The sequence below is a fragment of the Eucalyptus grandis genome, chromosome 11 (genome assembly GCF_016545825.1).
Source record: "Eucalyptus grandis isolate ANBG69807.140 chromosome 11, ASM1654582v1, whole genome shotgun sequence".
Classification (NCBI taxonomy): domain Eukaryota; kingdom Viridiplantae; phylum Streptophyta; class Magnoliopsida; order Myrtales; family Myrtaceae; genus Eucalyptus; species Eucalyptus grandis.
In genome coordinates, this window is record NC_052622.1 from 4,042,361 (window position 1) to 4,183,079 (window position 140,719).

At 40.1% G+C, this 140,719-nt stretch overlaps 13 protein-coding genes and 1 long non-coding RNA gene across 26 annotated transcripts; 7 read left to right on the top strand and 7 right to left on the bottom strand.

Moving 5' to 3' along the window:
- The first annotated feature begins 6,665 nt into the window (after positions 1–6,665).
- Positions 6,666–13,769, top strand: LOC104424514 (soluble starch synthase 1, chloroplastic/amyloplastic). 2 transcript variants are annotated; one of them, XM_010036972.3, is made up of 15 exons: positions 6,678–7,045; positions 8,225–8,586; positions 8,758–8,835; positions 8,947–9,071; positions 9,486–9,567; positions 10,482–10,655; positions 10,971–11,052; positions 11,332–11,423; positions 11,498–11,560; positions 11,633–11,722; positions 12,061–12,185; positions 12,263–12,370; positions 12,459–12,514; positions 12,731–12,770; positions 13,216–13,769. In XM_010036972.3, the coding sequence occupies exons 1-14, from the start codon at positions 6,706–6,708 to the stop codon at positions 12,748–12,750; spliced, it is 1,797 nt and encodes a 598-aa protein (XP_010035274.2). In that variant the 5' UTR covers positions 6,678–6,705; the 3' UTR covers positions 12,751–12,770; positions 13,216–13,769. The 2 variants fall into 2 exon arrangements, 1 of the variants encoding a protein (XP_010035274.2); XR_005547857.1 differs by lacking the exons at positions 12,459–12,514; positions 12,731–12,770; positions 13,216–13,769 and having other exon boundaries at positions 6,666–7,045; positions 11,633–11,726.
- Positions 13,770–14,245: 476 nt separating this feature from the next.
- Positions 14,246–15,547, top strand: LOC104424515 (phytolongin Phyl2.1). Its single transcript, XM_010036973.3, has one exon. It carries the CDS (start codon positions 14,391–14,393, stop codon positions 15,210–15,212), a length of 822 nt encoding a protein of 273 aa, XP_010035275.2. The 5' UTR covers positions 14,246–14,390; the 3' UTR covers positions 15,213–15,547.
- Positions 15,548–16,489: 942 nt separating this feature from the next.
- On the top strand, positions 16,490–17,667 carry LOC104424516 (photosystem I reaction center subunit III, chloroplastic). Its single transcript, XM_010036974.3, has 2 exons — positions 16,490–17,270; positions 17,379–17,667. The coding sequence occupies exon 1, from the start codon at positions 16,566–16,568 to the stop codon at positions 17,247–17,249; it is 684 nt and encodes a 227-aa protein (XP_010035276.1). The 5' UTR covers positions 16,490–16,565; the 3' UTR covers positions 17,250–17,270; positions 17,379–17,667.
- Positions 17,668–21,184: 3,517 nt separating this feature from the next.
- Positions 21,185–23,176, top strand: LOC108955917 (uncharacterized protein At4g00950-like). The gene is made up of 2 exons (XM_039304468.1): positions 21,185–22,018; positions 22,344–23,176. Exons 1-2 carry the CDS (start codon positions 21,347–21,349, stop codon positions 22,419–22,421), a joined length of 750 nt encoding a protein of 249 aa, XP_039160402.1. The 5' UTR covers positions 21,185–21,346; the 3' UTR covers positions 22,422–23,176.
- Positions 23,177–27,595: 4,419 nt separating this feature from the next.
- LOC104424517 (protein ABIL2) lies at positions 27,596–32,723 on the top strand. 3 transcript variants are annotated; one of them, XM_010036976.3, is made up of 10 exons: positions 27,596–27,913; positions 28,654–28,787; positions 30,034–30,116; positions 30,237–30,387; positions 31,231–31,330; positions 31,426–31,515; positions 31,618–31,663; positions 31,754–31,842; positions 31,991–32,136; positions 32,230–32,723. In XM_010036976.3, the coding sequence occupies exons 2-10, from the start codon at positions 28,686–28,688 to the stop codon at positions 32,398–32,400; spliced, it is 978 nt and encodes a 325-aa protein (XP_010035278.1). In that variant the 5' UTR covers positions 27,596–27,913; positions 28,654–28,685; the 3' UTR covers positions 32,401–32,723. The 3 variants fall into 3 exon arrangements, with proteins under 3 accessions (XP_010035278.1, XP_010035277.1, XP_010035279.1); XM_010036975.3 differs by having other exon boundaries at positions 27,597–27,924; XM_010036977.3 differs by lacking the exon at positions 27,596–27,913 and adding an exon at positions 28,185–28,205.
- Positions 32,724–33,197: 474 nt separating this feature from the next.
- Positions 33,198–34,964, bottom strand: LOC104424518. Its single transcript, XM_010036979.3, has 4 exons — positions 34,862–34,964; positions 34,087–34,159; positions 33,939–33,994; positions 33,198–33,727 (listed from the first exon to the last, which is right to left on the bottom strand). The coding sequence occupies exons 1-4, from the start codon at positions 34,897–34,899 to the stop codon at positions 33,616–33,618; spliced, it is 279 nt and encodes a 92-aa protein (XP_010035281.2). The 5' UTR covers positions 34,900–34,964; the 3' UTR covers positions 33,198–33,615.
- Positions 34,965–37,747: 2,783 nt separating this feature from the next.
- LOC104424521 lies at positions 37,748–41,823 on the top strand. The gene is made up of 2 exons (XR_005547697.1): positions 37,748–37,881; positions 41,050–41,823. It is a non-coding gene; the product is annotated as an uncharacterized LOC104424521 (long non-coding RNA).
- Positions 37,881–44,688, bottom strand: LOC104424520 (putative aminoacrylate hydrolase RutD). The gene is made up of 11 exons (XM_010036980.3): positions 44,328–44,688; positions 43,989–44,202; positions 43,320–43,402; positions 43,017–43,117; positions 42,187–42,282; positions 41,984–42,037; positions 41,169–41,317; positions 40,543–40,660; positions 39,926–40,013; positions 39,168–39,390; positions 37,881–39,068 (listed from the first exon to the last, which is right to left on the bottom strand). Exons 1-10 carry the CDS (start codon positions 44,413–44,415, stop codon positions 39,197–39,199), a joined length of 1,185 nt encoding a protein of 394 aa, XP_010035282.2. The 5' UTR covers positions 44,416–44,688; the 3' UTR covers positions 37,881–39,068; positions 39,168–39,196.
- Positions 44,689–48,344: 3,656 nt separating this feature from the next.
- Positions 48,345–53,667, bottom strand: LOC104424522 (RNA-binding KH domain-containing protein RCF3). Its single transcript, XM_010036981.3, has 8 exons — positions 52,579–53,667; positions 50,694–51,170; positions 50,261–50,509; positions 49,668–49,892; positions 49,262–49,338; positions 49,063–49,174; positions 48,848–48,974; positions 48,345–48,682 (listed from the first exon to the last, which is right to left on the bottom strand). Exons 1-8 carry the CDS (start codon positions 53,224–53,226, stop codon positions 48,663–48,665), a joined length of 1,935 nt encoding a protein of 644 aa, XP_010035283.2. The 5' UTR covers positions 53,227–53,667; the 3' UTR covers positions 48,345–48,662.
- Positions 53,668–55,205: 1,538 nt separating this feature from the next.
- Positions 55,206–57,582, top strand: LOC104424523 (protein PLASTID TRANSCRIPTIONALLY ACTIVE 7). The gene is made up of 4 exons (XM_010036983.3): positions 55,206–55,300; positions 55,415–55,468; positions 55,582–55,641; positions 56,938–57,582. Exons 1-4 carry the CDS (start codon positions 55,235–55,237, stop codon positions 57,271–57,273), a joined length of 516 nt encoding a protein of 171 aa, XP_010035285.2. The 5' UTR covers positions 55,206–55,234; the 3' UTR covers positions 57,274–57,582.
- Positions 57,583–58,360: 778 nt separating this feature from the next.
- LOC104424524 lies at positions 58,361–59,234 on the bottom strand. 2 transcript variants are annotated; one of them, XM_010036984.3, is made up of 3 exons: positions 59,066–59,234; positions 58,887–58,936; positions 58,361–58,690 (listed from the first exon to the last, which is right to left on the bottom strand). In XM_010036984.3, exons 1-3 carry the CDS (start codon positions 59,220–59,222, stop codon positions 58,571–58,573), a joined length of 327 nt encoding a protein of 108 aa, XP_010035286.2. In that variant the 5' UTR covers positions 59,223–59,234; the 3' UTR covers positions 58,361–58,570. The 2 variants fall into 2 exon arrangements, with proteins under 2 accessions (XP_010035286.2, XP_018720742.2); XM_018865197.2 differs by having other exon boundaries at positions 58,887–58,939.
- Positions 59,235–63,747: 4,513 nt separating this feature from the next.
- Positions 63,748–65,795, bottom strand: LOC104427006 (calumenin-A). Its single transcript, XM_010040162.3, has 6 exons — positions 65,312–65,795; positions 64,962–65,064; positions 64,795–64,860; positions 64,456–64,611; positions 64,226–64,322; positions 63,748–64,081 (listed from the first exon to the last, which is right to left on the bottom strand). The coding sequence occupies exons 1-6, from the start codon at positions 65,793–65,795 to the stop codon at positions 63,962–63,964; spliced, it is 1,026 nt and encodes a 341-aa protein (XP_010038464.2). The 3' UTR covers positions 63,748–63,961.
- Positions 65,796–66,724: 929 nt separating this feature from the next.
- LOC104424525 (acyl-CoA-binding domain-containing protein 2) lies at positions 66,725–70,822 on the bottom strand. The gene is given in 7 exon segments (XM_010036985.3): positions 66,725–67,187; positions 67,429–67,526; positions 68,284–68,375; positions 68,687–68,787; positions 68,884–68,989; positions 70,021–70,422; positions 70,424–70,822. Coding segments are annotated over 7 exon segments (1,113 nt in total). The 5' UTR covers positions 70,558–70,822; the 3' UTR covers positions 66,725–67,007.
- Positions 70,823–99,541: 28,719 nt separating this feature from the next.
- Positions 99,542–124,630, bottom strand: LOC104452789. Of its 9 annotated transcripts, none has more exons than XM_039304746.1 (14): positions 121,757–124,630; positions 118,978–119,566; positions 118,806–118,870; positions 116,426–117,124; positions 113,670–114,371; positions 112,282–112,980; positions 111,456–112,172; positions 106,166–106,647; positions 104,393–105,247; positions 103,876–104,221; positions 103,214–103,339; positions 101,903–102,086; positions 100,031–100,196; positions 99,542–99,669 (listed from the first exon to the last, which is right to left on the bottom strand). In XM_039304746.1, the coding sequence occupies exons 1-9, from the start codon at positions 124,577–124,579 to the stop codon at positions 105,217–105,219; spliced, it is 6,807 nt and encodes a 2,268-aa protein (XP_039160680.1). In that variant the 5' UTR covers positions 124,580–124,630; the 3' UTR covers positions 99,542–99,669; positions 100,031–100,196; positions 101,903–102,086; positions 103,214–103,339; positions 103,876–104,221; positions 104,393–105,216. The 9 variants fall into 9 exon arrangements, 8 of the variants coding, with proteins under 8 accessions (XP_039160680.1, XP_039160675.1, XP_039160679.1 ...); XM_039304741.1 differs by having other exon boundaries at positions 101,903–102,125; XM_039304745.1 differs by lacking the exon at positions 101,903–102,086 and adding an exon at positions 100,388–100,937 and having other exon boundaries at positions 103,178–103,339.
- Between the last annotated feature and the right edge of the window lie 16,089 nt (positions 124,631–140,719).

The following is a 140,719-nucleotide window of genomic DNA, read 5'->3' on the forward strand; positions in this document are numbered from 1 at the left end:
TCTTCCTGATACTCCCGCAATTCTGGCTCGGCTCCATCCTTAGCCAGCCCGAAACCTGTCGTGCAAAGAAGAGCGGTAACAGAGATCACACGGGTTGAAAAAGCGCGAGTAAGAAAGCAGAGGAAACCATCACCCCCTCAACACGTTTGACTGTAGTGCTTCAAAACTGCATGCACGATTTCGAAAAAGATCACATTTTTCGGGATTTTCCCCTGCTAACATTCTTTCCCGTCTTTTCGTTATCCACAAACCAAACGAACACACGTCACCGGATATCGTAAACACGAGAACATCACGCGAATTAGCTGATAAAATGATCGCTCGAGCAGGGCTCGAACGCGGGTCGGCAGAAGCGGGTTAAAAGCCAACCCCTTTCCGACGTTACTTTAACCAGAACATCATCCAAAACGATCACGACGCATCGCGCGAGAGCGGGATTCGACGCGCGTAACGTCCTCGCCAACCGACCCCAGCTCCGGCGAGAGGAGAAAGTAGTTAAACCGGGCACACGTCCGGATCAGCGAGCAAACACAGGCCGCCGATCGAAGCTCAAGCGACGCGTTCGCCGGAAGAACGTCGGAAAAGGCAAAAAGGCGGAAGCTTGCCTGAGGGAGCGGAGGCAATGCAGCATAACAGAGCCCCCTGCTCTTCTTCCGCCTCCCTCACCCCCGCGGTTACAACCGACGTCCTGCTCGGCTCGACCTCTCTCGAGGGTGTCGAGGAAGGACGGAGGAGGAAGAGAGAGAGTCGCGGCGCTGCGAGAGACGAAGAAGACGAAGAAGACGAAGAAGATGGAGACGAAGACGACGAAGCGCGACGTTCTCTGCACTCCCCTGCACCCGAAAGGTCGTGTACCTGACTGGTGTTGCTGCCGCGCCGATGGAGGACTGGCCCCTTTGAGATCGCGCCACGTGGACGTGGCAACGGCGACGGCTTGATGGCATGAAGCTTTCCAGCTGCAAATTTGCCGCTAACGTAACCAGATCATTTACCTTTCAGTTGCGATATTCGACTTTTTTTATCATTTTTAGTGAGAGAAATTCGAAATTAATCGAAATGTACTCATTTTCTCAAAATAAGAATTTAAAGTAAATCTTCAACCGTATCAATTCCGAAAAATTGCCTAACGTAATTATGAATGTTTTAAATAAGAATTTAGCATTGAAATAATCTAACTGATGAAGAATATTAACAAGGAAAAGAGAAAAACGCAACTGTTCCATCGGTGATGGGGTGGTGGCAAAGGCCAACAAGGTCGTCGACGCTTGTGTGAGGGCCTCACCTGCTAGCCTTTGTCGCCACCTTATGTTTTTCCTTTTCTAAGTTTTTTTTATGAAAATAAAAAAAGGGAAAATTTTGAAAATATAAAATTGCCCTTCATAACCCGATGAGTTTAAGCCATTCTTTGATGAGTTTAAGCCATTATTTGAGGTTGATATAAGCACTTCTTTGAAATAATGTCTACTTCGTAATCTTATTTTAAATTAATATGAGTATTTTTACTCTCATTTGAAAAAATGATCACACTTTAAGCCATCATTTGAGAGAATGTCTACAAGATCTTATTTGAAAAAAAATGTCATTTTAAATTATTATTTGGAATTTATCCTTGTTATTGTGATATAAATTATATTTATATGTATATATATACATTTTTTTTTCTTTTAGTTTGGTTTAGTTTGATGGAAGATAAAAACGAATATGATATTACCTTTGAACACGTTAATATATTAGTTCACTTTTATGATCGCGTTTAATTGCAACCTGTTAATAATGCAATCATTCGCTTTCTCGTTCGTCTTCTTAAGCAACGACTCGAGTCGGACCACATGCGACATAGTGCATCGCAAGTGGAGAGTCAACGTCGTGACTAGTTTCGTACAAAGATAAAATTAAATGTTTTTAGGAGTTTCTTTTTTTGCTGATTTTTTTTATGTAGGAAAACAAAAAGTCGCCTCATGGTAAAATCCATCCCCGTAACACCTTTACTGCAAAAGAATTTTATTACACTAAAAATGTCAAATTTATACGAAGGTAATGCATACCTACATTACATATTTATTTTAAATTTTTTTGCAATACAAAAATCCTCAAACTTATATTTATTCCACACGTTTATCCAAAAATTTATGTTAACTATGCCGAAAATCCAACATTAAACTCACGCCACACATTTACTCTTCATCAATTTTTTTCGTTCTCATTTGTCTTCACCGCGACCCTCATTGCCGCTACCCTTATCATCGCCATTGCCACCATCCTCGCCAAACCAAGGAAGAAAACGAAGGAGCGAGTTTAAAAAAAAAAAAAAACAGAAAACAAAACAAAAAATAAAATATACAATGAGTTGACATATTGTTATCACGTGAACGTTACATCCATACATTTTGCTTTCCATAGTTCAATGTATCACAATCAGTAGCAAGATTTCATTCCTTGGCGGCTCTTTCTAGTATTATCAAAAACGCAAAATATAGTTCGCTGCATAATTCGTTGACTGGATACTAATATAAGTTTTGGGTTTATGGCGTAATGGAAAAATAAAAAATTCAAAGCAAATGTATTGCAGTGGACATAATTTAAAGTATTTTGTGGCTTTTTTTAGCTATTCAATATGATGCTTTAATCGAGATCCGCGCAAATATTGTCTCGAGGGGGAGGCTGACAGATGCATCATTTGAAGACTATTCATTTGAAAAATGGTCATCGAACTTTTACGAAATATTGATGCACATAGTGTGTTAATAGTTAATTATCCGTGGTCAAATCAAATTTATTAATCACGTACGGATGTCAAGTCACTAAAATCGGCCGTTCTTTTTGTATGTGAAGACCGACCACTTCACGTGGACGAGTAGGCGGGTCGCACGCAAATTTCTGAACACTTTCACATGAAAAGAGAGCGACAGAATGAAGCATTAGTCAAATATAGTAAATCTATCGACCGCTTATATAACTTACTAAGTAAATCAATATTTCGTAATTTTTTTTTCTATATTGGGACTTATCAATCACATCAATATGTGGCTAGATACGCATAGACTTCTATTTTCCTATTGAGAAAGTTAAGGCCTGTTTGTTTGGCTTTTGTTTCTATTCCCCATAACACAATTTATGTTTTTTTATCTTGGGAAATTAAAAAAAAAAAAAGCAATGTAAAACGCGTTTGTTTACTTTTTTTTTTTATGACCTTAAAACCCGTACAGCGAGGTAGCGGGCAAGCAAACCCTCCCGATAACAAAAATTTAGATTTTTTGTTCCCGAGGATAAATTTGAAACAGAAATTAAAAAAAAATTAAAAAAACTTGTTTTTCGATAAATAATTTTCTCTCTCCTATTTTTTTCTTTTCTTTATTTTCTTCTTCTTTTTTCTTTGGCTGGTCGCCGAACTCAACCATGACTGTCGAGGGCCGGCAACCTCGCCGGAGCATCATCGGCCCCTAACAAGGCCGACCTCGTGCCGGCTGGTGAGCCTCGCCGTGGTTGGGCAAGGCCACCGACCATGGTCGAGGCCGGCGACTGGCCAAAAGGAAGAAAAAAAGAAAAAATAAATAAATAAATAAAAATATTAAAAAATTAAAAGAAACAAAAAAATTATACAAGTTTATCAAACGTGTTTTTGTTCTTTTTCTATTCTTTACCAAAAAAAAAAAACATAAATTTTATACAATTACAAAACACGTTCTTTTATTCAAAAATTGTTTCCCGAAACATAAATAATTTTTTCCATTTCTGTTCTCCAAAATAATTTTTGAACACAAACGTTATTAAACACGCCCTTACTGACTATATAAGTAAATTATTGACGAGATTATCAATAAAATTGCTTTTTCTTCTTCTTTCTTTTTCCATGCGAAAGCTTGCTAATGGCGTGAGAAGTAGATGTGATGACTAGGCGTGGTTGAGGGTTGGGCTCGACATGTCGAAGCTTACTTATCTATAATGCCCAATGAAAAATACACGTTAAATCTTCGTATTAGACTCAAATTACTTATTTTTCTCAATTCGAAAAATTTCCTCGCTACACGTGCAATAATGGTGCAATAAAATTTATTTCGTATGCGAAGTTACTATTTAAATGAAGAAACCACCATTTTTTGCCAAGTTAACATTTACTTATTACAATGAAACTAATCCATCTATAATTGTTGTCATTGATAATGACCGAGTACCCACTACGTTGTCACGTGAAAAGCTCAGCCACGGGACAAAAATAACTAATGTCTTGTAATTCGAGGATTACTTTTCTCGTTGGAGATAACTAATATTCTCAATAAACTACTAGTAACGGATGGACAAACAATCATTTTTTTCTACTACAGAATTTCATTAATCAAAATCAAAAAGTTACTTAGTAATTTTTTATGGGGATAATGATACAAATAGTCCATAAAATTTGACTAGGTGTGCAATGTACTATTTGAACTTTTAATTTGTTGTTTTACCTAATGTTCAATATGGCCCTTAAACTTTTAGTTTGTTCAATATAATTCATAAACTTTTTTAACATGTTAAATGTAAACATTGGTATATATGAAAATGTTTGATGTAATCCTTCTATTATTTCAAAATTGGAGATGATATTAGAAATTTTCATATTGTCAAAAAACTAAATTAAATACGTACCAAAAGTTCAAAAATAACTGTGAACAAATTAAAATTTCAAGTATATTAATTTGGACATTTAACCAAAATTCATGGATTGTTTTTGTCATTTTTCATGTTTGATATGATAGAGTGAACTCTTAATTATAGGAAAAGTCACTTATTGAAGCGGAGAAAAAGTAACTCATAATGTTACCAACGCGACATGAAGAGACTAGTAATTTATGAAATGTCAAGGAGTTATTTCTTGCATTTGAAACTCATAATGTATTAGTGGTGTTGGCTAATGAGCGCAACATGATACCTCTCGTGGTTATTAATATATCACATCCACTTTTCGAAACAAATAAAACAAATTGGTAGCCTTAATTTCTCTTAACATGTTGACATCATATTTAGAACACGAAATAACTCGTGAGATAATTAGCGATAACGACTTATATACATTTGATTGTGAGATTGGATGTCAATTCCAACTCGGCGAGGTACGATTAATTTCTCAATGAGTAATCGCGAGATATCAAGTCGCATCGCTTTTTTCGCAATTGTGCAAAATTAGTTGACTAATTTGTGGCCCTGTTTGGTTTAGCTTTGAAGATGAGCATTTGGACTCCAAAGTTCCTTGGCCAAATGTAAATGTGTTTGGTTTGATTTTATGAGCAACTTTGGCGAGATGCAATTGCATCTCCAAGTAGCTCTAAGGGCTTTTAGCCAAATGGAGGTCGGACTTATGTTACACATTTATCTTAAATTTTTTTGCGATACAAAAATCCTCAAACTTATATTTATGCCACACATTTATCCAAAAATTTTCTGTTAACTATGCCGAAAATCCAACATTAAACTCATGCCACACATTTACTCTTCATCAATTTTTTTCTTTCTCATTTGTCTTCACCGCGACCCTCATTTCCGCTACCCTTATCATCGCCATGGCCACCATCCTCGCCAAACCAAGGAAGAAAACGAAGGAGCGAGTTTTTAGAAAAAACAGAAAACAAAACAAAAAATAAAATATACAATGAGTTGACATATTGTTATCACGTGAACGTTACATCCATACATTTTGCTTTCCATCGTTCAATGTATTAAAATCAGTAGTGAGATTTCATTCCTTGGCCGCTCTTTCTTATATTATTAAAAACGCAAAATATAGTTAGCCGCATAATTCGTTAACTGGATACTAATATAAGTTTTGGGTTTATGGCGTAATGGAAAAAAAAGTTCACAGCAAATGTATTGCAGTGAACATAATTTAAAGTATTTTGTGGCTTTTTTTTAGCTATTCAATATGATGCTTTAATCGAGATCCGCGCAAATATTGTATCTAGGGGGAGGGAGTACTACCTGACAGATGCATGATTTGAAAGACTATTCATTTGAAAAATGGTCACTTTTACGAAATATTGATGCACACAGTGTGTTAATAATTAATTATCCGTGGTCAAATCAAATTTATTAATCACGTACGGATGTCAAGTCATTATATGCATTTATGATCTGCTTTAGAGAAAACCGCTGCTTTGGATACGCTAAGGTGTGGTTATGAATGATGACATGCATGTCAATGTTGAATTTCCGCAATTTGATTAAATTAATCTAAGGGCAGGATATTCCTTAATTGCGGGACGCTAAATTAATGCTAGCCACCTTTTTCTACTTTTCCTTTTAAAGAAAGGTTCGAGGTGGCGAGATCTCAGCGGGAGTGACGCAATCCCGCGAGAGATCTTCCCGCAGGTTTTCCTCCTCCTTTCGCAGGATAGAGTTCCTCAGCGCCCCGCCCCACGGGAACGACCCCGGGTCGCCCCATCGCCGCTCGACACGTGGCGCGGAGCGGAGGTCGGCGGGCGACGTGGCGGTAGGGGGAGCGCCACGTCGGCCTGGCGGTGTCGGAAAGGCGGGGCACCCGATCACGCGCTCGGGCTCCGTGGCTTTCGAGGCTTTGGAGGGGATGGGTGGGATCCAACGCTCGCCAGTCCCGCCCTGCAATCAATGAATCTGTGCCACGCAAAAAATCTCTTTTTCGTCGTCATTCCCAAGCAACCTCTCGCCCTTTCGCTCTTCCTCTACTTATAGCTCGCGGTCTCCAGACTTCTCTCCATGGAGACTCTGCACCTCGCTCGGGGAATCCCGCGCCGGACGGCGTCCGCAGCGCGAGCTGGCGTCGCCGCCTCCCGAGCGGCCGGGCGGGCGCGCTCCGCCGTGTCGTTCTGGAGGAGGAGGAGCGCCGGAGCCGGCCCCGTCGTGCTGAGGCGATCCGCCGGCGGCGGCTTCGGCGGCTTCGGCGGCTCGCCGCCGAAGGACGAGTTCGCGGTTGAAGACGGAGAGCGGGAATCCGAGGGTGAGGGTGGCAGTGGCGGTGGCGGGCTGGTGTTGGGTGCGGAGAGGGATGCCTCCGGCGCCGTCGTCGGGTTCAGCCTCGCTCCACAGACGCGACCCGGTGAGCGCGCGGGGGCGTTTAAGTTTCTCGATTTAGGATCTTTTGCTTGCTCTCTGGTGCATTTCGTTCTTCTTCTTCTTCTTCTTCTTTTTTCCGGTGGGATGATTCTGATATGTAGTCTGTTAATGGCGAATCGTGTTAATTGGTTACTTGCTGAAATGATGCGGTGGATGCGGATCATTGCATTGCCCGCCCGCCATCCTTGTTCTCTTCGCCGATGGTGCTTACTCAGGCGCACTGAGTTTGTTCTGCTCGGCACGGCGTTGGATTGATTGTTTCGCCTCCACGTCCATCGACATTCGAAATTGTAGGGACGATGTTAGTTATAAACAGAAAACAGACTCGCCCGAGTCGGAACTCGCTTTCTCAATTCACGTCGCAATGCCTTTGGCTCGTTTGCTGGGACCTGTTGAATTTGAATGGTGATGGCTTTGGCGGATGCTCAGCATTCTGATCTTTCTTGGCCCTCTTAGTTGCGGATCCTATCACATGGTCGTGTTAGATTTCCGTGCCTGGTGCGGATAGTCTATAGGGATCTGTCAGTTTGGTCAACTTGTTACATCATCAGCTCTTTCCCATAAGAATACTTAATTCCATTTGTTTCTTGGTATTGCTGCACTCTAACGAGTAATAGTGCTCCTCTGCGTTTAACCTTTTGTCTCTCAGAGATGTGGCCTTGAGTTCTCAGGTTAATGACTGAGCATAAGGTGCCCCACCAAAAATAAATAAATGAATGAATAAATAAAAAGAAGAAAAGAGAATTGAGTTTCATGGGTGAGCATAGACCATCATAAATGCTCTGTTCTTTGCTGCCTACAACTTGTCCTGGCTGTACCCTTCTATCGACTAGATATGTAGAAAATGAATGCATAAATCCACTACTTGATTGCAGCTATGGTTTTCACATTGTTACACAGCAACACACCTGGCTTTACCCATGGACTTAGCAATGTTAGTTACACGTTTCAGAGTAACTTGAACTGTCGAATGAGTTCTGCAATCAATAGTGAGAAAAGGAGTTGTATAGGCATGACACCGACCTTCTCTGTGATATTCCTGCATTGTTGCTTTCAGATGAGATTTTCGCCTGATTTTTGCATTGCATATTCTTGAGTTGTTTTTTTTCTTGAGTGTGGTGAAATGGTGGGTCATTGTTCTGGTATTCAATGTGTTATATAGATTATGTGGAAGTTGCTGGTGCTGAGGGAGAAAAAGGCACCGATGAGATAAAAGAGACCGAGGAAACAGAAGGGGAAGAGGAAGCTCAAACCAAATTATCTTACAATATCGTTTTTGTGACTGCTGAAGCGGCTCCTTATTCTAAGACGGGGGGCTTGGGAGATGTCTGTGGTTCATTACCAATAGCCCTAGCTGCTCGGGGACACCGGGTTATGGTTGTCTCTCCCAGGTACCAAAATGGGACTGTTGCAGATGAAAGATATGCTGGTGCTGTCGATTTAGGTCACTGTGTTAAAGTTCATTGTTTCGGTGGAGTTCAAGAGGTTTCCTTCTTCCATGAGTACAGAAAAGGTGTTGACTGGGTATGAATTATCTTAATGCTGCTCAAGATATAATTCCAGGATCCACGACTTGTAGATAACTCAAAACTATTTTTTTCAGAAGCCACATTAGCACGTTCTGTAAAGTTCTAATGCAGTGAGAATTCAGTCGGAACCTTTTTTTCAGTGTTGAGTTGATATGCAATTTCTCAGGTATTCGTGGATCACCCATCGTACCAACGTCCTGGGAATCCATATGGAGATAGTTTTGGTGCTTTTGGCGATAACCAGGTTATAGCCTCTTGCTTATTTCTGCTTTTTGACAGCTTAGATTTAGATCAGTGTTTAACGTGCTTCCTTAAAATATGGCAATGACAAAATCTTCTCCTGCTGGTTTTACAGTTTCGGTTCACTTTACTTTGCCATGCAGCATGTGAAGCCCCATTAGTTCTTCCCCTGGGAGGTTTCACATATGGGGAAAACTGTCTGTTTCTAGTCAACGACTGGCATGCTGGCCTTGTGCCAGTGTAAGTCATCTCTTTTCTTGTCTGGAACCTGACATATAATCACGTTAGATTATGATGCCTTAATGGTGCTTCTTTTTCTGTTTTATCAGTCCTTTCTTTGCTTGTGATCTTATTATCAGATGCAGTTTCTTTTATTGCAGTTCCTAAAAGCAGGATCATAATTCTTGTAAGATGATGAGACAGCAATAGTGCATGATTTGGCTTAGACCAAAAATGAAATGAGAAGTTGCATGATTATGGCCAGTGACTGTGGACTATATACGTTTCTACAGTCTGTGGTTAATATGCATAATTTGCATGCAAAAAAGTGAAGGATACTGTTGCTCACATGCTTGAGGAGCTTTTTTTGACTTGCATAGACACAGTTAAATCTTTTAGTGCGTTGTCATGCTAATAAACAGTCTTCTGGCACAGACTCTTGGGTGCCAAATACCGTCCATTTGGAGTTTATAAGGATGCCCGCAGTGTTCTTGTAATCCATAACCTTGCACATCAGGTAAATGCTTTGTGATGTTTTTCTTAAATTGTATATCTTATTAGAGAAAACCATGAAGAATTAGGTCATCTCTAGGTGAGGAAACTGAAGGTCATTTCCAAACTCTCACCACTGACCTACTTTACATGAACAGTCAAAGTTTTTCTGATTATATTTCAAAAAATGAGTTACAGTCATGCAACGTGGTCCCTTATGCATGATCTCACAAGATGACATGTTCTTTATGGAGAAATAACAAGAAAAACGATAATCTTTTAAGGGATATAAGGTGATTTTTTTGGGGGGGGATCTTTTTCATTTCATTCCTTTCTCTTCTAAAATTTTTCTGGGTGTAGCCCAGGAAGTTGATGGTGGGATTTCGTTGTTCCAGTTCTCTGAAGGTTTAGAAATGACTTTCTGATAAATTTATTTGTATTGGATGGTTAAATTCAACACCAAACATGCTATTAAAGTTTTGAAGCTATATGTGTCTTATTCGAGCAATCTGGAATTTTTCAAGTGTCCTAAGAGAGAACTAAGAATGTGGAAGAGGTTTTTCTGTTTATTATATTTTCACTGTTTTCATAGCACCCCTTCTAGCTCTGGAGTGCTTGCTGCCAGGCAGGAGAGGACATAATGGTATTTACACACACTTGACCAAGGTTATCTATGTTATCATGTCGGTTTTATAGAGGAGAGATAGATCAAACTTGACTGCTAGGAATAGAGCATATTATTCTGGATGAACACACTTTGAGGGCAATACAAAGGGTTAAGTCCATAAAACAGTGGTAATTAAGACATTCATTATTAATGAATGCTATGGGATCTTCTATTTTGAACACATTTGTTCGTTTCTCATATGCATGATGCAATTTATAAGTGATGAAGTTAATTCTAGCTGAACTAACGAACTAAACTATCTTGAATTATAGGGTGTGGAAGCTGCAGTGACGTATAAGAATCTGGGACTCCCTCCTCAATGGTATAAAGCACTTGAATGGGTGTTTCCTACATGGGCAAGAACACATGCTCTTGATACTGGGGAAGCTGTCAATGTCTTAAAGGGTGCGATTGTGACAGCCGATCGTATACTTACAGTTAGCAAGGTTATAAATGTCATATCAGTATCTGTATCCAAGACTGTTTCCTTCGACATGCCTCTTTCTAGTTTAGAGTTTTTCCTTCTATTTTGAGTTTTTGGAGCTGGTCATGGATTGGCAAAAATTATCTTACGCCACTCCGGTGAAACAGTGTCGCTTGAAAGGAGATAAAGATATGTCACGTTGACATTTCCCAAGTCCCCACATCTATATTCCTGCTAGCACATCTCTGTTCTATATTATAGCATCTAAAGCACAATTCATTTGCCTTTTTTGTCTTTCATCGTCACGCAGTTCATGTTTCTTCCTTGCTATTTGCAGGGTTATTCCTGGGAGATAACAACTGCTGAAGGCGGATATGGTCTCAATGAATTGTTAAGCAGTCGAAAATTTGTTCTAAGTGGTGTGTAAGCTTGTATTCAAAGTAATATATTAATCTTAATGAGTGAACTGTCTTTTAGTTGCTTGATGTAGGAACTGCAGCGTCGTGTAATTCACATAATTATAAGATGTTCACTTCCAGTTTAGTAGTTACTTAGAATTCTATCCTAAATTGTCAATGATTTTAGCTAGCATTTTAGATGTTATTCTGTGCATATTCTGATAAATTAGCCCGTTACTAAGAATTTTTATTTCCTTTGCATTGAACTATTTCTTGAGACTTCGATGCTAATTTTGACAGGTATTACCAATGGCATTGATATTACTGAGTGGGACCCTTCTACGGATGAGTATCTTGCTTCCCATTACTGTGTCAGTGATCTTTCTGGAAAGGTGATAACCTCTCAATTTGTGACCTGGCTATTCTGTTACACTGTTATGTTAACCAGCTAATTCATGAACTCCAGGTGCAATGCAAGATAGCTCTGCAGAAAGAACTTGGTCTTCCTATTTTGCCAGACTGCCCATTGGTAATATTAAGTTGCTTACTATGTGGTTCTGATGGCAAGATATCAGTTCTAATTGTACATTAAACTTTGTAGATTGGGTTTATTGGTAGACTGGACTACCAGAAAGGGATTGACCTAATTTCTTCGGCAATGCCAGAGCTTATGGAAGATGATATCCAATTCGTAAGTGAGTTCACTTCTTCTTGGAATTCCCCTTGAAAGTTTCTGGTTTTGTCTAGCTTTCTATGATACATGGATCATCCCCTTAATTCTCCTTTTTTTTTTTTTATTATTTACTTGTAGTAGCAATCTTTTCTTTCAGTTGTTTTTATCTTTCTTAACAGTGCTTCAAGTACATGGTCATGTGCATAACTCTATTTCCTCAGCTCCCCAAGGATCTAAACTGAATCCTTAGTTACCGCTTCAAATTGCTTGGATCTTCTTACGTAGCATCTATACTGTACCGGTTGTTTCATTGCGTTTTTATCCAACTTAATTTAGCAATTGTCCAATCTATTAAGGTTATGCTTGGGTCTGGAGATCCACGATTTGAAGAATGGATGAGAGCAGCAGAGTCAACCTACAAAGAGAAGTTCCGGGGCTGGGTGGGATTCAATGTTCCAATTTCTCATAAGATAACGGCAGGGTAATTTAATTTGAGTTTTGCATTTCAGTATCCTCTCTATCGGGAGCAGCAACTCATTTCAGTCAATGAATGAACAGCTGTGACATTTTACTGATGCCATCAAGATTTGAACCATGTGGGCTAAATCAACTGTATGCCATGAGATATGGAACTGTACCAGTGGTACATGCCACTGGGGACTTAGAGTGAGTTTAGGCTTCTGTGGAAACTTAAAAGCAACTTTTTGTTATATGATTCTGTATCACTTAGTCGTTCCTGTTCTCTTTTCCTCAGGACACAGTGGACAACTTTAACCCATATGCTAATGAAGGCAGTGGCGGCGGTACTGGGTATGTGTTTATGGCAACTCTCCTCCTAATGACAGTTGTTTCCCGAGAGAGGCTTTGCATATAATTGAATTGCCATCTCAAAACTAACACATCTTAACTTTTATGGGTTCACGCCTCTCTTCTTTACTAAGAGCTTGATAGTACAGAAGGTTTGTTCTTCAATCATCAGAAAAATTATATCTTCTTTAATGACGTATGATTCTTATGGATTGCCAGATGGACCTTTTCTCCATTAACAAAAGAGAGCATGTTGGCGGTAAGTTTGCCAGAACTTCCTATCCAATGATAATTGTTGTTTGGCTTACTAAATAGCACGATATAGCCTGATCTAAATGTAAGAAGACTCAGTCCGCTTTAGCTTCTTTATTTCTCAAGACATCACAATTTAGAAGTGTGGCAAAATGGTTTTATATCAAGTATTAAACTCAACATGGCAGCTGATTGGTGGTGCACTAGATCATATTGGTGTCATTTCCAATGGAAACTGTTACAATTTGTCTAGAGAGCATTTTGCTTTAATTGCGAAAATGTGAGTGTACAGGATGCTGTATTATCAAAGTCATATTTTACTCGATCATTAAGCACGGCCACTATGTTAGTTCCCATGTTCCACAATCTTTGGCCCTTTTCTTAACGGTCCCTCGTTTATTTGAGGGGAGTTATGGATTGTAAGGTAACTGGGAAGCGGCTATCTTCTGCAGGCACTGAGGGTCGCCATTAGGACATACAAAGAACACAAAACTTCTTGGGTGGGACTGATGAAGAGAGGGATGGCGAAGGACTACACGTGGGAGAATGCAGCAATGCAGTACGAGGAGGTCTTTAAGTGGGCCTTCACAGATCCGCCTTATGTTGGGTGAGGCGGCATGACTCCGAGAATATGGAAAACCAGGAGAAAAACAACGTCGGGAGCTGCAAATTTACGGTATGTCAAGGGGCTGATCTTTGGTCTAGCAGCTCAGAGAAATGGGTCAACTTTCCCTGCCCACTTCCCTGCTGGGCATGAGCCTTCCGCATCGCTTCCAATGATCCATTCTTTTGTTTAGTCAGTACATCTCTGTCCTGAATCTTTGCCAAAATCACCATGAGTTGTCCGTCTCTTGTCATTATGTAATTTTTTTTTTTTTTTGGTCGGTGTCATTATGTAATTGAAAAGGTAGTATAAAGAGCTTGCCACGTCATTTTGTAAGCTACTTTTACTATAATACCCTTGTAATTGAGGAGCAAACGTTATCGTTGGATGTCTTATTGCATTTCTTGCTGTTTTTGTCCCCCTTTTGGCAAAAATGGTGACCACAAAGCATTAACTCGTTGACACCTGGACTTGAAATGGTATTCCATTAATTGGAGAACCGGGGCGCGATGTCTACTAAGTTATTCTATTGATAAAACAGCAAAGTCAAAATGAAAAGCATGCATTCGACCACTTTGAATTAAAGATCGACCAATTTGATTGCGGGAAAAACGAGAAAGTAAGCGCCGTTTAAAACACCTAAAATCATAACGAACAGAGTTGCATTTCGTCGGATTAGCCAACCTAATTCTCGACCTTGGATCTAATAATCAAGTGAATTTGTACGAAATTTGAAGTGGACATTGGATACAAAAGGAATGAAACAATCCACGGTTTTTTTTTTTTGTTGCTAAATTTAGCAAGGAAGTTAACCGAGGAGAGATAACAAAAAAGTTGTCCATCCGATCGCATTATTCTTTCTCCTCTCTTTTGCCTACCCTCCAATATTTAGAGAGAGAGAGAGAGAATTCCCTTAAAGCGAGGGTTTTAGAGAGAGAGAGAGACAGAGAGAAAGAGAGAGAGAGGGCAGCGCATTCCTTCGATCGGCGTTGAATTTCTGATGAAACCTCGCGACGCCCGCCGATGATCCCGCCGGACCCCAGCCTCTTCCTCTACATCTCCGTCGCCAGCGGGGCCTCCTCGATCCTCGCCGAGTTCGCCGGCGGCGGCGGCGGCGGCGGCGGCGGCGGCGACCCCGATCTCCTGCCCATCGCCCGCCAGTGCGCCCTCCGCGCCCCGCCCCACCACTCCTCCTTCTCCCACACCACCCGCCGCCGCTCCTACACCTTCCTCGTCGCCGATCCCCTCGCCTACTTCGTCGTCGCCGACGAGGCCCTCGACAAGGCCGAGGTCCTCCGCTTCCTGGATCGCCTGCGATCCTCCTTCGAGGCCGCGGTCGGGCGCGAGACGGCGCGATGCCCCGATGGCCTGAGCCCCGGCTGCTTCCAGCCCCAATTCGATCGGGTCCTCCGCGACCTGATGCGGCCGGGCGGCGGCAGCGGCGACGGATTCGACTCCACCCCGGGGTCGATGACCACGAGCGCGGAGAGCAGTAGGAACGCGAGCCTCGATGGAGGGGGAGCCTTCATGGCTCCGCTGCTGGGCAGCCCCGGGAAGGTGCTCAAGAAGAAGAAGAGGTTGAATGGCGAATCGGCGGCCAAGGGCGACGCGAAGGACCTCAATTTCGAGAACAAGGTGGAAGTGGCCGACGAGGCGAACGGGCTGTGCCGGGATTTCCCTGCCTCGATACAGAAGAGCGGCGTTCATTCGGGGGAGCGGCTGAGGGCCAAGCAAGTCTGGAAGAAGCATGTGTGGGTCGTGCTGTCCATCGATCTGGTCGTGTGCGTCGCCTTGTTCGGGGTGTGGTTGTGGGTGTGCAGGGGATTCCAGTGCATCGATGCCTGAAACTGAAGATCCGGGTGTGTCCTGTTTGTCGTCGCGCTTGTTTTCGATTACTAATTTTTAGTCCGGAAGGATTTGTCTATACCCAAATGAGGGAGATGAAAGAGGGGCGATTGCATCGCCATGCCGGCGGCCGTAAGTCTCTTGAAGTTGCGCATTTCGGCTCTCAAATGTAAATCTCTTGTTATTTATCTATGAGTCTCTTTGATGTCGGATTGAGTTCTATAGAAATTATACGTATCTGGAATGTTGCCGTATGGTTGAAGTTGATCACATAACCTTTTGAGCAGTACATTGCCAAATGGATTCGAATGCCCGAGCTACAGATCTTGCAGTCACTATCTGTTTCTGGGTCTCATCGAAATTATGTTTTTTTCATTGTCGTTTTGATCTAAAAGATCGAATTTTTCTTGCGTTGACCCAACTGCATTACCTGTTCAGGCGTTGTATACAGCTAGACTCTATTCATATCTTTGTGCATTGTTGGTGCCTGGAGGGATTTTCATTGTTAGTTTATCGCAGTTTTGCACAGATAAGCGAAAGTCCTATACTTTCCAGCACTTTGCAAGCTGGATGGGTTTTGCCCTTTTAGCCTTTACTTCTATTCTGGGTTTCGGGCCACGCACTGGTTTCTTGATTTTGCTTCTCCTCCAAGGAAGAGTGGCCATGCTTGTTCCGTATCGTTTCGAGCTATCTTGTATATGGCGGGTTCGAATCAAGGTCTTTCGCATAGAGTGAGCATTCGTTTAGCCGGTGCTTAAAAAGAAAGAAAATGCGATGATTCTGCGCTGGATGGAGGCGTGAGTGAATGATCTTTCGAAAATTCGTGTCTGATGATTGGGAGATCTATAATTGATGTCAATAGTGGTAAAGAAACAGAGAGCAAAGTGCACAAATCTCGGCAGACCGACACCCAAAACTAGCCTAAGACCAGTGGAGCTTGCTAAATCCGATTCGACCTAGAGAGAGAAGTTGAACTGATGGGAATCGAAATGAAGCTATTGTTGCACGGGTAAATTATAGAAACCGATTGAAGTTCAAAAGTCCCATAAGCTTATGAGCCACACGACTTGTAGTAAAGCTAAAATAGAAAGAAGAAATCGGGCCCGCTTTGCCCGCTTGCTTGGGGATTTAGATGAAGGAAGAGGATAGATAGGGGGGAAAGGGAAGAGAAAAATCAGAGGAGATAGATGGATCTCGCGACGGCCAATGGAGTCGTCCCACGTCAGCCTCCACGCTCCCTTCCACCTTATCCCGAATTTGAGCCACTTATCTTTCCTTGCCCGAATCTAAAACCCATCTCCCTGAAACTGGAGGGAGCATCACAAGCCATCGTCCGACCAGAATCCTGCAGCCATGTCGCTCACCATCCCCACCAATCTCTCCAAGCCCATCGCCGCCCCGAAGCTCAGCCCCTCCAAGTCAGTCAGGCCGGCCGCCACCCTCATAAGATGCTCCTCCTCCTCCCCTGAGCAGGGCTCCGCCTCCACCTCGGCGGCGTCGCCTCTCCAGGCCTTCTCCGCCGCGCTCGCCCTCTCCTCCATCCTCCTCTCGGCGCCGCAGCCCGCGGCCGCCGACATCGCGGGGCTGACCCCGTGCAAGGAGTCGAAGCAGTTCGCGAAGCGGGAGAAGCAGCAGCTCAAGAAGCTGGAGTCGTCGCTGAAGCTGTACGCCCCCGACAGCGCCCCGGCCCTGGCCCTCAAGGCCACCATGGAGAAGACGAAGCGGCGGTTCGACAACTACGGCAAGCAGGGGCTGCTGTGCGGCACCGACGGGCTCCCCCACCTGATCGTGAGCGGGGACCAGCGGCACTGGGGCGAGTTCATCACCCCGGGCATCCTCTTCCTCTACATCGCCGGGTGGATCGGGTGGGTCGGCCGGAGCTACCTCATCGCCATCCGCGACGAGAAGAAGCCCACCCAGAAGGAGATCATCATCGACGTCCCCCTCGCCTCCCGCCTCGTCTTCCGTGGCTTCAGCTGGCCCATCGCCGCTTACAGAGAGCTCGTCAACGGCGAGCTCATCGCCAAGGACGTCTAATTTAAGCCCCCTCGACACAAGGTATTGTGTATTATCATCATTCCTTAGCTATATTCTTCTATATATGATCGCGGGCTCGGCGCCGAGTGCTGATCCATGTCCGTCTTCTTCTCGACTCGTCGAGCGCAGGCGGGCGGCCTCGGAGGACGAGAAGCTTGGTGGAAGTGGGAAGCATGGATTCTCCCGGTATCTGTCTTTCTTGTATGAATGAATGCAGAGCGGAACATGGGTTTGAATGTATTCTGCTTTGTTCGTTGGATGGCACATTGGTCCCCTCTATCTTCTGTACTTCTGTTTCTTTCGTTTACGCTCCTTCTTCTTCCTTTTTCTTCCTTTTTTTTAGGGTTTCTTTTGTAAATTTTGATGGTGGATGACAATATGACTTATTTCCATTGATGGATGGAGCATTTTGGTTAAAGTTCATGCATGCATGGCTGGCTTCTTCTGAGCTATAGATGCATGGCGAGACATGACGGAGCTTTGTCGCGAAAAATAATCATTCCAACACCAAACGGTCATAAAACAATTTTTCGGAAACACTTGTCCTGCAAACAAATGGATCCAAATTGTATGTCCGGTCCCAATTAATAACTAGTATGTGACAAGTCTATCACGGGCTTTCCAGCTATTATGATGTTTGCGTGCTATTAGATGGACCGACAAGTTGTAATGGCTATCCTAATACGCCCTCTCTCCTTCTTATCTCGCTCGTCCAATCAATGTTAGGTTATTAATTATAATCAACACACAATTCTTATGAATAAATTTGTTTTTGGTATCTGTGTAATGGTGATGTCGATTATACTTATCTCGACTCTAACCACATCTTGTATGATTCATAAATAAAATACTGAATAATAGGTGAACAATCAATGTAATAAGTAATTGTGTTAGTTTAATCCGAATGCAAGCAGTTCCATCGATTATCACTCTTTCGCCTTGCCATTTTCAGTTCTTTTTTTATGCTGTAATCGTCTGAACTTTGATGCTTTTTACCTCATTCGCACATCGGATCGATTGCTGGTGATGGTGACATGCGAAAACCCTTGGAATGAGCTGTGAGATGGTACTGGACAACTGCAAGAAACTCCAAAACTCGTGGTGTAGAAAACACGATCTGTCAATTTGACTTTGAGAGCTAAATGATCAAGCCCCAACTCCCAACTCCCCAAGCACTCGTCCGTAACCAATTTGCAGCACGACTCAATTTGGATGTACGTTTTGCCAAACGTCTGCAATGGGTTGGGAGTCAGTTGCCTTGGACTGTGCCATTGGATTGAACTGAAAATAGCTAAAAAGAGACTGGATATGATCGGCTGTTCTCTTTAAATAGACGTCGTCGGGATTGGTTACATGTCGGTTTCTGCTTCATCTACCCGAGAATTCGACTATTAATGTGTCGTCGACGGATGGTACGATTTTGCCTCGTGCGAGTCCTCCACCGGACCGTCTTATCTGATAACCCTTCCACATTCAATTCTGCGAGCTAACCTGTCATTCTTGGGCCAGAGAATCGCTGATTCTCGAGCTACAAGGACGGTACTACTCAATTTGGTAGCGATTCACGGATGATTTTCTGTCTCTTAGAGTGAACTCTCTTACGTATTTCGAAACCTGAAATGAAAAAAATTTGACGTCTCTCGGCCTTCTCCGAGCAACACTTTAATCGGTTCCTTGAACCTCTTCTTCTTTGCTCCTCATTGTTGTATTTCTCGGAAGACTAGTCATGAAACCGAGTTTTGATTCACCATAGCTACATCACGAGTCGGACGTGCGTCGCAGCTGCCCCACACCTCTGGAGTAATTTTCTACTCGTCCGGACCAGATTGGTCCTTAGATTATTGCGAATTTTGACTCTGTATGAACACGTAGCGTTAGAACGCGAGCATCGCCATACAGCTTATGAGTGGGTTTCGCCTAATAAGGCTGGAAAAGAGAAAGAAAAACAACCCCTGAAAGGATCAGATCATCTGCTCTTTCTGTCTGTTTTCCATGCGCTGCTTCCATCTATCTGTGGAATTTCCAGTACACTGTTGCTTAATAACCACTCTTGAGAAATATAAATAGGTATCTTCCCGGAAGGACCGATTTGGGCAACGCCCGCGCACGTCGGTAGGCCTAACATTAACAAACACTCGACAGCAACATCTGCAGCATAATTTAATACCATTAAGTTAGCAAATCGATTTTACCCACACCTAACGTTGTTCTGAAGCAAACCTTGCCCGCTTGTAATGCTTTGGACGGACCCGGACGGACGCATCCAAACGCGATGCGGTTCATCCGGAATAGAATCGGATGGCGCTGCTTGGAGTCGTGCAGGGATGCAGCGTAATGGTGAGCAACTGCTTTCAGGTTAGTATTTAACGCATCCTCCTCGTGTCTTTTATCTGGTGTTTTTTTCCATCGAGCACTCACCGGATATGCTACTTTTTGGCATGGACTGAAGACGCCAGTCATACGAAAAAGGGACGTTTAAAACGACCTCTCACCTCAAAACCATCGTGATTAACGTTCGCATTCGGGCGGAAATACAAAACTCATGCAAAGCTTAATGAACAAGCTTATGTCAATAGACGAGTAAAATGTGATTGTGTGTACCGGATGTGATCGCGACGGGTTGCAAGTTGTGCGCGCGAAAGTATTTTGTGTATGAGATATATCATGTGATGTTCAGAGAAGTCGCGCTTCGCATAGATTAGAGCTTTTGCAATTTTAATTCAAAGTTGGCTGGCACGCAATGTTAAATTGTTCGCTTTCATTGTCGCTCACCGACGCCCGCATAGTTTCGAAATGTGCCGGACTCAGGCAATATGAAATTGGAGACATATCTATCGTTCACAATCCATGCCCTCGCTCTCATGCCATGGTAGGCAATCCCACCCCACCTGTGCTTGCAACAAACATGATACTACTCATCTGCATCCCTATGAGCACGACTTTAAAACACATGTCCTAATTTGAGATTTCACGAAATTTATTTATCAATGCAACGATAGCAAAAATTGTTTACATAAGCGCCAGTCGCGTTAGGAGAACAGTTGTCGTCCATATTAGTAATTTTTAACAAAAATTGACCGGAAAGAATACAAAGCTTACAATTAAGTTAACATAATTGAAAGGTTTGGAACTGAATATGTGATGTACAATCAATTTATGAATTTTGAACAATTTCCCAAAAGGCAGAAAGCAAAACGCTAATGAATCTTGATTTGGTCCAACCAAGATTTTTAACTTTACTACCTGTCCATTTTAAAAATAAAAGGATGGACCACCATTTAAAACCTCTACATGACCGTTGGTGATTAGCCCGTCACCAAACCAATCAGCCAACAGCATCTCAACAGTTGTTCATAAGAAATCGACCCTGTCGATCATTCCTATGGTCGACGGGCCACCATTGCGGCGCGCATCTTGGAATTTACCTGTATTGAATGCATTTTTGCAGATGAAATAAATGTGGGTTATGTGCAGTCAACCACAAAATCGTTTTTGTCCGACCGCAAGATAAGAGCTCAAAGAAAATCTCACAATTCACATCGAGTTTTTTTTTAAGGATTCTTTAAATTTGACAAATTTTTTTCTTTATAGGCGGCGGGTTCATGTTTGAAGACATTGCATACGAATATAAAAAGTATCTACATGCACCCGATTCATGTGAATTCACAATATTTTTATTCCGCATTCATCATATGTACGTGAGTCTTTATGATTATAATCATTGAAGATCCGGTTAATCGTTAATCTAATGATTAATACGGTTCTCGACCTACATGAATGCGTTATTTTTGGTATAGGGTTTGTCCCGCACGACACGATGAGAATGCAGACAGTACATACGCACACCGTCCATTTCCTTGTGAAGAAGAAGCGCCTGATGGAGCGTTATGAAGACCCCTCTTTCAATTCACATTCACGTGCATCACCACCTCCTCTCTCTCTCTCTCTCTCTCTCTCTCTCTAGAAAAGTCATGCACTACCACTCTCTCTCTCCATCTATAAAACCTAACCAAGAAGATAAAATCTATTCCCTCACCGAATCTACACTCCATAGATGCATTATTGCATGAAATCTCAGGGAAAACAAGGATAGAATTATGGCAAATTCACTAGAAGAGCTGAACGATAAGCAAGACCGGGACCCGAGCGGCGGCGGCGACGGCGACGGTGGCGATGCCGGAAGCGACCTCACCGCTCCCAAGCTCTCCCTATTCTCGCTCCCCCGGAAGGCGCTCGAGCCGCCGGGGACGCTGACGCCGCCGCTCCACTCGAAGGTGGTCTCCGTGCCGTTCAAGTGGGAGGAGGCCCCCGGCAAGCCCAGGCCCTGCGGCCACGCCGCCTCCGAGCAAAACCCTGAGCCCAAGCCCGCCGCCGCCTCCGGGTGCCTGGACCTCCCTCCGAGGCTCCTCAACGACGCCGCCAGAGTCGCCGCCGCGCCGTCCTCGACCGCCGCGCACGACGGGCCTAACCACGTGGGCCGGGCGCTGTCGTTCAGGAGGCTGGGCGGGTCGTTCCGGAGCCCCGAGAGCTGCAGCAAGAGGGACATAAGGGAGAGGGTAACGTTCGGATCGACGCGGTGGGGGTTCCACGGCAAGGAGAGAAGCAGCCGGGTCGTGGAGGGCAGCCCCGGGATCTCCTTCTCGGTGCTCTTCGGCGGTGGAGGCGGCGGCGGCGGTGGCGGCGAAGAGAGCGTCACGAAGGTGAAGATCACGAGAGTGAGCAGGAGGAGGAGCTTCTTCACTCTCTCTCAGACCAAGTCGCACTTGTGGGTACGAGAATCACCCCATCTCTCCAGCCTTCTTCTCCTTTTTCTTACAATTTTTCTCCTGAACTTTCGCATCATGTCGTCATCTAAACTCCTCATTTCCAAAACAACATGGAAATGACAAAGTGATTCCTGCTCTTGTCAGTCTTGAGATCGCAATCTCCGCAATCTCTCGCGTGAAACTCGTTTACAAAATTCTACTTTGACTATTTTTCTTCCCTTCTTGATTGGTGGGAAGGGCATATTGCCGTATAATATTCCGAAAGGCTGATGTTACAAAGCAGTAGAGATGAATTGTATATTAACATGCTACATCAACTTAACTGCAGGCAAGCATTTACGGAGGATTGAAGCAGGTGGTCCCATGGCGACGCAGTCAAGATAAGCAGCTTCCAAAGGGTCAGTAGCTCTCTGCTGACTGAGGACGTATTCGGTTTGATTAATCATATAAATCGATTTCCCTGGGGAAATTCGTGTAAAAATCTTGTACGCAAAAGAATATCGTATAAATCAGCTGATCTATGGTGAAAAAACTAGGGCCTTAGATTTCCTGCGATGTCGTGGTGCGTAGGGTTTCCACTTTCGTCTTTGGATATTTCTAGGGATGTAGATGCGATAAAGTAATGTTTGACCGAATCGTTCGTCCCGTGGGGGGTTTCGCGATCAGAAAGCTCGTCGCGATCTGAAGATGAGTGGACGAGAAACCACTTCGACCGACCGCAACGTAGGGTTTAATCGTTCGACCGGAAACGGTCCTGCGCTTGCCAGAAAAAGACGAATCTGAAAGACCCCGCGTCGATAAGTCGAAGCAGAAAGCGACAAACCCGGACGAAGAAGAAGGAAAACGAGGGCTGCCCGCTAAAGAAGTTCGATCAGCCAAAAGTCTAGGGCACCAAAAGTCAAGAGCGACCTGCCGAGACTTTCCTTTTGGTTGAGGGTAGTTGGCTTTCAATCAAGACGTTGTTTCTGCATCTGCCTATCGATACAAGGGGCAGAATCTGTGCGGCCGTGGTTTGCTCGTCTGCTGTCCATGCGTACCTCCCTCGCCACGTCGAATCTTTACCGTTATTTCTTGCGACCGGAAACAGAATTATGTCATCTGCAAATATTGGATTCATATGCGCTGTAATGCATTTGACGAGGTCAGTGTTGTTGCTAGCAAGCATCGGTCTTGTGCTTCCAGTGAGAATTCTGAGAGTTGCTGCTTTGCTTAGCTCAGCTCCTCCAATGGCTTGTGACATTAGTTGCCAAACAGTAATCAACAATAAAAAAAAAATGATTGCGGATCGTCTAATCAAATTAAGAGATGACTAATCCAGCGAGAGTTTATCGAGATTTCCGAGTCAACAATTGCCATACATACTCATCGCCAATCGGCTCACCTTAATACGTTAAAACCTAGTAAGGTTATCGATGGAGATGACTGGAAATGGCCCTTCTCCTAGGTCTGAAAAACTAGTTGAAATACAAGCTGCTCTTTGTGGTGTCATCTATCCTCATAGTGGCACTGCTGATAGAGTTATGTACCACGGCTCGCAGCATGGTGGAGTTAATCAGAGGAAGCTTGGGACTCGCATGGCTCGCGAGGATCTAGGGTCCCACAGTGCAGATCATCTCGGTTCGAGCTAAATGTTCCTAAACATGACTTTAATGTTTGGCTCACCATCCGAAGAGATTGCTCATCAAGATTACCTAATAGGAAGGGAGTCTTATTATGATAGGACTATGAAAATGAAGAAATCCAAATAAGAATTAGTTTTATTTAGAAAGAATTCCGGGAAATAATAAATTCTGGTAATTGCCCAAATAAGAGGAATTTGGTCAATCGGGGAGATTTCTAATTAAGCTGTGATTATCAAATCAATTAAGGAGGATTCCTATTTGGGTGGAGATTACTTTAGAGAGATCACAAGAGTCTTTAATAATGTAAGTAATTCTTGAGAACTTTTCAAGAAAAGATGTGTTTTGTGACAGTTGTGAGGGTTTATTGTGAGAAATACTATTAGAGTATTAATTGTAATCATTTGATTATAGTAATGAGTTTTTGGGTTAGCCTTCTATGGTTTTTTCCCCTTTTGAGTTTTTCACGTAAAAAATTTCTGGTGTGTCATTCTTTTTTTTCTCTCATTTGCAGTGTTCTATATGTTCTGCATATTGCGCGATTTTGATAATTAGACTTTTGATACAATCAATTGCGATCCAACTTAATTTACAACAAGAAGAGGATCTCTATTGATAGTACATGCTCTTATCATGGGCCAGCAGCAAGCATAGTCAAGAAATCGCTCGTATTTTCAATGACCCTCCTCCAAACAAGCGTGAGAAAAGGACGCTGAATCTTCCCTAACCCTCGACACATGATTGGAAAAACATGGTTAAAGACAGCAACCCTATTCACATCGAATTCCTCTCCATCTGCTGCAACACGAGGCTTCGACATATCATCTGGAAGATGCCTTTTCCCCTTCAGGAAGCGAAGGCCTCAACAAAGGCCGGCAATTCTGACAGAGCACACACGCGCCAGGGCAATCCTGCCGTGCATTGGGCTGACTCTTTCTGGGCTCGCAGAGAGGGCTTTGTCCTTCGTCTGCAACTGCGAAAACCTGTCGTCCTCTTCGAGCAAATCCTTTTTGGGCCTTCGTCCGTCCGTCGGGGGGAGGGACTCGCACGCGTACATGCCGCCGGCACGTGCGCGTGATGAGGGAATGAAACAATCATTGTTTAAACGAGGTGGAGAAATTACTTTAGCATTGACGAAAGCATCATTGATGTTTTTCTGGCAGGGGCGGGGCCCGCCCCAGCATGCGCCAATCACGGCACTGATCGCGTCCGTTTTGACCTTTTCAGTGCTGCCTTATCTTTCACACTTTAGACAAATGTCCTCTTGCCGTCCCAAGTTGCTTAAAGCAGTCACTCTCCCTCTTTTTCAGCCTTTTCTTTTTTCCCCTTACGTCGAAGATCGAACGAGAATGATTTCTTCACTCTGATTGATCTTTCGTTAGCTCGACACACTTTTCCTACGCGCCATCGGAATCGTTGCGACTTGCGACCGCTCGTTTTCAGTTCAGTAGTAATTCGACCGAATCCATAAATTAATGACGAGAAATCATATGCTTTGATCGGTGAACTCTCGCGATCGAAAAGACGGTGAACATTGAAACACGAATTTCGGGGATTGATCCACTTGGTCAAAAATGGTTGTTAGCCGACGTATTGAAAAAAGATCATTTTATTGGAGAATCGTTCTTGTTCATCTGATGGTTTGACGGAGGTAATGTCAATGGACCGATGTTCGATGACGAAGACATTCAACTAAGAATTCCCGTGGGACTTTGGATTTTTTAATACACGTCCACTTCCCCATGAAAAGCAAGAGGTCCATTCTCTGCTATGGAGCTTGGGCATAATAAGGAAGATTTCTGGGCATAGAAACGTTTGGTCAGGGCAGAAAAGATGCGCGAGGGGAGGCATGATTGGGGACACCAGAACGCCGGTCGGAAAACTCCATGATGAGACTCTTGCAATCCTTACTTCCCAAACAGCACACAACGAAAAGAAAAAAAAACTCATGATCGTCTTTGCTGTCACGTCCCTAAACGCCCTAACTTCATGGGCTACCACGATGCTGTTCCTTGCCATCATTATTTTGACTCTGGTTTTGGGACTTCCTGTGTCCTCGTTTAACCCATTTTTCAACATTAGAGTCAGGATACATCCAGGGCTACCTCTGTGCATATCAAATTGAATTCATCTTGTTTCGCCCCGATCAAAGATTGATTACCCATGTTGCGATCAATGGACCCGCGAGCGTTAACTCATTAGGACCAATTATTGGATCAAGCACACCCGCTGAAGTTTCTCTCGAATGCGTACAAACCGCTCCCTCGTCCATGGAAGACCATTTGCCTGGTCAATAAACGTAAGTAATTTCTCGGGCACTCACGGGGACTCTACCTTTTGCATATTAGGGAAAATCCTTCGATTCTCTAGTTGTCGGTTTGGGTGAGTTGATCTTACCTATAAAAGGACTAAACATCTTAAATAGGTGGTTTTAATGACTAGAAAAAAAAATAACATAAATGGTTTATGAACTTTGGTTTAACATGCTATATCATCCCAAAACTTTTAATTTGTTCAATATGATCCATCAATTTTGTGCATACATTCAATTTAGTCTTATGATTATATAAAAAATTCAATGTTATCATTTTATACCAATAATTTGAGAATGAAATTATAAATTAGGATAAAGCTTAATGATTATATTGACATTTATGGACGAAATTATACATTAAGTCAAAGTTCATGGACCATTTACATAATTATCTTTACTGGTTATAATAATTTATTGGTGGTTTTTTTTGGTGATGAAGGTGGAGTTGGAACTTGAAAGGAACAGAGCACCGATTCGTGCGTGCCTTACGAGGGCATTTGCCCTTTTATATTGTGTGCAAGAACGAAGGCATTGACGCGCCGAGGGGTCGTTGCTCCAGTTTTCTTCTTTTTTCCCCCTTCTTTTTGGCATTATACGCGCACAATATGCTTTCGGTAAATTTTCTTACCCGTCCTTCCGATAAGATCCGATAAAAAAAAGACAAGTCGTCCGCGTCATTAACAGAGGATGTCGTCATTCGAATTCCTGAAAAATGCCCATGACGACACGTGCCGTGAAATTGGAACTCCCAACCCATGCGAAATTCGATCGTTCTTAGCAATATCTAGGTCGAGAACTCCCGCCGGGCAAAAGACAAATTACTCAGGAAAGTGAACAGTCAAATCAGCTGGCGCCGGGGCGTTCTTGGTCTCGGTGACAACTCGAAATTCAGCAGCTAGCTCGCTCCAAACTGGAGCCGTAAATCCTCCGTGTAAACATCGCTTCGACAGGAGCAATTTGAAAAGAAAGAGTAAGCGAGAGGCTATAGAAGAACTCGAACGTGGGCTGATGGGGTCATAGCCCATTTTTGCCCATTCGCTCGAGAGAGACGCGGGGCAAACTTTTGCTGTTCAATCCTCAAAAGCAGGCAGGTTTGAAGGGGTCATAAAGGCGTTGGTCCACTCCCCACTAATCAAGCATAAAAGACAACGCCCCCCAAAGCGGGACCCCCTCTAATGCCCGGCAATAATCAATGGTCAGTGAGCTTTTGCACTGCCCCTCGTTTCTTCATGCCCAAAAAGGGTCCAAGAAAGAAAACATCATATAACAAACCTATAGCTATTAGCCTCGACAAACCATAGCTTCATCCATATTGTCTGAATTTCCCATTCAATTTCCGTCCCCAAAAAACATTTTTTTTTTCTAAATTCATTCTATTCATTTGAGAAAGGTTTAAGCCAGAGAAAGAAAGAGTCACTCTATGGTTCTTGTCAATATGGAAAAATCATATCTTTAATTGCAAGAAATCATTTTTCCGTAGATGTGAGCCGAGAGGAAGTTACACTGCAGCCGTCTTCGTCGATGAATACGAAATGAGTAGATGGGCTTTCCTGGAAATGGACAGATAGTCTCCGCTATACACCTTTCGCTCGAAAAAGAAAAATCGTCTCTTTCTCCGTAGTAGTACCGACTACCGACGTGCTCTCCTCAATCGCCTCTCTCTCTCTCTCTCTCTCTCTCTCTACATTTTTAAGCTCTCCTCCATTGACGCTCTCCCTTCCTCTTGAACTTCGCACTCTCCCCGTTTCGTCGAAACTGTGCGCGACGGGGCCAGGGCCTGTCGTTTTGTGCCTGTTTTGTCAAAAATCCCATACCAAACGAATGATGCTATAGGCCCTGCTTGCGTACCCTTTTGGCCTTTTTAACCTCCCGAGCCTTCTTCGCGTTCACGGTGGTAGTGGTGGTGGAGTTTGAAAACTTTCAGTGTGGCAAGCCAACGGTTCGTTTTCCAAGTAAAACGCCAAGGTTGGTTTTTGGTAAGCGGAAGCTTCAGATACGCAGCTTCTTTTTTGGGGGGTGGTGTAGAAATGCACTCGGCTTTTCTTCGTTTCGCTAGAGAAATTCTCCGTTGAATGACCGGTTTTTGCTTAATTCGTGCGTTTCCTCAAATGGGTCGTATTCATCTCTCAGTTCGGCGGCTTCTTGCTTGGGAAGCTTCGTTTTTTGCTTTGGTCCGTTTCTGTCCCGCATTTGGGTGGAGAAGTTCGACGATTTCCATGCTTTTCCATGATTTCCGAGGATTGGGTTTGGTTCGGAGGTTGGTGAATTTGATGTACGTGGTGTGCGGTTGAAGATTCGCGATGAGCTCGTCTTAATGTCTGTATGCGTGGGATTTTGCTTCTTCTTTTTTCAATTCGATTTCATTGCTTTATAGTTTAATTGATATTTTGGTTTCGGGTAGTTCTGCTCCTGTGGAACTGTGGCTAGTATCAACTGCCCTATCTTAATTTTCTATTATTTTTACCTGCACCAAGCTTATTCAACGGTTGATTAGGAATAGATTCTTCTTTTATCGACACATTGTCTCTTCCTCTTTCTTTTTCAACTGTGCATTCAAAGGTCTCCTGGTTCTTAATGATGGTGGAATTACGATGTCATCCACTCGATTTCGTGCTGGGCATGGTTCTGGGTGTTTTGTTTTTGGTGCTTATATTTTCAAATGCTAACTGGAAAAGACTTTGAACTATTACGGTAACTTGCTGCAGCCTGAGGCATTGAAACCCCGTGCTCCATTCCCATGGGAATGATGACAGCATCTTCATTTCCAATCACTCACGAAGCTTCAAATTATGATGAGGTCTCTATGCAGCAGAGCTTGCTCTTCTCGAATAGTCTCAAGGTATTCTTGTTTTACATAATTGTGGATTTCGGTAATCTCTGGCTGTGTTTAGCATCTCCCTGGGCAGTTAAAAAATGAGCTGCCCGGTGTGATCCCTTGCCTTTCTAGCTGTTGCTATTTGTTGAACCACATGTAGCGAAGTCGATGTCAGGTAAGTTGATTTAATGGAATGGTGTAGCCTCTCATTGGTATTGGTGATCTCCCAACCAGAGAGACTTTTACCAATGTAGACTAACATGTGTAGCCAAGCAGATGAATGGTAGGCAATAGGTGCGACAATGAAGAAATGAGCTAGTGTGTTCTGGTTCAGGAGTATGTGTACATAAAACAGTTTCTGATGCAGAGACACTTGGGAAACAAGAAGGCAAAATTAATGATTCAATCGTTTGTCCCTTGATGGTTGAGCTGGTTTCAGAATGTCTCGAGCGATATCCACTTGATGAGATCTAGAGATGTTTAAAGGGTTTATTGAGGGAACCCAGTGTGCTTGAGTCCTCATAACACTTGATTGTCCGTGAGATTGGCATGACATGGCTTACAGCTATGCCTAACTGTCAAACTATCTTGAAAAAATTTCACTCTGCTCCCCTAGAGTTGGTTTTATTCTCAATTTGCCTTCTTGAAAAGTACATGATTCATTTACTTGCCCAGAGTTACTGTCTGTTTGTCCACATACGCACTGTTAAAGATGCTTATTTTTTAGACAGAATTATGTAGTGCTCACTGTAACTATTCTTACTCGAACAAATAGGAAAATATGAGAGGTGAGGCATAGCAACGGCAAAGATTTGCCTAATATAAAGTTACACGTGTGCAAAACAGTGTATCTCTCCAAATTTAGCAGCCAAAAGAGAGTGACAGAGAAAGGGGGATGGAGGGAATACATATTTATTGGAAGGAGACATCTCAATCATAGAGCATGCCTAGTTAATGATTTCCAAATTAGCACCTGATGAGTTCTGAGGTTAAAGCGACTCAAATCAGTGATGTCCAGGGGCCAAGTGAGACAAATATTTTCAGGGAGCAAAATGAGATTGAGACTGAATTTCAAGATGCAAAATGGAATTTGCCCATGTATCTGACTGCGTGACGTTGGTTAACACGGGACGCAGTTCTTATTCACCAGTTAACCCCATGGCTATTCTTCATGCTTCCTTTATACTGAATTATTGGATCTACTTGTCCCACTGTGTTCCTTGAAACAAAATTTTCGATTTTCTGATTGAACTCTTTTCTGTTGTTTCAGGATTTAAGAAGTCTAAGGACACAACTATACTCAGCAGCTGAGTACTTTGAAATGTCATATACCAATGATGACCAAAAACAAATGTGAGTAGTTTAAATGACTTCTTTGCTAAATTGTAGATACATCAACAATTGCATGGTCAGCTTTTTAAGCCATATTAACTTTTCTTTTCTTTTATTGAATTCCTTGTGTTTTGTATGCAGAGTGGTAGAAACATTAAGAGATTATGCCATAAAAGCTCTTGTGAATACTGTGGATCACTTAGGTTCTGTTACTTACAAGGTTAATGATCTCCTTGATGAAAAGGTTGACGAGGTTTCTGGCACAGAGTTTCGTGTATCTTGCATTGAGCAGGTATATCTGGGAAGAATTGTTCCTTATTCATGTTCTCAGTGTGTATAATTGCTGAAAATAGTTGATGCTTTAGGAATTTTCTTGTATGAAGTTTATAAAGTTGTTATAGAGATACCTAACCTCTTCTCTGATGTCAAGATTGAAATGGTGCAAAAAATCACTGGAGTGTGAAGGTGTTTTGATCGGACTGCTGAACTTATAGCTTGTGTTGAACACGTAACTTCTCACCATGACTACAAGATAATTTCCTGAATATTCAGATCCTCCAACATTGTTCGATTTCATGCGAAATTTTAATGTTGGTCGGACATAGAGCGAGGAAGGGTCTTGAGTAGAAAAATGTGCAATATGCTGAATTTTCTGTTATCTACGGTACCATTTCAGATGGAGGCTAGCTGATATACTATGTTATCTTTTGTTGGTCCTGGAAAAAATTAAAAGTTGGAGTCACCAGGGGTCTTGTGCATCATATAATGAAGACCATAAAAGGTTTTAGTCTCATCTGGTTTATTGATTTTGCACTCTCAGACAAGATTCGCACTAAGGCAGTTCATCTCTCTTGTGAGATGCAAATGAATGGTGGCTTCTAATTGACAGACCTTCCGTCACAGTTTTCACTATTGTATGTAAATGTATTGTGGCTTGTACTCATTCAGAGCTGTCGCATGGATCATGTGCTTTTTATTGACAGTTTGTTTAAGTCGTAGTCCATATAGTGTTATACAGCTTGTCCTATGAGTAACAAAAGTTGCAGAGTATCGCTATCTTTTTGGTGCATTGTAGATTAACCAAAAGTTATGGTGAGCCCTGATTTTCTTTTTTAATTATTTGATTCGAATTTAGAGACTTCGAACATGCCAAGAGTATATAGATCATGAGGGCCGCTCTGAGCAGTCTCTGGTTATCGATACCCCCAAGTTCCACAAGCGATATATTTTGCCAGGTTGGTTGTGAACATATCAACCTATGTTTAATTGTTTGTCCTTTCTTTGATTATGAATGTAGATGTATTAGATGCTTATAGTCGTCTATGATCAGTTGGAGAGACAATGCATGGCTCTGATGGTAGTAAATTGAAGTATGGTTGCAGCCTGGATGATGAGGATGACTGGCATCAGTTTAAACATGGTAGGTTGCTCTATTGCTTTTTTCTCTTTTACTCAAGGAGTTAGTTTGGAGCAACATTTAATTATGAATAATACTTATTATCACTTGATTGTTTTCCTAAAGCCATCCGAGCCACCATAAGAGAAACTCCTACTCAATCTATTCCCAGGTAAGTATCAACTTCATATTGGCATCCCAATTCTTTGCAAGCATGCTAGGACAATTTAAATCATTTGTATTTTCACGTTGTTTCATACAGTAAAGGTCGCTCTCCATTACCATCTCCTCGAGCTCCTCAGCGATCTGGAACGTTTTCCTTTACCTCCACTGCACCTAAAAAAGAATTAGGTATGTCCATGTTATTTTCACTAAGAGCATGTTTTGTGTGACCTTTGAGGTCGTTTGGGTATTCTTCACATTATTGGTTTTCCTTGAAACTGCTCCTCTCTTGAATTATCTGTTAAGAGTCTTCTTGATAATTACCTGCGTAAATCAGATAAACGGACTGTATCACCAAACCGATTCCCACTCTTGCGCTCTGGATCGCTCTCGAGCAGACAGGTGACTCCGAACTCAAGTCGGCCTACTACCCCCAACCCAAGTAGGCCAACCACTCCAAATCTTTCTATTGTAGGTCGTCAAGTAAGTGTAAAACAATCCTTTTGTCCATCAGCTTTCTTTTTGAATTCTGCTGCACCAGATCTGAATCCTGAGAATTTGTGTTACCTTTTGCAGTATCCTTCAGAGGCGAGAAAATCTTCTTCAATGCGATTGCATGCTGAGAAGGAGAATGGTAAGGACATCGATCAACACCCCAGCAAAAGTAAACGTCTACTCAAGGCTTTGCTTAGTCGCCGCAAGTCAAAGAAGGATGACATGCTATATACATACTTGGATGAATATTGAGGGATAGAGGATCATGAAACAAAGAGAGGGCACAGATGGGGAGGAAGGAGTATCCAATTGATTTTTCTTCCTTTTTTTCCTTCTTTTTCTAAGCCATGTCGTTGTCTGATAAATTTATTATTCCAGCAATAGGTTTTTTGTTTTCACAATCCCGGTATGTAGCAATCAGTTTCTCATGTATGCTCACAGACAGCCTCGTGTTATGGTATGTTGCCTGTATAATTTTACATGACCACCCAGTGAGCGGTACCTGGTGTAAGCATCACCGTTACATCAAGTCTCTTTTCTTGCTCGGATTTCTTGCAATTTTGGGAATTCATTGATGTGTTGCCGGAGTCATGTTGGTTTCCTAGTTCCTGGTAGCATCACCTGTAATCTCTTTTGATTCAGAGAAAATCAATGAGTTCATATCCTTAGCCACGCTTTTCTTAGTATCATGACTCATGCTGGATGAAACGTACCCCCTAAGTTATACATCGACACGCAAATACTTTGGAGAGGGCTTTATACCAATTGCCACAAATTTGCCCCAAAGGTCCACAGGGCAGTTCGTAACACACTCGGGAGAAAATGTATGTCAGAAGCTTATTGAACCAAACAAGTTTTGTTCGCTTCCTCAAGTTAAAGAGCAACTCATTTTTCACTGTCCGGATGAGCCTGAAGGTGCTTTTGATAAAAAAAATAGCAATCGAGGTTCACAATTAGAATGAAAGGACAGTTGCAATTTATTGAAAACTCCTGTTAAGTTCTGCCTTGGACGAAAGATAATCTCTACAAGAAACGTCAAGAAACACATCTAAAAGTGCCTAACAGCAAGAGAATCTGTTTTCCATCTTTTCAATATGCTTACATACTTGGGTAATGAACATTATGTCCTGACCAGGACATCTCCGTCTTCAAAGCTTGAACCATGTGAACACCGTGAAAGGGTATATGATCACTAATCAGTTCATCATACCCCGGGTAACTGAATTTGGACGTGTTTCCACTTAAGCATTGTGGTTGGAGTTGCATATCTGCCAAAAATCTCGCGTAATATAGTGTCTTTACATGATTCTATGAAAGCTAAAGCGCTAATTGATAATTTGATAATCTAAAATTAGGAAAGTATGCTACACAGACCGGGGCAACTCATCCTGCAGTTACAGGAATTTCTAAAAGGCAAGCTAGTGAGAATACATGACATAACAATTTGCATTCAACGGACAGCAAGCATCACAACACCATTCCTCCAAATTCTTCAATGGTTTTTGTGGCAAGTGTTAGCGCATCAACAAAGGAGCTGAACGACGCTCGAAGAAATCTTGCCTCAACTGCCTCGAACCGTCTGCAATCAATAGAGAGAGGAAGCAAAACAGTGAATCAAGTTTGGTCTACTCGTCAACAATGACAAGAACTTGATAGGTATTGATGCTGTTTCCACTCTAGATGCTCATACACATGTGGCAAAGAAGAAAGTAGATTGAAGAGTGATAGGCGTGGCTTCGTTAGTTAGAAACCCCCAAATTCCTGTAACTAGTAGTTGTGAAGAAGCTCACACTGAAAGCTTTCCATCAGAAACCGACATGTTCTTCTTCACTTTGTCTGGTTGCAACTGCCATTGAAAGGGAAAAAGAAAAAGAAATCGCATAAGCAAAATTTTACCAACCATTAACAGACAAAAGCACTGAAGCACGCTAAAGATACCTCTTTATCGACAGCTAATGTTGCATAAACCATGGAAGCTTTCTCATCAGACTCAAAATCCACTTGCAATTCACTGCAAAAAGGATGTGACTCCAAGAGTAAGAGAATTTATGCTATTAATGCGACAATTGTAAGGTTTAATATCCCGTTTTAGTGAAATACATCCTCAAAAGTACACAAAGCAGAACTGGGACGCGTCGCATGATCATTAAAGTGCAGGACATGAGAGTTATGAGGTCAATGTAAAATCTCATTCCGAGTACCACAGCTATACCCACATCAGATTTGGTGATTATCTTTGCTTGCACTGTATTGCCATTTGTCTACTTACTGTAAAAAACTTTGATCTCAAGAATGATTATCCTAAAGTGGTGGTGGTGGTGGTGGTGATGCATGGAAAACATATGCCAAAGGAGCCTGTCGAGTAAATTCGCTGGCACAAAGACAGAAAGATCGAAGACACTCCGTAGACAGTCCATAAAAATCTCATCTTGAACATGCAAGTTAGAAGCTTTCTTTTGCCAAGCCTCTGAAACTTACATGGCAACTCATGGTAAGCGACGATGCCTCTAAAAAAGAATGAAAAAGAAGGAAGGACTTCATGGGTAACGAGACTAGTACGAGATTGACAAGGACGCTCGGTTCGATCGCTGACCCAACATCGACATTCGCAACACATCAGTGACAGAAAAGATTAAAGACAAGAGGGAATAGAGCATGAATCGAGAAGATAGGAAATGGGTAGAGAGAGAGACAGACAGACAGACAGACAGACCAGCTGAATTCCCATGGGGTTTTCGGTTGGGCAGCCATTGGAGCTCCTCCTCCAAGCACGTGGGAAGCACAGGAACGGAGGCACGATAGATAGGGCAAGACTGCAGAGGCGAGGGTTTAAGCTTGAGCGAAATGACGTGGAAAAGAAGGGGCGGGGCGTCGTTTTGGGCTCCAGGCCCAAGGGTGGTGGGCCTGGTGGCGCTTCTTCATTGGGCCTTGACCCTGAGCCCGCCTAGTCGATCTGGGATTGGTCCACCAAACATGATGGGGGCTTGAGTACACCCAGCTGGAGATTTCGAGAATTCATTGTGAACAAAATTCAATTTAGATCAAACCAATCAAAAGAAATAGTGATATTCGCATCCAACCTCCAAATGAAAAAAAATCATTCCATTAATTTTATTTTTTGCGGTGAAATTCATGATATGGAACAAGTTTACGATTTGCTTTTACCTTCATAGATGTTTTGAATAGTTTGGACACATACATAATCCAAGAGGCAATATTGAGGCGAAGCTCGACTGTGGGATATTGCCTATAAGCATCTTAAATCCGAAAGTAATATGAATTAATGCGTATAATTTAGTTGAAATAAAAGTGTTGACGCTTTTCTAGCAATAACGACAAGTGATATTTGCCTCGGAAAGTACAATAGCAAGATGAGAATGATATGTTTAAGGGTTAATACCCTAAAAAACTCATTTGTGACAAATTTACCACAAACTAATTTTTTAATCACTAAAAACCCTAAACTGGTATACCATTGACAAATTTACCCAAAATCGGTACACTTATGATAAATTTACCATATGTTAGTTTCCGTTAAATTTTACCATCAAATTATTAAGTTAAATGACACGTGACAATTGATTAATATACAAATTTGGGATTTTACTTTCTATTTGTTATAGTTTACAATTTTTGTGATTTTTTTTGTGGTATTAATTCAATTTAATATGTGTATATTTATTACAAATATACCATTTTGGGATTTTTGGTGGTCAAATAAATTAGTTTGAGGTAAATTTGTCATAAATATATCAATTTATGATTTTTTTTCAATCGGGGTAAATTTGTCACAGATATACTAGTTTAGGGTTTTTATGGTCAAAAAAATAGTTTGAAGTAAATTTGTTATAGGTGTATCAATTTGGGGTTTTTCAGAGTATTAACTCTATGTTTAATTGTCTACAATATAAGAGTAGTAGAAAACTATGAAAGAGTCATTTTGATTTTTTTTTCGTTACTAAGAGATTCATATGTAATGAGGGATTCTTCGTGAATATTTGGTGCCTAGTTACTAGGTAATCTTACAAGGCAATAGGAGACTTGCATCTCTATGTTGGGGCCGCCCTATCAACCAGCCTATCAAGTAACCCTAGTGGGCTGATTTTTGCTATAACGTGTTGATACTTGCACGCTCAACACCATTAAGTTTTCTTCTGTATATTTTACTTTCTCGAGAAGAGGGAATATCGTCTTTGTGCTTTACATTATGGAAGTCTCAAAATTTCATTTATTTATTTATAATTTTCAGGAAATTAGATTATAATTTTGAGGAGAAATTTTAAAAAAGAGTATAAAGTGCTTCAGTTTTATCAAATAAGGGCTCAAAGTCAACATTGTTTTAAATAAGAGCTTGAAATGACTAAATTATTTTAAATAAGTATCTAAAGTGGCTAAATCGTCTCAAATAAGGACCTTTGGCTGGTGGTGACTTTTTCAGTTGTCAAAGAAACAATATTTTGGTAAAAAAAAATTATAACTATATTTTGATTTTTTTATTTGTTTCATTTTTCTTTTATTTTCTTTTTTCCTCTTCCTTTCCCAAACATAGCCATCAATGGTTAGCTGAGGTCACCCGACATCACCCGCCAATGTCGGGTGGGGGTTGCCATGCCTGAGTCTAGCAAGAGCATCCCTTGCTAGATCCAAAGAGGAATGCCTACACCCAACGCCACTCACAGCTACCCTGGCCCAACGTCGGTGAGGGTGACCCTCGCTCGACATTGGCGAGGGTAACCCTCGCCCTGCCCAACTTGCTGCTGGTGAGGGACATCTCGCTTGATGTCGGTGAAGGTGACCTCCGCCTAGTGCCCTTGGAAGTTGGTGGCATTAGGTGAGGGCCGACAGACTTGTGCAATAGTCACAGTCGCTCAAATCTAGGGAGAGGTCACTGCCCTCTCCCCCTTTTGTTGAAGGTCAATAAGCCCTCACCTTTGGTCGCCAAGTTGCTAGCCCTCCCCTAGGTGTAGTGACCTTGCCGGCTTTCGCCGTTGCCCCATCGACGATGGGGCAGCAGTGCCAAGCAAGAGGGAGCACCCTCCCACTTGTGTTTTGTTTTGTTTTGTTTTATAGTTTTTTTAAAAAAGACGAAATTATCTTTCATATTTAGTGAGTTCAGCCCTTATTTGAAATTGACATACGCATTGAAGACTCTTATTTGAAATGAGGCTTAATCTAAACTCTTATTTGAGAAAATAATAGCACTTCGAGATCTTATTTGAAATAATCGGGATTTTTTCTGATTTTGATTTGAGGAGAATAATTAATTTAATTTTGGTGAGGTTGAATATAAACGGCAAAATCTTACCCAAAAATATATATAAACGGCAAAAGGAAATCCGGCCGCAACGAAGGGGACACGTGGAGGGAACAATGTCGAAGAGGAACAAGAAAGAGATATTCCGCAGGAGCAAGAAGAGTATATTCCTAGGGCAGAGACACCTTCCATGGAAATGATTGGCCTTTCACGTCCCTGTCTTCTCACTCCATCCCTTCTCTCCTCTCTCCTCTCTCCTCCTCCTCCTTCTTCCTTCTTCGCGAAAAGGGCACTGCGCACGCGTCATCCTCATCTCCATCTTCATCCTCCGCCAGCAGCGGTGACCACCCCGGGCAAGTTCACCTCTCTCTCTCTCTCTCTCTCTCTCTCTTGAGTAGTATCATGTACATGGCTCTGTTGAAGTTGCATGAAGAGGAGCATCCTCCAGCATCGTTCATGGCTCCCGCGTCTCTCTTTTGGTATGGATTCTGCCTTCTCTGAGAGCTTTTCTCTACACCCCGTTTCCTTTTTTCTGCTGCTGAATTGCAATTTACTTAGAGAGAGCTGGCCCGATCCCATGATTCGTTGTCTTCACGACTCTTTTAAGTTTACATAATTCATCCGCACGATTCGCTCTTTCCTTTTGTTCTTTTCTGCTGCTTCTATTTTCGGGTTTGCCTTGTTTGAATTTGCTTGCACGGTTGATCCGAATCAGTCGGTTGTTCCTGCCTTGTCTGTTCGTTTCGACGAACGCTTAGTTCGAAAGTTTCGAGATTTCCTCGACCACGACATGTTAAGAGATATCATTAGTCCATCTGCGACACACCCAAGTCCGAGCTTTCGTGTTATCGAAACGAAAGGGCCTAGCTTGTTATTAGGTTGGTGAAATTGCACGACACGGCACGCCGTGCGGCATAAGCAAAAACCTTGAATGGTTTCCCCTCTTAATCTTCTACCTTTCGTTTCTTACATGGTCAGCTCAGCTGCAATAAATATCAGCCACCTGATAGCTTGATTGTTTCATCAACTTTGCATGATGATCTATCTCTTCATCACCTTCTTCTGCCTTAAGGAACTACATGAAATCTCAGTTTCAGAGTCTCTCTTCTATATCGTCTTCGAAGTTGAGTTATCATGATTGTATCTCCATGCCAGAACTGCTGGAAGTCCCATCGCTGGCACTCTGTCAACATATTTCCTCAGTCGATACGGTATTTTTCTGCGTTAGTTATGGTTTAACAGTTGGTCGGAGCTAGGAAGGGCAGCGTTTAACCTGAGGGGCTCAATTTTTGCATTGTGATTAGATAACTTCATTGCATTGCTTGCTATGCTAGGAATATCAAGTCCAGAGGCACAAGATTTTAAATAATGAGCAGATGTATTAGAAAGCATTCCGTATTACAGAGAGGGAAATTTAAGCCTCTCTGTCTCTTAGATACAAGATTATTTTCTCAATCTCAACTCGCATGGAAGACGGAACCCGGAAAACTTTTTGAGTTCCTTCTTGTCCTCCCGTTTGAAAATAACCACCCACGAATTGGCCTCTCTTGTTTTTCTTAACTCCCCAATTTCCGTTTGTTGTCACATAAAATGATAGTTTGCTCAACCGAGCCACCTGCTCTGGTAAATAAAGAGTGATGGCGATAAGGTAAAAGATCAGAAAAACCTGCAAGAAAGTCATATAAACACGTGAGATGTCGGATAAACAGGGGAACAAACGATAAGTTACGTGTTGAATGTAATCAATGGCGAAATGTAGAATCACCGGTGAAAAAGAGGCTTCTCTGAGTGTCGCTATGTCGGGGAAGCTCCGACTTTGACAGGCTTGAGGCTTCGTATGGCTTTTCTTCCATATTCAAATACCAACACAAACACGCTGAAGAAGTACAGCAGGATAATGTGTAGCCTCTCTAGTATGCTGTACGTGAGAGAGACACTGCTTCCTCCTCCGGTGTTTTTAACTAATGTGAATTTTGTACTTATCCACCCTAGGAGAAAAATGTTGACAAATTCATCAGTAAAGAGGTGAGTCAAATTGGCTATTTCCTTCTGACCAAAAAAAAAAAACTGCACATTTCCTCCTCAACCGTTTCAAGTGCTGAAACATGTTCAGATTTTCAGAAATTCTCTGTCAGCAGAACTAATGAGCAATGAGACTTTCAACTATCATACGATGAATTGCCCATAGGATTGCTTTGATTTGGTCAGGTGAATTCAGGTAGATAGCTTTGATTGGGGAAGGGTCCAAATGCCGAGCCTTAACAGCTCCAACATAAGGCTAGCCCGTAGTCGGGGACTTTCCATGTACCAAAAAGGTGTGAGCTTAGGAATTCTTGCTTCGGTGCCAGAATAGCATGTATAATTAGACAGCCTAGACATTGTGCATCAACAATCCCAGCAGAAATACAGTCGGAAGGTCAGGAAACCATATTATTGTAGTCCTTCATGAAGAATCTCTTTGCGTTGTATTCCACGAAGTTAGCAACATGCAAAATTGAGTCAATTGAGGATAGAAATACTCACCAGGTCTTTTCGTGGGCAAGTTAGTCCAGTCCTCTGGGCTGACCTTCATTTCGGATGCCTTGATCAACTCAAGAAGAGCTTGATTGACCTGAAAAGTCCGATTAACTCACTGATTTCCTAGGTAATTTGAGAACATGCATTGATAATCAATTTGATGAGACCACAGTATAAATTGGGAAAACTATGACAATATACACTTCTGTATCATTGTCGTTTCTCAAAATCTGAAAGCCACTAACTAGTAACTGAGGAAGCTCAATTAGCTGGTCAGTACATTACTAAGACACAGACTGAATCAGGGAATGTTTTGAGATTCTAATATAAATCCCATGAAAAAAATTTGAACCCACTGTTCTTCTTGTAGTTCAAAACCATTAGTAAAATGAGAGAAATTGTAGTATTCTCATGAGCTATATAAGTCAAACCTCTTCAACATCCAAGTCACTACAAGAATTAAATTGTTTCACACCAAAAATGCAGTCTTTTAAAAAAAATTCCCCAGAGTGTTTCACCTGTTCTAGGACCCAGTTGGTCATGGTATGCAGCACCCCATAGAGCAAAGCTTAGTCCACCCATTCACATTCCTATAAAATATTCTGGTAGAAGTAGACCGTTACCTCTTCAGTCTTCTCATGACTCACAAGATGCCCTCCATGAAGGTCTACCATTCTAGCGAATGGGTAAAGCTTCTCTGCAAGTCTCCTTGCATAATACATCTGTGCTATGACATCATGCCTAACACCGACAAAAATGAAGTTAAATCAGCGTACTTCTCTGGGGAACCATCATGTAATATGTAGTCAACTGGATCCTGGAGGAGCCATCTCCATGAGATATGGTATTGGAAAAAAAAAAAAAAACAACATGCAAGACGGAAGAATTCCAGAGAAATAAGAGACAAGCTGAAGCTGCTCAGAAATTGGATTTTACATGAATGCCAGAAATAGGATTTTAGATGGACGCCCAACTTATGTATTTTTCATTATAATCAACTTAGTATGACATTAAAAAATTTGGGGTAGATTTCCCATGACTACCCATTTGCGTGTCTTCTGCATTTATAGTGATTGCTCAAGTTAAGCCATTCTAATGTCTGAAATTCTGAAATGCTTTTCCTCTATTAGGATGTTGTTCTCCTGGCCTCTGCAGGATCCTCCTTCACATTGCTACTAATGCTATTGTATACACAAACAGTGTTGGAGTCCTGAAAGAATAAAACAAAGGCTTAGCATGTCTACGCTACCTTCCATGGATGACGGACACAAGGAATCCAGTAGAACGTATCATTTCAATCTCTGTCGGGGTCACTTTATGTCTCCAGCAAGCATTGACTTGACCCTCAAAGCCATTAGGGGATTGCATCCCATTGGCTGATATTGCTTTGACATATTCCTGCATGATGGACGAGTTTGCCATTGAAGTCAACTTTCAATGCCATAACATGTCAAGGATCAAATATGGCAAAGTTGTGTTTCAAAGTAGCATTGAACCTTATGTATAGATATCAAGCAAGCCAATCAGACAAGCATCTAAGCTCTGAGATAAAGATTGGCTCGGCAACTCGGGGCAGACTATTCTTCTGAAAAAAGTTTCAAGATGCACTAAGGAATATAAATGGCGGTCCTTTAATGCGAGGTGGCTGTTGCAGTGCTTGGACATGCCTCTTTCAGTTCAGAATGCAAAAAAAGGAACAATCAGAGGAACCTTAAATTCATTTGCAGATTTCGTGGATATGCAACCTTTTTTTCAAGGCCATGATACGTGCCTTTTAAACTTGATGATTTTGAGGTTTCAACTCTATTTCTTAGGCAATCTTGCTGGCTTATTCATGCTATTTTCCTTTACAAACGCAAAGTTCTAAACATGTTTTGGAAACTTATCCTGCGGGCTGACCTTCAGACATGGAGCCTTTGAGGTTCCAACTTAAATCATGTGTGCTACCAAAAAAGCATGTCCATTTAACAGAACCACTAGACAGTTAAAGTCACTCCATTTTGTTAATATAATAAGTTAAATGAAGCCTTACTACAAGATTCAACCTAGTCTGGCATCTCTTACTTGGTATAGAATTGCCCTCCGGGTGTTAGACCCTACATACTCCTCCAGATACTCCTGCAAATAAGAAAGACCAATCAAAGACTGACCAAATAAAATACTTGCAGAAAGGGAAATGAACCTAATGTTCCTAGAATCTATCTGTGTTAAACGCCTTCCTATAAATAACGCCATCGCATTGACAGACTTTAAAATTATTTATTTACCTTTGAGTAGTGAGTGTCCAAGTCCACGGCTGCCCTCTGTTCCGGAGTTTTCGCCCTCAAGAAACGAAATGCGATGGATACTGTTTTTCGGTCAAGCTAAGAAGGATGGGGAATAGGGTCAGCTAAAGTTCATTCAGTCAAGACGTGGGAAATTAAAAAAAAATGATTGGCTTTTGTTGTCAACAGAGAATTTTCAGCCAAGTTGACGCTGGTCCTGTGTAGCAGTAACTTAAAACTTACGACAGGAAGTTCTTTATAAGAGATAGAGCGCATCTTGCTCAATCGAAATCTCCATAGAACTATGCTACCTCGATATCAGTGGATCAAATATAAAATCCCCAAGAATTTGACTTCACTAATAGACCGGTGCAACTTGACGAGTTCAACCATGTGACTGTATAGCATATGGATTATCAAATGATTTCAGACCAAAAAGTGCCACTGCATATTAAAATCTTTTCACATGTCTCTATGTAATACGCATCTTGTTAATACAGCCTGGATAGACATTATTGCACTAGATGTGAGATCTCTGGTTGCCAAGACCTAATCATCAACAATACCGACATTAGGATACTGTTTAATGAACATCTAATCAATAAAGAGAATGGCATCCTGTATATGGCCCGATGGTTGGTATGCATTGCGCGACTACATCCTGCTAGTGCTTGCTATGTAAGTATAAACCTTGAGCTGGTTGCTTTGATGGACGTTGACTCAAAGTGGAACATTTTTGAAAATTCACAGGTACTTATCAACTCCATACATTGGCACAACATGGTCAAGGAACAAGGTTTACAATTTCGGGAAAAAAAAAGGAGACATTCTACCTTTGGAAAACATTCGAAACCTCCACCAGTTACATTAAGTACAGCTAGTGAAAGAATTCTGCTGGGCACCATAGCAGCCAGTTTGCAAGCAATCATCGCCCCTGTTTCACAACCAATCTAAAATAAATCATCAGAAAAGAAAAACAAAACTGCACGCATTAAGATTCATGGGAGTTTGATTGTCCCAGATACATCTAGCCAATGTTCTAACAAATTACGTTGCTTTCAAATGCATAAGGACACTAAAATGAAACTACCATATTGTCAATAAAGTGCAGGTGAAGTGAAGGGTCAGAGATTCACCCATTGAATGGCCAAAAACATGGGCTTCTTTCCAGCCCAAATGATCCATCATTGCAATAGCATCCTTTGCCATAATCCTTGTTCTGCACCAATCATTCCCAATATTATTGAACGATGAAGTCAACTTTGGCCAGGAGCTATATTATTTAGTTGGTTGTGAACAAGTATGTCAGGAAAAGTCAACCAAATCCTCAATCTTCGCAATTCAACGTTTTGCTCATTCAAACCACGAGTATCCATCTCGCATCAGATGACACAATAAATAATTCAGAGGGGGGCTACTTACTCCTCCCTACTTTCAGTAAAGAAATAAGGAAGTAATCGTTCGAATGAAACAGCTTTAAAAGCTGTTTAAAAGATGAAAATGAAGTCAAGTTACTTTTTCAACAGCTGAAACAGCTTTAAAAGCTATGAAGTTTAAGCGAGAGATAACCAAAGAAGCTTATGAACGATCTACGAAAGGAGAGGACTTCAAATAATTCAATTTTTTTAACGTTTAGTCATTATCAGGTTAAGAAAAGCGTCCCACGAAATGCAAGAAAGTACCATTCCTGCAACTTCATCAATGCCAGCGCAATATACAGACGGACGCAAACGCACAGCAAGATGCATCACCATCATCCATCACCATCGACGATCCGGCATCAAACAAACGAAAGGAGAACTCACGTGTACGATGATTTCTTGGTGGGAACGGAGCTCCGCCCCATCCCGCGGTTATCGAAAGCGCAGACCTCGATCCCGCTGCCGTCCCCGCCGCTCTCATTGTCATCTCCGCCGTCGACGGCGGCCGCCCCGGAGTCGCCGCCGCCGTCGCTGGGCGCGTCCGTGCCGGCCAGCCCCCTAATCTGAGGACCCCAGGACTCGTGGGTCCCGGCCAGTCCTGCCCATCGACCCCGCACCAGATCAAGAACCATCAATCGGCAACGACCCACATAAAGATTCAACGCCCCCGGCAATGAAAAACCAATCAAAATGGAACCAAGAAACCAAGAACGCCATGTTTACCAATGATGAGGAGGACCTTGACGGGTCCGCGGCCGTACGTGCGGTAGAAGAGCTTAATGCCATTGTTGCGCACCTCGCAGAACGGCATCCTGCGCCCCCTCCTTATCCGTCGGCAGGAAATGGAGAATCAGAATTATGCTGTTCCTTCCTGCTGCCTTTTCTTTCGTTCTTCCTTCCTTCCTTCCTTCCTTCCTGTCGGTTTCTTTCTGGTGCTGGAGAGGATCACAGCGAAAGGAGGAACACCCAGGATTGGGCGAGCGTGAATTAGTTGTTGAGAAACATCACAGCGAGAGAGAGAGAGAGAGAGAGGGGAAGATCGGCAGGCGTGCTGCTGCATATATAGCGAATGATTTTCTGGAAGGGGTGGTCGGCTTTCAAAGTCAAAGTTCGCCGTCGGGACGGAGACGCCGTGAAGAACATATCCTTTTCCCTTATTTTATTATATTTTTATTTTTATAATTTTTTTTAAATTGTTATTTTTCTATGAAATTATTAGTTGGAATTGAGGTGGCAAAAGGTACCGGTTTAGCGCTCTTTTGCTCCCTTCCTGTATCGTCCATAGTCAATTTCATCTTCTTTTTCGTTTTAAGATTCTTGTTATTTATAGCCATTAATTTAGCTTCTTCTGTTGGAAAGTGTTTGGAAAAGGTCTAATCAGGAATATTGTTGGATTCCAATATTTGGGATTAAAGGTCTTTTTTCCCCAATTGATCTCATAAGTTTGGTGGAAAAGGGTAAACAATAGATGCTCCATTTTTATTGGGAGTGATCAATTGCAAAAGGAGTACGGTCTCAGGCTTGGAATTTAGAATCTACTTTGTCGGAGTCGATTTTATTACCATGAAGCCGATTTGAGTATTCTTTTTTGTTTTATTTTATCTTTTGTAAAATATGCATGTAACAAACATGAATACAATTCTTTCTACTAAGGGATAATATGTCATCCAAATTTAATTTCAACAAATATTTTTCTACTTTTAATAAAAGAGTAAAAGAACTTACTTTGGGTTAAGGGTAAATTGGTTCAAAATTGATTTAATTTCAAATTCCGCACTTAGTTGTTCTTACAAGTATCAAGTTCTAGGTTTCCCGATTCAAGGAATAAATTGGAGTAAGTATTTTCTATGTTGAATCTGCCACTTGACATTAACATAGTTCAACCAAAGAAAAAAAAACATTGACATAGAAAAATACAAGGGCAACCAATATAAGTGGTCCTCAAATTTTTACCCAAAATGATTTCTCAATATTTTAAATTTATTCAATGTGATTTTTAAACTTTAAATTTGTTCAATGTGAATTCTAAATATTGAAAATTCATTCTCATTGTTGATCTTACAACTTTGTAACAACAAACAGAGAGGTTGGTGACAATAAATGACCGCCTCCATCACATCAACGACGGGCGAAACACTAATTTTTTTTAGTTTAATGTCATGGGAGAATGCATTTGAAAATTTCCCAACTTTTGAGAAATAAAAAGAGTCATGTAGAATTGGTCTAACCAGTAACTACCACCTCGTCCTTCTCCATCAATAACATCCGCGAAATAATTGATGCACCACCTTCCACATGTCATCGTCGTTACCAATAGCGGCAAATCCCACGGTCTTCGTAATGGCATGATTGTACTATACTATGAGAACATGTTCTACCCTAAGACTTCGATGCGAGATTCAATTATATTCTCACTACAAAGAAAATTAGTATGACCGTTAATTGCTAGTAACATTACTCACGAGATACTATTTATGACCGTTGATTGCTAGTGACATTACTCACGAGATACTATTTATGACTGTTGATTGCTAGTGACATTATTAACGAGATACTATTTATGTCCTGGGAGCCCTCATCGAGCACATTGTCAATCATATAAACTGAAAATCCACATCCATACACGGTAACGGCCGGTTGAGAATCAAATAGAGATCGGAGGTTACTCCAAGCACGCTTGATTTGGAGAGAAAATCAAATGGATTGAGAGATGCCATCATGCTCGTGAGGCAAATGCCAAACGACCAAGACGAGTCGACTTGACTCGTAAGCACAATTTACGCTTGTCCTTGAGCATTCACTTATTTTCGTGTAGCCTCTTACAACCACAACTTTCAATTCTCATTTTTGTCCGCTTCTTCCCTGTTCCATTTTTTCATCCCCACCTAATTTCGTTTGCCAACGTTTGTGGAGAACCACGTGCCAAGCACGTGCATGATCGCCTTAACTTGGCTAGTTTGCCCCTTCCTTAAAAAACAACAGTTGGAAAGAGAATTGAAGACTCCGTCGCCCCCCCCGATGATTTTAAGCAGCCATTTTCCTTAATTTAGACTATTGCCCTTAGAGCTAGTCAACATGAGAGTGGAAGCTAGAAATAATTGACAACAAAATGGGTTCGAAAATCAAACCCCTGTAGGAAATTTATCCATAGAAAAATCTAATGAGGTGGGCCAAAATAAGCATGAAGATCAACTGGGTCAGCAAAGCAGATGAAAAGTCAACCCCCCTTTTTTGAACCGCTCTTTCTTTCTATGGCGATCCAATTAACATCTTCTCGAAACAAGACGACCAAAGGCAACGTGTGGAAAAGCACGGAAGGCTTCACTTTGAGTTTTCATTTTTTTTTTGCACTGATTGAAATTGAAAGTCGGGAGCAATTGGTTTGTTTTTCAATAAACTAAAACGGGCTATTAATTACGGTAGAAAGGGTCTACGTCAAAACCGACATATTCACGCTGACAAGTGACATGCAATCAAATTATATGAAAAAGGCACATTACACGCGCCTATCTTTTTTAATTAATTTCATAAATACAAGAAAACAAGTAAGATTATTTACTAGGTTTTCTCGATAATTTAAAGGTGCCTTCAAGATTCCTGAGTTATCCCTACGTTGACTCTATCGACAATTGAAGAAAGACAGCATTGCATCTCTAAACAATTTTTAACATGACATTTGCACAAGCTTTGGTGAAAGTAACGCCCGTTTACCCCTATGAAGCCAGCTTACTAGTTAAAAGGAAATTCTCTAAACCGTCAAGTAAAAATAATAAAATGTTGAGACCCACCCTGATTCTAACTCGTATCTTACCTGTACATGGTGATAGGTCGAAGCAAAATAATGGTGGAATAACCATTTAAAAAATCATAAACCTAATTCACGCCAATTTAATTCTACACTTTAAATTTGTGTTATTTTTCTGTCAACGATTGTATCAATTTAATTTTAAACTCTTTAATGATTGATCATTGATTGGTCAAATCCGAAAATTGATAGTATGGATGCCCACTATTTTATTTGACATGACCAGAGATCACGCGGACAATTTTGCAAAACTTTAAATTTTCTGATTTTTTTTTGTTTTTTTTTCTATTTATATCCTCCCGGACGATAGGGATGCCACCCAAGTTCCCTCCATGTCGTGGCTCTTCTCGTTCAAGCCACACGGTACGTAATATAGACTGGACGTGGCGGCTTGAATTCTGGTTCAGGCTGCACTCCAAGCCAGCTATATATAACGTAATTATCCTCGATGCATGGGCCGACAGTAAACGCCACATCAACATCAATGCGTCTGGAGTTACAGGTCTAACGGAATCTGGCGTTTTACTCATTCCTAGGTTTTTTCACTCGTTTCCCTCTCCATAGTCCTCGTCTGTTTTAATGCGAGGGACCCCGTTTAGGAATAGCCTTGTTGCTTTGCTTCGACCATGGGATTTTCAATTGAGAAGCTGAAAATGGCAGGTCAAAGTCCATTGAGAAACTGGAAACCGAGAGCACCTGCAATCGGGGGCTCTTGCACTCGAGTTGGCAATCATCCGATCCAAGGCCATTAGCACTCCGATTAAGCATTACCGATGATAGTCATTAAATAGCGAAATTTACTTTCTGGGTTCCGAAAGAGCATTCGCAGTTTCCGGGCGTGCTCTTCCCCCAGAAGTATCCACTCTTTTCACCTGCGGCAAATGTTAGGTTAAACATAGTGGACCGGAATGAAAAGGGAAGCACCAACACAAGAGTTGCAGAGGACATGGAGTGTATACTAATTGCAGATTCACGAAAGGCACTGCATTTCTCATCCCGAGGGAAAATTGAATATAAGACAAAAAGCACTGCATGTACAGTAGCAGCGAAAAGGACCAGGGGGTGATTCCCACAGGTGGAAACCACATACTCCTCAAGAAGGATTAGAATGGGTTATGACCCAAATTTTGGAACTAAGCTCCCCATCACTTTGACGTCGGCCAGCATATACTAATTGCAACTCCGAGGAACTAGCTTCACCTCAAGAAGCACTAAAATAGGTTCTACTGCTAATTGCCATTTCCAGAATAACTTCAAGGTCCATCTTCTTGAGCTGGAAATTGAGACACGAAAGAAGCATGTTGTTGCAGGTTAGACAAAAAACAGTATCTGGAAACTTTCAGGTTAAATGAGAAGTACACAAATAAAGGAGTCAGTGTGTGCCAGTTTTGTTGCAAAAGCAGATGCGAGTGTGCAAAAGAGCAAAAGAGAGCCTTACTGCTCAAAATGAAGCCTTGCAGCAGACTCTGGGCTCTCTCAGCCTGCTCTGGAGTGCCCGATATCTTTATTACCTTCTGAGTTGCTTCTGGTTTATCCTCTAGCAGGATTACACTAGCCCCTGACAACTGCTCCAAGCAAACTCAGTCACGGATCAAACATTTCACCACTTCAACCGGATGATATCAGGTGAATGTTGAAGAATTGCAAACTTACCTCACTTATCTGAGTCAGCTTGCTTTTGGATTTTGCTATCAGCTTTGGAGCTGCGTACTCTGGTATAACAACTTCGAGGGTACTCCGTGTGACAAGCGTAACAGCAGGTACTCTATGAAAAAAGAGGGGGGCACATTTATACTGCAGAAAATTTGGCAACATTGCTGTGGGAGGAAATCATATGCAAAGAAATTATTACCTGCTCAAGCTAGGGGCATCCTCACGACTCTCACATTCATTATACCTTCCTGTCTCAGGAGCAGAACTCCCATTGTCCTACAAATTGTCATTTGAAAATGAGTAATACAAAGAGTCAAGCTGTCCCTCAAAAGGCAATTATTACTTCGTTATATTAGATCTACATTTAAAGTAACCTCGGCATCTGACTTGCCAAATGAAAAATGAGAAGAATGTCTTCCACAAGTGGAACCAAGGATGACACTCAATGCTTCAGCTTGTCAGTATCATGTAGAAAGCCCGTGAAAGAAAGGGAAAATCGAAGTACAATAATAAGCCAAGCACAACCCCACAACTAAAGAGACTAACAAAATCAGAGGGAAAACTAGGAAGAATAGATGATGTGCTGAATCTTTGACATGGGCAACCTTTGATGGCTGTGCTGTTGCAAAATTTTGCAATCCCTGCTGGGTTGCTGTCACAGAAGCGGGTAGAGCTTGAGCTTCGCGATTAGGAATACTATTGGAAGGAATCGGCTCAATTTCTGGAGGAGGAGGTGAGTCTTTTTCAGAAAGTTCCCTGTAGAAATGGTTCCGTAATATTGATGTCACCTCAACAAGGGCTTCCCTAGCTGATTTTATCTCCCCTACAATCTGGAGAAGGAAGCAACTAAATAAAATTAATCCCGTCAGTTTGGCCGTTCACAGGTACACAACTTAAAGTAACACAAAAGCCCATGTGGGATTGACAATACCCATAAGCAACACAAGATAGAAACAGAATGCACATAGAGGTGAGAGAGTGCCCATACATTGACCTTCCCAGAATATAGATATCAAAGGCACCAAAATGGAGAATCGGGATCTAGAACCCTAGTTTGAGGGCTTATCTTGCACACAAATGGTAAGCAATGCATTTAATTAATCTTTGGGACTTGCAACAAGCTCAAGACCAGCATGCAAGTTAAGATAAAATCAGCATGCATTAGCCATTCCAGTAATCAGTAGCCTATGAACCAAACCTGAACAAGCTCATCATCTGCAAAAGCACCGCCAGGCAGATCTCCTTTTGGAAGAATCTGTACACTTGCACCGGTCAATTTTTTTATCTCATACAGAAGTTCGTCTTTTCCCCTTAGGCACCCAATATCACTAGATGGCACAAGTAACCTTGTGGTTATCAAGTTGTCTTTATCAGGAAAAAGATCAACAATCTGAGTTTGGATGTGCAACAAAGCTTCTTGGGCTGGAAAAAGTTCATCATCAGGACCCTAGTCAAACAATTAAAACAGAAACTTCTCAGAAATTTACAATTCCAAGGTAGATCATCCTAATTTGAAATTCTTATGCTACCATGTTTGAGCTGTAAAACGCAGAATCTTTTAATTCCAATTGCACCGCATCAGATAAAATGAATCTCTAGACAGAAAAAACAAGTTTCTGAAAGGCAATTACCTCCTCAGATGAAATAACAATCACTTGTTCATCTGAGCCAGCCACAGGGTCATAAATCCTAACATCCACACCAACATCATTTCTTAGTAGTTCGATAATTCCGACAGATTCTCCAGCAACCTTATCTATCTTTCCAATTGGACATAAGATTCGAAACACAAGTTCATCCCCATCCAGTGGCTGTGTGTCATCATTCATGGGAGCAGCCTCGGACTCTGTTGGTAAACCAGATGAACGAGAGATGTAGTTATTGCTTCTTGCATTGGTGAGACTGGGCCGTGAGCTATATGAAGTCCCATCGCCAGATGAACGGCGTGTTGAGTTGTTTGTGTGAGGAATGAACTCATCATCAGAAGGGAACCGCTCTGGTGAATGTATTCTCCCATGAATATGAGTGCGGTCACGATGTTGACTCTCCCTCAAGCGATGTGAAATAATTGATATTGCATGCTTCACAGCATTCACATCGCCTACAACCTAGAGGTGATAAATGGAAATTAGAGACACATCAAAAAATAATCTCAACTTCACAATGTGAGGGAGACCATTTAGATATCAAGGCAGCATCGGCATACACAGTTATCAGAAGCTGAAGTGTCAGATCCTTTCGTTCCAATTATTACTCTCCAAGGTTTCTTGAAGATCATAGATATTGATAGAAAGTCCAACCCAAATGCACAGATACTTTGATGCTCAACACAACCAACAAATATACTGAATTTATGTGCTCATCTTCATGAACCCTCGTTAAGGCAGTTTGCACAGGTGATTCACGAATCAAAATACTCCGGCAAAAAAATATGAATGTCACTGTGGTCCGTTGAGAAAGAATAAGGGGAATTTAGAATGACATGGCAAATATTTAGGGATGACCAATCTGAAAAATTTGGTCCTGCATGAGGCATTGGCCAAAAAAGAACAATGCATTCAACTGATTAAATTTATACCCTACAAATGGCAAGAATCATAGTGAGCTACTAATTCATTACAGAAATTCAACAGTGAGTACATGATAGAAAAAGTTGAAGCTTTTGAATAAACACCCCCCAAAAAAAAAAAAAAAAAAAAAAAAAGAAGACAAATGATTGCAAGCACCGATGTTAAGGATCAACATTTAACAACCATCAATGGTTACAGGCTAATCCATGGAAGTCTTCTTCTCTCTTTGGAATAGACATGTAACTTGCAAAGTCTGAACATGCATTCGATTGCTTCACTTAGCTATTATCATCCTCTGTGATTCTCAGATTGGTGAGTCAGTTTAAGTCATACTACACTACACAAATAAGCTGCTCCCTGCTTCAACATAGAGAAACCTGCATTCTGAATTAAAGCGGGGAGCAGCTTTGACATTCTGTAGACAAGTCAAGGGTTTCAGGAACAGCAAAACGCTAACACTGGAATTCATTAGAAGCATTTAAACCCTTCATGGCCATTAACTGCGAGTCCAGAGCCAACATAGCGATTATTCTAGACTTCCCTCATTCAATGCCTTAAAAAGGAAAATTCTAAAGGATAGATATGTCCAACTCCATCAAGCGGTTGGCATTTTACTTCTCATTGACAGATCATCTGTGAATCGCCCATTCCATTAGTTTCCCATTGAACAGATTATTATTTTGGAGTAGCATCTTAAGAAAGGATTTTGCTCGCGCTTCTGCCGAGGGCCAAATAAAGAAAGGTCCGCACAAGCACCAAAGAGCAAGTGGAAACATCCGTGACTACGTTCACAGCCCAAGGTCACCAATCAACCCACAAACGCACATGCAGATTGTCCAATCAGTTCAGCATTCGTAATCATCTCTCCCTCACGACCCGAAAGCTTAAGTTTTGTTAATTTTTTTTTTTTTTTTTTTGCTTTTTAGGCCTAATTGAATCTGCAAACCTGAACAATCTCCTCAGCCATGGTAACGCATCGAGGCAATGTGTGATCTCGGGGCAAAATCCTAATCTGAGTCTTGGTCTCAACCCTCATCTGCTCAATTATCTTCCCTCCTTTCCCCAACAAGCTCCCCACATGCATCCTCGAGACAACGAGCCTCGTCACCGCCCGATTCCCGCCCCCTCCGTCCTCGTACTCCCCACCGTTATACGCGTCACTCTCGATAATCCGGTCGTGAATCAAGAGCAGGGCCTCCTGCGCGGGCGAGAAGGTCGGCATTCGCCCGTCGGGGTCCCGCCTCCGCGTGTCCGAGATCTCGATGATCCGCTCGCTGTCCCCGGCGACGAGCTCGTGGACGTTGATCCACGCGCCCGTGTGCTGCCTTATGGACTTGATGATGGACCCGGACTTGCCGATCACGCCCCCGGCCTTGGCGTCGTGGCAGAGGATGCGGTAGCTCGTGGTGACCATGAGCGAGGAGTCCTGCTGCCGGCCGCCCCCGCCGCCGCCCCCGCCGCGGTGCCGGTGCGGCGCGGCGGCGGGGCCGGGGGAGGAGTGGTGGTGGTTGTACCGGGGCTTGGCCCTGCCGAGGGCTTCGGAATCGTAGTCATTATCGTAGTAGTAGCTCCTCTTGGATCTGGATCTCTCCATAGCTAGGGTTCGGGGTTCCAAAGAAGGCCACGTGTTCGGAAGAACATTATAAGTCAGCGGCCGTCATGCTCAACTCCGCCGTCACGACATCCGGCAGGTCCGGTTCAAATCCGACGGCCGCCGATCTCTCGCCGCGGGGCCAGCTTAGGGTTTCGCTGCTCCCGTCTTTCGGTCCGGACAATGCTAACGGAGGAGCTCCGGTTCAGCTTTCTCGGAGAAGTAGGTTTTCGCGGCCCGATCGAGAGAGGAATCGCGCCTCGCGCCGCCGGAGGAGGAGGAGGAGGAGGAGGAGAGCCGATCGAGCCTTTTTCTGTTGGGTTTTTTTTTCACTGCACCTCTTCTCCAGTCGAATCAGTCGCCGTGTGATTTGGTAATTTTACTGCTGCTTTGCTGCTACTGCTGCTGCTTGCTGCGAAGGCGAAAAGCGAGAAAGTCGAAAGTCGTGAGGGGGCGTCGTTGTCGGCTAGGCGGTGTCGTTTTGGGGGCGTCGGTGCGCGCTTTTTAATGGAGGGAGCGAGAGGGGTTGGCGGGTGGTGGCACGCGCGGCGTGATTGGCTCGACGCGTGGGGTTAGAGCGCGAATAGCGGCGCGTGTCCCTCAAACGCCGCCCTTTTGAGGTTACCGCTAAGACGCTGGCATGCTTGGCGATGCGTCATTTCTCGAAAAAAGTACTTCCAACACGTGAGGGTACATGATGTGTTAATTATATATTTATATTTAAATTTATAAGTAAATAAATAATGAAAAAGCTTAAAATGAATTTACATTAAGAATATTAATCCACAGCTTATTATAATTATTCATTATTTTAATTTAATAAATTCGATTCCATTTCAATAATCAAATATATAATGTGGTCCTCAGCATTTTAATTTTGTTCAAATGCACAAAACCTTACCAACCATTGACATATTAAAAATGTAACCCTTGAATTTTAGCTTTGCAATATTGTCATTGAATTTTTAATTTGTTTAGTCAAGTTAATCCTTGGATTGTATGGAAAGTGTTTAATATTAATCCTTCAATTACTTCACCTTCACAGAAAACGCAAAGCATTTCATATAATTTGGGAAGTAAGTTGAATATGAATAAAAAATTTCAGAATCATATCAAACAAATTGAAAATTCATAAAGGAAATTGCATATTGGGCCAAAATTTCTTGATTATTTATGTGATTCTCCCTTTTTCTTATGGTTAGCATTCTTGAAAATTTAATAAAAACTAATTTCCCCTTTTGCTTTTGCGAGAATCTTTGCTAAAAATTTCATCACATTTTTTTAAATTTTTTTTTGGAAAACACATATACATGTGCCAATTATAGTTATATTCAAAATTCGCACTGATGTCGAAAGATAAAAAAATAGATAAAATAATTTCGTCATGCCGTACGAATGAATGAAAGTACTCGATTGCATAAATATAAATTACAACGAAAGCTCAACCATGACATAAGGTTCCTGTGTTTTTAGTGAAAAGAGAAAAGACACATAAAAATACCCGAGGAAGTCACCTGCCTTTATATCCCTGGCATTACTACAAGAAATATGTACACACGTGAAGGTCGGATATGCTTGTTAAGCGAATTCGGGCAAGCTCATTTAGGATCGAACTTCACATGACCTTTCGGGTTTGGTCATATACTCACGTAGGTCTATAGGGGTCGTATATCTTTCCTTTATATATGTATGCCCAAAAAATGACAAGTAAAAAATCTGTGCAAACTCTATAAAGATTAATCATCAAAAAGACGAAAATTGCCACTCTATAATGAAAGATTTTCTTTCAAAAAAAAAAAAAAAAACCGTTTTTATTGTTGAAGACGGTGGGCGGGCCGGGTCAGGGCCTGCATCAAGCTTCGTCCAAACCCGTCCAAAAAAATAATCTGGGCCAAGCCCGATCATTTTCGGGCGGGCCAGGCGGGCCTGTCGGGTCGCCGCCCGTCGATGAAGTTTTAGAAGGGAGAGAGTGGATATGTCGAATCTCGTTCGCAGAGAATAAGGATTGGCCATGGCGCTCCGCTCCTTCTCCTGCTCCTGCTCGCTTCCTTTCGCCGCCGCGCCGGCGAGCTCGCCGGTTCGTTCTTCGTTTCTCAGCTGAACCCATTCTCCAAACGCCTCGCTCTAACGTTTCCCCCCGTCTCGATTCGACAACCAATCCCTTTTTTTTTTTTTTTTCTTTTTGTTGCAGAAACGATCGGCAAATGCACGGGCGCCGGCACTTTCGTCGAAGGCACCGCTTTTGGTCTGTCTCCTTCTCTCTCTGTCTCTCTCGCCGGTACTGTCGTTTTGTGAGGAGCACGATGGTGCTAGTCTCTCGGTGAAATGTGAAGCTTTGGCTGCGTCTCGCTGTTGCAGGTAATTTCGCAGTCGGGGAGCCGGGGGCGCGGCCGGCGGGTGTGGCGGCGGAGAAAGCTGGTACTTTTCGCTTGCTCCTCGCTGAATTTTTAAAGGGTTTGTGGTTTTGTGGGGGCATTGTCGATGTCGTAGGAGCGAAACCGATGGGGCTGTTTCGCTTTCGGTGCTGGTTCAGCAAAGGGGTTTTGCTTCGGCCGTGACGATAGCTTAGTTTATAATGCGTGTCTAAACACGCGAGAACTTGTTTGAGCTGATGGGGATGTTTTGTTTTCAGTGCTAGTTCGGCAAAGGGGTTAGATTCGGCCGTGACGATGGCCTAGGTTGTGATGCGTGTCTGAACACGCGAGGACTTGTGTGAGCCGATAGGGATGTGTTCGGGGTTCGAAACGGATTAGTTTAATCCTCGGATTCGAGAAGGAATATAAGGAGGAGGAATTGAGTTTACCAGACATTTTGGATTTCTTGGTTTGGTTCACTGGTCTTGCTTGTGAAGTGGGATAAGGATTGAATCGCTTGATCGATGTGTAATAGACTACTTAGCTTGGTTCTCTCTGCTTTATAGGTTCGGCTAGAGTCCTGGTTCTCTATGTTGAACTCTTTCAACGTGGTATAGTCGGTGAAACATGGGGACAAATTGTGCTTATTAAGGACATTTCACAACATCAACACGCGAAATTTATTGAGCATTTGATGGCTACTTGAAGGATATGGGATGTCGATAGTGATAAAATTATGTGAAGCTTTTCATGGTCAAATGATTGATAGGACTACTTCAATGAGTTAATGAATTGCTTGCATTGCACGGAGTATACATTAGGGTTACTCCGCATGTACTTTCTGAATTAGTTTATTTGTCCATTATATACTTTTGCAGGTCTAATCAAATGCTCCCTTTGCACTCTGGTTTAACTAAAATAATTTGTCTCACCATATCGGCCGGCACCTATCTTTGGGGGTGTTTAACAGCACACTCTGCCGCCAGACATTTGTTAAAGAGAATACTTTACCTGCGTCGTCTCTCACATATATGTTGTATGACAGTAATCATGGTTCAGTGTAATAAAGCCTAGAGTCTTAACTCCACCTGGTTTTGAGTGGAATGGCGAGCACTTGATATGCACTTCGTCAAGATGATTTCTTTGGCCAGAATTCTTCAGTGAAATGGCTAGATAAAGTTGCTGGCTGATTAGATGTCTGCTACCTGAAACCTTGGCGTGTGATCTTTGAATATCTTGAAAGTAATTTCACGGTAGATCCTTTTGTTATTTTTGGGCCATCAAATAATCTCCCAAGTCATGTATAGAATAGTTCTTTTGCTCTAGCCTTTTACCTAGAAGATCTCTTTTATCTTGGCAGACAAAGAAAGATGACTTGTTGCAATACAAAATGGAGAGGATTCCTTTCCTCGAGGAGCAGGAGAGGAAAATAAAGGAAACAGGAAAGCTATTGACGATGGACATCGAGAGGCTTCTGCTGTCAGAGGATAATCGGTTTGATTTCATTAATGATGTCGCGGCTGAGGCGAAGGAGTATGTTGAGAACAACAGGGACGAGTATGGTGGCACGAAGAAAGCCATCCTTCATGTGCTCAGTAACCGTGTGAATGATTCTGGGTTTTATCGACCGGAGGCATATTCAGAGTCTGATCCCTTCAGACCGGGGCCTGGTTACTTGAAAGAGGAATTTACCTGAGCGTCCACAGAGTCACCATGTAGCGATGTTGCAAAGTTTGGCAGCCAATTCGACCTTGTACTATAAATCATTTTCGAGTTATTGTTGTTCGATGCATCTGACAATTGCAGTATATACTATACATTTTTGCATATACATATCTTAGCTGAATTAGAACATATAAGTGTTTACTAAAACGAGATTGGTTACCAGAGTAGATAGTGGATTGAGGGATTGATTTCATGAATCTATACTGAACAGTGTCCCTTGTTCACTCTTGTTTGCTTGTCAACTTGGAAAAGACCATATAACATTTTTGGGTTCGCATCAGTTTTCCCTTCTGCTATAAGTACAGGTTTCATCATGAGAGACTATAAGCAGGATAATAAGTCGTACGTGGATAAGGGTGGATGCTTCACGAAACATCGATGCATATGACACCACTTTCTCCTTGTTTCCTCTTGTTTGCTTGTCAAAATTGGAAAAGACCATATAAGATTTTTGGCTTCACATCAGTTTTCCCTTCTGCTATAAGTACAGATTTCATTATGCGTGACTATAAGCAGGATAATAAGTCATATGTGGGTGGGTGCGGATGCTTGACGAAGCATTAATCCTTCTGACACCATTTTCTCCTTGTTTCCTCTTGTCTGCTTGTCAACGTAGAAAAGACCATATAACATTTGTGGGTTCACATCAGTTTTCCCTTCTGCTATAAGTACAGATTTCATTATGAGAGATAATAAGCAAGATAATAAGTCATATGTGGATAAGTTTGGATGCTTCACGAAACATTGATGCTTATGACCTCATTCTGCAACTGGCGTCGTCATATGATCGTGTAGAGCAAGCAACCCGGACGTTGTCTTTTAGCGCGAGCTTGATAAATTGGCTGGTAAAAATTTCCTCATCTGCGTGGTGAGTAACATTCACATGTAACGGGGGAAATTTTCCTCGTTCAGACAGTTGGGTAGGAAACCTTTCATTCTATGCATAGTTTTCCATAGAAGACCTCAAAGCAATGGACGGTGAAATTTCTGGTTGTTCAAGCCTCAAGGCGAGTTCCGGTTGTTCTCGTGAATGGAAACACATGGCAGCCGCACAATAATTAAAGAGCGAAAAATTCAGGTACTCCGTCATAAATATCATACCTCAGAGGTTTATTATTACACCATCAGGACAGACATTACAGTGCAGACATTACAGTGCGTGACATTTCTACTTGGCTCGAATGTAACAATACATATGGTCTCTTGACGCATTGCATTAATATCCGAGAGAGAGAGAGAGAGAGAATCAACGATTATTCTAGAGAGAATCAACGATTATTCTTGCAGCCCTTCTTCCGGGGATCATGCTTGGGATTGGCGCACACATCTTCGTAGTCAAGGAGGCTTTCGGCCATCATGAGCTTCCTCATTTTCAGTCTTTCACCAACCTTTAAGGAGATCCACAAAAATAAATGTTACCAACGACAAGCTTTTTAAGGTCTATTTTCACTCAACTTCATATCAGACAGAAGCACAATCATCTTCACAACTCTTCTAGGGTACACACTGCATGCTTGCATGCACCCCAAAATGCATGCATATAATCACACACACGAATGATGTCGTGTTTCGTGCAAACTATACCTTAGGAAATGAGGGTTTTCCGCCTGAACCATCAACCTCCCCCGGCAAGCCTGCAAAAAATGAATAATATCCGTCATGTAAATTGCTACGCACAGAATACATCGAGTTCTTCGAATCCCCGATGCGGACATTGGAAATCTTTTTTAGCTAATGTCGAGATTTGAGATGGAGATGCTCACCTAGGGAGAAAGAAATCATCAGCAACATCAGGAAAACGAGAACGAGGGTCTTGACCTTAGGAGCCATGGATACGACCCTTGTTTGCTTCCGAGATTGTTCAGCTTTGTTGGAAGCAGGGGGCGATGGTGTGGTGGGGAAGAGAGGCTTGCCTTCCATTTATACGTAACAAAGTTTGCATATGTGGTCTCTAGATATCGAGGAGCATTATTGCAGTTTCGTCCCTCATCTTTGAACTTTCGAGTTTTAGTCCCTACAAAAATTCCCGTTTTGCCGTGGACTTCATGTCTTTGGCCCTTGTCTGTGTCCGATATGAGGTACAAATCACAATAATTAATCTAGAAATTTTTTCAGGAATGATTACAAGTAATCGAGTGTGCTTGTTCTCAGCAATTAAATTAACCACATTCTCATAATTTCCCGATTTTTCTTTGTTCAAGCTTTGTTAATTCTTTCGGGCCAACTTGAAATGAAAATGTTCGAACATCAATTAAATTGTATTTTCTTCAAAGAAAATTAATGGCAGGAAAACTTATTTCTTTTTATGCTTGATTTATTTAGCATTACTTGAAAGCCTAGTGAATGGGTGTGAGGGCCCCTACTATGCTAAATGTAACCCCGTCTCTCGTCACACAATACTGTCTGAAAAAAGGGCTAACGGGTCACATACAAAGATTTCATCGATTACTCTAAACTTGTAAAGCAAAGTGAATTTAGGAGTCGAAACTGACGGATTTGATTGTCGGTGAATCAAATGCGAATATGGCGTGAATCAAATGCGAATATGGCGGATCGTCGACGCGGCACGTATGCTGTTATTCACTTCATATTAAACGTCAAGTGGAGGGCATAAGCCACAAGCGGAGAAAAGCTGTAGTCATGGTGCAACGCCACTCAACAACAACAGAATGATGATGGAATGCATTACTTTTTCCCTTCAGCCCACAACGATCGAAGTCAACTCTACTGTGTCCCTCTTGTCGCATTCGCCGATCGCCTTCTCCCAAAAGAAAGCACTCGGATGGTTGAGGTGATGGCCACAGTCCTCTGCAACATCTGCATGGCTTTTCTGGGTGTTCGTCTGTCATTTGTCACCTCCCTTCCCCCCCTCTGTTCTTGTACTAAAGACGGGCAATTTCTCGCCTTCTTTTTGTACGAGTCGTTCTTCCTTCTCCTCGCCCTTTCAATGAGCGTGATAGGCACAGGGACTCGTCTTGCCCTAGTGCTACTGCTAATTGCTATCCATACTTTCGCGTTGGTCAATCAAGCTAATGTCTAGTACTCATTGTTGTAGTCTGACCTCCATGCAATGCCGACATGACATGCGTAGGCGGTTGAAATCGGGGGTTTAATATGGTTCGATTCGGTGCCCTCCTGATTCAAGTGAGAATGTCATGAGATGGTTTCTCATTGATCTTCATCGTGAAATTGGTCACACCAATATGTGAATAACTATTAGCTCGCATCGATGCGATGCTATCATAATATCTAGTTGCATAGATAATCACGGTCGTTCATTTGTCGTTTTTCCCAAATGAAAATGAAATATCTTTGGTGGGAGACATATAAAGTAAACATTTTTCGTTGGAGAATTTCCGATTCTTTCTCCCTTTTTCCGTGGTACCAAACACCCCCCGTTTTAGTACACTGTTACTGGTGCTTTGATCCTCACATTTCGGCTTTCGACACTTTCAAAAGTGAATTGGATGGAGACCCAAGACAGGGAATGGAGAAGGAAATGGCACACAGATGAGATCATAGTGGCAAGCATTTGGACTTCGAAATTCTATGTGTGATTTTGATATTCTCTATGGTTTAGGGAGCCATTAGTGAAGAGCACTACCAAAAGAGGAGACAGCTCGACATGTCGATACTGTGCCGATCCGACTTTATTAGGACCAAAAGTTAGAAATTTAATCATCGCTTGGGGAGACAGAAGGGTGGTTAATGATGGGTTTTGATTGACTAATGAAAGTGCTTTAAGCTCTTTGCTTTTGGTATTGTTCAAGGTTGTCGGGGCTACAAAACAGCGATACCATTCTAAGTTTTAATTGCAAGAATTCTTGGCATAGGAACTAGGAAGCATCTTGGGAGTGATACTCATTTCGGATTATGTGTTGAGCTAATTAGTTGCATTTAGTGCGTGGAAACTAGATGATTTAATGTTTTTTAGGGGTTTTCTTTCCTGAATTCGAGTCTATACATATGAGACATAATGTAAAAATGACTTTTGAGCATTTAATGGGGTTTCATTTGTAATGCCAACACAATTCAGCTCAAAATAGTTTGGATTGATCAACCAACCGAATGTTCAATCAATAACTTTTTTCTTACATATATATAAACACAATATGCATCACACACATAAGAAAAAAAGGTTTTTGGGTATTAATGATGCAAAATTAACTTATCAATATTTCATTCTTCAATATAAAAACCATATGAAAGGCCTTGGTGGTGTACCATATATGGCCATTTAAAGTGAGCACAACTATGTGGTAATATTTTTGGAATTTAGGCTTGTCATGGGAAATCGACGATTTGAAACAAAAAATCTTAATTTTAATCATTTATATCCCTTAGGAAAAGAGGCAATTGAAAATATTCTCATTATTAACAATATATATATATATATATATATATATATATATATATATATATATATATATTAACCATGAATTGTTGTTGTTAACAGAAATAGATTGTATTAGCTCATCTTTGTAAGCGATAACAACGATTAAAAGCAGAAAAACATTTTTCCAATTATTGATTCTTCACAAAACAAACGGAGATGTGAATTACTTACCATGTGGGATCCAAAATCTAACCTAGGCTTTCCAAGATCAGAGCAAAACCTTCCAATATATACTTTAAATATCTTTGAACCAGTTAGGCCTTGGTTGGTGGTTCATGCCAGTGTATCTTTTCTTGAAGCCTTCTCTTTATGAAAATGGTGTTTTTAAGGTCGAAAATAGAATAGCTCTTTTTACAATTGAGGAATCTTTGTTCTTTTTTCGTACTCTACAAGCGGAACCTTTCTTCTAATGCAAAGATCAAAAGCTCTTTGAAGAAAATGGATGACGTGCATTATTTCTACTGTTTTTTCAATCCTCCAAATTGTTTTCCTTCGAATTTTTAAGTTGTGTGAATATTACTTCGCTCTTATTTCGCTCTTCGCGTATGGACTATGCATTGTACCATTGCATTTGCTCTCATCGAATGAACCAGTTTTGGATGAGAAAAGGTCTGCGCTGAAATCAGTTTCAGGAAATGACTGGCAGATTTGCAGCTTGTGAACAAGCTGAGGTGAGCCTCAGGATCATGGGAACATGTAAATTTCCCTTTCTCAGTACAACCCATCAATGAACTTCGAGATGCGTTTGACTAGAATCTTGTGGTACATGGTGCATGCCGGTCCGAATGATCCCTCCTAGATCGCTCGCGACGTCCATTCTATAATTGGACGGACCGAATCCATGACCTGTATATTTTGCAATCTTACCTTAACGGTCTTGCTATGACCATGACCATGACCACGATTGCGATTGCGATTGCGATGAACGTGCTCGCCCCAAGGGTCAGATCAATAGTTGGTAGGTGGCCATCACAAATGTCCTTGTGGATTTGGATGGCATGAATTGAAAGGGAGGACTGAAGAAAGTGGTGAGTCCTATTCATTTTGAAACTCTTGGTGTGTGTGTGCGTGCGTGTTCCCTTCAACTGATCAATGCACTATCTGCCAAATGCAATCGTTTACTTTTTCATCTATCTTCAGCGTCTGGGTGAAGGAGAAACTTGAATGAATCTGAACAGAAAATTTCAGTTTGACCAAACAGAAAAGGAGAAGCTAGATGAGGGAATTGAACCAACTCCACTTTCTGCATTTGCGAAAGGCATTTTCTATGTGGTGGAAAAGTCATGTCACTGAAAAAGGAGGAGCACAAGCACATTCTATGAACTACCTCAAAAGCATTACAGTACCAACCATATCTTCTTACTGATTACCTCAGCAAGAATTTCTCACATTAAGAGGTGGGGGCTAATCTGCATTCAAAGAATCTCTTTTTTCAACCTTCATCTGTTGAGGAAATCAAAGGAAAAAGAGAGCCTTCTCGTATTGACCTTTAGTTACCGCGTATCAACCATCTTTTAGCTACGCTGCACGATAAGAAAACGACTCTCGTAGCCCCGAAAACCAGAAGGGTCCGACCTACCCACGAAAATGCAGAAATTATTGCTTTGGTTTGGCAGGGTCTTTCGTTAGGACTTTCCTCCATTGGACCAAACTCATAAAGAAACCTAAAAAAATGAATTTCGATTTGTTTACTTTGGATTAATGATGAGGTTTGAATACGGCATATATTTCGGAAACGTAGGACAAGCTTATGTGACATATACCTTTTGCTTTCGCTGTTCATTAGCAACTTTTCACCTGGTTTCAGCGCACGCTTTGGATTAAGAAGCACGAATCTGCTTCTCCTGGGAAATGAAAGGTAGACCTCTAGACGGAATCATATGATATTTTTTCTGTCATTTTCACTAAGCCTTCTTCACATCGATGATATTTTAGGCCATTAAAGATTGTAACAAGCCTATAAGCACACAAGCTAGTATGTAAAAGGCCGAGGAAGTAACTCCTAAGTGAATCTGTAAAAGAAAAAAACTCATTAGATGGCTGGTTGTCCTTTCAAAAATTTGCAGGTCCTACTGGAAATTTTATGAGCCGACCTAACATCTGTTTCTTAAGTTCTGATTTTTCTCTCAAAAAAGCTTTCCATTTCCCCCTCTCGTGTTTTTCCGGCTCCTGAAAGTTCTTTGAACAAAGATTGTGCCACTGCTGATGGTGGAGTTCTCTTTGCAGGAAAGTCCGAGATTAATCGAGTGATGACAATCCACTTTCAGAGTTCATCGTGCATTTCATCATCCTCCTCATCCTCCTCAAAGAGCGAGGCGTAGAACATATACTCGTGGTTAAGCATCTCCTCAAGGCTTAATTTACCGTCTTTGTTGTCATCAGCCTGAAAATAACATCAAAGCAAAGATGAGAAAAATACGTATAATGCTGGTAAAGTCATCGCATGTCATTTTCAGATAGCCACATAATGTTCTGTTCCAAAAAACTACATTTCCGATCTCAATTATAAGAGCGAGCTTCTACTAACCTCACGGATCAAAAAAGCTGTGTAATATTTAGCATGAGATAACTCTCCAGGATTCAAATAATGGAGTATTGGTATCATTTCTTCGACTTCCAGGAGTCTGCATGTTGAGGTCATTGAGTGCATCAGCAGATATTGGCTGTGAATCTCTTTGAGGGCTCGGCAGTTTAGTCACGTGAATAAAATAAGCACAGTAACAAAAAGCAAAAAGAACGATGATGCAGTGCGCATACTTATTGTTGTTCACATCGAGATTGGTGAATTTCTGTTCAGGTGTAGGCACATGACCGCCATGGGCGTCGAATTCCACATAGTTCTTGTAGATATCATAGATGTGATCCTTGAACTCATCGAGGTTGAGTTTACCATCGCCGTCGTAGTCCATTTGCCTGAAGGCATAGAATTAAATTAAGGCAAAAGGAAGAAATGAGTTCATTTAACAGGGGCATAATCTTCTTCCAGCGTGCAAAAGATTACCTATACAGTAAGCTAGCAATTTGGCTAAAGACAAAGCAATCTTGCATCATCTACTGATAAAGTACTTGAGGTTATGATCATGGATCATGCCTTACTTCAGTTTTTGCCAGAGAAGCCATTTCCAGATTTCTGTGTTGTTACTATCTTCGGGATGCAAGAAACTGCAGCAAAGCATCGATTTTTCCCCCCCAGTCAGAATGGCTTTCTTCGAATTTTGGCGTGAAAAAAAGGAAAAAGAAATGGGTAAGCAATAGAAATATACTCCATGAACTCATTGAAGCTGAGGGTTCCGGTTTGGTCGACATCGGCATTAAGGAATTTCTCCTTCCACCACCCGGCTTCACCGTGTGCAGAACCATTTCTCTCTGTTGAAAAACTCCTAGCGTCACTTTTCGATCATCACAACATCTTATCATTCGTAAACTTTTCTTTGTCATTGTTCTCGCTAATACTTTCTAAGTTAACAAGAAGTCAATTAGGGGCAAAGACTAAAATTAACCCTGTTACTTAACGGATTCCCTCCCTCTGTATTCTTGAGAATTAAACGATACCAACTTTGATCAGAGCAAGAATTAAGAAGATTAGACCGATTAATATTGTCCATGAAGTCACCTATGTCTTCATCTGAGAACTGAGGAAGGTACTCCCTGAAGGAAATAGCCCCATCTCCATCCTTGTCGAAAAACGCCAGCTCCTTCTGTGTCTGGTAGGCCAGCCTTTCGTGCGCTTGGCCCACGTTCCATGCCTCGAGCTCCTTGAAGCTGACCGCCCCGTCCTTTGGCGCGTCGTCCAACAATGGGAACAAGAACAATAGCCTCGAGGTGGTGTTGAGCTCGCCCTCGTCCGTTAAATACTCGTTCCTGCTGATCGGAGAACCAATTCCCGTGCTTGCCGGAGGGTCTTCTCGATCCGCGTGTTCCCCTTCTCGCCTTCTCTCCAATTCGGTCACGAGGGGGTCGAAAGTCGGGTGGGATAATATGATGCCTAGACGGCGGTTTGAGCGGAGGTGGTTGCGACCCTTTTGGCCCATCGGGGAGAAGATTATGAAGGCCATCAAGGCGGTAGCGGCAAGGGCATAAACCACCGCCTTTGCCATTTCGGATGCTTGGGGTGGTGGGGTGGGGGATTTCCAGGAGAGAGAGAGAGAGAGAGAATGCAATGGAGGGAGGGAAGAGGCAAAGGAGTTGTGGGCGGGAAAGACGGTTGATGACGGTTGGGAGTGAGGGGCAGAGAAGAGAAGTCTGGGAATAATAGCAAATTGCTACAATTAATGCACACTTTTAAGGAAATGAATTTTTCTGATGCTTGGCAAAAGAGGTTTAACTGTGAATTGCTGGTCCTATAGCTTGTTGGTGAGTCATAGTCCTTATTAAATTGACTTGTTTCTTTTTGGTTCGATAACTTACCAATTCTAATACGAAAATACCAATTTTATTCAATATGGTCAACTCTTATTTGAGTCACTTGTCAATGTCAATTAAGGCCAATTCTGAATTACCTACTTTTATTCAAGTTATCAATTCTTATTTCTAGTCACTAATTATTTTCGAGTTTCTCACCATCTATTTTCAAATGAAATTACCAAACCAGTTTTACCTCAACAACTATCATTTGAGTTTGCGAGTCATAAAATTTTCATGACCAACTTTTGAAAATGTAAACGACTCTTGATTAAAATTCTGAACCTTTATTTAAATTACTCCTTGACACTCTCTCAATAAAATTACCTACTTTTTTTTTTTTTTTCGAATCATTTACTATCAAATCGTTTCCGTATAACCAGCTTTTCTAACAACTTGCCAATTCTCAACATAGTTACCAACTCGTGCGTGATCAAATAAAGATTAGAAAGTAACTCAAATAAGAGTCGCAAGAAATGGTGCGTGGACCATTAATTCAATCACCAAGGGCGAGGGCGAGCCTGATACAAGTGTTCCTTGCCCGCTCCTCCGGCCTGCACCCTGCATAAGAAGATCCATTCCTAGGGGGGGAGAACTATAAAGACAAGGCAAAAATTCCATCCCAGAAACACAAACCCCCTCCCCATCGGATCTTAGATTAATGCCTTCCAGGAACGGCTTTCATTTTCCTTTACCGAGATTCAACGTGCATTCTGAACAATATCGCATACACGATAGGACTAAGGACTGACAATAGCGCCCCCAATATCCATTTAGAATGCTGACTGGAACATAACAACAAAACGAACGAGGAAGATAAGTCTATATATAGCCATATGTACATCACGCGGCGATTTAGATGAGCATTTCATGGCCCCTAGGAGGAAGAACTGAGTTAGAATTGGGATTTAGTCTGCATGCACCACAGCAGATCGCATCCAGGGCCAATCTGACTCGCAAACATCATGAGGAGTGTTGCCATCATTGTCCTTCACATCCGTGCTTGCATTTTGCTTCACAAGGAATTCGGCGATTCCTTCTCTGTCACATACAACGGCATAATGCAATGGAGTTTGGCCCTCATCGTCCTACCACACAGGACAAAAAAGATGTACTTAAATGTGAACATTGAGATGACTCCACATGCTATGCCAAATAAATGCACATCATCAGACCGTGTTCCTTTGACATAGTATCCTTGACCGACTCTAAATTTATTATGACAACAAAGTTCTACTTTCCATCGAATATCTGTTTCCTTCTCTTACAGGAATTCTTAAAAAGACTGCACCAGGATAGCATATCTGCAGGCAAAAGTAAACAAAATACCTTTGCGTTTACATCAGCATCCTTGCTGACAAGCATTTCCACGACCTTCGAATGACCACGGTCAACAGCCCAATGCAGTGGGGTCCTACCTTCACTATCTGCAATAATGTCACATGGTCTCAAGGGGTGAAAAAAAAGCATATTACCAATGCTCCTTTTTACTCCCATCTTAGCTAAATGAAGCACACAGCATAACACACTTTTCCCCAATTGAGGGGGGTGTAATGTTCTACATCTAGAGTGAAACTGCCGTATGAAATTTGACACCACTCTTTGGATGACAACTTGAGAGGCTTGACCAAGAAAGACAATGACACATCGCCAAATTTTAAAATTTGAGCAAAAACCAAGAATCTACAGCAGTTCTGCAGTAAACAAATAATGTTGACAAATGTTTGTCAAAGAGTCACAAGACAATAGCCAGCAGACAGCATCAGATGAATCAAAATTTTTCAGTGTAATAGCTCAAGTAATACGGAACCATTTTGAAGTAAAGCATTCCACTTTATTCTAATATCAGATCACATTGTTTACACCACATTCTTGGTTAGCTGATTCCTTGCAACTGAAAATCACTCACTTGAGCAGATGTTCAAAGATAGCTGTGTATCTTCCAGCTGTAAAATAAAAACTGCCAGAAAGGCTGGTCACCACAATTGTCAATGCCATCTCCAAACTATGACGTTGCTTGAACAAAGCATTACATCACAAATGTTCCTCTAATTTTGGGTTTTTTCCCCCCGCTATGAGAAACCATATATCAGAGGCTTAAAACACTACAACAAGCATAATAAACTAATAGAAGATTTTGAGCACTTGACATCAGAATAAAGACTGCAAGAGTGATGTAAATACCTTTCACATTAACTGAAACACCAGCTTCCACGCATTTAAGTAAATTATCTATTTCGCCTTCTCTAGCAAAAGCATGTATAGCATCCAGTTTCCTGAAACATGACACAGATTGGTTATAAGTGCAAAATCTTTCTCACAAAATACAACCTTTTCACACATCTCTACTGTACTGGAGTCTGTTTCCATCTTTCAGTTACCAAACCTAACTCAACAAACTTCTTTGGCAGCGATTGACAACATATACATGATGATAGATAGCCCTATAGCCCAACATGCAGGTGGAGAAAGTATAATGTGCACTATACAGTCGTACTGTAAGCAATGTCAAAGACAGCTAAAGGAGAATGTGAAAATAATCTTTAAAGGAGCAGGCAACCTAGCTATAGCAATACAAGGAACTTACGACTCCGTTCCAGGTTCCTCGTGCACAAATGTGCTAAAAACTGGCCCCATCGGTCCTTTAGCCTCTGTACTTGGTGCATCACCATGGCTGCCTTTGCTCTTCTACAGATTTAAGCGCAGAAAATAGGACCTACTCAAAGGAAGATTCACAAAATCTTAAAATACTGGCAACCTGGACATCAAAGGATTAGATCTCACCATACTTGAGCCAGCAATCCAAGTAGGATACAGCTCAGTAACAATGTCAATGTACTTCTGCATCGCTTCTTCAGGTGGCATCGCACCCAATTTATTCCATGCTTGCCTGAACCAACCCCCAAAAACTGCTTCAAATTTAGTATTTCGAGGTAAAAACAAGCAATCATCTACCAAAAACAAGCCATGCTAACACCATCCATTAAAATGAGAGAGCATTTTGGTACAACTTCTCAGCTATCATGTCATCCTCAATAACACCATTTCCATAAATAAAAGTTGGTCCTCTGCAAATACACAGGGTAATATGAACTGACGATAGTGTATTAGCAAGAGCATAAAAAAAAAAAAATTTTGAAAAAATTCAATCAATTTCCTGTCCACGACTCGCGATGAGTGTCCACGTAGGTAAATATTTAATCTTCATAACACTCTGATGTCCTTGTAAGCTGAATTTGGCTGAATTTTGTACGGGGAGGATTGACCAGACATTTTAAGTAATTAAAAGGATTTGACAAGAAATGTTGACGGTACAAGGACTTGATTAGAAAAGTAGATGAAGTACAGGATTTAAGCAGTAAAAGTAGCTGCTCACAAGGTACAGCTCGTAGTCTTATTAAAGAAGCCTGCATTGATGCACCACACAGCTTAAGCAGGTGGAATTTCCTAGGCCCTTCCAATACAAACCTTGGGTCCCAATTCTCAAGCATCTACACACTGCTGTTCTCCTGAGTAACTACATAGATAGTGCATAATCATTTGCAAATCTGAAGGGAACAATGCTGCACTCACTTAGACTCAATAAAGAGCAACATCTAAACGGATATAGAACTACTCTACATCAGCACCTCCATGAACACCTGCAGTCTCTTGTTATAATGGACTGTGATATAGCACCTACAACATCAACCCTGAGAAGTTACGGATGTAGACTAAACTCCCGTTGCAATATGACTTAACTCTACATCAAAAGTACCACTTTTTTTTCTCTTTCTAACAAAATCAACTGAAGTTTCCCTAAATCAGTCTCAGTGTCACCATCAACCTCTTCTCTCATTTTTCTCGTCGATCCAAATCAATCAACTTCATCAAAGTAACCTAGAAAGCAAGAACATAAAACCACGGATGAAAAAACCCTACCACTTAGCTCTCGCAGTCATTTTCAACGCGGATGGCTGCGGCGCAGTGCACGGCCCCTCGGTCGCAATCTTGTACAATCCGTACAGCTGCAACTGAGCATCACTCGACACTCTCTGGGAAAGGCGATCGGCCGCGGCCGCCGCCACGAACGCCGTCGCCGCGCTGAAGATCTCGTCCAGCTCCGTGCTCTCCACCCCCTCCCAATCGCTATCGCTGCCGCCGCCGTCGTCGTCGGTCCCCGCCGCGCTCTCGTTCCTCACGCTGCCGTGCTCGGCCACCACCGAATCCGAGTCGCGCGACTCGCCGCCACCGTCGGCCCCGTCGGGCTCGGCGGCATCTCCAGCTCCGGAGCCCGGCCGCTTCGCCGCCGCGGGGGCGGGGGCGGGGGGGGGGGGCGGGGGCGGGGGCAGGGGCACGGGCGACGGTGAGGCCCTCTTCCTTGAAGGTGAAGAGCAGGGAGATCAGCTTCGCGAGGAGGTAGGAGAAGATCAGGCCGATGAAGACCGATTGCAGGAGGGGTTGCCAGTCGCCGCCCATGGCTGCGCCGCCGATCGCCGCCGGAATGCCGCGGGGAAACCCTGGCGGAGTGAGGGAGGGAGAGGGAGGGGAAACGGCCGGACGGAGGCGGCGGTTCGGGCGCCGGACGAGAGGAATCGCGGCCCTAGCTCGCGCGGATCATCGGAGGGGGCGAGAGCAGACGGCGAAACCCTGAAATTTTGCGGATTTTAGAGAGAGAAAGAAGAGAAGAGAGAGAGAGCAACGCAGAGAAGGACAGGGAGCAACGACGGTGGCCGGTGGGGGTATGCCTGAGGGCCTTTTTGTACGTTTGTCTCGGGTGGCGAATTCGTGGCTGCACGTGCGTGCGGCACGCTCCGCGGAGCTCGGGCACGGGCCGGGTCGCCGCCGCTCTCGGGTTGCTGGGCCGGCGGTTCACGAGTGATCCGAACACCGAGCTAAATCTAGTATTCAGAAACTATAATACAATGATGTCGGCCCACTATGTTCTTAATTCGCATCGGTCCACGGCCCATGTTCGAGAGCCCATTTCATATCTCAATCGAAGAAAAGACTCGTCTTTGCACTGCAAGCTTGTGCTCGACCATCCGATAGTAATCAATCAAGTCATTGAAATTTCCAAATTGCTCATTATCTTATCGAAGTCGATGAAATCGTACTCCGAGGCTGAAGCTGTCTTCATACCCTTCTTCATCATTTTCGACCTATGGCTGTCACTAATTATTGGTGCGAGCCAGTTGATCGAAGAACTCGGAGTCGGGAGGAGGAGGAGGGTAGAAATTCCCCCAATTTCAGGCGGAGGAGGTCCGTGACAGCGTCCTCGTGTAGGTTGATAGCTGCCTCGAGGGAGCAGCTCGCCACCAAGGCCACCCGCAAGTCCACCCCGACCACCGGTGGCGTCAAGAAGCCCCATCGCTAGGCCACACCTCTTCAGCAGCCGCCCGTCCCGACACCTGCTGTCGATCTTGTCCTTGCTGGGCTGAGCCATCATGGGATCCCATCCCATCGTAGCACTAGTCTAGCCCCGTCGCAGCACCAGTCCAACGCCGTCGCCATTCAGCCTCTGACGTTGTCACGGTAAGCCCAACACCACCGTTGTTCAGCCCCTACGTCGTCCTTATTTCACCCATGTCGCTCCCTTGAGCTGTGCTGCCACCAATGACGCCAGCACTGCACAGTTGCTGCCCGACCTCGCAGACCTCAACGTCGTTGTCGCCCCTTGTTGCCCGCGGCCGCCATTCGTCTTGTCACCGCCACCATCAACACATAACCTGCTGCCCCAGCGTCATCCCAGCCCCCTTTCCTCGGCACCGCGAAGGAACAAGGAGGAGGAAGGCTGCAAGATCAGGTTGGAGTTGGGTCGGATTCAGGTAGAGTTTTTCTTAGGAATCGGGTCTCGATTTACGAGCTAGATAGGATTTTGAACAATCCGGGCCGAGTATATCAAGGCTAGGTTTGGGCTAGTTTAGTGTGGGTTTGAGGGTTGTCCTTCTTTAAAAAAGGGAAGGAGGCTTAAACTGGGCCCGCATACTAGGCCCATTTGGGCCAGTCACTCGCAACCTAGGTCGAACCCAGCCCGAGGATTTGACCCGTGTCATTTTTAATACATTATAATTTTATATTATTAAAATAGTATTTTAATAAATACAATAAAAAAATAAAAACAATATTATTATTTAAAAAAAATTCGAAAATTAAAAAAATGTAGGGTTTGGTTAGGAATTGCCATATCTTTAATTATGCATTTATTTGCTCGTATTTTGATTATATTGCATGTTTAATTTACATATTTAATTATGTTTGTGATTGTTTAGCTACATGTGCTAATTTCATTACAATTAGGAGTTTGATTGCTAATAGTCACTTTAATGATTATGTACCTGCATGATCACTTTACATATTAGTGGATATGTATAAAATCAATCTAAATTACCTAAAAAAAATATTTTCTTTTAAAATAAACGAGATTATGTACCGGAATTGCATTGGTTAATTAGATCCGAGGTAGTGTCTTCAATCTAAATGCGGGGAAGAAAAAACACTGTATAAAATGGAAAAAAAATTCTCCAACAGGTGATTATCTTTGTCTATTCATTCATGCAGACATCGACTGCTAAAACAGTCCCGATGGTATCACCGGTGCTAGCAATTATAACTCAGCTCTAGGTATACCGGTGCCTAATTAAGCTCAAGATCTTATCGGACCACTCGTATAAGTTGCCTAATTAAGCTCAAGAATCACCATTTTGAAAGAGGATAGTTATAAATCGAATTTGTGGGCTAATTTAGGAGTAATGAGAGGTCTGGAAGTGTAGGACCATGAAAACCAACTCAGAATGGCTGAATCAGCATATGGACTACTTGCCATTTCTATATAAATAGAAATAACAAAGCTACTCCCTTCCAAGCTGGGGGACTTTCTTTATCTATAGTATGATATCATATCATTTGGCGGCATGGCCGAGGGTAATAACGTGGGTGACTAGAAATTCTTCTTTCCACAGTTGAACAATGAGCAATTTAGTAGACATTGTGTAAATTTCCTTAATTTACTAACCAATGAAAAGATGTAACATAGATTGAAATTGCTTTGCCATGCGTATCACAATTTACTTAATTTGACAAAATAAATTGCAAATGCTCTTCGCATGGGAAGAAACTAAAAAACTTCAATTTGCGCCCACATGTGAGAAGACTCATCACAAAATCTTTAAAAAATTGAAAAGAGACAATGAAAATAATCTGATGTAAGTTCACAGGAGCTTGTACATCATGGTTGCGCTGGCTTAAGGGAAGTGTATTCTATGTTACTACCCTTTACAATTCTAAAGGCCAGGTTAAGTCACCAGAAACCTTAAAGAAGCACCTAATTTGAGATTGTCTCTTGAGATGGAAGTTACAGAATCGACATTAGTTATCAGCTCTCTTCAACTTACGACTCCTGCCCACATGGTGATTATTAAGTCTAGGATTAAGGAAAGGTATCGAACACATTCAAGACCATTCCATTCATTGGAACAATACTCATGCCTTTATCCATTTTGCCGAATTCAGCCTAGCAACTCTGCTGTATGGTATATGGATATATTAATTGGCCAAGTCTTTTCAGTGGTTCTGAAGATGCATACTCTGAACATGATATCGTCCCTTTCAATAAAGCTCAAACACACACACGTCTTTTACCTTCAAAGAAGTTTCTCTCGTGAATGCGGCCCAACCAGCAGATGACTTTCCATAATTTTCATGGCTGATGAGCTTCAACAGCCGTGCTTTGTGTGGAAATATGAGAGCCACGGTGTGCGGGCTTTTCTTAATGTGCTTCTTCGGGAATGAACCGATAACTCTCTGTATAAGTAGACGTTTCGCAATTTTGTCATTAGAGAGGAGAAAACAAACAATGAAATCTTAGGAAGACAGTATGAGGATTTTTTTTTTTTTTTAAACCATGTAAAGGATAAAAAAAATAAATTGTTGCCACATGATTAAATAGTTAGAGCTAACATAGTCTAGCGACTCTCTGATTTAAATCCAAGAGTTGTCATTGTCATGAGGATCTTACTATATTGCTTTTCTTCAGATATGTTCACCTCACTGCAATATGGAAGAAAGGATAATCGAGTATAAATTTGTTGGCTGGCTCAAGCTCTTCACAAGCCCGGCTCTCTTAGCTTACCTGCAGTAGTTGCAAACAGAACATGAATAAAGCTTTAGCTTTCTAGGCGTATTCTGTTCTTGTAATGTAAAACTCATATCTACTGACATAGCAACCCTAAATCAATAGATCTAAGTCTTAATAATGGTCTAGCTTCCTGAGGCCTATATGTACGCCAATACAATTCTCAGCACAATCAAATCTGATATGACCAGCTTGGCTTGTTTCCATTATTTTTGAGATCTCCCAACACATACATATGTTCACGCAAGAGAACTATAGAGAAACATCACAAGAATGAATTTACTCCACGTGGGAGAACTATAGAGAAACATCACAAGAATGAATTAACTCTAACACAGTTTCTCTTAGCCTAACCACATGGAGAGTTCCTGTACAGAATTCGAATCAAACACAAGAACAACATAGTCAAGGGGAGAATTAGCTAATATATTAAGATTCACACCTTGAAAATCTTGTGATGAGCAGTCAAACTTCTATGCCTCCACAAACTTTGCTTATGAATGTGCATAAGAGCTGCCATGAACTTTGCAAACCTGATTAAATTCCTTTTCCATACAAAACCGAGGGCACTTGGCTGAATGCAATTCATCCCCCCAGACTACAAGCTCGACGGAAACATCACGGCAATCAAAAGCACCTTCCACTTTCAGCAAGGCAATTCTACAATTGCTAAGGCTCAGTAGTACCTCACATCGACATTGATTGGCGGATATTCTATCTCGGACATCCTTTCATCAATTATGGTGACATGGAAAATGGAGTCCCCTTCAGATTAGAAGATAAAAAATTGACCCTCACAGATAGAGTGATGCTCCGCTAATTCATTCCAACCCTTTGCTAGCCAAATCATCTCATCACATTGTTCCAATTCCACAAGCCAAATAATTGCACCATTCTCTCAAAAGCATTTTCTTGAACCTCTTTGGTATTCCCTGTAGGTAAAATAAAACCCATAATCTTAACAAGCCTATGAGACTTGATTTCAAATTCAAAATGAAGAGCAACATAACAAGAATGCATAAACCAAAAAGGACATCTTGAAGCACATACTGTTCAGTTCATTCAGATTAGGAATGTGGCATTAATGAATGTGCATCTGGATTATGATCAACCTCATAAAACCCAATCAGCATAGAAGTAGACTTCCTTGATTCCTCAACACAATATAAAGGAGTTATTATTTGGAATACTTAATTCATTTTGGACTAGCGAAAGTGACGCTTCCAGAGTTCATCTCAATCAATGTAAATCAAGTCCTAACCAGCACTAGTGAATATGTAGACTCTGAATACAAAATCATCCCTATCAATGAGTTTCTACATGCAGATGACTTTCTCCTGTCAAAAGTGGGCACCACCCCCACCCAAAAAAAAAAATCTCGTCCTCAACTCCTTAGTTTCACCATCCATGACCTGTCCGAATACCTTATAGTCAAAATTTGCTTAATTTCCTGAATACGTTACGTGATGAATTGAACAGGAGCAAACTACCCATCTACATGGTGGAAAAACCAACATATGGTGAAGAACAGACCAAGACATAAGCAAACCCTAATGAGAGAACCAAATTGTACACAGTGTGAATTTTAAGCATAACTTGCTAGTTTCAGGAGTTTAACAGACAGTAAACCATATAACGAAAAAGTCATCAATCCAAAGTCAAGGTCAAATCTATGCTCCCGGAATGTAATAGGGTACACAATTGGAAGAAGCTTTCCAGGTCCTATTAAATATTTAAAACATATGAATTTCAGCCACACAAACCACAATCACAGGGGAAAAAGCAATCACACTGATGACTGGAACATGGATGGAATTGAAAATTTTAAGCTGTTTGATTCTTTCAAGCACAGCTCAAAAAGGTTTTATCAATCTATTGGTTCAATTTGACAAAGTAAAATCATCTTTTTCCCCCAAATCTGATTAATATAACAAAAGACAACAGTATCTCCAATTTGACAACAAAATTATCAGTCATTAGATCTAGAATGAAATTTCAAAATCATAACAAGTCACCCCCTTATCTTTTAGGTCTTTCTCTTCAGTTATGGAGGCAGCAACATTTTTTGCAATTTGCTTGTCCATTTTAACAGTCTCCTAGTGCGATTTGCATATATATTCTACCTCTACAACATTGAATAACATTGTCGAATTTCTCCATATAAGAGGACTTGGATTCTAATTCTCAAGACTTGCCTCAGCAATTGCTTTTCCAACGCATCTATCCACCCAAAAAAGGAGATGATTGTTATCTTTTCGAACCACCAACCACCAACTTATGTTCCATTGTTAAGATATATACCTGGTTTTAAGCATAAATCCATGAACACTTCAAGGAAAATAACATATAATGTGGTTTACTACACAATGCAGTAAACTTGGAAATACACTAGAGTATAAGCAAAGATAAACAGCATCAATATATTTGATTTCCAGACATGCCAGTTTGAGTAAATAAGCTTGGGATCATACCAAGCCATACTTAACATGAAATGGCCTCATCACCACCTTGAAAAAGAATGCTCCGTCAGAATATTTGCTGGCCGATTCAAGAGTAGTGAGAGCCCTTGGGTGCATTGGACCTAAGAAAACCAGCTCAGGATGGCTTAATCTGCTAACTGTTTGGTCCTCCCTGTACCTGAAAAGCGACAACTTCAATGACAGTTTATGTACACTTCATTAATTTGACTTGCCATGAAAAATTTTAGCATAGGTCAGAAGTTAATAGTATCCCCACATCATTTCATAATCAATCAAGATCAAAACAAGAGCTTCTTAGAAACTATTCTAGAATTCGAAGAGAACGACGGAAAGAGAGTTACGCGAGCCACCCCTCCAAATTCTCGTGATGATGAGCACTCCGGAGTTTATGGAGAACAAGGCATAAAAGTGACCTCATATTTTGACAAGGCATAAGATTCTCTGAATATTTTCAAGTTCCACCATATCATCACCATCCATGATCTCAAACACGTAAGAAATCTCATACTCCGACACAGACGTGTTTTTATCACAAATTCTTGCCAACTGGAAGAGAAGAACTCCGCCCATCCACATTTTCAAAGCAGCCAGTGTGATAAAGAGAGACGACCATACATATATACTCACGAGATGTAGAATTAGGTAAAATGAATTGCTAGGTTGAGGACCTTTATTGGTTCAAGATCTGAAGCGGTGGGCTGAGAAATTTACATGCATAAAAATTGACTGTGGAACGAATTTTGAAAGTAGAGCCCTAGCTGAAGAAGACGATGACGATTGAGGAAGGTTTAACGAAATTCAGAAGAAAATTATGCGCAACAAGACACAAAAATTGGATGAAATTCTGGCACACGGTTAAAATAATGTGTGCTGAAGCGTGAACTTATGATTCGTCAGATATAGATGCAGAGAGAGAGAGAGAGAGAGAGAGAGAGCCCACACGGAATGCTAATTAGACTCTTAACATTGGTCTCCTCAAAAAACTCAAATCACAATTTTTTAAATTATTATCCCATATGATGTTCTCACATTTCATCACATATACCAAGAAAATATTCTACATTGTTCTGCTTTTTCTGATGCTTGTAATTAATGGAAGAGATTTCACTAGGTCATTAGCTAAAAAGTACTGCACACCAAAGTGACCCAACTAATGTAGTCCAACCAACAAAAATGCAGTTTCAAGAGAGCTAAAGCAAAAAAGAAGAGGCTGGCAGCTTATACCGAACCTACACAGCAACTTTCTCTCCATCAACTTTAAGGACATGCCCACGTCAAGGTGTTCCATCTCCCGAGCGGATATTTACAATCTCTTGATACTTTGGTCCCTAATATACAATAAAAGTAATCCAACATGTCAATATAGGAGTTCACTGAAACTCGTAAAATTATAACCAGGGAAATTTACCTTGACTTTTTCGAGTATAACCAACGGCCCAACAACACCATAGACAATCCTATGCTCTGCAAGTAGCAAAGCAATTGTCTGAACAACTGATAACTAAGACCCAGTGGCTAAGGCATGCTAAAAATTTGACTCGGACAAAAGCTAAATGATTCCTCACCTCTTAACCAATACATGTAAAACGATAGAGATTGTGTAGATCCAAGTAGCAAGTGTATTAACCGTTGTCATAAGAGGGGCAGCGTAAACTTTTCAGAAACGCTAAAGCTACATGGAAAGCCTCGAAAAAAATAATACCCCATGATTAAAGTTCTGATTCCAAGCATAGTGAAATTTAGATGGCGAAAGACACAATAAACCACAAACAAGGAGACAAAGCTACTCCCACAGTACAGACAAAGCTTAATTACGAGATTCAAGCATCCCAACAGATTTCTATCGCCCGTAGCTAAAAAAAAAAAAATTCAGAAAGCGGAGAGGGCCAAAAGCTTACCCATGCCGATCTCCAGCATCCCCTCTTCCATGTCATAACTCATCGGTGCCACTCCCATCTCCAAGTCCCAAGCCGCTCAGAAATCTATACAGAGAAAAGCGTTAATCGAAGGACCGATCAGGAATGGCTAGCGAGTCACGCTCGCACCACAACTGAATCCAGAAGCGACTATAGGGTGCCAAAAAATAGAGGAAAATTGAACCACTGTTCGACCGAGCTTAACTCTGCACAACTCTCGTTCGCTGTGGTGATTTCTCACGACGTTTTCAGTTCAATCTTCGCTCGTTTCCAAGTGGTCTTGGATTCACGATTGGAAACAAGGAAAGAAGAAAAAAATTCCGGACATGCAAAACGACAAGAGCATTAAACATCGCTCTGTCAAAACACATAAGAATGCACAAAACGAAAACGCGATTCGAACCGGAAGAAGGAAAAGAAGAGAGAAAGAGAGAAGAGCACCGAAGTTTCTAAAGACGGTGAGCGACAGAATCAATCATGAGGCGAGTGCAGCTCGATTTCAAAGCAGCAGTAGATAGCGAGGGTGATGGTGGAGCGACTCGGAACTCACTGAGCGGGGGAGCGTGTCAAGATGGAGGGAGAGATCCGAAAAAGGTACCTGAAGCCAAGAAACGCTGCAATGGCGTCGTTTGGAGTTTTTTTTTTTTATGCCTATTTAAAGGAAAAGAAAAGGAAAATGATGGCTGAGTTATGAGATGAATCTTCCTCTCAAGGAATTCCATCTTTTATGCAAGTCTTCCTTTGACGGGCTTCTCAAACCGGCGGGAGGGCCGAGAGTGAACTCGAAGATTTCATCCCTCGAATTGGCGGATCCTATACACCAGCCCGACATCCCTTCATGCGCGGCGTAGGAGGGCGAAACGAAGGACGCAAGCGACCGCATTTGGAATCCAAAAGGCGGCAATGAAGTGGAAGGAAAAGAAGGAAGCAAGAATCGACAGAATTTATACTGGAATGAATCGAAATTGACTCAGAAGTTTAATCGGATAGGAAACAATCCTGATAGAGGAAGACCTGGTGAAAAAATGAAGATAGACATAGAGAAAACGTTGCATGGCGAAGAACTTGACCCCCGTAGTTTCCTGGTCGTTGAATGTGCTGCGTCCTCTGAGCAGAATGTGTTCGTTGAATTGCGCAAGAGAGAAACAGAGGGTGAGACGACTCTGTAACAAAAAGCGGAGGAAAGAAGATCGCGCCATAAGAAATATCCGCGGACAGCCGGTTCCTCACTGACATTCGGGTAATTATGATATCTATCAGATCGACAGTCGCACTTCCCACCAGGTCATTTCATCTCCGATTCGACTCTAGGATTAATTTCGATACATTCTAACTTCGTCCGTTGATATCTATTTCATTTTGATTTTCTCCAATTCTCTCACCATCTTCCGAATTCCCATTGCCGTCGATTGCACTGTGGAGGAGGGATCGAGTTTGCAATGAAGGTGTTCGATGGTGTGACGAATTACATCTCTTGTGCAAGTCTTCCATTTGACCGATTTCTCGTGTGCTCTCTATATTTTCCTTTCGTGTCTCTTTTTTTTTTTTTTTAATTACTTTCTTTTTCTTTTTTTATCTTTTTTTTTCTACACTTTACTTCCTTCTCATCCAAAGAGCCACCACCAGCTTCACCTTGTTTGCACCTTTTTATTCTAGATTGTTTGCTGGCCGCTGCCAATCTTCACGCTCGGTGTATCGTCTCGAAGGATGATGACTCAGATTGGCCTTGGCTACCACGGTTGATGAAGTGACGTCGGACTGGCAAGAGTGCCAAGAACGAAACCAAAGAATCTCATCCTTCGTATCCGCGAATGGTATCCATATGATGATCCATCCGACCTCAGCCTTGGCAAGAGTTGACAGAACGTATTCTGGAGTGAATCGAAATTTGACTCGGCAGTTCGATTGCACATGAAACGGGCGTAACAATGGGTCAGTGGTGATGGCGACATGAGCTCGAGATGGCCGGGCGACAGGTGAATGTGGTCCAGACATACGTAAGGACAAGAAAGTGACAACTCAAATCAGAGAGGAATTAGTGTGGCCGCACCTTGAATGCGGAATCTGATAGTGTCGTTCACTGTAGGGTGATCTGAATTGGCGGAGAGAGTCGGAGAAGCCTTCGATTGCAGCTTGGAGGAACAATTGAATGAAGGGGGATTGATCTCTAGCTGATGATTTGTTGCAACCGCGATTGGAGCTCCACCAGCGATTTATCGAGTTCGAGCTCTTTGACGATTGTTGCTTCCAGCACTGACCGAAGCACAAAAAGCGTCACTACCAGTTCGAAGATGCCACTCGCCGCCGCAACGGCAGAACTCGACCAGATAGTTTCCTTGATCGACAGTCACAATTACCAGGACGTTCCGTCTCCAATTTAACTCTAGAATTGTCTTCGATTCATTGCAAATTTTGTCCGTTGATTTCCGTTTCACTTTTGTTTTCTCCCATCCTCTCACCATCTCCCAAATTTCTATTGCCGTAGGTTTACAGAGGATGTATCGAGTTCTCGCATGGAAGAAAGACACGGAGAGAGAGAGAGAATCGGTGAGAGCAAGTTCAAGCTCGAGAGCGCTGGGATTATCGCTGATTCTAAAGGTGCAAAGCCACTGTTGGAGGCTCGGCTGCTGTGTTTGTTGAGAGAGAGAGAGGCTGCGGAAGAGACGTGCCACAGCGACGCAAAGCGCAGCATATTTACTTCGTCATGCATATCAACATTCATTTAATATGAAAAAAAATAAAAATAAATTTTGATTGTTTTTCACATGAGAAGAAACTGACAAACTTCAATTTGCGACATACGAAAAGATTGATCACAAAATCTTCAAGAAATCGAAAAGAGATTGCAAAGAATCCGATGTAAGTTCACCAGAGCTTGCAAAATCTTGGTATGGCTTAAGGGAAGCGTAATCGACATAACTGTGCTTTACAGTTCTAAAGGTCAGGTTGAGCCACCGGAAACCTTAAAGAAGCACCCAATTTGAAAGAGAGATTGTCTCCTGAATTACAGAATCAACATTTGTAATCAGCTTCCTCCGACTCACAACTCACGACTCTTGCCCACATTGTGATTGCCATTGTCTAGGATCAAGGAAAGGTATCGTACACATTCAGGACCATTCCATCCATTGGAACGAAACTAATGCTTTTATCCACTCTGCTGAACCGAAAGCAGAATTCAGCTTTGCAATTCTGTAAATTCTGTTCTCACCAAAAGCGAGCTAACGCGATGCTTCCTCTGCTGTATCGCATTGCACATATTATTATACACCCAAATCTTATCAGTGGTTCTGAAGATGGATACTCTGAACATGATATCGTCCCTTTCAATAAAGCTCGAACAAACAAGTCTTCCACCTTTAGAAAAGTTTCTCTCGTGATGCCGGCCCAAAGGGCAGATGACTTTCCATAATGTTCGTAGCTGATGAGCTTCAACGGCCATGATTTGTCTAGAAATATGAGAGCCATGGTCTACGGGCTTTTCTTAACATGTGTCTTTGTGAATGAAGCAGGAACTCTCTGCTCAAGTAGACATTTTGCAATTTTGTCATCACAAAGAAGAGAACAACCAATGATATCTGAGGAAGACAGTATTAGGATGCCTTAGGTGATTTAAATCCCAGAGTTGTCAGTATCACGAGGATCTTACCACATTGTTTTTCTTCAGCTGTATTAACCTCACCGCAATTTCAGAGAAAGAATAATCGAGTATTAATTTGCTGGCCAGTTCAAGAGCTCTGCACAAGCCCCTCAGCTTACCTGCAGCAGTCGCAAACAGAACATGAAGAAAGCATTTGCTTTTTAGTCGTATTCTATTCTTATTATGTAAAACTCATATCTGCCGACATAGCAACCCTAAATCAATTGATCTGAGTCTTACTAATGGTCTAGCTTCCCAAGGCCTATATGCACACCAATACGATTCTCAGCGCAATCAAAACTGATATGATTGGCTCGGCTTGTTTCCATTATTTATGAGATCCCCTAACACAAGCATATTCACACACGGGAGAACTATAGACAGAGAAACACTACGAGAGTGAATTAGCTCTAACACAGTTTCTCTTACCCTAACGATGTGGAGAGTTCCTGATGGAATTCAAATCATACACAAGAAGAACACAGTCAAGGGGAGAATTTGCTAATATATTAAGATTCACACCCGAAAAATGTCGTGAGGAGCAGTTTGAACTTTTGTCCCTCCCCAAACTTTTTGCTAACGAATGTGCATGGGAACTACCACGAATTTTGCAAACCTGATCAAATTCCATTGCCATACGAAGCTAAGGATACTTGGCTGGATGCATTCATCCCCCAAGACTTCAAGCAAAACCGAAGCATCACGGCAATTGCTGGCACATTTAGTCCCAACACATACATATGCACACACGAGAGATCTAGAGATAGAGAAACACTAATAGAATGAATTAGCTCTTAACACTTTCTCTTAGCATCAACTCTCTAATGCAGTTTCTCTTAGCCTAACGACATGGATAGTTCCTCTACGGTATTTGAATCAAACACGAGAACAACACAATCAAGGGAGAATTAGCTAATATATTAAGATTCACACCTGGAAAATCTTGTGATGAGCAGTTTGAACTTCTGTTCCTCCCAAACTCTGCTGATGAATGTGCATAGGAATTGCCATGAACTTTGCAAACCTGATCAGATTCCATTTCTATACAAGACTGCGGACACTTGGTTGAATGCAATCCATCCCCCGGACTTCAAGCTTGGCTGAAACATCACAAATCGAAGGCATCCTCCGCTTTCAGCAAGACAAATCCACAATTGCTGAGGCTCGGTTCCTCACATCGACATTGATTGGTAGATATTCTATCTCAAACATCCTTTCATCGATTATGATGACATGGAAAATGGAGTCCCCTTCAGATTAGAAGACCAAAAATTGGCCCTCACAAATAGAGTAATGCTCTGCATATTTATTCCAACCCTTTGCTAGCCAAGCCATCTTATCACATTTTTCCATTTCCACAACCCAAATAATTGCACCAATTCTCTCAAAAGCATCCTCTCGAACCTTTTTGATATTCCCTGTAGGAACCCATAATCTTAATAAGCCTATGAGACCAGATTTTAGATTCAAAACGAAGAACAACATAACAAGAATGCATAAACCAAAAAGGACATCTTGTTTTCAGTTCATTCAGATTTGGAATGTGGCATTAATGAGTGTGCATTTAGATTATGATCAACCTCATAAAACCCAGTTGGCATAGAAGTACACTTCCTTAATTCCTCAAGACTACATAAAGGAGTTATTATTTGGAATACCGAATTCATTTTGGACCAGCGAAAGTGACAATTCCAGAGTTCATCTCGATCAATGTAAATCAAGTCCTAACCAGCACTAGTGAATATGTAGACTCTAAACACAAAATCATCCCTATCAATGAGTTTCTACTTGCAGATGACTTTCTATTGCAAATGTGGGTCACCCATTGAAAAGAACGCCCCCCACCCCCAAAAAAAAAAAAAAAAAATCTCATCTCCAACTCCTTAGCTTCACCATCCATGACTTGTCCGAATACCTAAGAGTAGCAATTTGCTTAATTTCCTGAATATGTTGCATGACGAATTGAACAGGAGCAGACTACCCGTCTCCATGGTTGAAAAACCAACATATGGTAAAGAACAGATCAAGACATAAGCATACCCTAATGAGAGAATCAAATCATACACAACGTGAGTTTAAGGCATTACTTGCTACTTTTAGGAGTTTAATAGACAGTAAACCATATAACGAAAGCCATTAATCCAAAGTCAAGGTCAAATCTATGCTCCAAGAATGCAGTAGGGTACACATTCAGAAGAAGCCTTCCAGGTCCTATATATATATATTTAAAACAAATCAATTTCAGCCACACAAATCACAATCACAGGGAAAAAAGGAAATACATTGATAACTGGAACATGGATAGAATTGAAAATTTAAACTTAAGCTATTTGATTCTTTCGAGCACAGCTCAAATAAGTTTTTATCAAACTATTGGTTCAATTTGACAAAGTAAAATCTTTTTTTTTTTTTCCTAAATCTGATTAATATAACAAAATACAACATCATCTCCTATTTGAAAACAAAATTATCAGTCATTAGATCTACAACAAAATTTCATAATCACAACAAGCCAGCCCCTTATTGATAAGGTCTTTCTCTTTAGTTATGGAGGCAGCAACATTCTTTGCAATTTGCTTGTCCATATGAACATAGTCTCTTTGTGTGATTAATATATATTCTACTTCTCCGACATTGAATCACATTGTCAAATTTCTCTATATAAGAGAACCTGGATTCTAATTCTGAGTCGCCTTAGGAATTGCCTTTCCAACGCATCTATCCACGAAAAAAAGGAGACGATTGTTATCTTTTCGAACCTCCAACCACCAGCTTATGTCCCAAGAACAGTCCTTTCATTCTTTTCCCTATTTCAATTACTCCATTGTTAAGATAAAATTGCTAGTTTGAGGAACTTATGCTTTTAGACTCTAATGTGGAACGAATTTTGAAGAACAGAGCCCTTTACTAAAGAAGGAGGCGAGGATTGAGGAAGGTCTCTACGAAACCAGCTTCCGCAACCTAATTCGTGCGCGATAAGACACCAAGATCGGAAGAAACGTGAACTTACAAGTTTGCCGGGTTCAAGTGCGAGGGAGAGCGAGAGAACGAGAGAGAGAGAGAGAGAGAGAGAGAGAGATCTTCTTCTTTGATGATGTCAGTGGAGGACCTCTATTGGTCCATGATCTGAAGTAGTGGACTGAGAAATTTACACGGAATGAACTTAAAAGCAGAGCCCTAGCTGAAGAAGACGACGATGGTTGAGGAAAGATCTCTACGAAAACCGGAAGAAAATTACGCACAAGAAGACACGAAAATCGGGAAGAAATTCCGGCAGACGAGATGAATGATGCGTGCAGAAGCGTGAACCTACGATTCGTCGGATACAAATGTGGAGAGACAAAAAGAGAGAGAATGATCTTCTTCTTTGATGAAGTGAGTGGAGGACTGACTGTCCAGACTCGGCAGTGCCATCTTCTCTCAAGTCCTGGCAATTCCTGATGCTTCCTTTTCGCTCCGTCCTTCGTGAATGCAGCAGAGACAGCCTCTGGCGTCAAAAAGGAGAAGGAGGAGAGCCCTGCTTCGCTTCCTACTGTTCAGTGAAGTAGGAGGCAAGATCGATCGATAGATAGGGCTGATGATGATGCTGATCGGACGTCATCAATAATAGAAAAGTTACAAAAAAATTAAAAATTAAAAAACTTACGGTGCTGCCAAAAAATAAAAAAGAAACGAGAATGAATAAGAGAATGACGTCAATCGAATCTTTACCAATATTATGTGCATTTGTTCATGCTGATAACTTTTGTATAGTTGCATTGAGATCATCACCCTCTTTCCAGTTCTCTTCCAACTTGTATCTGAACAGTGTCACAAAAAATAATCTTGGTGTGCCTACCGTACCCTTAGAAAAGGTCTTCATTTTTGGACATTCTTTCACTTCAATTATATTCAAGGATAGGAACTTGAAGCTGCAACTTGGGATGGAGGAGAAGCATTCTAGGCTTGGCAGATGTTGGAGTATCAAATGTTGTAGATTTCCAAAAAAAATCACTTGTCCTTTTCCGTTTCCTTCATTTGCCACTACTTCTTTCATTCTTTCACATCCTATTATAGTCATCTTTGTGAGATCAAATTTGTGACAGCTGAAATTGTTACTGGGTGTACAAATCTAGAGGAATTCTTCACTACTAATGTTGTCAGATTCTGGAAGGATGCCATAGTTGGAAATATTGTCATCAAACGGGGACAATCCCAAACCTCCAATGTGTCAATGCTTTGAAGAATTTTTGACGCTAAAGAGTCTTTTCTTTACACACGCTTTAGGTTGTGTAGCTTGCTTAACTTAAGTTCTTTTAAATTTTCAAGCGCAAAATGTTTCCCCTCTTCAACAAGCCCTTCATCTGGGAATATATCTTCAAATGAGCTATAGAATACCTCAAGCCTTTGTAGATTCTGAAATCTCTCTAGGAGGAATATGGAAGGAAAGATGGTCTTTTCATCATGAAAGCATGCTAGTGTTAGTGTTTTGGGTTTGCTAAGAAAGTCATTAGGAAAATTTCCATCTCGTATCATCTGAATATTGTTATTGACTAATAAAAGTCTCTCAAAGTTAGGAAAGTCTTGTCAAACAACCAATACAACAAGAGAAGTAAATTCAATGAAGTTTTTGGCAATAAATCATGTGTTGTTAAAAGTAAACCTATTTAGATGATTTGCATGGAAGGTGGCCATCTTCTTAAAGTTCATTATATCTCAAGAACCTTGTATTCAAGACTCAAGCTTTTAAAAGTCTCATGTAGAAGTTGGTCTGGTCAAGTGGATAGAGTGAATCTAAATTCAAGATCCTTGCACTCACTAAATTCATCTTTTGTTAGGAATATCTTGCACTCACTAAATTCATCTTTTGTTAGGAATATCTTATCTTGTCAACAAAAATTTATCATCTTTAGAATCTTATGTAACGGGATGCACTCATGATGTTACCAAAACATATGGGGTCCACAAATTTAGAAGTGTGCTTAAGATATAAGAAATACCTTATGTTGTCCGCAAACATATAGGAAAGGGGTTCTAGTTTTTTATAGTATTATAATAGGACAACACGACGACTATGAAGTGCACCGGTGTATTAAAAAATACAGTAGAAAATGGTGCACCAAGGAACTAATGTTATTTTTGTTTTTTTTTTTAAAAAAATTGAATTGATTTTTTTAGAGTTTGTTGAAGATGAAATAGAGAAGAAAAGTTCAATTGTGTGACACGTGTCCATAATGGAGAGGACCTCTTGTCAAATTCTTATTGATGTTGCCAAGGAGTAGCATTAGGTTAGATTATGAATATATTTTGCTGTCAATAGAGTACTGTAAATATTTTTGTAACTCTAGGTAATAGCATATCTTTATGCATATCCACAAATGAAAGTATACGTAAGATATTAGGAATATCTTAATGTTGTTGACAAACTAATAGGTAAGGGAGATCATGTTTTCTATAACATTATAACATGACATGATATACAATGGATATGATATTAGTGACAACTTTAAAGAACAAAGTAGAAACTAAGGGAGAGCAGCTATAATCATACCCTCCCAAATGAAGAGTGTGCTTCTTGATTTGAGAGGTCCTATTGATCATCTCTTTGAGCCCAACCATTCATGGATGCTGCAAAGGATAACATGTTCAGTTTGTCATAGTGAGTCACTCATAATTCCTTTAGTAATGGCCAATTCAAAGTGGGCAAGTTAAGACAGAAGCTCTTGAGTTGTGGCATGTCATGTAACACCAAAGAGGTTAGTTTTGGGAAAATATCTTGAGTAGTATTGGAGTGAGGAGTGTCATCCCCACTAGCGACTATTTCCTCGATCTCACAAGACTCCACTTGAAGTTTTTCAAGTTGGGTTAAACTTGTAGCCACCCAATACGGAAACAAATTTTCAAGGCTCTTACAGTTCCAAACCTCTACTATCCATAAACAATCAAAAGCCAAAGTTTCTTAAGGACCGTCAGTCCATATTTTGTTTAAATTGTCCATGTGGGAGAGATCCATTGACCTAAGCTTAGGAAATTGTACTTGCCATATTGAGAAAAAAATGACATAATGAATGTGATTGCATTGAGTTATGACCTTAAAGAATGAATTTCCAGACTTCCTTGTTCTCACAAATCATGAGAAGTCAAGATTTTGTTAGTGACATAAATAGGGAAGGGTTGATTGATGCTTTTATACAAATTGACTGATGACTAAGGCAAGGATATTGCATTGCAGCAAGCATGGAATTATAAATGCATTTATAAATTAATAGTACGTTCAGCATCGACTTTTGAGTGGCTTAATTGACAATTAAGGGTATGTAGATTTTGCAGTAACAAGACAATGTTGACTTTTCTTGATTACTCGGCAAATCATAAGAATAACTTTAAAGTCCAGAAATTATTCAGACAAGCCCTATGCACGTGGAACTTGGGCTTGTTCAAATTGTTGCTAAGCAAGTCTCCCGAATTCCGATTTTGTACCTTTCAACTTCATCTTAATCCCCCCCCCCTCTTGAGTCCTCATTTTTTTTTTATAGTAGCTCTTGCATCACAATCAGAGAGAGAGAGAGAGAGAGAGAGAGAGAGAGAGAGAGAGAGAGAGAGAGAGGGGCTATTTCCAATTGGATGCAAGAGCATCTAAAGCATAAGAAAACCTACAATGCAAAAGTGAGAGAGAGAGAGAGAAATGATAGCCCTCCTATTTATGTTGATGCATGAATGGAGCCATTGACTAAATATCAATGACAACTCACTCAACTGTTTCTCTACGCAATTAAGTGAGGACAAAGGTGAAGAAGAACAGAATTTGAATCCCGCAAAACAATGTTGATGCCATGGAGGAGTGACAAGTTGTATTTTTGTAATGAATAAGCACGAAGACCAGCTTTAGGGAGCTTGCTAGGCAGTCCGATAGAACTATTGAAAAGAGCAACATTTAGATTCATCGATACAAACTGAAAATTTCCGTTATGTAAATTTCGTCGGCAAAGATCGGTTATGTTTTAGATTTGTTTGCTTCAAGGTGAACATGCATAACAATTAGAGAAAAAGCAAGAGCATGGTGATGATGAGCCAGTCAACTAAGGATATTAATAGATGAAACTAATGCTTGGCTCAACATTATTTCCTTTATTTACTATGGGAATTGCTACTTATTTATACTAAATTGCGAACAGTACTTATGAATCTTCTAATTAATATAGTTCACTAAAGAGAAGAGTCGTGAAATTTATATGGTGAACCGGATATAAAAAAATATAGTAACTTCAATTGTTCACAACCTTCTTCTTTTTTATGTATGGAAAATTTTTGTATTGGAATTTTTTTAATAGGCATGGGCAACATAACGACTTGAATAAATAACATAACGTTATGATCTCAGCAAAAGCAAGTTGGGTCAATTTACTAGTTTTACATTGGACCATTAATAACATCCTTGAAATAATATTTATTCAAATTTGAGGTGGAAAAAATAAAAATAGAATCTTGCGGTGTACCGAGTGATACACCCCTTGGCAAAAAGTAGGTGTGCACTCGCTGATCACATTTTGTTTGTATGGAGAAAATCAAGAGTGTTTTTTTTTTCACTACATCATGACCTCTGAGGAATTGTCCATTGAAAAGCAAGTATTGATATTTTTCATTTGGTTAAAATATAAATAATACAATTATGACTTGTCACAAAAAAAAAAAAAAAGACTTTCCACACTTCCTTAAATCTATCAATATTCTTAATTGAAGATTTTGATGAGTTTTTGAAAGTATCTAATAATGTGGGAGAAATCAATTATTATATGATAGCTCATATTTGACACTAAAATGAAATTAGTGCTATCACAATTTGTCACTACCAAAAGATTAAATGACTATTTTCATACTTCCCTAAATTTATTAGTATTGTTGATTGAGTGTTATAATGACTTTTGAAATATTCTTTGAATGCGGGGCTAGGTATTATATAACAACTTATACATGCAAATGACATTATAAATAAATAATTAGTGATAACTCTTACAATTAAAAAGTAAACAAATGTGTAGATACTTGTTATAATTAAACATTATATTTGCATAAAACAATAGAAAGAATTGCGCAAAAGTATTAGAATAAGAAAAAAAAAGCATTTCCTCAGTCAAAAAAAAAAAAAACCGAACTTTAATGGAATCTGTAATAAAAAAAAATGATATCGCGCATTTTCAAGTGCCTTGGGTTCGAGCCAAAAAAAGAAGTGCCGGAGGAGTTCGTCATTTACTGCGTTTAATCTTCACATGAGGAGAACTTCCTAAGACAGAATGGAGGCGTTGACTGGATGATTGATTCCTATTATTTTTTATTTTTTATGTGGCTACGACATTGACTAAATATTGTTCTTTTTTTGTTTAGATGACTAAATATAAAAAATCTCAATCCACCTCACTTTCCTTCTCCATCTACGCTTTCTCCTCCATCTCCAGCCACATTGAGCCCAACCTTCGCCTCCTCCACCGTCGCCGCCAGCTGAATTGCCGACTCAAGCGTCCAAGGCGACCATTGCCAGCGTCCAACCCTCTCCGTCGTCTTTGTGGTTTGCCCGTTCATGACGCCGCTCGTCCATGGCTGCGTTCAAGCTCCGACCGTCTCGTCCATGGCCACTCTTCCCTGACATCTATTCCTCTGTTTTTTCTTTAACGGTTTGACCTCATAGTCCATGGCCGTCGGGATCTCAAACTAGCCATCAAGGCTCATGGCTATGGACAAGTTGCGGTCGCCAAATCTGTGGAGGAGCCTCCTCGCGAGCCATGGACGATCTAGGCTTGCGTCCACGGACGATACTAGATTTGGAGGCATGACTCCATTTTAGATTTGGATGGGCAATGACCACGAGTGGCTGTGACGATGGAGGGGTGGCCCGGCCATGGATGGGGCCGACCACGAGCCGCTTGTGGGCGACGACGGAGGGGACAATGGCAGTCCATAAGCCATCGTTGCTCCCGACAGGACTTCCAGATCTGCAGCCATGGCTTTAGTGACAGTGGCTTGTCCATGGCTACGAGTGATGGTGATCGACTTCCAGATCTACAACTCTGATGCTGTGAACGACCAAATTTCGAGATCTATGGAATGATGAGACAGAAAAAACAGAGGAAGTCGACCGTGCTCATCTTCGACATAGCGGGGGTCAGCCTAATCAAGGCGCCAGTGACTCCACCATCGGCAACAGCGGAGGAGGGGCAGAGGTCGAGCGGCTGTGGACAAAGTAAGAGGAAGAGAGGGCTGAAGATAAGATTTTTATTTTTATTTTTTCTTCGCCGGAATCAATGCCCCGACCAAATCGACGCGGAAATCACTTCAACATCAGAGATCCACTTCGACCCGCCATAAACAACAAGCTCCGATTCGCATAATCACTGAACCCATGGAAGCACGCGTACAGAGGAGGCAAGCTTTAGAGAAGCGATTCCGAAAGCCAGATTCAACCATCGGACAGACGACCCAATCAATCACCCCGAAAAAACAGAAAGTAAGAGGATGAGGGGAGGGGAGGAAGAAGTGTTATTGTTACTTGACTCGTAGATTTGGTTCACTTTCTTTTTTCCCCTTTTTTCCCCTCGTCGTAAAGAGGAGGATCAAGGTGAAACGAAATGACTGAGAGCGAACATTTCTTAGAGGGGGAGAAGCTAAATCATCAAATAGACTTTGTGTAATTTCTTCCTTTTTCTGTTTTCTTTTTCTTTTTCCTTTGTCTAGTGGGCGCACCACAACAAAGATGAATGCACGGAGGCCAAGGCCACCGAGGAAGGAAAGAAAGAGAGAGAGAGGGAGGGAGCAAAGCCACACCAGAAAGAGGAAAGAGAGCTTTCCAAGAACGGGGGCGTTATTGAAGGGTGGGGAGCAAATATTTTGATCGCTCAACCGATAAGTGGGGTCGGCTTTACCACATGTCGATTTGCACACTTATCGCTAAACAATCAAAATATTTGCTCCCCTCCCTTCAATAACGCCCCCGTTACTAGAAAGCTCTCTTACCTCTTTCGGTGTGGCTTTGCTCCCTCCCTCCTCTCTCTCTCTTTCCTTCCTCGGTGGCCTTGGCCTCCGTCCAAAGGTCGCTGCGGTGCGCTCACTAGACAAAAAAAGAAAAATAAAAGAAAACAGAAAAGGAAGAAATTAGACAAAGTCTATTTGATGATTTAGCTTCTCCCCTCTAAGAAATGTTTGCTCTCGCCATTTCGTTTCACCTTGATCCTCCTCTTCGTGACGAGGGAAAAAAAGAAAGTGAACCAAATCTACCTTCTTCCTCCCCTTCCCACTCATCCTCTTACCTTTGTTTTTTTTTTTTTTTTGGGTGATTGATTGGGTGGTCTGTCCAATGGTTGAATCGGAAGTTTTGGAATCGCTCTAAAGCTTGCCTCCTCTCTCGTGCGTGTGCTTCCATGGGTTTCAAGTGATTACGCGAACCGAAGCTTGTTGGTTATGGTGGGTCGAAGTGGATCTCCCATGTGGAAGGGATTTCGGTGTCGATTTGATCGGGGCGTTGATTCCAGCGAAGAAAAATTAAAAAATCTTCTCTTCAGGCCTCTCTTCCTCCTCCTTCATCCATAGTCGCCTGACCTCTGCCCCTCCTTTGCTGTCGCCAACGGCGAAGTTACCGGTACCTTGATTAGGCTAACCCTCGCTATGTCCAAGCTGAGCATGGCCGGCTTCCTCTGATTTGTCTGTCTCATTTTTTTTTTTTTATTATAGATCTCGAAATTTGGCCGTCCATAGCGACGGAGTTGCAAATTTGGAAGTCGACCACTGTCGCTCGCGGCCATGTACGAGCCGTTGTCGTTGGAGCCATGGTTCCAGATCTGGAAGTCCCGTCGCGAGCAACGACGACTTATGGACTACCATTGTCCCCTCCGTCATCGCTCGCAGTTGGCTCATGGTCGGTCTCGTCCATGGTCGAGCCACCCCTCCATCGTCACAACTGCTCGTGGTCGTTACTCGTTCGGATCTGGACTAGAGTCGTGCCTCTAGATTTGGTTTCATCAATGTACGCAAGCCTAGCTCGTCCATGGCTCACGAGGAGGCTCCTCCACAAATCTAGCAAATGCAGCTTGTACATGGCCACAAGCCTTGACGGCGAGTTTGAGATCCCGACGGCCATGGACTATGAGGTCAAATGGCGAAAGAAAAAACAGAGGAATTGATGCCAGGGAAGAGTGGCCATGGACGAGACGGCCAGAGCTTGAATGCTACCATGGACGAGTGGTGTCATGAATGGAGACCACAAAGATGACGGAGAGGGTTGGATGCCCGGCAATGGTCGACTTGGATGTGGCGGCAACTCTGCCGGTGGCGACGGCGGAGGGAGGCGGAAGGTTAGGTTCAATATGGCTAGAGATGGAGGAGAAAGCGTAGATGGAGGAGGAAAGTGAGGCGGACTGAGATTTTTTATATTTAGTCATCTGACAAAAAAAAAAAAAAAAAGCCCAATATTTAGTCAATGTCCTAGCTACATAAAAAATTAAAAATCTTAGGACTCAATCGTCCGGTCAATACTTCCATTCCGTCTCATGAAGTTCTCCTAATGTGAACAGTGAAGGCAACAAAAAAGACCTCCTCCGGCACTTCTTTTTCTGGGTCGAATCCTAATGCACTTGAAAATGCGCTGATACCGACCCAAATATGATTTTTTGGCCTTTTCTTCCATGCGAGTTTCAGTTATTGCTTCTCTTTTTTGGTGACGGAGGAAATGCTTGTGTTTTTTCTTATTCGAATACTTTTGCGTAATTCTTTCTATTGTTGTGTAGAATGTTTAATCATGAGGAATATCTATACATTTATTTACTTTTTTATTGTAAGAGTTATTGCTAATTATTTATATACTTCTAATGTCATTTGTATGTATAAGTTGTCATGTAATAATAGGTATCCTCACATTTAGAGGATATTTCAAGAAGTCATCATAACACTGAAGCAAGAATACTAATGAATTTGGGGAAGCATAAAATTATTCATAAGATTTTTTGGTAGTGACAAGTTGTGATAGCATTAATTTCTTTTTTATGTCAAATATGAGCTCTCCATAATAATAGGTTTCTCCCACATTGTTAAATAATTTCAAGTACTCATCAAAATGCTCAATTAAGAGTATTAATAGATCAAGGGAAGTGTGGAAAGTCATTTTGTTTTTTGTTTTTTGTTTTTTGGCTATGACAAGTCATAGTTGCATTAATTTTATTGTAAACAAATAAAAAATATCAGTACTTTGCTTCTTGGACAATCCGTCGAGGTCATAACATAGTAAACAAAAAAATAAAACATAGTTGATTTTCTCACCTCCGTACAAATAAACATCAATGTACATGCTACCTATTCACTTTTGTTAATAATTTTTGGATTTTTCTAAATATACTAGAGATGAAAATCGGAAGTCAATTTCTTTTAATTGATAAGATATATATGTAGAACCAACTTATACCCATCGTTGGAGCATCATAATCTTGCACCCATCAGCTCGGCATTGAAGCCAAAGTAAGGAAGAGCGAAGGATGATATGTATCTCTTCTTTTAAGTGGTGATGACGTTGCCACATGATTTGACATTAGGGTTGCTGCGAAACGTTGCCACATGATTTGACATTAGGGTTGCTGCGAAACCGAAGTATCAAATCAGATCAGTTGAATAAGAATCGTTTTGTAGCTCATTCCAGGGGCTTCACACTCGAGCCATAGTGATTCTTAATCTTATGTATAGGGCTGGATTATATTATTCAATTTGATGCGGAATCTGTAACTCTTGAACTATTATGCTACCCACCAAGGAACGTATCGTATCCATAGTCGAAATGAAATCTCTTAGGATTTTCACTTTCTAGCTTTTAACCAGCTTGTGTCTCATTATATTGATCTATCCTTCTAGCTACATATTTTCTCATCATTTCTTGATATGTAAATTTTGTATATTTAGAAATTTAAGTGATGCAATCACTTTTGGAGCTAGCTTTAGGGCCAATCATGTGATGCTTAGTGTTTGATTTGAGATTGACCAAGTATTAACTTCATGCTTATGCTAGAGCTTGATTCATACGAAAAGTCGATACACTAAATATACTTGTGTGTGGATGAGGATGTCTATGTATAATTATATAACAATCAAATATTTTGAATTAGGCTTACAAAATTTTAAGAGACGGGTATTGGCAAACTTAAGCTTTCAATTTACAAGATGCTCAAGTAGCTCGAGTTAGAGCTTGACTAGATATTAATTCTCGAAAAATCATCAACCCAAGCTCGAACAATTCATGAATAGAGTATGCACCAGGTGAAAGTAACAATTTTCCCAACTCAATTAGCTCGATGAGGGATCATGTCTTGTGCTAACACTAGTCGGCTATGATTTGTAAAAATGTCAACAAATTTGTTAATTCTTTAACGGAGAGGTTCCTCTTATCTCTCTCAATTTAAATTAACTCAAAAACCCAATTATCACAATAACCAATTAAATTTTAAACGAATTCGGGGGCGATTCTCATCATTTTGTAATTAAAAAATGAAGATCGTCAATTATGGCCACTCTCTACTGCTCTCCACTGCTCTCCACAATCTAAACGTAACTAATTAGTTGTGAAACAAAAATAATAAAAAGGTAATTGCATCTTTTAAAGAGTGACTATCTATTATTTAAAAATTTCAAATAAAATTTCAAATAGCATGTACAAAAATCAAAAAACCATAAGACATCAAAACAAGCCAGTAAGGCTAGTTTTCTACTAGTAGAGAGCGAGGGAGCGTAAGGGAGATCAAGATACGAACAAGCATAAAAGGGACTGAGGGAGTGAGTGAAACATATTAGACGGAGGCCATATGGCGAGTGCTGGGGCTTGACCGTGGCGACGATGGCAGCTTGGTGGCAGCCAGATCTCGATCAACGTGAGAAACAAGCGAATGAGAGAAGTTGAGCCCTCAACAGGTGAAAGGGAATTGACATAGGGGGACAAGCATATGTACAGTTTCCGATCTATGAATCGGGTTGGTTTTGGCAATCATTCAGGTCCCAAACTCATGGATAGTTTGAGGCCTAGTGGCCGGGCCGGAGACTATTTGAGCCCAAAATTATCAAGCTGGTTCGGGTGGTTCAATCCATGTGTTTGGGCTTCTTCTTTTTTCTTTTTTAATAGACTCTGAGTAGTAGTGTTAGCAGCAACAAAAGTATGGTGTTATTTGGATTATAAAAGCATTACAAACTCCATTAATTACCTGACCTAAGCTTACAATGTTACATATAGAAATATATTCGAGACTCATATGTGAAGCAAACACGCGTGTGCAAAATAGGAGAAGAAAGAAGAAAATAATAGTAAAGTGGGTCATTTAGGGTACTCGCATGACAACAATTTCGTTTTTCTATTTTGTTATTTTTCTGTTACGAGAACGAGTTCGGAAAAAAAAAAAATCTATTTGATAATGTAATTTCATTTTTAAATTCTGACACAAATTGTTAGCTTAGAAATACTAAATGAGAAGTAAAAATTTTATACTTTTCTATTTCTGAAAAATATATATAAAAGTGAAATGGTTTGTTTAGGGCCGCCACCTGCTAGTTGCTTAGGAGGGAGAAATTTTATGTTAAACGAATTTCTATTTCAATAACTGAAACTTTATGTCGTTATCAAATGCGTATTTTTGCTCGGAAATTCTTCCAGGGAATGGCGAAAAATTGAATTCTAGAACAAAATGATTATTATTCACTCCCTTATCGTAGCGTAAATTTATTTCGTAAACTTAGAGGATCTCAATTTTGAATTTTCATGCATAGTCGAGAGAGAGAGGGAAATATTTCTTTGAAAATTATGAGATTATGGTTTGTGAGGATGGCAACAACAAAGTACATTAATGAGTGAGTAATCCATAGAAACAGCCGTTGAAGTTACTAAAAAAAATAAAATCTACGTGACGTCATAAATGACTAAAACTGGGACTGACTTAGCCCAAGAGCAACGAATAAATGGAGTGCGCCATGAAGACGAACCCTTATTATAGCCAAACTCAATTGTGTGTCTCTCTGTAGCAAACCAAAGAGAGCCAAAAGGAGGAAAAAAAGGGCTCTAGGATGACCACGGCCACATCACATGCACTCACCCTTATGTTCACGGGGCTTCGTGGGGGTCCAAGTCTTGTAAGAAGCAACCCGGACGTGACGCTTATGTCCAAGATATGCAACGGCGTCCGGTACACAGATGATTACGCTTGGATCAAGTCTTGACTAATGTGAGGTCTTAACACTACAACCTGGGATTTAACTACTGCACCAGTTTCGACTGTGGAGCGTTGCTGGCACAGCCGCATTGCATTGCTTGCGGAGATTTCACTTATGGTCAAATTAAAGAGTTGACCATATAATTGTTGCTATCAATGAGCTCAAACACACGGAAACCCCTTCATTCAGACAAGCTTCTCTCACAAACGTGGGCCAACCACCAGGGATATTTGCTAGATAACGGATTTCTTGAGGTGCGCCAACCATGATTTGTTTAAATACCTAAGTCACAATTTGCTGGTTCTTCTAGATGTATCTCTTTATGAATTGGCAAGGAACACTCTTGCCGAGGTAGATATTTGTGAACCAATATATGATGAGGAAAAGAATAAATACAAACGAACAATAAAGAGAAAAGGCAAACAAAATGCAAATAAATGCTTGTATTTACTAGCTTCAGGAGTTTCAATCAATAGTCTTAATTGATCCTCAACCGGCAATCTGAAGTCAAAATGTCATAGGACATCAACCGGCAATCTGAAGTCAAAATGTCATAGGACAGAGCTCATAGACTCTACAATTGTATATACTATATTTGAACTCTCATGATAACACTTCAGGAGTTGCTAACACTGATCCTCTCAACCACATCCTCTTAGCCTATGAATAATAGTGATCTTCTTTACACCCGATAAGTATTAAAAAAAAAATACAATCTTTTATTTTAAAATTGGTAATCTTAAGAATCCATAAATTAACAAAATGAAATTTCAAAACCAAAATTTTACACATGTAGCCATTTACACTTAAAGGAAAATAACATCCGTGTGATTCCAATGACTAACCAAAACAATTTGGGAAAACAGTGGACTATAGGGCAAGATGTATATGGAATTCACTCTATGGGTTTTCAATTTCATCACTACTTGGGGATAATGTATCTATATAAACACTTTTATCAAATATAAGTACATGGGTATAGAGGCTGTCTCTCCCATATTTGAAAACTATCAAGTGACCATGAGGGATGGTATGCTACATAAATTTCCACATCCTTTCTAGAACTAAAGCACGTCACTTTTGACATTCTCTTGTAATACAAAACCAGGTTCAGTAACCACTAACCAGGGCGAGTGCTGAACCAGAGATCCTTTCCAAAAAGGCGATGATAAAAGCGCGACAAGCTCAAGAGAGATACCTAAGGTAGAAAATGTGTTTAAGCCTAGAAATGATAAGATCGTAACTAGACCTGAACAGAGCAATAAGTGCACTTTTATCCGGTTTCATCACAACAGAATAGTGGCAGAAATTGCTTTCAACTAGTAAAGTGACTTCCAAAATACATCCCAATTCAACCTAAACATTGTCCCTATTAGTGAGCTCAAATACGTAGACATCCCCTTCACTCAAGACAAGTTTGGCTCACAAACTCAGACCAACCAACACAGAAGTTCGCTACAACATCGATAGGTCCTTATGGTCACCACCACAATGTGTCCGAGCACCCAAGAGTCACAATTCGTTGGTTTTCTTGAATGCATGTATTTATGAATTCATAAGAACACTCTACCCATGAAGACATTTGACCAGCCAATATATGATAAGACATAGGAATGTAAGCATACACTAAAGCGAAAAGGCAAACAAAACGTACATTTATGCTAGTAGTTGTTAGTTTCCAAAGTCCATATTAGCAGTCTAAAAGACATGACGAGATGGCCTTTAATCACAACTTGCAATCTGAAATCAAAATATCACAATCCTGTGCTCTTAGATTCTACACTAAGTACGTGTAATCAATATAGAGACAAGTTGAATCTGGTGAATACCTCGAGTCACCAATCTTACATTGCGATATGCATCGAATAAACATGAAAAGCTACACATAGGGACCTAAATGGACACACATGCACAGAAAGTAAGTGATCTTCTTTTGCCTGGCCAAAAAGAAGTGAGCTTCTTTTCTTCTTTTCGTACCATCAAGTTGGTGGCACTAATTTTTGAGGTCTAGGCCACATTGCCTTCCCTTCATTTTCGATTGCAAGTTTGAACCTGCTTGCAATGGTAGCTCTTGTAAACCATTTGTTGCCTAGGGGAGCAATATCTGACTAGTGTTGCCATGCTGTTGCAGTGAGCTCAGTCATGCCAAGCCTAGGCCTGTTGCAGTAGCTATGGCTTAAGCTGGACATTTCGTGTCACCTCTTCTTCCCAAGCCTAGGCAGCCTGAGAAAGTACCAAGTAGTCATCTTTGGGAGGAACTTATACTTCAATTAGAAACTATTAAATTGCTAACTTATGGTTGTTATTGCCTTTCCCAACCCTCGATCCTGTCTCCGCACCCCCTGTCATTAGGTTATTTCCTGATTACTGTCCCGACTTATTGTTTTTCCTAGTCCCTTTACTCAGTTGTTAAGATTCCTGTTTTAAACATATAACCATGATCACTTCACGGAAGATAACATGTCCTGTGTTTCTATAAAAACCAAATTAACGTGGGAAAAATTTGCACAGTGGGGCGCATATATAGAATAGGTGGCATGCATAATTGAGACATGTCAGTTATGAATGGAGATCTGGGCCTTACCACCACTTCTTTCTTAAGAAAAGATGGCCACATCACTGTCTGGAAAAGGGATACTCCAATTTGAATTCTCTAGCTTTCTCAAGGGCAGTGAGAGGCCTCGAACACTTGGAATCATGAAAAATTTCTTAGGAGGGCTCACTGGACATTCAGACTTGTCTGTTCTGACCTGGACAAAAGAAAAAAGAGAATTCTGATAAGACTATAAGTAGGTCAAGAAAGAGAAGCAAAGCCAAAAGTAAGTGCACTTTCAATTGATTTGTTGCAACTGAATAAGTGAGGCAGGAATTGCTTCGCTAATATACAGCCTCAAGTGATGCGTCCAATGTTCATCTCAGTCGACCTAAATGAGGTCCTTACAAGCATAATTGGAGATGGAGCCTTTGACCATAAAATCATCCATATCAATGAGCTCAAACACGCAGACATCCCCTTCATCCAGATAAGCTTGTCTCACAAACATGGGCCAACCACAGAGATGTTTGCTAAAAAATGGTGTTGATAGGTCTTGAGTTGCACTGGTCATGATTTGTTCAAATACCTAAGAGTAGCAATCTAATGGTTCTTCTGAATGTACTTCTTTATGAATTCACAAGGAACACTCCGCCAATGTAGCATGATGAGGAAAAGATTAAATACAAACAAACAATAAAAAGACAAGGCAAACAAAATGTTAATATATGCTCGTATTTACTAGTTTCAGTAAATTCAATTAACAGTGTTAACTGACAAATAGAAGTCTTCAATCCCAACTTGCAATTTGAGGTTAAAATATCACGATACAGTGCTCATAGACTCTACAATGGTGTACACAATTTTTGAACTCTCATGATAACGCTTCAGGAGTTGCTAACACTGATTGTCTCACCACATCCTCTTAGTCAATGAACAAAAGCAATCTTCTTTACACCTGAGTAGTGAGAAAAGTACAATCTATTATTTAAGAATCGGTATTCTTCTGAATCCATAATTTAAAAGAAAAAAAATTCAAAATCAAAACTGCCCTAGTTTTACACATAAAGCCGTACACATTTCAAAGAAAACAACATCTCCAATAAAAAGCAAAACCACTTGGGAAAATAGTAGACTACAGGACAAGATGTAGATGGCATCACGGTTGAGATATGCCGATTATGAAAGGAAATAGGCCCTTACTGCAATTCTCTTTTTAATAAAAGTGGCCAAATCACCAACTTCAAAAGTGGATGCTCAAATTCAAATTCTCTAGTTTTTTCAAGAGCAGTGGCTAGCCACGGACACGTGGAACCTTACAAAACCTGCTCAGGAGGGCTACATGACATTTAGACTGTTCAGATCGATAGGCACAAAAGAAAAAAGAGAATTCTCACAGGTACCACTGTCAACATTGTATTGAGTTACAATGATCTACACATCAGTACCTGTGATCATGGTACTAATGTCTACATGTTCTGCATGTTAGACATAACTGATTACTACCCTTAGCACCTCCTAAATCATAATGCCACAAAATCAATATACAAAAAGCTTATTAAGAGAATTTCACAAATTTTGAGAGAGAATAAGAAAAAGAATGTGTTGTTGTTCACATAAACATAACTTAGAAACCAACAAGTCACGCCTCTCTAAATTCTCATGATGAACATTTCAGGCTTTAACTTTTGCTCTAATCTTGAATCACATCCTTTTTGGTTCATTTAGATTTGGGATGCAGATTAATAAGTGAGCATCTGGATTATTGCGAACCTCACAAACACAACAGGAATGGAAGAAGTATACTTCATTGATTCACCAAGACCACCAAAGAAGAAATGACGATGAATACAGGATTTATTTTGGATGAGCCAAAATGGCACTTCCATAGTTCATTTCAATCAATGTAAACCAAGTCCTTACCAGCTCTAGTGGAAATGTAGACTCTGAACACACATCCTCACTATCAATTAGCTCAAAAATACAGACGTCTCCTACATGCAGATGAGCTTCTCTAGCAAATGTGGGCCAACCAGCAGAAAAAAAGGCCCCCCTGTGTCCACGTCCATGGCTCCTGAGTTTCAACGTCCATGACTTGTCTGAATACCTAAGAGTTGCAATTTACTTTTTTTCCAGATTATGTTGCCTGATGAATTGAACAGGAGCAGAGTCCCCATTTATGGTCAAAAACCAACTTATGGTGAAGAAAGACCAAAACATAAGCATACACTAATGAAAGAATCTAATCACACAATACGAATTTAAGGCAGTAGTTGCTAGTTTCAGGAGTTTTAATTGAAAATAAACCATATAATACTAGTAAACAATCTCAACTTGCAACCCAAGGTCAAATGTCAAGATATACGCCCCTGGAGTGCGATAGCGTACATAACTAGAAAAGGCCTTCCATGTCCTATGTATATTTGAGACCATGAATTTCAGCCACACAAACCACAAGTGCAGGGGAAAAGGCAAAGACATCGATGACTGGAACATGGATGGAAGTGAAAATTTCAATCTAAGCTGTTCAATTCTTTCAACTGCAGCTTGAATTTTATCAAACTACTGATTCAATTCGACAAAGTAAACTCATCTATTTTTTTCCTCAAATATCTTATTAATATAACAGAATAAAACAGTATCTCCTATTTGACATTAATAATAAGAGTCATCAAGATCTACGATCAAACTTCAGAATCATAACTAGCCACCCTTTTATCTTTTAGGTCTTTCCCTTGAGCCACGGAGGGAGCAACATTCTTTGCAATTTGATTGTCCGTATCAACTGGTCCCCTTGTATGATTTATATAATTACTACTTTTACAGCATTGAATAACATTGTCAAATTTCTCCATATAAGAGTACTTGGATTCTAATTATTAACACTTGCTCCAGCAATTGCTTTCCAAAACATCTATCCACAAAAAGGAGACAATTGTTATCTTTTCAAACCTTGACCACCAGCTTATGTCCCGATAACCGTCCTTTCATTCTTTTCCTGCTTCAACTACTTCATTGTTAAGATATATACCTGGTTTTAAACATACACCCATGAACAATTCAAGGAAAATAACATGTCATGTGGTTTATTACATTAAGTCAACTTGGATATAAACCAGAGTATAAGCTAAGATATAAACAACATCCATATGTTTGATTTTCAGACATGAGCTCGACTCAACAAGCATGGGATCATACCAAGCCAAACTTAACATAAGAAGGCCTCATCACCACCTTTGGAAAAGGGATGCTCCATTTGAAATTTGTTGGCCGATGTAAAAGCAGTGAGAGGCCTTGGGCGCATGGGACCATAAAAAGCCAGCTCCGGATGCCTCAATCTGCTCGAATGTTTGGACCAGCCTGTACTTAAAAAACGACAACTTTAGAGACAGTTTTAAGTACACTTCATTAGTTTTGACTTGCTATGAAAAGATTTTAGCATAAATTGGAGATAAATTTTATCCTTCCAGCATCACTTAACCAATCAAGATTACAAGTGATTTCTCAGACAGTCTAGACTATATTACGATCAAGGCATAAAAGTGACTTTTCAGATTTTTGACAAGGCATGGAATTCTCGGAATATTTTCAAGTTCCATGATTTCTCCCTTTTTCCTGATAGAAATTTGTACCCTGATGTTACAGAGATATCTCTACCCAAAGAAATTTCAACATGAGACCTTGAACACAATATATCATCTCCATCTATGAGAGGTCAAACACGCAGAAATCTCGCCAATGCTCGGGAGGGCAGCACAGAAGATGTAGATTTAAGGGCAATAAATTGCTAGTTTGAGGAACTCCTGCTTTTAGACTCGAATGTGGAACGAATTTGAAGAAGAGAGCCCTAATTCACGCACAATAATACACCAAAATCGGAAGAAACATGAACTTACCATTTGTCGGATACTGATGCGGAGAGAGAGTGTGATCTTCATCTTCTTTGATGAAGTGAGTGGACGACTAACTGTCCAGACTCGGTGGTGCCACCTCCGGCGGCGACGACGGCGACAACGACAGCGTCTGGTTGAATCTACTTGGCTCCGCTCCGCTAATTGCAGCTTCGCTTCTCGCAGTCCTGGCAATTCCTGATGCTTCATTTTTGCTCCGTCCTTTGTGAAGGCAGCAGAGGCTTCCCCCAATTTCGCTCCACGGAGGAAGAAGAAGAAGAAGAAAGATGGAGAAAGAGCCTTTGGCGTCAAGAAGAAGAGAAGGAGAAGGAGAGACCCGCTTTGCTTCCTACTGTTCAGTTAAGGATGAGCCGAGATCCATCGATAGGGTTGACGGTGATGTTGATTTGACGAAATCAATAATAGAAAAGTCACAAAAAGAAAAATTTTAAAAAGTTGCGGCGCTGCCGAAAGACTAAAGAAAAAAAAAATGGATGAGAGAATGACATCAATTGGATCTTACCAATTCTATGTGCATTGATTTATGCTGCTAACTTCTGTATGGTTGTATTGAGATCATCACCCTTCTCCCAATTCCCTTCCCACTTGTATCTGAACAGTGTCACATCATCTAGTTTTGGTGTGCTTAGTGTACCCTTAGAAAAGGTCTTCATTTTTGGACACTCTTCCACTTCAATAATCCATAAGGATGGGAACCTAAAGATGCAACTTGGGATGGAAGAGAAGCATTCTAAGTTTGGCAGATGTTCAAGTGTCAACCGACTTAGCTTTTCAAAAGAAATCACTTTTCCTTCTCTGTTTCCATCATCGGCCACTACTTCTTTCATTCTTTCACATCCTATTATAGTCATATAAATGAGATGTACCAAATTTGTGACTACCGAAGTCATTACTAAATGTACCAATCCAGAGGAATTCTTCACCACTAAATTTGTCAGATTCTGGAAGGATGTCTCAGTTGGAAATATTGTTGTCAAACAGGGACAATCCCAAACCTGAAATTTTTTGATGCTCTGAAGAATTTTCGACACTAAAGAGTTTTCTCTCCACACACACTTTAAGTTGTGTAGCTTGTTCAACTTAAGTTCTCTTAAATTTTCAAGCACCGGATGTTTCCTTTCTTCAACAAGCCCTTCGTTCGGGAATAAATCTTCAAAGGAGCTACGAAGACTTCAAGGCTTTGTAAATTCTGAAATCTCTCTAGGAGGAATATGGAAGGAAAGGTAGCCTTTTTATCATGAAAGCATGCTAGTGTTAGTGCTTTTAGCTTGCTAAACATGTAATCCGAAAAATTTCCATCTTGTATCATCTGAATATTGTTATCGACTAATAAAAGTCTCTCCAAGTTGGGAAAGTCCTGTCGAATTGCCAATACAACAAGAGAAGTAAATTCAACAAAGTTTCGACAATAAATCATGTGCTGTAAAAGGTAAACCTATTAAGATGATTCGCATGGAAGGTGGTCCTCTTCTTAAAGTTCATTATATCTCAAGAACCTTGTGTTCAAGACTCAAGCTTTTAAAAGTCTCATGTAGAGGTTGGTCTGGTCAAGTGGATAGAGTGAATCTAAATTCAAGATCCCTGCACTCACTAAATTCATCTTTTGTAAGGAATATCTTATCTTGTTGACAAAAATTTATCTTCTTTGGAATCTTATGTAATGGGATGCACTCAAGATGTCACTAAAACATATGGGGTCCATAAATTCAGAAGTATGCTTAAGATATAAGAAATATCTTATGTTGTCTGCAAACTTATAGGAAAGGGATTCTAGTTTTCTATAGTATTATAACAGGATAACACGATGACTGGTGTATTAAAAAATACAAGTAGAAAATATAATGCACTAAGGTACTAATGTTATTTTTGTTATACAAAAATTGTTTGAATTGATTTTTTTAGAGTTTGTAGAAGATGAAATAGAGAAGAAAAGTTCAAGTGTGCAACACGTGTCAATAATGGAGAGGACCTCTTGTCAAATCCTTATTGATGTCGCCCAAGAGCACCATTAGGTTAGATTAGGAATATATCCTGTTATCAATAGAATACTGTAAAAAAATTTTGTAACTCTAGGTAATGGAATATCTTATGCATGTCCAAAAATGGAAGTGTACGTAAGATATTAGAAATATCTTAATGTTGTCGACAAACTAATAGGTAGGGGAGATCATGTTTTCTATAACATCATAACACGACATGATATGCAATGGATATGATATTAGTGACTGCTTTAAAGAACAAAGTAGAAACTAAGGGAGAGCAACTATAATCATACCCTCTCAAATGAAGAGTGTGCTTCTTGATCGAAAGGTCTTGTTGATCATCTCTTTGAGCCCATTTGTTCATGGATGCCACAAAGGATAACATGCTCAGTTTTTCACAATGAGTCACTCGTAATTCCTCCAATAATGGCAAATTCAAAGGCAAGTTAGGACAAAAGCTCTTGAGTCGTGGCATGTCATGTAACACCAGAGAGGTTAGTTTTGGGAAAAGATCTTGAGTAGTATTGGAGCGTGGAGTGTCATCCCCACTAGCGACTATTTCCTCGATCTCACAAGACTTCACTTTAAGTTTTTCAAGTTGGGTTAAACTTGTAGCCACCCAATATGGAAACAAATTTTCAAGGCTCTTACAATTCAGAACCTTCACTTTCCATAAACAATCAAAAGTCAGAGTTTCTAGAGGACCGTCAGTCCATATTTTGCTTAAATTGTCCATGTGGGAAAGATCCATCTGCATAAGTTGAGGAAATTGTACCTGCCATATTGAGAAAAAAAATGACACAATGAATGTGATTGCATTGAGTTATGACCTTAAAGAAGAAATTTCCAGACTTTTCCCTCATTCTCACAAATCATGAGAAGTCAAGATCTCATTAGTGACATAAATAAAGAGGGGTTGATTGATGCCTTTATACAAGTTGATTGAAGACTAAGGCTAGAGATAATGCATTGCAACAAACATGAAATTATAAATGCATTTATAAGATTTTGGAGTGACCAGACAATGTTGACTTTTCTTAATTACTCGGCAAATCATAGCGATAACTTATAAGTCCGGGAATTAGGCCGATAGGCCTTATGCACATGGAACTTGGGTTTGTTCAAATGGTTGCTAAGACTGGTTTTGTACCTTTCAACTTCATCCTAATCCCCCTCCTCCTAAGTCCTCATTTTTTTTTTTTTTTATAGTAGCTCTTATGTCACAATCAGAGAGAGAGAGAGAGAGAGAGAGAGAGAGAGGCGCTATTTCCAGTTGGATGCAAGAGCATCTAAAGCATAAGAAAACCTACAATGCAAAATTGAAAGAGAGAGAAATGAGAGCCCTCCTATTTATGCTAATGCATGAATGGAGCCGTTGACTAAACATCAATGATAGCTCACTCAACTGTTTCTCTACGCAATTAAATGAGGACAAAGACGAAGAAGAACAGAATATGAATCCTGCAAAACAATGTTGGTTCCATGGAGGCATGACAAGTTGTATTTTTGTAATGAATAAGCACGAAGACTGGCAAAAAGTTTAGGGAGCTTGCTAGGCAGTCCGATAGAACTATTGAAAAGAGCAACATTTAGATTAAGTGATACAAGCTGAAAATTTCCGTTGTGTTAGTCGGCAAAGATCGGTTATGTTTTAGATTTGTTTGCTTCAAGGTGAACATGCATAACAATTAGAGAAAAAGCAAGGGCATGGTGATGATGAGCTAGTCAACTAAGGATATGAATAGTGGGTGCGAAGAACTTAAGCAGTGCATGTATTGAATAAGGAATGGATGAAACTAATGCTTGGCTCAACATTATTTCCTCTATTTACCATGAGCACTGCTAATTATTCATACTAAATTGCGAACAGCACTTATGAATCTTCAAATTAATACAATTCATTGCAGAGAAGAGTCATGAAATTTATATGGCGAACCGGATATAAAAAAAAAAAAATTATAGTAACTTCAATTGTTCACAACCTTTTTCTTTTTTATGCATGGAAATTTTTTGTATTGAAAGAAAATAATTTCTTAATAGGCATGGGCAACATAACAACTTGAATAAATAACATAATGTTATGATCTCAGCAAAAACAAGTTGGGTCAATTTACTAGTTTTACATTGGACCATTAATAACATCCTTGAAATAATATTTATTCAAATTTGAGGTGGAAAAATAAAATAGAATCTTGCAGTGTACCGAGTGATCCACCCCTTGGCAAAAAGTGGGTGTGCACCCGCTGATCGCATTTTGTTTGTATGGAGAAAATCAAGATTTTTTTTTTACTACATCATGACCTCCAATGAATTATTCATTGAAAAGTAAGTATTGATATTTTTCATTTGGTTACAATATAATTAATGCAATTACGACCTGTCACCAAAAAAAAAAAAAAAAAAAAGAATTGACCTTCCACACTTCCTTAAATCTATCAATTAGTATATGACAGCTCATATTTGATATTAAAATGAAATTAACGCTATTACAACTTATCACTACCAAAAGATTAGATGACTATTTTCATACTTTCCCAAATTTATTAGTATTGTTGATTGAGTGTTATAATGACTTTTGAAATATTCTTAGAATGCGGGGCTTGGTATTATATAACTTATACATGCAAATGACAGTATAAATAAATAATTAGTGATAATTCTTACAATTAAAAAGTAAACAAATGTGTAGATACTTGTTATAATTAAACATTCTACTCACATAAAACAATAGAAAGAATTGCGCAGAATTATGAGAATAAAAAAAAAATTCCTCCGTTGGGAATAAAAAAAAAAAAACTTGCATGGAATCTGTAATAAAAAAAGAAAGTCAAAACAATCAAATTTGGGTCGATATCGCGCATTTTCAAGTGCCTGAGGATTCGACCCAAAAAAGAGAAGTGCTGGAGGAGGTTGTCATTTATTGCATTTAGTCTTCACATGAGGAGAACTTCATGAGACGGAATGAAAGTGTTGACTGGATGATCAATTCCTATTATTTTTAATTTTTTATGTAGCCAGGACATTGACTAAATATTAAAAATCTCAATCCACCTCACTTTCCTTCTCCATCTCCATCTCCATCCACATTGAGCCCAACCTTCCCGCCTCCCTCCGCCGTCGCCACCGGCGGAGTTCCCGGCGCCGCGTCCAAGGCGACCATTGCTTGGCGTCCAACCCTCTCCGTTGTCTTTGTGGTCTGCCCATTCATGACGCCGCTCGTCCATGGCCGCGTTCAAGCTCCGGCCCTCTCATCCATGGCCATTCTTCCCTGACATCTGTTTCTCTGTTTTTTCTTTCGCTGTTTGATCTCGCAGTCCATAGCCGTCGAGATCTCAAACTCGCCGTCAAGGCTCATGGCCATGGACAAGCAGTGGTCGCCATATCTGTGGGGGAGCCTCCTCGCGAGCCATGGACGAGCTAGGCTTGCGTCCATGGACGAAACCATATCTGGAGGCACGACTCCAGTCCAGATCAGGACGGGCAACGACCACAAGCAGTTGTGACGATGGTGGGGTGGCTCGGCCATGGATGGGGCCGACCACGAGCCGACCGTGGGCGTCGACGGAGGGGACAATGGCAGTCCATAAGCCGTCGTTACTCGCGACGGGACTTCCAGATCTGCAACCATGGCTACAGCGACAGCGGCTCGTCCATGGCTACGAGCGACGGTGGTCGATTTCCAGATCTGCAACTCCGTCGCTATGGACGGCCAGATTTCGAGATCTGTAGAACGATGAGGCGGACAAAACAGAGGAAGACGGCCATGCTCGGCTTGGACATAGCAAGGGTCAGCCTAATCAAGGCGCTGGTGACTCCGCCGTTGGCGACGGCGGAGGAGGAGCGAAGGTCGGGCAGCTGTGGACGAAGGAGGAGGAAGAGAGGGCTGAAGAGAAGATTTTTTTAATTTTTCTTCGCCGGAATCAACGCCCCGACCGAATCGACGCTGAAATCGCTTCCGCACGGAGATCCACCTCGACCCACCATAACCAACAAGCTCCGGTTCGCGTAATCACTCGGAACCCATGGAATGCACGCGCACGAAAGGAGGCGAGCTTCAGAGAAGCGATTCCGAAGCTTCCCATTCAACCATTGGACAGACCACCCAATCAATCGTCCCAAAAAAACAAAGTAGAGGAAGGGGGCGAGGGGAAGAAAGAAGAGTTACTACTATTACTTGACTCTGTAGATTTGGTTCACTTTTTTTTTCCTCGTTGCGAAAAGGAGGATCAAGGTGAACCGAAATGGCTAAGAGAGAACAATTCTTAAGAGGTGAGAAGTCTAAAACACCAAATAGACTTGATTTAATTTCTTCCTTTTTCTATTTTTTTTTTTTCCTTTTCATCGCAACTGATGGAGGCCAAGGCGGTGGTGTGGTTCAAGGATAGAGATGCACCTTCGCGAAGTAAAGAGAGATAGGGAGCAGAGCCATTACAGGAAGAGGAGAGCAGAGCTTTCTAGTGATGGGCTGTTATTGAAGAGAAAGAGGGAGCAAAAATTTTAATGGCTCAACTGACAGTTGGGTCTGGCGTTGCCACGTTTCAGTCTGCGGGATGATTCAATACGAATCCTAGGCAGTGTATTAAATGCACCTAATATTTTCCCTTCGGTGGTGGTGTTGGTTGGATAATTTATTCCAATTTTTAAAATTTTTTATTTTAGCTAGGACATTAACTAAATATTGTCATCTAGTTATGAAATAAGACTTGCAATGTCGGCAACCGCCATCGAATTGCTACTATTTATTATCCAGCTGTCCTTTTTTCTCTTTTATTTTTTCCTTTTTTTAGCCATTTCTTTTTCTGAAAAAAGTAATATGCATTTTCTCCTACCAAACATAGATTCTGCGTAGTATCACACTAATTATCACTCAATATGATAAACCAAAGTTAATATTTATTGTATGATACAGGTGTGCAATATGATAGGTTGTTGGAGTATAGCAATTCAAATATGATTTATGAACAAGGAAGGCGAAAATACTTCATGCATATTGACCTTTTTCTTTTATTTTTTTATTATCAAGACCTACCTCAAGCATAAATGATTATTAAGAAATAAAAAAGTTGGCTCCACTGATTATGGTATAATGAGCTGTAATAGTTAAGCAATTTGTGAAATTGGCTTTTACAATTATGAAATTTTCTTTTTGCCTTTTCTTCATGTTAAATAGAACGACGCTAGTTTGCTTCCATGCAAATAAATATGAAGGGGCGATACGTAATATTTTTTCTGCCATTTTTAGATGCTATTCTATGTGTTTGCTATTTAGTTCTTTATAATTGAAATTGCAAAAAGTAAATGTTTTTATATGATTATTGTGATAACTTTTTAGGAACCTCGCTAATTAATTCTAAAGTACTGTGTATGATATGATTTTATAAACTTACACCAACTTAACACTTCTAATAGGATATGGAGATGTACATATAATAGTAATATTTATTGAGGATTAGAATGTTTTTAATCTTTATCTTAAATATTAGAAGATTATGTATATAAATTGGCACAAGCACAAAATTTGCATCATATCAAAGAACATGTTCCCAATGAAACACCAAAGAATCATTTGTTTGAAAGACTGACCTGGGAAGTGAAAAATGCAGGGGTGCCATGGTCATTCTCCATTCGAGATTGCCCAGTCAAACTTCTCATCTTGGGGCAATGGGTAATGCTCAGTATTGATAATTTGGGGCATTCTAGTGTATGATTTTTTCTCGAGAGGAAACAAGTCAAATTGGGTAAGCATTCCAATTTCATCCACCAGAGCTTTGGGAATGTAATCTTCTCCACTGCGCTTCCATGCCCTTCTTCTTCTACGATCACCTCTTCCATTTGACCACACTCCTTTATTTCCATCCATTCAAGATTGGCAAGGCATTGAGCCATTGATGAAGTAAAAGCATGTCCCAAGTTACTACAATTATAAAGGATGAGAGTAGTCAAAGAATCAAAGCGTATCGATTCTTGAAGATCTTTGTTCCACAGTTGCCTCAATTTTGGTAGATTGGCCAAGTTCAATTCTTGTAGCTTAGGCAGTACTTGAGTGCTTTCCACAGCCTCCAGCCCTTCCAAATCAAATATTTCTTCAAGCAACTTGCAATCGCGCACTTGCAAAAAGCTCAAATTGTCTAAGACCAGCATCAATCTAGATGGAATAGCATTAATAAATGACGGACATTTATCTACCACCATTGATTTTAGTTGCCAACACGACTTGATGGGATTAAGTCCGTTGTGCCATTTTCCAATCAACCCAGGGAACTCAGATAGTAGCATTTTCTCTACTCCAACAAACGTGCCCTATCAAAAAAATGCACCGTTAAGCATAAACTTCTAGCTAGCAAAAAGCTATTATTCATTTAGTGGTCAAAACCATCCAAATACATAGAATTTGGTAACTAGTGCATACCATTTCTTCAAACATATTCTGGATGGTGATGTTGAGGTTTCCTGCCCAAAACCACGCTTTCCTTGATACTTGAATTCTCTTTAACTTTGATGCCTCCATCGGTCCTTGAGAGAAAAACTTCATGTTGGGACATCTAGTCACAATGATATCTTCCAAGAGCGGGAACATCAAAGTGTATCCACCTAAGCTAAAACTTCTCAACCCTATCAACCCATCAAGCTCCATATACTTCAGTTGATTGAAAGCCACCACACGGCCATCCCCACCTTTCTCATCATTAATGACTTCTGTCAATATTCTACAATTACTTATCCTCAATTTTGTGAGTGCCACCAAATTTTCAGCAATTGTCGGTGTGAACATTTTTGATAACCCATCACAATGTGACACATCAAGAGTTTGCAGATGTCGAATATATCTTGGAAAGGGCAATATTACTTTCATCTCATGACTCCTGCCTTCTATGGCTTCCTCATTGATGCTTGGGTCTTCTCGATAAGATTCACAAACAACAAGCTCTTCCAAGTTGGTTAAACTCTCAATGAAGCAACATGTGGATATTGAAGAATCCTGGGAGAGATGACAAAGCTTAAGCAAACTAAGCTTGCAAAAGAATTCTCCATCATGAAAATGCCCATGCCATATCTCCATCCGTTCTGATAAATCCAATTTTAACTCTTGGAGATTAGGGAATGCGCCCTGAGAAAATAGTCAAATCAGAATTTAAAGCCAGCTTGGTTAAAATAAAATTCATGTATTATGATATAAGTCCTACATGTTGTGCACAATAATTACATTTATAAAATGTTGAGTCTCACGTGATTCAATAAAAGGAAATGTGCCTACATCAAATAAACATTATCAATGATCTTTATATTCAACTTGTATCCATATTTGAGCTTAAGTAACTCCTTACATTCATGATTCTAAAGATAAATCCCTTGTGAAAATAACTTCCGCATCAATTACAGTTGCATCAATTTCAGTGATTAATGTCAACAATAATGTCACATCTTTATTTTTAGCAAAACATTGGTAATTTTAAAGGATTCAAGTTAGACAACACATTTGTACCATGCTAAGATCACAACACATGCCACGTGTTTTCATCTTCGTGGCACTTAGGAGAGAGCTAAACTATTGGAATTAGCCTAAACCTTTATTAAAAGGGGACCAACAAAAATGCATTGGATACATTTGACAAGAATGTTCAGTCAGCACTTGAAAAACATGTGATGTTTCGATGTTCATATATTTCATGGATTGAAGGTGAGTCGAATAGTGTCCATCTTCTATGTAGAGCTACTTTTATGACATGCTTGGTTGTGACCATAATCATCACTTCAAATATTCACCATAAAAGCAAAACAAGTAATCTTGGGCCATACCTTTTCTATCAAGAAGAGAGCCTGTTTATCAATTGGCATCTCATTCTCAAGGTGCGATGCAAGTATCTCCACTTTGTCACAACCATGCACCTTCAAGCTCTTCAATACCGGCCAATGGGAAGTATGTGTTCCAACGTAGAGGCACTTCAACTCTCCCAGATAATTAAGCTCAAGAGAGGTTAACTTTGCGAATACAAACCTGGGAACTAGTCCATCTTCCTTTTCGATGATTTCTGCAATGCCACATTCATCGATCTTCAACTCCTCAAGTTGCATGAGATCTTTGGCTACTGAGGTTGGAAACAGAGAAGCAAGGCTCTCGCATCTAGAAACGCTAATAGAACGTAGACCTTGGAACTTAACTTGACAGTGGAGTTCCTTATCCCATACACACTTTAGCTTTGGTAATTCTGAGACCGTCAGCTCTTTTAATGGAAGAGCAATAGGATTTCTATCTAGATGGTTCAGTGGTTGAAGTTCAAAAACAACTTCAAGCGAACCACATCTTCTTGCATCCAATCTTTCCAGGCTCAAGAGCCGTCTTAGAATGAAAGAACAAACAATGTTGACCAGCTTATTGCATCTATCCACACGAAGCGATTTTAGCTTAGGGAAAGAATTTGCGGCAACTTGATTGTCCCATATCATCTCGATGTTATCCAAGCTAGCAATATTTAATGCCTCCAAGCTAGGAAATGCAACCTGCAATATTCACTCACGGAATTGGTCATTGAATCAATCATGAACTTTCAAGATGTACATATAGATGAGTGCCAATATATAATTAGGAATTCACAGAATTGATAATTCTATCTTAAGTTGCACAAAAGGGAAAAAAGAATGAAGTAAAAAAAAGAGTTAAGTCTAAAAATCTCCATACTAATGCTGATGACTCTAGGACGAGAAGGCTATTGGAATTAGTAGAGACAAAACAAAAAGTAGAAATTCTGAATAGATTCTATTGACAATGGGTAAAATGGAAATTTGGATATGCTCATATAACTATCATATGTAATCACATTAGTATCTCATAATCCCAAGCTTAAATAAAATCTCTCAACTCTTGAATTTCATTAATTTCCCATAATAGTTGAATAAACTTTGTGCTTTTTTTTTCCTAGCCCAAGAATGAAATAGCAAGTATATGTAAGAATTGTTAAATCACTCAATGACGGTTATATCAGTTACAATATGGATGAAACTCTTCAATGAAATTGCAGTACACTTAGAGAAGTCACTGAATGGATCACTTTGGTCTCGCAATTCCTGTAAAACTAAAATGGGTGATTTCCGAAGCCTTGGACCCAAGAGATCTTTGCTCAGTTTGGCGATAGAGATGGCTTCGATTCCTTTTGCTAGTGCAATTATGAGAAAGTAAAGCTTTCTTTGATTGGAAAATAACCGAGATCTTGCAAGTGCAAATGGAGTCAAGTGAGCATCTTAAAGGCCCTTTCATCTCTAGCCTCTTGAACTTTGCTGCTGACTTTCCTCTCAAATGTATTTTCAATTGCTTTCAATGTACTTGCATACAATGTCCAAGCCGTATGTATGAAATTGCTAAGAGTTTTAAGTTTTTTGTGAAAATCGAAAGCTTTTAGAGATCCTGATTGGTAGTTTGTATTTTGTATTACCTATTCATTCTTAGTATAGGTATTATAATAGATGTTCAACCATCTTTATGAAAACTATCTCTATAAAAATAAAAAGTAAGAAATTTCAACTCAAACATATGGGCCATTTCGAAACACAAAACGCTTGTACGCTACTAAATTTCTTTTAGATTATGAATTCAAGAACTTCCAAGATGTAAATATAGATGGGTACCAAGGGGAGAGGGAGATAATTCAGTTGCACAAAAGAAAACAAAAGTAAAATACAAGATAGGAGAAAAAAAGTCTCCACACTAATGTCATTTCTTATTTCCTTGAAGTATTTCATATAAATACAGAAATTTTTCTAAAACTCTGACTAAAAACGACAAGGAATTCTTCAATAGTCTTTCCATGGGAAAATAACTTTAAATTGCAGAGCTTAATTAGATAGTGAGACAGTTTTATTCCATCTCAAAAGTTTCTCCTTTAGAAATGGGTTAGCAAGGGAAGCATTACTTATCTATGTGTATATAATAAAACAAACCACAATACTTTCGACATCATATTTTGGCCCAAAATTTCAAATTATCTGCATGGCCAGTATCTAATGAGAACTAATTATATATGAATTTGACAGTGGGCAAATTGGGAAATTGGCATATGCTCCTATAGCAATGAGATAATCACATTACTTTGTCATAGATTCTGAATTTTAATCAAATCTTTTCCTCTCTTCAATTTAGTTCCTTACCTAAAACAATCAAATCACACTTTATATGCTGTATTTAATGTCAAGGAAAATGTCTCATCTTTCCATTTTTAGCATAACATCAGTCATTAAAGTACCACAAAGATTGAAAGCACATGGCATGTGGGGTGATTGGCACAAGTGTGTTCTCTAATTTGAACGAAATTAGCCTATGCCTTTTTTTAAGGGGTTATAGACGAGTATGATTTCATACATCAGAAATTGACAAGAACTTTGGTCAATACTTGAAGAACATATGACGTTTCAATTTTGTAATGTTACTATGAGTTTAAGGAGAGTTGTACAGTTTTTACATCTTCATATATAGAGCTACTTGTATAAGATGCTTGGCTGTGACCTTAGTCATCAATTCAAATATTCACCATAACAGCAAAACAAATAATCTTAGGTCATACCTTTTCTATTAGGAAGAGAGCCTGTTTATCAAGTGGCATCTCATTCTTAGGGTGCGATGCAAGTATCTCCACTTTATAACAGCCATTCACCTTCAAGGTTTTCAACGCTGGCCAATAGGAAATATGTTTTCCAGTGTAGATGCACTTCAACTCTCTTAGATCCTCAAGCTTGAGGGAGATTAATTTTGGGAACACAATCTCAGGAACTAGTCCTTCTTCCTTCTCGATGAGTTCCACAATGCCACATTCATCAATCTCTAGCTCCTCAAGTTGCGTTAGATCTTTGGCTACTGAAACTGGAAATAGAGAGGTGAGGTTCTTGCATCTAAAAATGCTAATAGAATGTAGACGCTGAAATTTAACTTGATGGTGGAGTTCCTTATCCCATAAACACTTTAACTTTGGTAAGCTTGATACCGTAAGCTCTTTTAACGGAAGAGCAATAATATGTCCATCTGGAGTATTCGGTGGCTGAAGTTTGAAAACAACTTCAAGGGCACCACACTTTGTTGCCTCCAAACTTTCAAGGCTCAAGAGTTGTCCTAGAATGCAAGAAGGAACAAGGTTCGCTAGCTTATTGCATCCATCCACACAAAGGGATTTTAGATTATGGAAAGAATCCACAGCAACTTGATTGTCCCATATCTTCTCGATATTCATGGCCTTGATATCTAATGTCTCCAAGCTAGGAAAGGCAACCTACAATATTCATTCACAAGAATTGGTGATTATGTTAAATTACGAATTCATGAACTTCCGAAGTGTAAGTATACATGAGCGCCAAGATGTAAATTACAAATTTGTGGATTTAGTGATTCTATTTTAAGTTATACAAAAGGAAAAAAAATAAAATAAAATAAGTAAGTAAAAAAATCTCCATACTAATGTCGATGACTCTAGGACAAGAAAGCTATTGGAGTTATTGGAGACAAAACAGAAAGTAGGAATTCTAACCAGCATCTTTTGACAATGGACAAAATGGTAATTTGGATATGCTCATCTAACGATCAAATAAATATAATCACATTAGTCTCTCATAAATTGATTAAGAATAAGGAAGAATATATAAAGAAACAAGAAGCACGTCAAAATGGTAATCAACGTTAGAACTCAGAAGTCACTGAATTGATATAGTAAAAGAAAAATGCAGCAGAGTATCGCTTGAGGAAGAATATTAGCTACGAGAAAGAAAATGATGGAGAGATTGAGATTAAAAAGCCAACCAATCATCCTTCAAATGGTGCACTACAGTAGGAGATATCTAATACCAACTGCCTCAAATAAATATCGTATTACTCTAGTGCAATTAAAAAGTTAGGCTAAGAGAAGGCAATTAGAATGGGAATTGCTTGGGTCAAATGAACAAATCTTTCTTTACATCATTCCACACTTGAAAGAAATCAATATCTCTTTAATCAATTAAGTTTTCGTTTTAAGATTCATTAATTTTCATTTCTTGTGCTGGAGAATCTAATGGTTAGACACCAATGGTAGCTCAAACTTATACTCAAGTCAATTTATCAAAAATAGTCCTAAATATCTCATTGTAGAAGATGGAAAGAATCTAAGAAAGTCGACATATTAATCCTATGGGAAGCCCATTTTTACAGCCTACTTGGCTGCATAAACAACAATTTAGGTGAATTACTCTTTCCCATTTTCCATCGAAGTCCACTTCCACTGAAGAAGTCAGATGACTCAAACTAAAATGGTCATCTGCGAAATGCATTTTATATCTTTAATAAGTTATTCATAAGATGGGTCTTGCATTTCATGTAAAAACTAAAAGGGTTGATTTCCGAATTTCACAAACCTAGAGATCTGGCTCATTTTGGCGATGGGGAGGGCTCAAATTCCTTTTGCTAGTGTAATATAGAGAGAGTAAATCTTCCCTCATTTAGGGAAAAAAAATGAGTTCTTGTAAGTGCAAACTAAGTCAAGTGAGCGTCCTAAAGCCCCTTCATCTTCAGCCTCTTATAAAATACTGTTCACTTTCCTATCGATTACTTTTTCAATTGCTTTTAATGTACATTTGTGCAAAGTATAAGCTGTGCATGTGAGGTTACTGAGAGTTTTAAGTTTCTAGTGAATATCGAAAAGCTTTTAGAGATCTTGTTTGACACTTCTATTACCCATTCATGCTTTGTGCAGATATCATAAGAGATGTTCAACCATCTTTATGGAAAAATTATTTCCAAAGAAATTAAAAGCAAGAAGTTGCAACTCATACATGTCAGCAACTTTCAACACTTATGCTTGTACGCTTTTCATTTTCTTTTAAAAAAAATTAACCAAAGTACACTTTGTAAGTAAGTTAGTTTTTATTTCGGCTATGCTTTGTTTCCTTCATATTTAAAATGATGTATTGTTAATCACGTACCTCTCGATTGAAGAGTGTAGGGGAGTGTGATTGGACCCGGTCTTGACTTGGAGCTTCTAGTGAACCTGTGATTGATTTTTCATTGGATGAAGAGAATGTCATCATTTGTATTGCAAGGATAAATCTATTTATAGGAAGATCTTTAGTGATGAAAACAAAATATCAATCTTACACTTTCTATGAGAGAAGCACTTCAAACTTTCCAAGTATTTCAAGTTTAAGTTGGTTAACATCGGGAGTGCTAGAGTTTCCGATGTTTCCATTCCAAATCCTTCTTCCTCCATAATGATTGCCTCCATCTTCTTGCAATCCTCTACCCTTAGATCTCTCACTTGTGCGAGAGATTTAACCATGGATGGGAAAAAGATAAACCTAAGGTTGTTACATTCATCCACCTCCAACTCCTTTAAAATATGGAAACTCACTATTCCACGAGGATTCTTGTTCCATATGCACCTCAAGCTCCTCATGTTACTTAATTTCAAAATGGTTAATTGAGAGAGAGTCTCAACATTTCCACTACCACTTTGTCCATCAAGGTCAAAAATTTCTTGCACCGAAACGCAGTCTCTGATAATTAAAGTGTGTAACTTGTCTAGTTTCGACAACGACTCAGAGCTAATAACCGTCAAGAGAGATTCACACTGCACCACTATGAGAGATTGGAGATTGCTTAGTTCCAATGGAGATTCATCGCTCCATATCTCTTTTAGGTTGGGAAGTCCTTCCATTGTCAAGGACTCCAAGGATGGGATTGAAACCTGACAGATAGACCCATCAACAATAGATTTACAATTAGAAAGGACAAGTAGGAATTTTACATCTTGTAGCAGGTTATACAAATAGTCACTAAAGGAAAATTACAAGCAATATCATTTACAATTTTAAAGATAATTTTTGCATTCACAAAAATATATGATAAAAAAAGATATTTACAATACAAAAAGGAATTATACAACTCCAAAAGACAACTAATGAACTTTACCATATATTTACAAAATAACAAGGGATGCATCGGTTAGATTTTGTTTGCAGTTCTTAACAATAAGGGGAATTATAGTCATCAAGAATTATCACTCATTTGGTTTATTAATGAAAACAAAAATTAGTTACCTATAACCATAAAGCAAAAAGTACTTTCAAGGTAAATTACTTGAGAAAAGGACACAAGTGTCATAACTTTCATATGACATTCAATTAAAGGCCATAACTTTTTGTTTTGATCATTTGAGTGCCATAAAGTATGTACTACACTCATGTGAATGCCAACTTTTTTTTTCTGATCGTTTAAGTGTCATAATTTTTTTAAAATGTTCATTGCAAATATTATGCCACATCAAGTGTTCGGCACTTGGTGAACGTTTTTAAAAATTCTTAGCACTTGAGTGGTGGATCGAAACATGTGACAATCAAATGAACATTTTACAAAAATTATGATACTTAAGTAATTATGGAGCTTGTGGTGTCCTTATTACTAAATTACTAAGGTAATCTCATATAGTCATAATTAGTCATCCTTGTTGTTGTAATTTCCTTAAGGATAAGTCTAAATCCGTACCCCACATGCTGAAACCGTTACATTTTAGGTGGAAAGACCCAATTGTCGTTGATTACGATGGAAAGCTTTATTTTATTTTTTTTTTTTTTTTGGGTAAAGAATAATTAGTCTTCCCCATAAGTTCATTTCTATAACTCCAGAAAATCCTTCATCTGCATAGTCGATCGCAATCACCCGTCTACCTCACCGTCTCCCATTGCTCCCATTCATACAAGAAGTTTGACTTTTTATTGTTTCGTTCATTGGGCAATTGTCATCCCTGACAAGATTACTTCGCGAGAATTATTATAAAAAAAAAAAAGAAGCAAAGCCGCAAAGGCTCTTCGAAAAATTTCACCGATCTAGTTCCAATATCCTCGAAATCGGGCTCTCACCATGGAAGCTCAAACCATGGGAGGAAGATAAATTGTAGTCAGACACACCAGCATGTGGGACCCACAACCTGAATTTCCACGACCCCTTTATTGACGAGAAATTGACATATTGTACGAGCCTCGGGCCCCACCATCAACTTCAGTGATAGTGCGCCGTTATAAAAAGGTAATCTTGTATAGTCAACGAAATAGACCCGGCAATATTTGCTGTACAAAATCGTCACACGCCTTTCCTTAACTAGGCAGTTGCTTGTCCTTGGTTTACCAATTTCTCTTTAATGTTAGTAAATCACTGTCGATAACCAATTTTTGGTCGTAATTGTGAGAATTTGTGGGTAATTATCTCTAACAATAATGTCAATACCGATTTAAAGGATGCCAAACACAAATTCGTTTTTGTGATGCCAAAAATATATCTATCCATACTATATGCAGGCATAAACATGCACAAACTTCTCTACTCTTATTATAATTGGCCTATGCAATGATTAAGTTCTTATTTAAACATGATGCATAAAAGATGTATATCAATTAGATTAGCATAGTTGTTTTTATTTTTTTTACTTTTTAAAAAAACCAGTCCTCCTTCCCATTCTTCATATTAATTTTTAAAGAATCACCTATACTATACATTATGTGGATAATAACAAAGTTTGATAACTCAATTCAATGGAATCCCTTGTGAAAGATTAAAAACTACATTAATTATGATATTACTGTAATCCCAAAATTCCATTCGATTTTGCTTGGTGAAACCCTATTAGTATAGATATAATTGCAGCATGTAAGTTGCAAAATACTCAAAACCTATCACATACTAAATTTACATGAATTTAATGTAATTAGCTGGATATCTACCCAATTAAGAGAAACACAAAATTGCTTTATCAAATTAAAGAGAAGACATGAGCGGGTAAGCTAATTAGGAAGAAAATAATCAGAAAATAACAAATTGAATAAGCATCATAATCTGTGTTACATCTAATTAGCAAAGGAAGGAAAAGTTCATAAATAGTTACCTGTCGCCCATTGAAGAATGCAATTTGAGTGCTAACGTGGTCGTCTGATGTACTACTCGAAAGAGTTGACCTCACGTTGAAAAAGTTCTTGATATTTGGCAAGTCACGCAATTTCAATACATGCAAATTATGCAACTCAAATTTGTGACAATCATCAGCTTCTATAATTGTGCGTATTAACTTGCAACCGACCACTTTGATCTCTTCTAATCGTGGAAGCTCTCTCACCACCGAAAGAGGAAACAACACTTCCATTTTGTCACAACTGTTGACTTTTACTACTTTTAATGTACTAAAGGACTTGGAGGAGATATGGCTGTGGCATATCATCTCCAAGTTGATGAGATTCTTGAGAAATAATGACTCCAACATCTTAAAATGTATATGGGATGGTGATTGGAGGATGTAATGGATAGAGGGACTATTCTTGACTTGTAGATGCTTTAATTCTGGAAAACCTTTTTGGGATAACACGCAAATACTTTGCTCATTTCTATGCAATTGCTCCAAAAGCAGATTGTCAGTTTTGCCTAAAATACTTTGAATGCATCCTTTATGTAGGATATTGCCGAGTGGATCCGACTTGAGCTCCAATGTCTTGGATCCTTTGAACTTTCTCGACCAACCCCACGCATTACCTATTCGGATTTCATACTTGGTTAAGTTCTCGACATTTAGATCCTCTGGAAGCACACTCAGATTAGGAATGGAAACATGCAGAGTGCGGAGATTCTTCATGTGATTCAACTCAATTAGACTGGCATTAGTTGGTGGAGTTTGCTCCATGGTATTCCATTGAGCAAAGCTATTTTGCATGTACAACTCCTCCAACTTGATCAAGCTTTGAAGTACACTTGGTTCAATTATCTCAAGTTTTAGACAATGGTTCAAGTCTAACAACTTAAGCTCTGTCAGTTGCCCAATTTCTCTTGGCAATCGATAAATATTGCAATTCACAAAACTGAGAATATGTAGCCCTTTTAGCTCACCAAGAATGGCTACATTATCTAACGAACAACCATCAAGACATAGAGTGTGTAAGTTCTCCAAAAACTGAAACGGCGACGAAGAGGAGCAAGTGAGACATATCCCCGAGAGATTTAATACCGTGAGTTTCCTCATGGAGTGAAATAATGAAAATGGGACCTTAAGAGATCTGTTGTTTGTGAACAACAAAAAGATCCGTAATTCAGAGCAATCTAACTCTTGGGGAAGCTCCTGCATGTCGACGTATGGAAGGCATAATGCCCTACAACTTTTGAGCTTGTCCTTCGGCAACTCTGTTATCGACTTATCTTTATCTTTCAACACGAGAATAGGGTGGTCTCTTGAAGAGACTGAGGCAACAAACTCATGAACCAAGTCATGTATCTTGAAACCATATGTGTCTCCGTCCTCTAACAATAGGGAGGACGCTTGAAGAGTACGAATCCCTAATCTCAAACTCTCTCTAGCTTCTTCCATGTTATCAGCTTCCTGAAATAGCCTCAAACCCACCCCGTACCTCACCAAGTTTTCAAAAGAGGGCTTCGAGGTGCCATAAGCAACACAGAGTGCTAATAATGACTTCTCGGCATCTTTTAAATGATCATAACTCAATTGCAACATGTTATTTATCGCCTCACCAAATCTTTTGTTTTTAGACAATTTGATTTGATTCAAAGCAATCTCCCATTCAGATAAACTAGCATGTCTGAAATATTTTGCCATATTGACAATCAGGAAAGGAAAACCTGCACATTTGAGGAGTGCTTTATCCACCAAGGGTTTGAAGTCGTCATCATGAACCTTGTCTCCCACCAGCTCCTCAAACAATCTTTTCGCCTCTTCCTCCTTCAGCTCACCAAGGGGGAAGTCCTTGTCGCACCCCATTTCAGTTTGTAAAACATCACGATCTCTTGACGTCAACAGCAACTTGCATCCTACGACTTTATTGTCATATCTGCAAGGAATGCCGACTGATTCTAAGTTGAGACACTTCCATAGGTTGTCTAGTATTATGAGGACCTTCTTGTTCTTCCCCTCCTCTTCTTTCAACCTCCTGTGCAGAAGTTTTGCTCGCGCTTCGATGGTCTCTTTGTTCTTTATGTCAGTAAGGCCCAAGGCGTCCGCAATATCTCCTTGAATTGTCTTGATGTCTGGATTTACCGACACGGTGGCTTTAGCGACCAGATCAAACAACTTCTCTTTCTTTATTCTCCTTTCGACATCCACCAAGAGGGTGGACTTGCCGACTCCGCCCATCCCGTGAACCCCGACCACACTATTGCTGTTATTGGCGAGAGCGTCCATGATGTTTTGCGTTATCAAAGCTCTGGATTCAAAGACGCCGTCATCCCCAAGCTTAGTCGACGTCGAGGCAGAAGAAGTGGAGGCCGTTGCAGCGATCGGCCGGACAACACCTTTGCCTTCTCTCCCGGCAGAAGTCAGAGCAGCGACATTTCCCGAAGCAGAATCGATGAAGCAAATGTCGTCCAATGCCCTGAATCTGATGCAGTTTTGGGTGAGTTGCTTAATGATCTCGATCTTCTCCTCCGCCTTCCCGCTGAACCGGTAGCGAGATTTGGGGTCGGGAAGAGTCCCGTAGCAGCAAGTCTTGGGCGCCTTTTCGAAGTCGTCCAACAGATCTCGCGCCTCTGCCAAGCCCTCGTCAGCACTTCGCTTCCAACTCATGAAGACAACGTTAAATTCCCGAACATTGCTTCTGGCCTGTTCCTCAAGAGCCCCGACCCTCTGAACTTCGTTCGCCAGATTCTGGGCTTCCCTCCGAAGACGGTTGGTGAATCTCTTGGAGGAGATCACGTATCCGAATCCACGTTCCATGGGAACAACTACATAGCTCTTCAAGAGATCCCATCCAATACCAACGACAGAATCTGCCGACATTTTTCTCTGATTTTCTTTTTTTTTTTTTTTTTCCTGAGAAAGAAAGAGCGAGAAAAAAGAGAGACGGAGAGGGAGAATGATGAAAAGGAGCAGCAGAAACTAAAGAAGAAGAGGAGGAGGAGGAAGAAGAAAGAGCGAAACAGAGCAAGAGACGAGCAAAGCCAAGAGACTCGAGCGCAAAAAAAAGGATGAGGGAAGGGAAGCGTGGATTGGCAATGAATGGAGAAAGAGATGATCACCAGCTGTTAAAGTAGTAAACACGTGATTCGACTTAAACCGTCGCCCTCGGAATATATGTAAGTTTACACAAGTATCTCAGCACCCCCGTGACATGGAGTTCTAACTCTTCAAGATTGTGCTTTACCGTGATTCCTTTCGAAACCCTTTACATGAAAAAAATAATATGAAAAATTATTGCGAGCCATAACTAACAATACTTTGTGGTCTCTCGTTTCGATTGTAATTTTCCCTTTCTCAAATGCTTGGGTTCGTTTGGAGCCTTTTACTTACAATATTTATTTTTCAAATATTGCTGTTATTACAAATTGATTCTAAAATTTTCGAAAATATACAATTATTGACATGCGTTTTGCTATAATTTATAAACCTAATTCTTTTCTTTTTTATTTTTTTTTAGGAAAAGCAAAACGCAGAAAAGAGGAATTTGAAAAAAGTTAAACGAAAAGAACCGGAAGTCAACAAAGCAAAAGACAATGAACCGACAGAGACAGGGCACTCACAGACACGCGGCTCCTCTAATGAGTGCATTCCGACTTTGTTTTTCTTTAGCTATGGGCACGCCGGTCGGTTGCTCGCGGTCGTCTCGCCGGTATCCTCCTGGTTCGCCGGTTGCTCGCGGTGCTTCGGCGGTCGGAAAAAGCGAGGGCAGAGAGAGAGGGAGTTCGTCGGGGAGAGAGAGCGAGGGTAGAGAGAGAGGCGCAAAGAAAGAACCCGCGACTGTAAACCCTCTCTCCAGAAGCTACAGTACCGGAAATTTTCAAAATGAGCGCCTGAAATTGTGGGTCCCACGAGGACACGTGTCGCGCTGCGAGTGCCTTCTTGTTTGCCACGTTGATACATAAGACGTACCCAATATTTTCTCATGGGACCCCTTCCCTTCATTTCCCTGAACCTCCCCCGGAATGCTATCACATGGACCGGGTCTGGCTTCATGGGGATCCGAGCTGTGTGCCTGTCCCCCGAGGGGGATGGTACAGTCACACACGGTGAGAGCCTATCTTTTTCGAGGCGGCTCTCTCTCTCTCTCCAATCTTTCCCGGATGTGAAGATCTTTTTAAGATGAGACCTGACACCTGTGTGAAGGTTTTTTAGAAGACACCTACAAACTTAAAGTAGTTTAAGGACTTGCTTAGGTCCTCTATTCATATTACTTGCACAAAGAAAAAGGCAATGAGCTGACAATTGTACCAACACTTTCATCTCGTGCCCAAGTTTCCCCTCCACCGCCACCTGCTGCTCACAGTCCCAAAACTTCGCGTCTTCCTCACCGGTTTACTCAACTGGAACATCGGGTGCCTCCACAGCTTCCTCACTCCTTTTCTCAAACTCATCTATAATTGTTAGATTATAATGTCAAGTTACTCCTAAATCCTTATATTAATTATAACTATTTGAAAAAGTTAGTCATGGATAATTAAAATCATGAGCGATGTTCGTTTTGAATCAAGTTGATAACGATCTTTTGCAAAACTACCTAGCTTATGAGGAATAAGAGCAAAAATATTATGCTAATATTATGTAATATTAATTAGTTAGATTACTCATATAAGATAATATTCGTTATTTACAAGATAAAGGTTCTACTCAATCTAATTACAAGGAGAGTCTCCCTTATTACTTTATCCGTTTCTATTAGTCCAGATATTTTCAAAAGGTCACGATGCATACACGGATTTAAAGGGTAGATTGCCATTTCCAACCTGACAATTTTGATGGGCAAGTTCATCATGGGAAACTAATAAAGACAAAGAATTTTAGCCAACTTAATATTCAAAGTAGGTCTGAGATTAATTGTGGGCTTCGAACAATCAATCTTCAGTTTCAAACTAGAATTCTTTGAATGCCCATCTAATTGTGATGATCCTAGAGTTAAATAAGCATAATTTTGTATTATAAACAGTAAGTGTATTTTGGACTACGTATCATTACTTAACAAATGACAATATTAATGTAAAATTATCATATTTGCTAAGTAATATAATGTTATTAAGAATAATAATGCCATACAATAGATATTCATTATAGAATTCATATTTTGTAAGATTTTGATATCTTTTTACTCAATACGAAATTGTATTTTAGATGGTCAACAAGTTGAATCAAACAACGAGCTTCCATCTTTCTTGTGTTTAGCAACAACTATCGTTCTTAAAATAACTATAGCGATGTAGAGGAATCCAAATAAAAAAAATGCTCAAAATGAAACACTCGCTCAATGATTTCCCAATTTTCAAGCATTATAAACTTAGAATAACCAATTTGCTATACAAAATAGTAAATTTTAATATCTCAATACCATTGTTTATGTTGCGGAAGCAAGCAATCAAATAATAAAATAGATAAAATAGAAAAATAAATCGGACACCAAATTTACATAATTTGATTATAGTGACATATGTCAATGGAAAGAGCATAGTGAATTCTATTAAAGATCAAGCAATACAATAGAGATAATAACCATACTTAAGGTATTCAAACACTTTTGGTGTTTCCAAACTCCCAATTACATCTAGAACTTATACGGTGTTTAGCTTCACAATTCCTCATGAAATAATCTTTCAATCTCACGAAAAAATTATATACAAATTCCTATTACAAGAATTTAATTGATTTTGACACTTGAATCCTTGGTATATTATCCTAACAAAACCAATGGAGAACATCCACTACCAAGCACAAGTGAAATAGCGCTTCAACAACCTCTACACGTATTCATCAACAACGGCTTTCCAAGCACTCACATAAAGCAGCGCTCCAAGAAGAACAATCCAACTTGTTAGAAAGCGCACGATCGACCGAATCATGGACCGTGTTGGACTTCCCAATATTAGGGCACAAATGATAACAATTCTATTTCAAAATTGATTTTCTATTTTTATTTCATAGATGAGTTTCTGAACAAAAATATCCGTTTAATAACGACACAAAATATTTCCATCTCAGATGACTAGCCGACGAGTGCCAAAGGATAGTCAGTGGCGGAGGATGGTCGGCGGAGGACGGTGATGGGCACATGGTGAGTGGCGGAGGACAACGGGCGATGGGTGGACGGTGAACAATCGATAGGTGAACGGCGGGGGGTGGCGAACGATAAGTAGACGGCAGGGGGTGGCGAACGATAAGTAGACGACCAAGGGTGGGTGGCCGGTAGTAGTGAGGGTGACAATTAGAAGATTTTTTTTTCATTTTTGTTCCAAAAATATAAAGGTAAAAAAAAAATTAATTATGATTTATATTCCAAATCTATTTATAGAGTAAAAATTTATTCCAAAAATAAAAAAATAAAAAAAATTCTTCATTAAACAGAATTCTATTTCAAACTTATTCCTAAGAACAAAAAAATATAAAAACAAAGAAATGGAATGGCTATCATGAGTGCACATGATATCCATTCTAGCCAATAATTGATTTCTGGAATAGAAATAAATAATCATTCTTGGATGATTTTTGAGCACATTTGTTAGCGACATAAAATTTATATTATTAGAATAAAATTCATTTGATAATGACGCAAATTTTCTCCTTCCTAAGTGATGGTGGACGATAGGGGCGGTGGCTAGGGGGCGACCGATGGCCAATGATTGGTGGCAGATGAACATCGATTAGTATTGGTGGATGGCGGCCACGATCGGTGGTGACGACAATAGCGGCGATAGCGTGGTGGGTAAGGGCTCTAGTGACTAGTGGGGTGGTGGCGATTGTTGGCTAGGGGGCGGAGGTAGTGGTGGTGGCAAATGGTGGGTGGGGGGCATCGGTCTAGTAGTAAGGACGAACGATAAAAAAAAAAAGTTTAAATTTCTCATTTTATTCCAAAACTAAAGAAATATAAAATTTTACTTTTTATTTCTATTCCAAATCTATTTCTGAATTAAAAATTTGTTCCATAAATAGAAAAATAAATTTGCATTACCAAACGGATTTCTAGTAGTTCTAAAGTAGAAATAAAATAGTTATCATGCACGCCTTAATGGCCCAAGTCTCCCACAAATATTAAACTTGGTTTCAAATCTCGTTTTTTTTTTCCCTTATTTTACTTTCACGGTAATTCCAATGTGGAGTCCAACGCCTCTTTCCTTCACGCAACACGGAACGACTTCCATTCTTGATCCCAACTTCCCCATGGAAGCAATTTTTCAGATTCGATTTTGAACTTAAAATGTATCGGGTTTATACACAATTAAATTTAAGTTGGGTTTGTTCGTTTAACAAATTTAAATTTGAGACATATTTTAACAATTTATAACCATTTGAATAAAGAGAATTATTTGTAAACTCACTAGCATATGAACTCATAAAAATAAAATCTCATACCGAGTTACTTGTTGAAACGACCCCTTCTACAAAATAATGAAACTTTTAATGTGAAGAATCTAAGAACCCAAGATTCGGTCATGATATTTTTGAAAAATTATAATTAAAGTTCGATTAGAATATAAATGTAATTTGATATTCCGGAACATGCTTATGCTTCAATCTTTGAAATAAATCAGCCATTTTTTTTTTTTTTTTGTGATGCATAGGCCGAAGATATTTGTTAGATAAAGTATTATATAAACAAAATTCTGAAATCAGGAAAGCAACTGGGAAGATTTAAATCAGAATATCTTATCAAGTTTCTACAGTAAATAAGAAAAGATACAAGACAGTAGATTTTAGAGAAAATGAAAAGGGCAAATTTATTTTTTGAAATAAAAGGCGATTCTGTTAATGCCTGAGGGTACACTTGTGCGTGGAGGATATTTCGGTCCGCTTACATAAAATGATGTGATTTAAGCTAAATTGGGTAAGAAATCTGTGTGTCCATATATATAGTTGACTTTAGAAGATTTTCCTCACTATTTTTCAAAGGTTCTGGTGGAAAGGAAGGCTCACTAGAGGAAAATATCTTTTATAGCCTTGTGAATTTTTGCTTTCGGTTCAATGAAGCAATTCTCAGTGGAGCATCCAAGACAAATTGATGGAGCCACTAGAGAAATGGATGAAGGAAAGGTAGTGTTGAAACATAGCAATTCTAATTGCTGGAAAAGTCGATAACCAACAGCTCAGATTTTATTAAAATGCCGAATCATTTTTTCACATAATGGTTTAACAGCAAAAGCAGAAAGAACAAGTATAACTATTGAATCCAGACATCTATGGTAAAAGTGGACTTGAGAGGGAGTGGGGACACACCTGTTATGGTATGTCTAGCTAAATTATTGCGTCTTCATATAGAATTGTTAGATCAAAATTTCTAAGTACATTAAACATTTTAAACTAGTTTACATTTTGAATAATGCTACTCTTCATGGGACACAATCAATACAGGAAACAATTTGAGTCACCAGAAACATTGTTTCATGGTCTTTCATTCCAATTGGAGTTTCCCTCTTTTCTCTTAAATGCTTTGGTCTGTTACAAGTTTTTTCATTTTTAATACTTATTTTTCATATATTGTAGTTATCAAAATCGGTTTTAAAAATTTTCAAAAATATACAATTATTGACAAATAAAATTACGTGGCTTTTGATAGTTTACAACCCTAATTTTTCTTTCACTTTTAATATTTTTGAAGGATGGGGAGCATAAAAAAACAGCAACATTTTGCTGGAAAGTTTATAATGAACGGCTGGATTCTAACACTAGCCATCCAGCGATTTAGAAATTTATGAATGACTCAAAAACCCAAGGAAGAAAGAGGAGATAGGGTATGGATGGAGCTCCACTTGAGAAGTTGAGTTTAGAGCAGACTGCCCACAGGCCCCATACACCGTGGCTACCCAATAACAAAATACAAAAAAGGTCGTTCGCTCCATAAAGACAAGAACGAATGAATGATAATAGACTGATAAGCGATTTAGTGACAGAAATAGATCACTTATCAGAAAATATATATATATGGAAATGGATATTTATTTATTTTTTTGGCAATTTATTGCTCCTTGATAAGTCACCATTACTAATGTCCAAGTTTCCAAGTCCTTTCTTCCACAGCTCATGGACGACCATCTAAATATACGAAGGATTGTTTTGATTAGGGTAAGTTGTGGGAGACGGAGAGAAAGAGAGAATACTTGAGGGAAGTTGCAGGAGTTGAGATGGTAGCCTGCATTTTACTGTTCCTTTACTCAACCGGTCACCATCAATGTCTACCTCTGTGTCCTTTCGTCCACCGCTAATGGATAAAGATCTAGTTGGTATTCATAAATTTATTTTGATGAATTTGCAAACTGTTTAGCTCAAACTAAGCTGACGGACCTCAGATTTGTGGGCCTCCGGTATACATGGTCTACTTCGGCAGGCAGCTCAAGGAAGTTGAGGAAGATTGATCGAGTGTTGGTAAATAATAAGTGGAACGTGGACTTTTCCTTTTCTAGCCCGGATCTTTAGTTAAAGTTCTTTTGCTGTCTTTGAATTTTGGGAGGAACACCTTTAAGTCCATTTCCGTCCGGTGATAGGTGTTCCTATGTTTCAGCTAGTATCTAAGCTCAAGTTGTTAAAGGCCCGCCTCAAGCTCCTCAACCGAGAAGCTTTCTCGGAGATCTCACAAAGAACATTGGAAGCGAGAGAGGCCCTTAGTGCCGTTCAATCTGATCTCCAATCTGACCCGATGAATCCTCAGCTTACTGAAAGGGAGAGGTGTTGTCGTCGGGATTTTGTTGATCTAAGGAATCAAGAGGAGTCCTTTTACCGTCAAAAATCCATAATTCAATGGCTAAAAGGAGGAGATAAAAACACGAAATTTTTCCACCAATCGGTCAAAAGGAGGCAGCTTAGTAACCGAATTCTATCCATTAAAGATTCCTCTGGGACTATTATAACTGATCTATCGGCGCTGCCCCAGGTTTTTATTAATTTCTTCTCCTCATTGCTATCTCCGCATGAGGCTTTATCTAAACCATCTTTTGAGGAGTTGAAACGTGCTATACGCCGACCCCTTAATGATGAGCAGATTCGTGTCTTCAATGAACCAGTCACAGATGATGAAATCAAATCCACTCTATTCTCACTTGCAAAGGGCAAGGCCCCAGGCCCGGATGGTTTCCCATCGGAATTTTTCAAGTCTAATTGGGAGATTGTAGGTCCCTCGGTATTGCTGGCTGTTCGGGACTTCTTCCACTCCGGGAGACTACTCAAAGAGGTAAACGCAACGATCCTTGCTCTTGTGCCTAAAATTCCCAATGCGAGTGCTGTGTCGGATTTCAGACCGATTGCTTGTTGTAATACCATTTACAAAGTTATCACTAAAATACTAGCTAATCGAATAGCGGCCGTGTTGAATGAGGTGGTCAGTGAATCTCAAAATGCATTTGTGAAAGGCAGGAGAATTAGAGATAACATCCTCCTTGTCCAAGAACTCTTTGCGGCCTTCCATCTTCATCCTTATCTTCCAAAATGTGCGGTTAAGGTTGATTTTCACAAAGCATATGACACGGTAGATTGGGACTTCTTGGAAAGTGTTCTTGGTGCATTCCAATTCCCGGAAGGATTCATCAAATTAGTTATGGCTTGCATTCGGACTCCAAGATTCTCGATAGCCATTAACGGTGATCTTCATGGTTTTTTTCCGGGCGGCCGTGGCCTTAGACAGGGAGATCCCATGTCCCCATACTTATTTACATTAGTAATGGAAGTATTTTCTGGAGTGTTGGCTTCCCGCACAGCGAACCAGGACTTTAAATATTTCTGGAGGTGTAAACCGGTTCGACTATCTCACCTGTTCTTTGCCGATGACGTTTTTCTATTTTCCCAAGCGGATTGGTCCTCGGTGTCCATGCTAAAGAGAGGCCTTGACATCTTCTCTTCTTGGAGTGGTCTCCTTCCTAACAAGAACAAAAGTGAGATCTTTATATCTGGTGGTGATCTCTCCATTCGAAATAGAATCCTCTGGGCATTCGGATTTCAAGAAGGTAAGCTCCCTGTTCGTTACTTGGGAGTTCCTATTATTTCCTCTAGACTGAGTAAAGCCAATTGTATTGCTTTGACGGACCGCATCACCGCTAGAATCCAATCTTGGACTCACCGGTTCTTATCATTTGCGGGTAGATTACAACCCATCCGTTCGGTGCTCCATGCCATTCAATCATTCTGGACGAGTGTATTTACTCTTCCTTCCTCGGTTCTGGACAATATTGAAAAAATCATGAGACAGTTTCTATGGAAAGGAACGGCCCTGGGTCGTGGTGGAGCTAAGGTTGCATGGAAGGACGTTTGTCTTCCTAAAAATGAAGGTGGATTGGGTATCCGAGAATCTGAGGGATTGCAACAAAGCTTCAATGGTAAAATTTATATGGTTCCTCTTCCACAATAAGGAATCGTTATGGTGTCGTTGGATCCATTCCATCTTCTTAACCAAAAGGAACTTCTGGATTGTGTCCCAACCCAGATTATGCTCCTGGTCTTGGAAAAATATTCTCCAACTTAGAAGTTATTTTCGAAATTCCTTTAGATGGAAGGTTGGAAACGGCTACACGGTGTCCCTATGGTATGATTACTGGTTATCGTGTGGCCCGCTTGATGCATTCGTGCCCTCATCATTTAGAAATAGACTTCGCATCCCTGACCATGCGGTTGTTGTTGACCTTTTCTCTCCATTGGGCCGGCCCTTAAAGGAATGCTTGGTGAGATGCGGTATATCTCTTCCAGAGTTGACTTCGGGCAATGACAGGTTTATCTGGTGCAGTCATCCCTCTGGTTTATTTTTGGTTTCATCGGCATGGAACCTTATTAGAGCCAAGAAATCTTCGGTTAACCGGGTGCCTCTAATATGGGATTCCGCTATAGTCCCTCGCTACCAGTTCAGTCTCTGGCTAATTGTAAAGAATCGCCTTCCCACCCAGGTAATGCTTCTATCCTATGGTCGTATTGACTATAGTGTGTGTGCCTTCTGTAGTGAAGTCCCTGATTCAAGAGGGAAAAGAGGACCAATTAAATTAAGCTAAAACCTTATCAAGATGGTTAGAGATAAAGCCATCACCTTTAAGAATGTCTCTCCCTCTCCGTGGAATCAAAGACAAAGAGGATGGGGCTTCGACCCGGGCGTGTTTCCAAATGAGCAAGCTTCTCTCATTTCCGTTCCGCATTCTCAGGCTATTCAATTATGGGTCCATCATTGTGTCGCCTTTGCATGTTTCTTTTACATCGGCTCCCCTTCACTTTTGCCAATCGGTTAAGAGTGTGGGTTATGGAGCCGATCTTTTGTACATTTGTCCATCTCTATAATATTATTACCTTTACCAAAAAAAAAAATATCTAGGTATTCATAAATGCGTGAACTGATTGGGTGCCCTTGCTTGTCTAGCCTCTTTCCTTTTGCTGTCGAGAAACTTTGCTTTCCCACTTCACCCCTCTCGAGGCAATGATCAATTAAGAAAAAGAGACCAATTATTAAGCTAAAACTGACGACTCTCTTGATGAGACCCAAATGAGCAAGCTTTCCTTCACTTCAATTGTTGCATGAGAATATGTGATGCTCCATTAAGAGTTTAAGAGATGAGTTATCTTGATGATTTTCCATTGTAGAGATTATATATTGAATAGGTTTTTGATAATGTTCTCTTTATTGACACAGTAGGCTTGGGCTAATTTAGATCCTTATGTCTAACTAATATTAGCCATTATTAGAAATAAGTCTCGACTTTTTCATATATCATCTTTCATAGATTTGTTGACAGAAGGCCCCTCTAGGCGTCCCCTTAAGTGAGAGAGAAAAAAAAAAACTCAGTTCACAAAATAAAATTGAAGTTGCTTAAATTTTATGCCAACTATAATTATTAGATTAGATGTGAAATAATTATCATAAAATTGCCATATGATGATGTGATCGGAATTGAGTTAAGTCTCTATGTTCTGTCTCTTTTAAAAGTTACTTATTGATGTGAGTTTAATGTAATTTTTCCAATTATTCTCAAACAACAACATTGATGGACAATTTTCTTTGATTTTTCTTATTTTCTTATAAGACTTCAAAGAGAGATTCGCCTTGTCGCTGTTTTTGTGGCTTCTCCGTTTCTTTGCTTTGGCGTTAGGTCTGAGGTTCGCCTTGGCTGTTCTGTGTTTATCTGGTTTCTAGTTGTCTTCCTTGTACCCTTGTGGTTGCTCTTCTAGCTGGTGTTTGTTGTTGCATCGGATCCCTTGCTGACCGATTTTTTACATTTGTCCTTGCTCTATATATTTATTTACCAAAGAGAGAGAGAGAGAGAGAGAGGGCGAGCGAGTCTCACACCAATAATGCACGGAGGACTCAATGATACAGGCCTATGACGCATCGTGCAAGACAAGATGCCTTATACAGTACACACACAGGCGAAGATTGATGGGAACTTGATGGTACATTAATGGAGCTCAAAGGGACGTGTGTTGGGATTGGCCGACTAAGTAGTAGTTTGCAGACTCTGCGCATCATGCACGAATCAATAGGGCAACATGTGAAACAAAGCTGTTCTAGACATTTCATCACCAAAACGGGTGCACCTCAAATGATACTCATAATTTCTTGTTACTATGCATATTTTAGCAAAGAATGATAAAGGAAATGGTTTTCCTTCATTGCATTTTTGAAAAAAAAATTGATGATGGTTGAAACTAGTTTTGGAGCGGGATTTGATAATTAATAAGGGATTTAGGCATCATAGTAATTGAATTTTTTTGTGAAAATTGTCAGTAGTTCTTTAAACTTTTTTTTTTTTTTGCCAATTGTCTCCATACATTATATTTTTTTTTTTAATTATTCTTTCAAATCTTTTTGTCAAACGTGCAAATGGAGTTGATGATGATGTGGACTATATACACAAGATGTAGATCATCTACTGCAAAATGTTCCTGCATCGTATGTCTACAACACCATCGAGATGATAGAAGGAAATAAACTTTGTGATGTCCCCTTAAGATTAAAGAGATGGGTGATCTTGATGATATGCCGACGTAGAGATTATATATTAAATATCAATTTTTGATAATGTTCTTCTTAATGGCACATTCAATTTGGGCTTAGATCCTTATATTAATTAATATTAACCATTTGTTGAAAAAAAAGTCTCAATGAAAATAAGTCTTGAATTTTCATGTATAATTTTTCATAGATTTGTTGATAGAAAGCTCCTCTAGGTGTCCTTTTAAGTGAAAAACAAAAAACCTTAGTTACAAATAAAATTGAAGTTGTTTAATTTTTATGCCAACCATTATTATTAGTTAGAATATGGAATAATTATCATAAAATTGCCATATGATGATATGGTTGGAATTTTGTTAATGTCTCTCTATTCTTGCCCTTTCAAAAGTTACTTATTGATATGAGTTTAATGTAATTTTTCCTATTATTCTTGAAAGGCAACATTGATCCATGGACAATTTTCTTTGACTTTTCTTATGAGAAAGAAAGACCAAGTCTCACACCGACAATGCATAGTGGACTTAATAATACAAACTAGTGGTCAACAGCAATGATGGTTATGTGGACTATATACATGGGATGTAGATCGTCTACTGCAAAATGGGTGTGCGGTGCGCGTCATTTGTCTACCGTGCCATTGGGACGATAGGAGAAGAAAGAGTGAAACACAACAAGAACGACGATAGATGAAGAAGGCGAAGAAGTTTGAGGGCCAAAAAGAATGAAGGGTGGCATTAAAACACAGCAACTTTTTATTGGAAAAAGTCGATAACGTTTGAGTAGTTGCATGCTGCATGAGGCATGCTTGGACTTAACAATCAAAATTTCATGATACCTCTGCATATTTTGCTGTCAAAGATCTTGTCATAACCATTTTGGATTATCATTAATCTATTGATTTATTTCTACATTGTAGCCAAAATCTCATGTTTGATGCTCTGCTTTACTCTATTTAGCTTTTTCAAAAAGCATCTTGAACTCAAGAGGGAGATGGGACATCCCACTATTTAATGTCAAGTTAAATAATTGCTTCTTTTGGGCCTAAGCAACATGCAAAGATATTTTTCCAATGACAGACCTTTATCAGACAAAAGAGTACATATGGATCCCACTTTTGCATCCATGGTTCAATCATGGGATTGGGGTAATTATGCATTGCAGCCTTCGTTGAGATAACAACCTTACCAATGATGTCATAGAAAATGGAAGTATAAAGCATGAGAACTAAACGCCATCATCAAATCAGTCGACATAAATTTATCAATAATAGGGTCTCATATTTTTAAATATTTTCCATTTGTAAAAGATGTGATTTAATTAAACACTAATTAAAAAATGGCGATATGAGAAAATACATGGCTTATAAAATTAGAAGAGACACCACTAAACTTCAGTTTGGACAAAGGTAAATGCAATTTAGTCCTTTTCTTTTTGACAGGATGTGATGGATCTTTGATTTCATTGTTCACAATCTGTCTAAATGCCTAAGAGTTGCAATTCGATTATTTTCCTTAATAAATTCCTAGAAGAATTTGAAAAAGGAATTATCTACCCGCATTCATATTTGACAAGCAATGTATGAATACGCAAAATCATAATATAAACATAAAGAATGAGAAAAATTAGATAATATAAAATAATAAAAAAGATGAGCTATTTCAACTTAAATAATTGTAAAAATAAGAAACAATAGAAAAGATCAGATTGACCTTGACGGATGAGTGAAGGATGTTCCTTATTGCCATAGAAGCCAAATTTTGCATAAACAAAATGATTTTTTAATTGCATGAACCCTGTCCTCATGAGCCCAAATGATCTCACACTTTCTAATACGTAATTTTCACTTGAGATTCATATGATAAATGTTGAAACACAAACATTTTCGAAATATCACTTTATCTAATTACTTTAATAGCATAGAGTTTTTAATGTGCAGAAATAGAGTCACAGGATGAAGGAAGGACACCAAATTAGACGATCAAAATTGACAAGAGCACATTATCAATTTATTTGAGAAATTACGAAATCTACGAGGTTAAGGTTGTGTCATGATTAATATGGAGACATACCCAAGAATCTTCTATTTTAATCAAATTTCGAGGTACTAGTGTTTTGGTATGCTAATTGGTATTAAACATATTACACAAAATTTAATTAAGTTCTAAACTTTTCAATTGAACCAATTTAGTCTTAATTCTTTGAGGAATAGTGTAATCAAGTTCTCTTGGCCGAATATTGTCTCATTTGTTTCACGTGTCAGTCTAATCATGATCTATTATCTTATATGTAAGGGTGATGGTGTGATATGAACTAAAATTACATGAAACGCATCTTTATTTGATCTTAGATCTAATTTCAAAACGTTATCATTAGCATTTTGGAAAAGCTAAAGGCCCAAATTATCAATGGGTGAGGTAATGCATGGCTGCTTTCTTAGAAATTAATAACTTTAATAAGGATGTCATAGAAAATCAAAGTATAAACAGATAACAAGGTAAATGTAATTTAGTACCTACTACTTGTAAAGATGTCCTTCAATTTTTCACAAGATGTAATGGATCCTCATCTTTCACCAGAGAATGCACTATATCTTTGAAATGTAATGGAAACATTTGTTATTCAATTATTTCTCTCAATATATCCATTCAAGAATGCAAAGAGAAGTGTCTTCCCGCAATGCATATTTGCACAAGCAATGTATGAATATGAAAGACCATAATATAAGCACATAGAATGAGAGAACACCATATATATTCACGAAACTTGACAGTATTTGATAAACTAAAGAGTTATAATCTGCACCCTTAACAATATGACAGGGTGCATCATTCAAAAGCTATCTCAAGTATATACATTGGGTACACAATATAATCTCAAGTCTTATTGGTAAGTATAATGGATTCAAAAAACGAAGTGAAAATTCAAGCTAATAAAAAAACTAAAATACGAGGCAACCTTCACCAAAAAAAATAAAAAAAAAATATGAGGCAAGCTTTCAAATTTGAAGACATGCCACTAATGTATTATTCTTGGGATCTTTCCATGAATATGTTCAAATTAGATGATCGCATCAGCACTTTGAAAAATGGACGCTCAAGTTCAAATTTGTTGGCTGATTGAATCCTACTAAGAAAAATGCATTTAGAAATGATTGACCAAGCGATGTGATAGGCTAACCAACTTACTCATATCACTTTTATAAATTAATTCTTATAATTATTCAAACAATATGTATGGAAAAGAATTAAAAGCTCTTATCTTGATTGGTGCCTAGTCCAACACAAGCTTACTCTAAACTCTAGACCAAGAAGACATTACAATTTCCAAAAATATGAGTACTTGAAAAAATGAGCTATTTTGACTCAAATAACTGTAAATATAAGAAAAATAGAAACGATCAGCTTGACCTTGACTATAAGCATGGCTTAGGAAAATCCATCACGCGTGAGTAAAGGTTGTTCCTTGTTGCCATCAGAAACAAATTTTGAAGAAACAAAATGATTCTTTAATTGCATGAGGACTCCAGTCCTCGGAGCGCAAATGATCTAACTCTTTGTATTATGTGATTTTCACTTGAAACCCAAATGATAAGCATTGAAATCTGAATATCTTCCAGATATCGTTCTATCTAATTATTTTTAATGGTGGGGAGTTTTAACATATGGAAAGAGTTTCACAATGAAGGGAGGACAAAAAATTAGATGAACAAAATTGACGAAACCAAATTGTCAATTTACTCGAGAAATTATCAATTATACGAGTTTAAGATTGCGTCATGATCAATATGCAAACATACACAGGAATCTTCTATTTTCATCAAAGTTCAAGGTACTGGTGTTTTAGTGTTGCTCAGAAAATTGCACAATCGGTATTAAATATATTGTACAGAATATAACTCAGTCATAAACATTCAATTCAACCAATTTAGTCTTAATTTTTTAGAGGAAAGTGTAATCAAGTCTACTCAATCAGGCTTTGCTTGATTTATATGACATGTCAGCCCAATCATGGATGATGGTCCTACATTTAAAGGCTATGGTGTGATATGAACTAAATTTAAATGAAATGATGCTATTTATTTTTATATAAATGGTGTATTTGCTTGGTTGTGTGGCGAAACCCTCAAATTACCAATGAACGAGGTAGTAGTAGATCTAGTTACATCTTTATTAAGTGTGGACTCGAGAGGGAGTCCAGTCGTGCCATTTATCTAATGTCTATTCAAATTATTGCATCTTGTGAACCTGGGCAACGTGCATAGCTTTTCTTCAACGACAAAGCTCTATCGATTGGGAATCCTTTGAAGATTCTTGCGTATATATGAGTGGTTGATAATTAGTTTGAGGAATTGCATCGTACATGATATGTGTTGGACCTAACAATCAAACTCTCATGATTCTTTGCATATTCTGTTATTAAAGATCACGGGAAAACGATACCATAAATGTCATAATTTTTTTATAGCGTTAACTTAAGTGCCGTAATTTTTTTCTGCTCACTTGAATACTATAACTTTTTTAAAAGTGCTCATCTCAAGTATTATGCCACGTTAGATTCTGGATACTTGAAAGAACATTGTTAATTTTTTTGATAATTTATAGCCCTAATTATTATTTCACTTTTATTTTTTTATTTTTTTGGAAGGACGGGGAGTGTAAAAAAACAACAACCATTGTGTAGGAAAAGTTATAACAAACGGCTGAATTTTAATGCTAGCTATCCAGCGATATATAAATTTAAGAATGACTCAAAAACCTAAGGAAGAAAGAGAAGATAGGGCATGGATTGAGCTCCACTTGGAAGTTGAGTGGTAAGTGGACTGCCCTCGTGTCGTCGCTGGCCAAAAAATCAAAAAACAAAAAAGGCCTCTCAATGTCGGTTGCTCCATCAAGACAAGAACGATAATAGACTGATAAATGATTGAGTAATAGAAATAGATGACTTATAAAAAGTAGGGAAAAAGCCAC

Bases quoted from the DNA above. Each gene is read 5' to 3' on its own strand.
- LOC104424514 (XM_010036972.3), top strand. From the start codon at position 6,706: ATGGAGACTCTGCACCTCGCTCGGGGAATCCCGCGCCGGACGGCGTCC. The intron at 8,587-8,757 runs GTATGAATTATC...GCAATTTCTCAG, and splicing joins ACAGAAAAGGTGTTGACTGG to GTATTCGTGGATCACCCATC. The intron at 10,656-10,970 runs GTTATAAATGTC...TGCTATTTGCAG, and splicing joins GTATACTTACAGTTAGCAAG to GGTTATTCCTGGGAGATAAC.
- LOC104424515 (XM_010036973.3), top strand. From the start codon at position 14,391: ATGATCCCGCCGGACCCCAGCCTCTTCCTCTACATCTCCGTCGCCAGC.
- LOC104424516 (XM_010036974.3), top strand. From the start codon at position 16,566: ATGTCGCTCACCATCCCCACCAATCTCTCCAAGCCCATCGCCGCCCCG.
- LOC108955917 (XM_039304468.1), top strand. From the start codon at position 21,347: ATGGCAAATTCACTAGAAGAGCTGAACGATAAGCAAGACCGGGACCCG. The intron at 22,019-22,343 runs GTACGAGAATCA...ACTTAACTGCAG, and splicing joins AGACCAAGTCGCACTTGTGG to GCAAGCATTTACGGAGGATT.
- LOC104424517 (XM_010036976.3), top strand. From the start codon at position 28,686: ATGGGAATGATGACAGCATCTTCATTTCCAATCACTCACGAAGCTTCA. The intron at 31,664-31,753 runs GTAAGTATCAAC...TGTTTCATACAG, and splicing joins CCTACTCAATCTATTCCCAG to TAAAGGTCGCTCTCCATTAC. The intron at 32,137-32,229 runs GTAAGTGTAAAA...TACCTTTTGCAG, and splicing joins TTTCTATTGTAGGTCGTCAA to TATCCTTCAGAGGCGAGAAA.
- LOC104424518 (XM_010036979.3), bottom strand. From the start codon at position 34,899: ATGGCTGCCCAACCGAAAACCCCATGGGAATTCAGCTG. The intron at 34,160-34,861 runs GTCTGTCTGTCT...TCCTTTTTGCAG, and splicing joins ACCCCATGGGAATTCAGCTG to TGAATTGCAAGTGGATTTTG. The intron at 33,728-33,938 runs GTGAGCTTCTTC...TATTGATTGCAG, and splicing joins TCTGATGGAAAGCTTTCAGT to ACGGTTCGAGGCAGTTGAGG.
- LOC104424520 (XM_010036980.3), bottom strand. From the start codon at position 44,415: ATGCCGTTCTGCGAGGTGCGCAACAATGGCATTAAGCTCTTCTACCGC. The intron at 40,014-40,542 runs GTAACGGTCTAC...CGGACTTTTCAG, and splicing joins GTCATGAGAAGACTGAAGAG to GTCAATCAAGCTCTTCTTGA. The intron at 39,391-39,925 runs GTGAGTATTTCT...TTTTTCTCCTAG, and splicing joins CTTGCCCACGAAAAGACCTG to GGTGGATAAGTACAAAATTC.
- LOC104424522 (XM_010036981.3), bottom strand. From the start codon at position 53,226: ATGGAGAGATCCAGATCCAAGAGGAGCTACTACTACGATAATGACTAC. The intron at 50,510-50,693 runs GTAATTGCCTTT...TTGTTTGACTAG, and splicing joins TTGTTATTTCATCTGAGGAG to GGTCCTGATGATGAACTTTT. The intron at 48,975-49,062 runs GTAAGTTTGCAA...TGCTTGGAGCAG, and splicing joins AGCTGACTCAGATAAGTGAG to TTGTCAGGGGCTAGTGTAAT.
- LOC104424523 (XM_010036983.3), top strand. From the start codon at position 55,235: ATGGCGCTCCGCTCCTTCTCCTGCTCCTGCTCGCTTCCTTTCGCCGCC. The intron at 55,301-55,414 runs GTTCGTTCTTCG...TTTTTGTTGCAG, and splicing joins CCGCGCCGGCGAGCTCGCCG to AAACGATCGGCAAATGCACG. The intron at 55,642-56,937 runs GTACTTTTCGCT...TTATCTTGGCAG, and splicing joins TGTGGCGGCGGAGAAAGCTG to ACAAAGAAAGATGACTTGTT.
- LOC104424524 (XM_018865197.2), bottom strand. From the start codon at position 59,222: ATGGAAGGCAAGCCTCTCTTCCCCACCACACCATCGCCCCCTGCTTCC. The intron at 58,940-59,065 runs GTGAGCATCTCC...ATTCATTTTTTG, and splicing joins GATGATTTCTTTCTCCCTAG to CAGGCTTGCCGGGGGAGGTT. The intron at 58,691-58,886 runs GTATAGTTTGCA...ATCTCCTTAAAG, and splicing joins GAAAACCCTCATTTCCTAAG to GTTGGTGAAAGACTGAAAAT.
- LOC104427006 (XM_010040162.3), bottom strand. From the start codon at position 65,795: ATGGCAAAGGCGGTGGTTTATGCCCTTGCCGCTACCGCCTTGATGGCC. The intron at 64,861-64,961 runs GTATATTTCTAT...GCTTTGCTGCAG, and splicing joins AGCTTCAATGAGTTCATGGA to TTTCTTGCATCCCGAAGATA. The intron at 64,612-64,794 runs GTAAGGCATGAT...CTATGCCTTCAG, and splicing joins CTTCTCTGGCAAAAACTGAA to GCAAATGGACTACGACGGCG.
- LOC104452789 (XM_039304747.1), bottom strand. From the start codon at position 124,579: ATGGAACGTGGATTCGGATACGTGATCTCCTCCAAGAGATTCACCAAC. The intron at 114,372-116,425 runs GTATGACCTAAG...TGAATATTGCAG, and splicing joins CTCTCTTCCTAATAGAAAAG to GTTGCATTTCCTAGCTTGGA. The intron at 112,981-113,669 runs GTATGGCCCAAG...CTATTTTCTCAG, and splicing joins CTCTCTTCTTGATAGAAAAG to GGCGCATTCCCTAATCTCCA.